The sequence below is a fragment of the Onychostoma macrolepis genome, chromosome 03, assembly GCF_012432095.1.
Source record: "Onychostoma macrolepis isolate SWU-2019 chromosome 03, ASM1243209v1, whole genome shotgun sequence".
Taxonomy (NCBI): domain Eukaryota; kingdom Metazoa; phylum Chordata; class Actinopteri; order Cypriniformes; family Cyprinidae; genus Onychostoma; species Onychostoma macrolepis.
In genome coordinates, this window is record NC_081157.1 from 41,472,972 (window position 1) to 41,605,483 (window position 132,512).

At 37.1% G+C, this 132,512-nt stretch overlaps 1 protein-coding gene and 1 long non-coding RNA gene across 4 annotated transcripts; both read right to left on the minus strand.

The window, feature by feature from the left end:
* Nucleotides 1–1,141: 1,141 nt before the first annotated feature.
* LOC131536262 (uncharacterized) lies at nt 1,142–7,548 on the minus strand. Its single transcript, XR_009269899.1, has 4 exons — nt 7,357–7,548; nt 6,959–7,031; nt 6,609–6,706; nt 1,142–1,344 (listed from the first exon to the last, which is right to left on the minus strand). It is a non-coding gene; the product is annotated as an uncharacterized LOC131536262 (long non-coding RNA).
* A 26,028-nt stretch (nt 7,549–33,576) lies between these two features.
* On the minus strand, nt 33,577–100,276 carry spop (speckle type BTB/POZ protein). 3 transcript variants are annotated; one of them, XM_058769039.1, is made up of 12 exons: nt 100,128–100,276; nt 85,999–86,125; nt 85,357–85,454; nt 64,631–64,960; nt 63,131–63,252; nt 62,841–62,992; nt 51,637–51,764; nt 45,042–45,219; nt 42,469–42,524; nt 38,382–38,504; nt 37,901–38,043; nt 33,577–35,207 (listed from the first exon to the last, which is right to left on the minus strand). In XM_058769039.1, exons 4-12 carry the CDS (start codon nt 64,706–64,708, stop codon nt 35,063–35,065), a joined length of 1,125 nt encoding a protein of 374 aa, XP_058625022.1. In that variant the 5' UTR covers nt 64,709–64,960; nt 85,357–85,454; nt 85,999–86,125; nt 100,128–100,276; the 3' UTR covers nt 33,577–35,062. The 3 variants fall into 3 exon arrangements, with proteins under 3 accessions (XP_058625022.1, XP_058625021.1, XP_058625023.1); XM_058769038.1 differs by lacking the exon at nt 85,357–85,454; XM_058769040.1 differs by lacking the exons at nt 85,357–85,454; nt 85,999–86,125 and having other exon boundaries at nt 100,128–100,248.
* Between the last annotated feature and the right edge of the window lie 32,236 nt (nt 100,277–132,512).

Below are 132,512 nucleotides of genomic sequence, written 5' to 3' on the forward strand. Positions count from 1 at the left end.
ATTCTGATTGGCTGGCAGGTGTTGATTAAATTCGTTGAACCGCACAGGTAGTTCCAGGTCAGTTTAATCACGTTCTATATTAATGCGCTTCCTATAAAAATTGGTAACATACAGTTACAGTTGAATAGTAATGCAGACGAAAATAACCGTCATTTTTATCGTTCTGGTCAAATATTGCAGCACAAATATTGTTAACATCTTTAATATGTGAATGCTGGGAAATGACCATGGCATAACGGGATAATCAACGGCTAGCTGTGCATTAAACGATTTGAATGCACGACGTGGAGGCGAAGAACCACCCGACGCACAGCGGAGCCGTTGATTATTCCTTACATACATATATACATATATATATATATATATATATATATATATATATATATATATATATATATATATATATATATATATATATATATATATTTCTTCTTATTAAATTTACAAAAGTTATTAAGTCAAGAGCAGTGAGAGATTTTCTCTTTTGTTGTTTGATGAACATGAACTACAAACAGCAGAAATATTAGACTGCTGTCACTTTAAGAGCTGCCTATATATATATATATATCTTGTTACCGTGAAATAAAATTACCCTACTCATAATGCCCAACCTTATTTGTCATGCTGGACATTATTTTGTCCCCCATTATATAGAACACAACAACATTCAGTGTTCACGTGTAGTGTTATAGAACACTTCTAGCATTTCAGCATTAATATCAACCTTCAAAAGATTAATTTACACAAATGACATCAATGTGTAATTTCAAGAACACTTTTGTACATACACATTACCGTGAACCCTGTAATATAAAGTGTGACCTCATATATTACTAGAGCTAAAGTAACAGGCTATTGCGGCCTCGGCGGCTTGTTGTTAGCATAATTGACGAGATATTTTATGGTTAGCGTGAGGTGATGTGTTATTTGTCTTGGTGTCAGCGGCGTAAAGGCATTTCTCCCTGATAAGCCCAGCAGCACAAGGTTAAGCAGTGGAGAGGGCAGCGCTCTAATTCCCCGCTCGGCAGGGAAGATTGACAGCCCGTTTCACTCCATGTCCTCGGCAGTGTTTTCGGGCAGAGCGTACAGACAGTCATACGCAGTGATTTGTGTTCCCACTCACGCCACTAGTCCTGTTTACAACCACTGACTCTCCCCCCAAGCTCGCTAAATAGCATCGCTATGTGCGTGCGCGCGTGTGTGTGCGTTTAGCGGCGAAAGGAGGACATTAATTTGCTTTATCATCTCACCCCGCCTCAGTCTCCACTCTCAGCCTGCCCTCGCTCCTTAATAAACGGCTTGTGTTGAAGAATTGAATTTAAACCAGGGCCATCCAGCATATTTCTGTGCGAAGAGAAGGAGAGAGAGAGAGAGAGAGAGAGAGAGAGGTGGAGAGAAGCACATCAATAAAGTCGACAGCATTTAAGAGGCAGACAACCTTTACAAAAGAGCGTGCCCGCTTAACGGCCTGACATTGGCGCTCGTAAAACAGCGTGGCAAGCGAGCACAGCCACAAGGCAACGGCCCATGAGACGCTGCCGTTTAAAGTCATAACACACAGCAGAAGCCAGAGTGGAATGACAAGACACAATCGGAGAGGTGTCGCATGACTGCCCAATGTGTCTGGACATAAAAACCACCTGCTAGAGCTTCAACACATGACCTGAGAACATGGTAGGCCTACATATAAGCGAATAAAGTAACATTTAATACCAGTCTTGAACGAGGAGAGATCAGACAGTGTTTTATAACACAAGGTGAGTTGTAACAGTTTCAGTTCAACCAATTGGAAATTAGCTAAAATCATTGTTTTATGTATGTAGCCAGCCCTACACTCTCAGAAATAAAAGGTACAAAAGCTGTCACTGGGGCAGTACCTTTTCAAAAGGTACACTTTTGTACCTATTAAGTTCAAATAGTATATACACTTTAAGTACTAGGGGTGTAACGGTGCACAAAATTCAGGGTTCGGTTCGATACGACATAGTGGTGTAACAGTTCGGTATGTTTTCGATGGGGGGGGCAATTGGTTAAGTCGCAATGTTGGAAATATTCTAAACCATGAAGTGAGCCGATGGATATCACACTAGCACTCGTTTGCACCAGGGTTGCAACCTCTGCTCAAGATTTATGCTGGTGAACGTCTTAATCTCAGTCAATTCACCAGCTATAAGCAGAAAGTGAAAGTAAAAACGGAATGGCGGAGTAATGACGGAGCTTTCGGCATCTGAAGCCGCATATTCTCTCAGATACAAAGAGAGACGAATCTACTTCAACATGCTGATAAAGGTATAGCTGTTTTCAGTTATTTCCTTTATATTTCTCTTGTGTCCCATACATACTGAAAAAAAAATATAAGAAACGTATTTCGTGTTAAACAGACTTTGTTTTTGAAAGTCGGTGCTTGAAATAAAAGCTTTATATTTCATTGATTTTTATTGATGACTGCAGTGTTAAATATTTTAATTATAGGACTATAATTGATTGTAGGTAGCCTATAGCCTAGACCTGTTTTAAAAGACATTTTTTAAAAACATTTTAATTGAGGAGTAAATATAGCCTAATCTTATCCTAGCAGCGTCAGTTATGCGTTAATTATTGCCGGGCGAATTAATTGTACATTTAATTAACTATTAAAAATTATTTCATAATAATAATAATAATAATAATAGGCCTAATAAAAATAAGAATGTAACAGGCCTACATTAATTGGAAATGTCAAATCCTCTTAAGATTGCCAATAATTGATGTTTTTGACAATATCTCTGGCTGTCGTCGATACAAGAGCAGGTTGCCTGTTACTTCGTTTGGGTTGCCTTGTTGAGCCAGTGGCACTGATATTTCACACACTTTAAGCTTTTATTTTCCAAACGTAATAGGATTAGTCCAACGAATCGTACGGTTTGTAATGCATACCGAACGGTTCAATACGAATACACGTAACCTTACACCCCTATTAAGTAGGCTACTAATGTGTATCTTTAAGGTACCAAAATGGACCTTTTAGGTACAAACATGTACCTTTTGAAAAGGTACCGCCCCAGTGACAGCTTTTGTACCTTTATTTCTGAGAGTGTATGTGTTTATATTGAATTAATTCTGAGTTATTAAAAAGAAACTTCAGTGTTTATCATATGTGTGATCATGTTAATGGATGGTTACATGGATTAATCTCACTGAACCAAGTAAGCTATTGGGAGGCATTTTAAAGCATCACAGGCATATGCTGCCTTTAAAGACACCATATTTTCAACAAATTACAGTAAGGCAGCATCGCATGCATCCTTCACAGAGAATGCAAACCCAGAATGCAATGCAACAAGCTCAGTGAACAAAAAAACAATCTTATCTGATCTTATAAATATACTAATTGTTAATTGCTCATTTATGTTTGTTCATAGTACATTAAGTAATGCTCATTTATACAACTTAGAGAATGAACAATGGGAAGTCTCAGAAAGGCCGCATTTATTTGATAACAATTACAGTAAACATTAAAATATTACAAATATGTTATTACAAACTGTTTTCTAATTTAAATATATTTTAAAATATAATTCATCCCTGTGATGGCAAAGCTGTAATTTGGTCTGCTTAATATTTTTGTGGAAACTGTGATGTGTCTTTTTTTATTAATTTGGCAGATGCTTTTATCTAAAGTGACTTAAACTGCATTGAAGGTATGCTTTTTTTATACATTTAATCTCGTTTTGTTTTTCTCCGAATCAAATCTTGGCATTGTTTGCACCATGCTCTACTGTTATAGCTAGGATAGCTTTGATGAATAGAAGGTTAAGAACAGAATTTCTTTAAAAGTTTCTTGTTAGTTTTTTTTTTTTTCTTCGTAACAATGTAAAAGTCTTGACTGTCATTTGAACCTAAACGTCTGAACTGTGATATGCTTTGAACTAAAAAAATTAATCAAGATTAATAAATCCTTTAAATTTGTTGTTCACTTTTAGTTCATGTTAGCTATTGGATTAACTAATGGTAACATAAAACCTTATTGCAAAGTGTTACCGAATCATTCAAACGTTGAAAACCATTGATAATTAGATCATAACAAAAATACTGATGAAAAGTAATTTAAAATAATGAATTCCCTGTATGTTTGGCAAAGTATTACCTTTTGCGTTGCTTGTATTGACATGAATTGTGAAATGAATGTCTTGCAATCTCTGCGTGAGGAGTACACAGTCGCTGCTTATGTAGAGCTTTCTAAGTCACTCACTTTTAAGGTGCCATACCCGTTAGGTTGCTGCCTTGAGGCTGGAATACACTACACAACTTTTGCCCCTATTTCCCCTGATTTACAGTCAAAGCCAGTTGCCAAAAGTCAGATCCAGTCTTCAGATATGAGTTGACAGTTCATAGAAAATCATGTAGTGTATGATGGTCACAGATCAAACATGTTTGATATTTTCAGCCGATTTTGGAACAAGTATTGTTTTAATTTGTTACGCGTCTCCTAGCAACAAGGCTGTTGTTTCTGTGCGAGTTCGTTGTGATTGGAACAACTTTAAAGTCTGGTAGTGTATGATCCTCAGTCGTTTAGGGTTTTCCTCTTGTGACTATTTACAAAGTCAAGTGTATGATAAAGCAATAAGCCTCAAGAAGCCGTGGTTTACACTGAATTTATAACAGCTAAGGGGCTTTGTTAGGCACGACGCTTCGCAAATAAAGTGTAATGATATTGATAAAAACATTATTCTTCTGCCAAACAAAGTAGTTCTTCAGAAATGGTTGTGGTTCCAACAAAGTGGTTGCCGAGCAACACACAAACGTAAACAAAGGTGTGTGTTTATAGTGTAATTTACAACAGCTTCGAACTTGGCTCAACCAATCAGAATCAAGGACCGGAACTAAATGCCTGTTCAAGTCATGTAGTCAGTGGTGTAGTGGAGGGTATACGCAGGTATACGGCGTATACCCACTTCTTTATCAGCCGAGATTCTGTATACCCACTTCTAAATCCTGGTGCACGTCCTGCACTAGCCAAATCATGACAGTCCAGCATATGAGTAACTAATACAATCGTATGTGAATAAATGCAAATATTCTCTAAAGACAGTGATGCGGTCAGGAACGAGACGTAAACACTCTCATGCAGTGTATGTTTCATTTATAGGCTACTCGAAGCCGGATGGCACTCTCGCGCAGAAAGTCCAAATCGGCCTCGTAGAAGTAGCTACTAACTTACGAGTCACGACGTGCAAGAATCCAGCTATCGCTGTAGCCAAAGATATCTCTACTGTTGCAAAGCTGAATAAAAAGAAACGTTAAGAATGTAAACACATGATTGCAACTATATGGTTTATGTGTGTTTTCAAGTCATCTCCAGGTAATAAAAAGCATCTGATTCTGAATAATGCAGTGCTAATTGATAGCATTTATTACACTTGGCAATAGATAGGCTACTAGGCTACAAAATATATATTCTGCCTTATTCTGTGATAAACATGGGGAAAAATGTAGTATATAGGCTAAACAAATCATAAAATTGTCATTAGGAAAATACAGGAAAAATATTATAAATTATATAATATTATATAACTATATAATAGTCAAGCAGTGTATTTGATTTCTCAGCCAATTAAAAGCAAGAGGAATAATAATAATAATAATTGTAATAAAACCTGTCAATTAGACAAAAAGTTATCATATTTGACATTTCTGTCCCCTCACTTCTGAAATGATTGAGAATCACGATTGTTTTGTTTGTTTCAAATGGAGATCATAATTCTCCCACAATTCTGAACAGACAACTAAACAAAATAGCATGCAATTTACTAGAGGTTCTGACAAAATGTCAGTTGCTGCAGTCTATTTATATTTGTTTATTTATTTTAATTATTTATTGCTAAATCTGCACCTCTTCTGTGGATAATATTATTTTCATATGATCCTTACTCAAGCAGCAGAAGTTAAGTGACAGTGTGCAAATATTACAATAGTGAACTAAATATGAAAAACTAGTTTTACATGTCACTGTTTATGACACAGGTCGGTTCATCCTTTGCCGGGTCATTTGAAAAAAAAAAAAAAATTGGGGGCATATATTAAGAGTATACCCACTTTTCCAGGCACCACTACACCACTGCATGTAGTGTATTCCAGCCTTTAGAAGGCAATTTTCAGTTTAGGTAGTCGGCAGTGAGAAAGCTCACTAGGTTTTGGAGCAGAGCTAATGTGTTACAACTCTCCAGTCTTCCCCTCTGAATGCACACTCTTGTAAAAAGAAGGAAAGCATGTAGGGGAAACAAGAAAGAGAGGGAATAGAGAGGAGACCACCGGCAGCATTCCCGCACAGCCATCACAAGCCCGATTTATCTGCAAGCTCCCACAGACAGCAGATGGCATATTAGAGAGAGTCTGTATTTACCTCTCAGCTTTGCTTTTATTTACACCCATTTGAACGCACAATTACATGTGTATCTGCTCAGGAGAGGCTCCATGCGGCCCCCTCCAGAGCTCTCCCGCTCTCTCTCACTCGCTCTCATTCTTAAAAGGGACTAAATGAAGATGGGAATCCAATAGGAATAGGCTAGCGCGTCTCCTCTCATTCCACATGCAGATTTATGCAAATCCATGCGCAAGCAGACACTGACCTCAGATCGCCAGACGCAAGTGCTGTAAATATCAGATTTTTCTTCTCATTTTTAAAATCAGTCTTCTGCCTCAGCACCTGCCGAAGTTAAAGAGGACGCTGAAGGAAAAAAAAAAAAAAAAAAACATTTGGGAGATTTTCTCATTAATATGCAAATGCAGGCAATCAGATTCGTGGGTTGGATTGAATTAATCTCTGCCACCTCCTTCGCTTGTGCTGTAATCACAAATTACAGACAGGCATCTGACAGACAGCTAAGGCCTCGGATGCCATCGAACGGGCCTTTTACCTCAAGGGGAATAGTCGAATCAACTTGAACGGTCAGCTGGAAAAAAGCGTGGCGGCACTTACACGATCGGTTCCGCCGGGACTCTGTTTTATTTTCGACTTCAATCTTATTCACCGTAGTCTAATCATGAAGTACCTGCAGTCAGACAGCAGCGTTTTAATACACTTACAGCACAACAGAGAGCTGGAATCACAAACGTCACAGTAAATTGGATTAGAAAGTTAGCGGACAGACAGAGAGAGTCCTTCAACAAGGTCTTCGTTTTCTTTTGAAATTCGTCATGCTTTAACAAAGTCTTCTAAACTCACTTTCGCTTACCTGAAGTGCACCGCGCGCACAAAGCAACAACACTTCGGATGAAGTTTAATGACATTTTCAAGTATTGACTTGGAAAGCATGCCTGAATCCATGTAGTAAACTAAAACAATCCCAACATAACTTATAGACAGTACATTCTTACCTTGTTTAGAGGAGAGTATGACACATGGACCATAAAAAAAGAGCAGTTCGCATGCTGAGTCTGAGGAAAGATACGGGGCCCGCAGCGAGCCGAGAGTCTTCAGTCACTGCCGGCGCGAGCAGCAGCCGCACACCTGTCGAGCCAGCGTGAGCGACGCAGCGGCCCATGCTTCGTTAGGGTGACAGAGAGAGGTGGCGAGCAGGCGTAATGGCATCATTTTCAACCGAAAACACAAGGAGACAGACAGCACTCTCATCTAACGAGGAACACTTCAGAGCTCTCCGCCGGGCCACTGCAAGGTCACCTCGCCGGATACAAAGCACGCTGGGATGAGACACCAGCAAATATATAATACAGGAAATGAGGAAAATGAGCATCTGAGAGAGCAAACATGTAAGCTATAGGCATTAAAGTGGAGGATTTCATTACCGGCGTGTCTGTAGGAGCGGTTTGTAACTCCGTCTCTTGGGGTTTTCTGGTGAGTAGATTCATATAGACGTCTAGACAAAGACGTGGAGAAAAGGTCATGCTTTAGTTCACAACTTCATACAAAACTTATTATATTGAAGTCATGGTGTGTGTGTGTGTGTGAATGAGAAAGTGAATATAGTGTGTGCGGTGACATTTTATTATGTAATATATCTAACACACAGTTAGCTAAGTTGATGTTGCATAACACCTTTGTGACAGACATCTTCCAGAAAGCAAAAGCTCCCTGTGGTAAAGGAGAACATGGATTTTCGGTCAATACAACAAAAAGAGGTTGCAGGAATACATCACTGTGGGAATGTGTCACATAATCCTTCAGAAGTCATATGCTGATTTGGTGCTCAATTATTAATAATGGTTCTTATTATTATCCATGTTTAAGATTTTTGTGGAAACCATGATAAAACAGGATTCTTTAATGAAGAGAAGGTTCACTGAACCTCACTCACCAAAATGATTTCTGAACGATCATGTGACACTGAAGACTGGACTAACATCTGCTGAAAATAAGCTTTGCAAAATCACAGGAAGAAAAAAAAACCATTTTAAAATATATTAAAACAGTTATTTTAAATGGTAATATTACTGTTTTTGCTATATTTTTTTGATCAAATTAACGCAGCCTTGGTGAACATAAGATTATTTTCTAAAACATTAAAAATGCATTTATTTATTTTTTCAGGGGTTCATGTGAATCAGAAAGCAGATGTCATTGTACTAACTACATTTTGTGACATGTTGAATGATGAAAAGGAATGGACGCAAAAAATAAAATAAAATAAAATAAAAAAAACTGGTGGAAAAAAGCATCTGGTGATCAAAAAAAAAAAAGTAACATCTCATTCAAAGTTTGGGGATTTGGTGAAATGCATTGTTCACAAAAGTTTTTCTGGTACCCACAAAATGAAAAATGCATTCACTCTTATATGTACGAAATAGTAGGAACATCCAAAAAGATCATTTCCAATTTTGGATAAAGTCATGAAGTGCTGACCAATGCGACTTTTTTTGCCTTTCTGTTTTTGAAATGTTATAAAGTGTAAGTGGATTTTTTATTTTTTATTTTTCAAGAAATACTGCATCTATTCCACACAATTAGTAAGGTTACACTTGGCACCTCTATAAATCAGTTTAAAGGAAAATGTCATTGACATATGGAAATCGAAAAACATTTGCTCACCCTCATGTTGCTCCAAATCCTAACAGTAAATGTCAACATCCACTGTATGGAAAAGAGCTGCTCAGATATTCAACCTAACAAAGAAAATGAAACTTAAATTTTGGGGTGAATTTTTCCTTCATTTCCCCTGACGGAGAGATCGAAGCGTGTTCAAAAATCATCAACATCCACAGCTAATTGTCTCGTGCATTCATGGCATAGGCCCACTGTTTGGACTGCTTCAGCCTGTTATGAGATGACTAAAGCCCAAAACCCTCTGATTTGCTGCTGTCATCTGTTCCTTCTGCTCATCTCTTCCTCTGGACCTACACTGTAAAATGTTCTCTTGCCTCGAGCATTAGACAAACACGAATAGTTACCTCAAGCGCATGAGTGGGTGTGTGTGTGCCTAGAAGTGAGGCTGCAGGCCTGCTTTTTAAAACACTGTCATTGTTGGACTACTGTCACACTGCCATTTTCAGCTTTCATCACCTGGCAATGTATTTAAGCCAGACTTAAGGAAGATGTGTTTAAAAGACACTGAGCATTATCGGCTTAGAAGACAACTGGCACATCTCCCCATCCGTTCTGGGGTTCCTTCTAGAATGATATCCTTCCTTTTTCTCATTTTCCCCTCACAAATCTACTGCTCAAATATTTGTTTTCTTTTATCCTCTTTTAGCCAGCCAACTGTTTAAGGCAACATATTTGTCCTCAGCTCATCTCATCTCAACTTTCTTTCCACCCCCTTTTTCTGCTTTCTTATTTCTCGATATCTCTTTTTTTAATTGCTAGCAGCTCCGAAGCCCCTAAAAAGTCATCTGCCGCTTGCTCCTGATATTATATCATAATTAGCAGGGGTCCAGGCTGGCACACTGCTCGCTAACAGATGGCACGCTAATTCTATTAGCATGTGCGGGACTGGCCGAGCAGCTTTTAGCCCTGGACGCTACAGCATCGACCTTCAACCGCAGGGAACCACGGCGACTGGCCAGCACTGTCGCTATGGGCAACACAGTTTGAGAAATCCTGCAGCAGCATGCGCTTTCTCTATTTCTTTTCGTCACATACAGTCTCTCTCTCTTGCTCTCTGTACTTTTCACAGCGCCAAGCCTGAGTTTAATAGCCCTGCAGGATATCCAAAACCATTCATACGCAACGTGTTGTTTATCAGAGTTTGGATACACAATGAAGTTTTGCACTTATATGAGTAGGGTTCTCTTCTCTAGAGTCAATTGTCAAGCCGAGCGATGTAACCCCAGACAGCTGTACTACATGAGATTAGCGCACACTCTTCAAGAGGCTGGTGAGAGTCGGCACACCGATAAATGCCCTAATACCTCAAGAGTCAATTTCTTGGTCCTTTAGCCACTTTTATCGATAGAAAGAGTATAGAGTGTACAGGAAATGATTGGGAGATCATGGCGGAATGGAATCGGGGAATGAAGTGAACCAGATCAATCTTCCAATTGCCCGATAGTGTCTGCAAAGTGGAACTCAACCACGTTCAGTGACGTTCTCACTCAAAGGGAGTGTATACTGTATTTTCAGATTGGGTGCAGCAAAACGTACATTTACATATCTCTCCACAAGAAGTAGAGAGCAAAATATATCTACTTTTTACTCAATATGTAATGTATTACTCAACACCTGAGTATGCTGTTAGGCTATGTTTGGTTGTAAAGTAAATATTAGGATGGAAGAAAACAAGATGTTACAATGACAATATATTCAATATAAATACATATTACTTAAATGGATAGTTCACCCAAAAATGAAAATCTGATGTTTATCTGCTTACCCCCAGGGCATCCAAGATGTAGGTGACTTTGTCTCTTCAGTAGAACACAAACGAAGATTTTTAACTCAAACCGTTGCAGTCTGTCAGTCATATAATGCAAGTCAATGGGCACAGAATCTTTGAGAGAAAAAAAAACCATGCACAGACAAATCCAAATTAAGCCCTGCAGCACGTGACGATACATTGATGTCCTAAGACAAGAAACGATCGGTTTGTGCGAGAAACTGAACAGTATTTATAATTTTTTACCTCGGATACACCGCAATATCCAACCATCCTGAGCTCATCCACAACATCCGGCCCGTGACGTGTCAACGGCTCTGGAACATAGATGTATATATACATAGATATATGCGTAGATCCTTACATATTGCGACTCATAGAAACCATCGCTAATGAGGCATCTATGTATATGTTCTACTGAAGAAACAAAGTCACCTACATCTTGGATGCCCTGGGGGTAAGCAGATAAACATCACATTTTCATTTTTGGGTGAACTATCCCTTTAAACTGCTCCCCGGGCACCGCAGCATAAATGGCTGCCCACTGCTCCGGGTGTGTGTTCACGGTGTGTGTGTGTGTTCACTGCTGTGTGTGTGCACGTTGGATGGGTTAAATGCAGAGCACGAATTCCGAGTATGGGTCACCATACTTGACCGTATGTCACTTCACTTTCACATATAGCTGCAATTATTAAACTGAGGGTTACTGACAACTGTTTTTAAAGAAATTAATACTTTTATTTAGTAAGGATGCATTAAATTGATCAGTAAAGACATTTAGCCTATTATGTATTTATAAATAAATGCTGCTCTTTTGAACTTTTTATTCAAAGACTTGAAAAGTTATCACAAAAAGTTTTCAAAGAAATATTAAGCAGCACAACTGTTAATAATCATAATTGTTTCTTGAGCACCAAATCAGCAATGATTTCTGAAGGATCATGTGACACCGAAGCGTGGAGTAATGATGCTGAAAATTCAGCTTTGCATCACAGAAATAAATTATATTTAAAAGATATGTTGAAATAGAACACATTTTAAATCTTATTTATAATTTTGTTTTTTTTAAATGCAGCCTTTGAACATAAAAATACGACCCCTAAAATTTAAACGGTAGTTTAAATACCCATGTATACATAAATATATAATTCCTGAAATTTAGAAATGGCATCAATTCAAACATCTTGATATCTCATGCTGAGTGCAGGATGCAACATATAGTATGTTAAGATCCTGCAAATAAGAAAGCAGAGAATGTGTCAATATTGACAATGTAATGGGGTCGTGAGTGCATTCGCACAGATGTGTCACAGTAACATCATAGTAACAGTTTTTCCAAATGTATTGAGCAGCTAAATTCTCAACAGGATTCTGAAAAAGAAAACCATCAGTTTAAAGCTACAGGTAAACAAGACAAAGCTTAAGACCACTCTCCTTTGGCTGTAATGGAGGACCTCAGTAACTGCATCAGGGACTGCTTTAGGTCTCAACTCAATGTTAAGTTGACAAATGAGTCAAGAATTGAAAAAAGGAATCAGTAGACAAATGCAAAATGTGCCTTTAGTCGATGCCTATGAAATGACAAATTTACAGAAATGCTACAAAAAGAAAATAAGATTTTTATATGAAGTAGACTTGAAACCTGATGCAAAAAGGAAGACTAGTTTTTTAAAGAGTGATAAAAATGAAATAAAATTGAGCCTAGAGAAATGCAACTGTGTTCTCTCCATGGAATAGCCGACACTAAAGCTTCATCTTGATCTGCCTAATAGAGTCATTTAAATGAAAGCTAACAACATCCACAGAAAATGGCTCAGCTTAACCCAGAGCTGAACAAGCCAATTCCAATGACATGGTAAGTGGTGATAGTTATTAAAAATCAGACTGCTAACATTGCCTGGATTACCACTCACTTGTGCTGTCATAGTCAGTGTAAAACGCTATTTAATTTTTGACAGGAATGTAAACAAGGCTGCAAGGGATAGTAGTGTATTCAATGGATTATAGTGTTGTTTAACATCATGCTGACTGTTCAGCTGACAAAACATCTTTCCCAAGCACTTTTAGGTAGACCACAAGTCCATAAAACAGTTTTGAAAGATGTGAGTTTGGCAAATTACAATGTGATCTAGGACCTTTAAACAGTGCCATTTTAAAGATTGTAAGTCTATCCTTGCACAGCTTTGTTTTGATCATGCATTAAACGGTATCTAGAGTCTATTGTGGTAAATAATTTCATTCAGCCAAAATTTAAATGTTGGCGAATTATGCTAGAAACACGCAATTTAAACAACAGTTTGAGAGTTTTGTACAAACATTTATGAACATTATGGATCTTCTGCCAGCTTGAGTGCATGTTGTCAATAAATAAAAGAGGTAAGTACAACACCAAAGACATACTAAAATGTTTTTTTTTTTACTTACCTTTTCTCCCAAATTGTTATGCTAGTAGTATTATTGTAATGAAAAACTCAAAATCAATATTTTTATGGACATTCCTGCCCACATCTGACATCTTGTATCTGAAGACATCATTGCTACGTAAACAGACAGTGGATTCGTTGCATAATTCTCAACTATAATGAAACATTTAACAAAATACTGCCGAAGCCTGTTAAGGTATTCGTTTCCAGTTGTTGCTGGATTCAAATCATGTCCTTGAGTATCTGAAAGGCAGTCTCACGTTCAAAGACTTACAGTACAACAGCTGCTTATGCCAGTGTCTCAGTATAACCCCACCGCCCTGAAGGACTCCATCACTTTCCACTTGCTTTTCACCTTCACATTCTCTCTCTTTTTTCCTCTTTTCCTCCTTTCTCTTCTGTCGCACCATGCCACATGCAGCATGAATGTCTCTAGCTAAAGAATAAACCATTTTCCTACTCAATAACTGAAATACGCAACATATAGTCCCAGCCCACAATATGCACACTGAACATCTGGGTCCTCAAAACTATTACATATTTTCCAAATCAAGCAGTCAGTAGGTTCCCTATGTGACCAGCTGGCTACAATGTAAAAACTTGTTTTTACATTGTAGGAAGGAAAGGAAATACTATTTTAGTTATTCCATTTCAAAATTTCACATGTTATTCCGTTGCCTTCTATTTCTTTGTCATTACTTGTGAAATTTACTAGCAATTCATTTGTGAAAACGGTTTCCACGCCACATTTTTTCAGTGCAACTGGTCAAGGAAGCTCTGTAAAAACACGCAACATTTACTAAAATTAATAACATCAGTGGCTCAACCTTTAATTTTAAACAAAAATAATGAATTTACTGAATTTCTTCTCTTGTGTCAGTCTAGTGGTAGTTGCATTGCTATCTATTGAGGGCCAGAAAGCTCTTGGATTTCATCAAAAAAAAATCAAAAACCTTACAGGTTTAGAACGAAATGAGGGCGAGTAATTAATGACAGAATTTTCATTTTTGGTTGAACTATCCCTTTAACACAGACAGTTTCCTGCCTCTTTCCACCACCTTTCTTGATTCGTTCTCTTTCCTGTGCTGTGATACATCCATCCATTCTCATAAAGTTCCACATCTGTCCTTCAGGATTCATATCCCTCTTTTTCTTCACTTATTTTCTCCTCCAGCAGATCACAATCCAATTCTCTCTATCCTCCGGACTCCATTCGTGCTCGAGTCTGACTCCCTTGGCCCAGACCTCCGTCTGTCTATCTCCCCCTCTCTCATTTTCTCATCTAATCATCGCTCTCTTTTCCTCAGTATTTACATTGTAGGGTGAACAGGGTGGAGGCTCTTACAAAATGCTTCTCCCTGTAATATCCTTTTTTCCAGACGTTTTTCTCCTCCCACCCGTGTCCTGCGGTCGGTAGCACAGAGCAAACACATCCTGTTATTATGGCACGCTAGGTGGGCAAATATCATCAGCCCACTGCCATGCCTATTTTTACACATCAATATTAACACAGGCCACAGAGAGTAGCAAAGCACTCTGGGAAAAAATAGACCCCCCTCCGGCAGAGGTCTAGCTATGGGGGGAGTAGCAATCATGGATGCATATTTATAAAAACGGATGCAGGCGTAAAGCTAATGGCCATGTGAAAACACCTTCAGCCTCAGAAACACAGTTCAAGTGCATCACCATGTCAATCATGGTGAAACATTGCAGCTAGTGAAACATTCGTACAGGCATGCACCTTTAAAATAATGCAAAAGAAATGGAGATGTGCATTTTCAGCAATTTTTGTCCTTGTTAGGTGTATGCCATAATGTAAGATAACATCTTGTTACAAAAATTGAGATTCAACCTGGGCAGGGCTGAACAGGAGCAAACAAGCCCACTCATTGCTCACTTTACCAGAAACAAGACCCAGCTGGCTTCATTTGAGGACCTATGTAAATTTTACCTTAAAGAGTGATTCATTCCTACATATTTGCAACCTGTAAAACTGTAAATCACAATAAACACACCCAAGCCGAACCATACCGGAGGAGGCCGGCAAAACAACAATAAATAATGTGCAAAAAGTTCACGGCACACCTGGAACTCTGCTGAGTAAGCGATCTGAGTCCTCTCAGCGGCATTAAACCCTGGACCATTACAAGCTTGTTTCCTTTCACGTCGAGAACTCTTTCAGCCAGAACCCATTGGCTGGCTGCTTGGACTGGGAAAGAACAATCTTATTACAAAGAAGCCAAATGGCAACACTGAAAAGCTCTACTGTATGTCATGGGCTACAGATCCATTCGGCCTGAAGCACTCAATCATGAGGATTAGTGTTGTTTTTCCTCATCTTTGGAAGTTGAAGAGCACTACCTGCTTAGAAAAGGAAGCTCATAAGACCGACTCAGTCATTTTGATCCAGAAACGCACTTTAAGCTCTTTGTACTAAATGCAAGAATATATCATTTCTATAGTTCCTGCTCTAAATAGTTTGACGTACAATTGTTAGAAGTGTTATTCACAGCATTATTGTGAAATACTGTTACAATTTAAAATAACTTCTTCACTCTTAAAAATAAAGGTGCTTCACAGCGATGCCATAGAAGAACAATTTCAGTCAAAGGTTCTTTAAAGAACCATCTCTTTCTTACCTTTTTATAATCTGAAGAACCTTCTTTCGCCACAAAGAACCTTTTGTGAAACAGGAAGGTTCTTCGATGTTAAAGGTTCTTTATGAAACCATTTAGACCAAAAGGTTCTTCTATGGCATCGTGAAGCACCTTTATTTTTAAGAGTGTTGTAGGTTTAATATATTTTAAAATGTAATTTATTTCTGTGATGGCAATGCTCAATTTTCAGCATCACATAAATCATTCTAATATACTGATTTGGCGCTAAATAAACACTTCAATGTTAAAAACAGTTGTGCTGCTTAATATTTTTGTGGAAACGTGGATACATTTTTTCTGGATTTCTTTGATGAATAGAAAGTTCAAAAGAACAGCATTTATTTGAAATAGAAAGTTTTGTAACATTCTAAATGTCTTTGCTGTCACTTTTGTTCAATGGAATGTAGCCTTGCTGAATAAAAAAATATTTCTTTCCAAAAATCTTCAAACTTTTGAACAGTAGTAGTAGTAGTAGTATAATTTCTAACATGGTTGTCATATTAAAAAAGACATTTTCACAGAATTAAGAGAGATTTGTTCCTACAGTACATGAAGTTAAGAAGTCAATGACAGGTTTAAATACAATGATTTATAATATACTGCATATATTTGCGATATGATCTTCTCTAAAGTCCTTTTCTCTAGTGATCTAATGAGCAATGGGCACTGAACGACTTTTATGATGTAAATAATAACATCAGATGACATGTCCACAAGTTGCTTTATTTATGTCTTTCCACAGATATAAGCATTTCAGTAAGTTTTACATATCTTTTTTCTTTCTTTCTCTTCTTGTGTGTGTGTGTGTGTGTGTACGGTAAGTTATAATTAGTAGTAAGTAATACTAGTATAACACTTTATAATAGTAGCCTATACACTAATAAAGTACTTACAAATGATTTGCAAACTATTAGTTAATTCATAGTTTATAAACTGTAGTTAATACATTAATAGATTATATACAAATAGTGAGTTCTTCATTCATTGTCATTAACCTAGTTATTGTTTAATTAGCTCATATGTAAAGATTTAGATATTGCTTTGTTAAAAACTTAAAATAAAGTTGTGTTTAATTAGCTCATACTGTATTTAAAGTGTGAGAACGCTTTGTTAAAAGCTTATTAACCATAGTTCTCACTTTAGATTAGGTCACAGAAAATGGGAAAATTATTAAGTGCTTGAAACCAACCTTTGCAAAGCACATACAGTGTGTGTGTGTGTGTGTGTGTGTGTGTGTGTGTGTGTGTGTGAGAGAGAGAGAGAGAGAAAAGTAGTTCGGTTTAGGGGATAGAATATACAGTTTGTACAGTATAAAAACCATTACGCCTGTAAAGAATCCCTATAAACCACACATTCCAAGTGTGTGTGTCTTAAAGTACTTATAAACATCTTAAGGAACAGTGAATGCAATTCATGTTCAATAAAGGTTGGTTTAAACCACTTAATTTCTTTTTTTCTATTTTCTGTGACCTAATCTAAAGTGAGAACTATTCACTCCTATTACCAAATAACATATGAGCTAATTAAACTATCAATTGTGTTAATTTCAGTGATAATAAAATGGCACGTATGGTCACCTTACCATAACTAATAGTTTGTCAATGATTTGTAAGTACTTTACATATGTGCATACTTATTATAAAGCATTACCCAATATGGTGACTTATGCATATTGTGACTTACACCTCTGATCAGGGCCTTTGGAATCAACCAAACGTTCCCCCCGTTAAAGTGCCCATTGAAAGGGGGCAAAATGAACGAACAACACCGTAGAAAGCACACACACACACTAAAATTCACTCAAACACACATACCCATGTCCCACTGCCAGTTCAGAACCTTTGGGAAAAGGAGAAAAGAACAGAAAATGAAGGACATTTTACGGAACTCACGACCTTTCCAGGTATGAGCTGTGTCCAGCATCCTAAACCTAAAATGTCCCTTTCCTTACACACAACTACATGATTCACTCATCAATATGCCCCAGAACTGCATGGAGGCCTGAGTCACCATATAGGATACAATTCATGGGTTTACTGTCACACAACAAAATGTGAGTGAAGAGTTGGTTTATAGATAGTGGAAGAACATTAGAATACCAGTTACACCTATAAAAAGAAACAATAGTTTAGCACTATATAAATATCTAGAGCATTTTACAGGGGGAAAAAGGAGGTAGAAAAAGGTCATGAAGGTTAAAAAAAAAAAGAAAAAAAAAGACCCTGAAAATAAAACCCAGAGGAGCAATATTGGCCCTTAGTAAGTTAGTTTCTGATACTGGAGAGCACACATCTGCACAAAGTGCTTACGCTATACAGTATATAGGCCATTATGCCAAACCCAACATATTTCATTAAACCGGTAAATCTGTGCTTTATTTTTGTGCAGAATCAGGAGAGATTAAAGACGGCTACGTCTCTGCAGTGTGTTAAACAACGCTGGCTCTGCAGAACACAGCGCAAAATCAAACCCAATCAACTCAACTGCACTGCAGGGACGGCTAGCCTTTTCCACTTCCTGCAGTTCCGTAAACCGATGCAGAAACATCAGAACCCCCCGTAGACTCCCCTGATATCAGACTCGTGCTTGATCCAGAATGCACTAAATCAAAGCTAAATTAAAGCCAAACATCCTCTGCTACTTTAGACTGGGCTCTAAAAGGAAATTAAAATATAAAATGATCCACATGGCATTCGTGAGCTCCTGCTTTGTGATTAGTATTTTCTCATGAAGTGTATAGTTCGAGCAAACATACCATATATAGATATACACACAAGAAACGTAACCCATGCTTCACATTCCTCTTGATTTAGTTCATGTACTGAATACTGACCGACTATTATATTCATAATAAATCAATACAATATTAAATACATACAGAAGTTTAAAATATAACCCTTCATAGACACTAACTATGATAGGTGTTGCTTATATTTCAAATTATACTGAATTCGCCTCAAAAGGATTAAATATGTTGATTCACTAAAATAATAATAAACATAAAAAAGATTAAATGTGATTATACTTCTGAAAAAAAAAAATTATCTTTTGACAGCTCTAATTTTTTAATATTCTGTTTTATAGGTTCATCAAAGCAAAATGTTCCCAAGTACCCCTGGTGTGTGTACACACACCACATGAGGGTTTGGTGTGTGAATCAGTCACAGTGTGATCTCATGGCAGCAGGAGGAGTGTTCCACTCTATAATGTTATTAACTAATATTGCTCTGATGAGATCCTTAATTAGAGCTTTTATCAGCTAGCTTATTCAGTCCGAAAAAGAGATGAACACATGCTCGCTCGCTCACACGCACACGCACACAATCAACAAGCATATAAGGCGAGATAGAAAAGAGAGAGAGATTGGTAACACTTTAGTATAGGGACCAATTCTCACTAGTTGCTTATTAGCATGGCAATTATTAACACTGGCTGTTTATTAGTAAAGCACATATTCTGCATGATCAGATTCTACACTGTAAAAAGTGATGTTGACTTAACTTTTAAAATTTTTAAGTGATAATTAAAAAAATAAGTTAAGTGAATTGTCGTCAAGTTCACTTAACTTTTTAAAAAAATATTAAATTTACTTAATTTTAAGGCAACGGGGTTTCCTCAATTTTTTTTTTAATTTAAGTCAACATCACTTTTTACAGTGTACATCCCTAATCCTGCACAATACCTAAAATTAACAACTACCTTACTAATTTGCTCATAAAAAGTAATAATAATAATATAATAATAATAATAATAATAATAATACACATCATATATATAATTTGGTGGGTGGGCAAATCTTAAAGCATTTTAAAGTCAAATGTATCAATCGGTCAATAATGCATTAACTAACATTAAGCAAATACAACTGTTCATTGTTAGTTAATGTCAGTTCACGTCCATTAGATAATATGTAACTTTAGATTGTATTAAACGTGTTGATAAAAGTTGAAATTAACCTCAACTAAAAATAATAAATTCATTATCATTCTTGGCATTATCAAAATATCTCTTAGGGCAGAAATATATATTAAATATGAGAGCATAATTATTACTTTATACTGTAGTAAAATTACAATAATCATGTCTTAACTTCTTCACTTGCAAATATTACTGCAGCAGAAAACTGTAGGGATGACTTATCCACAAAAATACTAGAAATGATTATGAGCTTTGAAGAACTGCAAAACAAATCCGGATTCATTTTAAACAAATAATTCATAAAAAAAAATAAAAATAAAGACAGGTGCTTGGAGAGAGAAAATATTTTTCTTTCACAATGTTGGAACATGTTATCTGTGACAAATACATAACTATATTTACAACCACATTTGAAGGAAATACAGTACCAGTGCTTGCAAAGCAGAAAACTCTTATATTTAGTTTGACTAACTGAAGTTGACCATGAACATTCTGGAGGTTAAGTGCCTGTTTTCACTGACCATCTGTTTAAAAAAAAAAAAAAAGTAGTAGTGTGTAAAAGTGTATCAGAAGCTATTTTGCACCACCTTCAAGAAAAATGCCTTTTATCTACCAGTATGTGGTCAGAGTTGTCATAACTCATGAAAATCTCTGCTCAGAGAGAAGAACTGACCAGCTGTACGGTCCTCTCATTAGCCTTCGGTGCTCCAGCTTTGTGTAAATGATTTCATCTGTTTGCTGTTATCCTTCACAGGGAAGCTGCTTAATTTCTGATGTGTGAGAGTCCTGCCTCAATGAGAAGACGAGTTCTTACCGAATCCAGATTAACAGAATGAGCAGAGAAGAAAGAGAAAAGAATGAAATGAAAACATGATGCATGAAGATACTGGATGAATTAAAAAAAGGGGGATGTGCTACAGTGATAATAGCTCAAGTGACACAAAAAAACATAAATTTATTGGCCGTGACCTTTGAGTTAGGTGTGTGTGTGTGTTCTGAAGAACACTGGACTTCATCTGCTTTGTGTGTCAAAAACAATGAATGGGTTTTGCACCTCTTTTCTTCCGCTCTTCTGTTTATCTCCCTCATTTATTTCTCTGTTTTTCCCCTTTCAACTCCTTCTCCTCCCTTTTGCAGTTCTTTTCCACACTCTCTCCTTCGCAGACCATCTAAAGACATGTCGCCGCGAGCGATTGCAAGTTGCCATGACGCTTTCTGTCTGGAGATTCCTTTGGCACTGAGCTTGTGTGGGATTCATCTGTCAATCAGTGACTTAACACACAAGAACTCATAAACACACACTCAGAAGACAGTAGAGCAGGGATATATTAAACAGATCATCTTCAAAAATGTAGCAAGCAAACATAGAAAGGCGGCATTTGGATTTCTGTCTAGTCTGGTGTGAAGAGATGTGCACATGCACAGACAACTTAATGAACAACTGCAGACAGATGTGTGAGGAATTGATCCTTTACAAATGACCCATGTGACAATACTGCAGATTTCAAGAATGATCCTGCAGCTCATGTGGGACATTACACACACACACACACTGGTGAGGGAACTTACTAAAAGTGTAACTACATTTTTCAGTAGCATGACTATCTCAGCTGTTTATAAAATGTAACTTTTCGAATAAAAAGCTACTTTTTCCAACATAATAAAGTGAAACACTGTTTATATTTTACTTCTGTAATCTGTATTGTTGGAGTACAACAATTTTCAATGAGAGAAAAAATAAATAAATAAATACAGGACAGGGCTTGATTTTTCTATAAGGAACTGATCCTTTAAAAAAGGCATTGCAGATTGAAGTAGATTGTTAGAGGGCAGAAATTCATGACATCAACCAAAATGAATGTATTAAAGGGATAGTTCAACCAAAAATGAAAATTCTATCATTAATTACTTACCCGTGTGTCATTTTCATGTCATTTATTTTCAAAGATTCATAACATTAACATTTTTCTCACACTTTCAATTCCGCTCATGTTCCTTCCGTTCAAATGCTGTCTCCTGCAATCTTACATCATTTGATAGTTATCAGAAATCATTTTGAATATACTGCCCAAATAAATAACTTCAGTGTACTTTTGTCACTAACTACTTTTTTTTTTTAAAGTGCAGCTTGACTGTAGTTAAAAATGATGAGTAGTTTTAACTTACCAGAATAGCTTCAACACTAACACACACACACACACGTTTGTTTTTGTGAAAAGTGGGGACATCCCATAGGCATAATGGTTTTTATACTGTACTTACTGTATGTGCTATTGCCCTACACCAACCATACACCTAACCCTACCCCTTACAGGAAACTTTGTGCTATTGCAGATTTTCAATACACTCCATTCTGTGTGATTTATAAGCGTTTTGAAAAGTGGGGACATGGGGTAATGTCCTGAAAAGTCACCTTCTCCTTGTAATACCTATGTCACCCTTGTCATTATACAAATTTATGTCCTCATTTGTCACAAAACACATGCGCCCGCACACACACACACACACACACACACACAGTGAGTTGACTGTGCCACACAAACACCTTGTAGAGTTTGTTAGGAGCATGTATTAAAATACACTCAGACCTTGTGCAGTTTGTTAAAGCAGAATGTGAGACAGGCACACACACACTCGCGCAAACAGGCAGGCGAGTGAAATCCCTGACTGCCTCCAGCCTTCACTTTGCATTTTGAGTGAAACTAAAGATTAAAGCCCTTCTCAATACAAAACCCCAACAGCAGCACAGCCAATTACACCTCCTAGACCTACCAGAAAGAGAGGGGGAGAGAGAGAGAGAGAGCGCAAGGAAAAGTAAAGAACTGGACTGAGAGATGTACAGAAAGAAAAGAAGTGGACAGACATACAGAAATCAGAAGAGAGAGGAAGAAAGGAGGGCAAGGGAGAAATACTGAGGTTGAGGCCAAGGCACATTTTTACCAAGGAAAGAGTCAAAAAGGAGAGATGAACCATATGTTGAAATGATAAACTTGGAGACTGCTTGGACAGAAAGAAAGAGAGATTGAGTGGTTTGCGTTGTCATATAGTGGCTACTGCAAAATCCCCCCCCCAAAAAAAAGAAAAAACAAAGACAAAGAAAACAAACAAAAAAAAACATTTTCTTCAAATAAAGTCAAAACACACCGAAGAATGTAAAAACCAGCAAGAAGGTTGCTCTTTTTGATTTTGTCAGTCGTTACAAAGTCAGTTTTTAGAGCAACCAATGAGTCTGATGCTCCAAATGCTTCCAACGTGTTAAAAATGGAGGGAGATGAGGAGTGAGAGAGATTAAACAAGTGCACTTCCACCATCTTTCAAGCTGTGGTTCAGATACAGCCTCATTATAGAGGGAAGTATGCGAGATGGATAAAGTCAGCATTAGTCAAGGGTTTAACTTAGGAAGAGAGTGTAAGTGTGGCTCTGGAATGGTCGAAAGGTGTATATTAGTTTGACTTAGTATCGTAATTGAACATTGTGAATTCTTGGTTGTGTCTCAATTAAGTGAGCTGCCTACTTGAATAACATTTTTGGCCATCAAAAAGTCATTCTAACACTCAAAAGTCATGGCTGGGTCTCAAAATCTAGTGAGCATTTTTGGGCATCATACAATACATGCACTCCAAAAAAACAAACAAACACCATTTAATATTCTGTTTAAAATAATTTTGGGGGCATCTTATGTGCATTTAAAGGGGTGGTTGACTTTTTTTTTCTTGACTTGATTGTGTTTATGGGGTGCAGTCTAACGTGTTAATGCCTCATTTGTCAAAAAAATGCATTATTTTTCACAAAATTTACCTATATTCCACACCGTTCTGTCACTCACATTTCATAACCTGTTGTAATACCTACCTAGACAACACAATTGAACATGACATACATTACAAAACCCTAAATGCATGGCTATCTCATAACCAAGCGAGACATTTTTGGACATCATACATGTATCTGAATATTTGGATCCAAACCCAATATTGGATCTTGAAACCTTGTGCCCATCTTAACTACTTTTTTTTTTTTAGCATACAACATTCAATAGTTTGGAGTCAGTAAGATTTGTTTTTAAATGTTTTTGAAAGAAATCTCTTATGCGCACCAAAATGATCAAAATACTGTAAAACGGTAGTTGTGAAATATCACAATTCAAAATACTAATGCACCATTTCAAAATATTTTAAAATGTAATTTATTCCTGTGATGACGAAGCTGTATTTTCAGCATCATTACTTCAGTGCCACATGATCCTTCAGAAATCATTCTAATATGATGATTTGCTACTCAAGAAACATTTCTTATTAACATTATCAATGTCGAAACCAGTTGTGCTGCTTAATATATTTGTGGAAATGGTCATACGGTTTATTTGAAGATTTTTTGTAACTCTTTACTGTCACTTTTAATCAATTTAATGTGTCCTTGCTGAATAAAAGTATACTTTTAAAAAATAAAACTTTACATTAAAGGTTGCTTAAATGAGTATTTTAGTGCATTTATGAAATAAACATGTTTTGAAATGGTCTTTTTGGGCATTGCAGATGAATTTGAGATTGAAAACGTGGTGGTCTCGAAACCTATAGTGCAAGGCAGTCAAACTGAAACCTCGAAGTTCATTTGCTGTGGGACTGTGGGACATTGGAGATCTGGAGGGGGATTTTAATCACTAAGCCCCTGCATCATTACTAACGAGTCTCACACATACACACAACTGCAATCAAAGCAGCGAGACAGCCTGTACCACGTCCGGTGAGATTTTATCACAATCATACTAACGAGCCCCTCCGTACACGTACTACAATGATAACTAAACCAAACATACGCTTTAACAATCTCTATACCCTTCATTGTTTTCCTTCTCATCACCATGTCTGCTACCCACTGGCTCCATCTGTGTCACTTTCCCCCCACCCGAGTCATTTAGCCTTATTCACATTATTATTAGTAAAGGCCACAGTGTTTATACTTTAAATTAGTCATGACATGAGAAATCAAATTTGCCTTGATCTTTTGAGACATAATTTGACAATGTCGTTGTAACATTAATACATACTGAAAATTTCATTAAAACATCCTCATCATTGTAAACAAAGCATTTATTGAACCAAGCTCCAAAAATAGGGTTTTGTGAAGTCATATGAGTAAATAAAATTGCATATGCCTGCCTCCGAAACAAGACATTCACAAATAGATACACATCACACCATAGGCCCCGCCCACTGGCACTCAGACGCTTAACAGCTGACTGATGCAAGAACTGCATCGAAAGCTAAAAGAACCCAATCACTGACGTCAGTATAAATCACTGACGCTTTCTATATTGGTTACAGTATACAAATGATGTTTTTGATGTACTCCACATGCTTGAGTCTGCTGACAACAGGACAAATGGAAGAGCAAAAGAACGTTCACCTTGATGCGTCCATTTTAAACAGCTCATCTGTGACTCTGTACAGACTTCAGAAGGATCCTAGTGTCAGAAACAAGGAACAATCTCTTCAGAGGATTGTATGTTTGTTCGGAGCATTTGACTGCTGATTGCTTTGTAAATAAGGCACAGTTTAATAGAGAGTTTGCAAAAGAGACTAGTTGAAGCCTTCAACTTGGAAGCAGTCATCCGTATTGGATTTGACAGCAGCTGCATCACAAACTGTAAGTAACCAATTCCATAATGCTTTGTCTGTAAATGATGGTTTAATATGAATAAGGTTTTCATAACACTTACTCACATGGAATAGCGAGGGGACATTGATACGGTTTCCTATGCAATTATATTAGCCGATCATAACAACAGTCGCTTACTGATAAGCCTTAAAGGACCCACCCCATTAATGAGGGTTGAAAATCGTTTTTTCTTATGTTTCTGCAAAAAATTTTATAAATACACACATAGCTGTGCATTTGTTGAATGAGAACTGTGCTACGTCCGAACTGATTGCACTGTATTTTATGTATAATCATTTTCTATTCTTAACCGTTTTAAATTCATTTTAAATCAATTTTTATATTAGTGCGGAAGAGTTTGAACAAAGCTTGAGAATGTTTGTTTTTTTAATTCCTTGTTTTTATTGTTGTGATTGTTATTAATAATAATAATAATATTAATTCCTTGTTTTTATTGTTGTGATTATTTTTTTAATTACTATTTCACTTCTTTTTATGTAAAGCACTTTGAATTACCACTGTGTATGAAATGTGCTATATAAATAAACTTGCCTTGCCTAATACTATAAGTGAACTTCAAGGAACATTAAAATTTTAATATTAAAAAATGAAATGTCAGGACCCCTTTAAAGTGGATCGGTATACATGTGTGCGTTTGTGTGTATATAGGATACATACACACACACACACACACACATATTTATATATTTCTAAAATTTAAGTTTTTTATGGTTTTAGTTTTAGTGAACTATAACAACCCTGACCTTGCCAACAATAACCTACAGGCAAACATGCAAATAAATACAAAAATATGAGCCTTCAGTGGTAAACCTTCCATGCACATTTGCGACAGACATGCCAAAAAAACAAACAGAGGCGATAACAATACCTCCCTCCCTCATTCCAAATCCCATCTATCCATCTTTCCTCGGCAGCATTATGCGTTTTGCTTCATTAGACTTGAATCTCATCTCTTGACTGCGTTCGGTGCCAGCCAGTGTGGCAGCCACTGGGGAGAAGCACATCGGGTTCAATGGCAGAGTTAATACACACTTAATACGCATGTCTGCATCAGCCCCCACCCCCAGCCCCCACCCCACGCCACACACAACCACACATCATTTTGCACAACCATTAAACCCCAAAACACAAGCTAGAGTGTGGAACAGAAATCAGACTGGAGCATTCATGCAGGGTGAACGGTATATTTGTTTATATGTGTGTGGGATGAAGTAAGGAGGTAAATGTTGAAGAGATCAAATGAAATGTTTGGGTAATAAAAGGTATGAAAATAAATAGCAATGTGTAAAATGTGTTTGAGAGGGAGTGCGCACGAAACAGACATGAGGCCCCAGAGAGCGTAAAAGCGTCTTTCATTACTTTTCAGAGGCTTTTAGTTTAATTGTATTCTTATGGTACGTCTCTGGTGAACGGAGGGGTTTGCTGAAGGATAAAAGTCTGTTTGCTCTCCATCTCCCACTGAGAATTGTGTGGGAAGAAAATCTGAAACTATTATTTTTTTTTTTTTACTGAAACTCAGATAAACTACTCAAACAAATACATAAATTACCTCTCAAATATCCACTCTTTAAATATTCATTAAAATATTAAACCGTGCGCTAAATGCTAGTTAAAGTGGAGTGCAAATGGCCGCCCGCTGTTTCACAGTGGCCTTGATTCCGAAAGTTTTTCCGATTCATTTTCTCCAGAGGCATTAAAAATAAGTTTCAATATAAAAACATGAACTAACCAGATTCAAAATGAGTCACTTCACAAACTTAGATTTGAAACGAAAACAGTATTTGGATACTGCAAATCGAAATCACACATATTGAAGTTGAATTTACACATTTAAATATATTCAAAGCTTACACTGTATAAAAAAAAAAGAATTTTATATATATATATATATATATATATATATATATATATATATATATATATATATATATATATATATATATATATATATATATATATATATATATATATATATATATATATATATATATATATATATATATATATATATATATATATATATATATATATATATATATATATATATATATATATATATACACATACATATATACACATATATATATATATATATATACACACATATACATATACACACATACATATATACATATACACACATATATATATACATATATATATATATATATATATATATATACATATATATATATATATATATATATATAATTTATTTAAAAAGCCTTTTTGTTAATATTTGTGAAATTTACTTGAAATTTCAAAGTGAAAATTGTTTCAAAAGTAATTTTTCAGTGTTTTGCAATTAAGTTTGAAATGCACATATTGCCTCATGATAAAATCTATTTCTATATGATCAAATTGATATATTTAATTAATTTATTTATTTAACTTACGGAACCTCGTCAGCTCTACGGCACAAATGGCACATTGCTAGTCATGCAAACTTATATGCAATAAATTAACTAGCATTTAATGTACTTGTTCACATTAGATGCATTCTTGCGTGCTTTCAAACAGCTAGAAAGAGTGGTTAAGCAGCGCAATGGAGTGAACCAGAAATTTTACTTTTTTTTTAACCTGGCACAGCATTTTATCACTAAATCTATCACTATTAGTTTATCACTAATAGTCAAAAGCACTGCAATGTTTAAAAGTGCATTTAGAAAGGAAACGAGCAGACACTAGAATGCTCCTTAGAGGGTGCTAAGAGAATGCTAGCATAAATACAGCTATCTTTGGTTATTTTGGAGGCCTCATCCAAAGAATCTCTCATATAACTTCAGCACTGTGTATAAAATGAAAAGATCTTTAAAGATCCATTATCCACTTTCTATCAGCCATCTCAGCGAACACAAAAGATGTGGAGAGGTCAAAATCTCTCACATCTATACTTTGACAATAGTCTTTCATGGCTGATGGACAGCGCTGCGGGCCAGAAGCCACAAGACTAGCGGCGTCAACAGATAATGATCTACGGTTGCATTTATTCTGCGCCATTGACTGCCCTGCTGTAGTCTATACGTCCACTTAACTAACATGCGCAGCCGAAGAGATAAACAACCACTGCTCTCTCCACATCCCTCTCCATACATCTCTGTCCCTTCTCCTTTCCCGATCTGTCTCATCCGCCACCTTCTCTCGCGCGCTTTGCGTCACTTTCTATCAGTTTATCTCTTTCCCTTTCCCTTTCCCTTAAATATCCATCCATCTCTTGTTCTATCACAAGGCCACAGTATCCTCCATTCATCATAGAAACAGCGCTGTCTGAGAGCATCTATCTGCAGTGCGTGTTGAGACAAGTGACAAATCAAATGTTCATATATTGAGCCAAAGCAGAGACATAATAAGGGGGAGGAAACGGATGTGAAAAATCGTAAAACTCCATATGTCGGCTGTAGGAACAAGCCCCGCCTATCTGTTCAAAGAGGCAGTTGACCTTCACTAGCGACAGTGAGATATGATGTGAAAGACAGCAAACAGAGAAAAATATGCAAAATCATTTTTGTGACTCAAAAAAAAAAAAAAAAAAAGACATTTACGTGTAGAGACCCTTGCTTTGAATGACTTCAGCACATCTGCAGCCGCAGGATATGACAAATCTCTCACAGTGCGTTGTTGTGATCTTGGTCCACATTTCTTCAACTCTGTTCCATAGTCCGGCAACTGTAGTTGGTTTCTTAGCCATAACTTTGTCTCCATTTTTTCAAAGAAATTTTCAGTTGGGCTTAAATCAGGACTCTGGCCTGGCCATTTCATGATTTCAGTGTTCTTAGCTTCAAGGAACTGCTTTACCTGTTTTGCAGCGTGACGGGAGTATCGTCTTGCATGAAAATAGCAGGCTGATTGGGAGATGCTTGCAGGGAAGGAACTGCATGTTGCTGAAGCAGGTTCTGATAAGCATTTGAATTCACTCCGCCATGTATCTGTATAAGAGACCCAAGTCCTGCTGCAGAAAACATCCCCCAAACAATGGCACATCCTCCTCTACCTTTCACTGACTTCTTTACGCACTCTGGGTTCAGTCTTTCCCCCGTTTGACGACAAAAAATGTTTCCCATCAGACCTAAATAAATTACACTTGTTCTCATCACTAAAGTGAACCTTGAGCCAGTTCTCCTCTCTCCACACAACACGCTCCTCAGCAAAAGGTGAGCTTAGCCTTTTGATTCTTTCTGCTGATGAGAGGCTTTGTTACTGCAGTTCTGACTTCTCTCAAACATGCCAAGACAGATCCTTACCCTGTTCATCAATGAACTGGCAAGCAATTCCAGCTGCAGTGTTGAACCGATTCCCCATTGAGAGGCTCTGCATTATGCTGTGTTTTCATTCGTCTTACTTAGAAGACCAGCCTTTTTTGGGACATGAATGAATTGGTGTCATTGTAAACCTGCAATTTTCTAGAAATCACAGATTTGGAATGTCCAACTTCTCTTGCAGTGGCTGAAAGGGTCATCCCTTTGGCCTTCAGCTGGACAATCTCCTGTCGCAAGGTTTCTGTCAAGAGCTGCCTGCCATCGTGCAATCTCAGTGGAATTTGGAGGAATGCTGCCAGTTAAATAGGGTGTGTCATATAATTAAGGAAATTAACACCAGCTGCCAGATTAACACCAATAACTTGGAGGTATCTGTAAGTGTTCTCTAATTCTGATCAGGTCTTTTACAAATCTCAAGTTTTTTTTATACTGTGCTTCAAAATACAGTTATGAAATATGCTTAACACATGAAACATTAGCATATAATATTATTATTAAAAATGAAAGCTTTTAATCCTGACCTTCAGTACACTATCCTGAGCTGTGATGAAAACGAAAGCATAGTGGGCCAAAGGTTTGGAATATTTAATTTGTTTTTTAAAAACGTCTCTAACCAAGGTTGCATTTATTTGTGAAATACTGTTACAATTTAAAATACATATTTTCTCTTTGTATATATTTTAAAATGTACTTATAAATGCTGAAGGTTTTAGCAGCCATTATTCCAGGCTTCAGTTTCACACAATCTTACAGAAATCATTATAATAATAAACTCTAGCCAATATGGCCGATAAGTGGCACAATTTGCCTTAAAATAGACTTTGGCCAAAGATGTAGTATCTGTGTGACAGGAAATGCAGCAAGACAGTATGTGTACCTGTTTATCGCCCTTTTAGCAGTATCAGACGTAATTGTTTTCATTTGTTTTCACACCACAATAACCCGCTCATCCTCTCTCTCTCCAACTTTTTAGTCTCAACAGCCAGCGCACAACACCATCCATCCATCTCCCCCTCTCGCTCCGGCTTTCTCTGGGAGAGCGACAGAGACGCAAAGCTGTTCGTCCTGTTTGTAGAGTTGACCCGCTGCAACCCTCTATTCAATAAAAGAGAGAGAGTGATGGAGAGAGAGACGCAGGACTGGTGATTGGCCATTTGCGCTCTCGTATCTATCGATCAACAGATGTCGTATTGATCTCACAGTATAGCCACATAAATTGCACACTTGATTGCAAATTGGATGCATACAGACAGAGGTTTAAAAAATGTAAAATAAAGTACAGACTTGCAAGAAAAAAAGAGGAATTGTGACGAAGTAATTGTGCTGGATGTCTCAGCAAAGTGGTTCATAACTGAATGGGTTCAGAAACCTTGAGCAAGGTTCTCATAACGCCAGAACTGAACCATCAATACACAAACAAATGCTTCACTCCACACACTCAAGGACGATTCTCTCACACAGTTTTTATGAGCTTACCTGCATGCGTGGCAGCACACATCCTTATAAGCACACCCTTCATGCCACACAAACATGAAGCTATACAAAAAACAAACAAACACAAAACACACATTCCACCCACAGGGGATTATACGGGCCACGCGTATCTAATATTTGTAAGAGCTTTTTCCCTGAGTCTTGTTAAACAGAGCACAGAAAGTATTAGAATTTCAAGAGGCTTTGAAAAGAAAAAAACTCAATTAGAAGCATCTCAGGATGTACTTGTGAGGAGAGAAAAACACACACACACACACACACACAAAACAAGCCAGTACCACCTTCTTTTCACATCTAATCCACTGGTTAGCTCATCAGACCTGTTATATGAAACAGCCCGCAGGTACGTTCTAGGAAACACTTCAGCCAAGCTTATTGCGATGCGTTTCCAACTGGTAAATCATAGAGGTGCCGGTGACCCGAGTCCTATTAGCAGGAAGAAAAATGGGACTCTTAAAAATGGTTAAGCATGAGATTTGTTCCTGTTTTTGGTTAATATACAGTGGGGTCCAAAAGTCCACACTGAAAATCTGGAACTAAAAATCTTATTTAAAGTTTTAGGATGTTGAAATATTTAAAACAAAGTAGTACAACAAAGATGAAATGCTTTGATTCTGCATTGTATCTAGGTCACCAATCAAATTGTTAGGCACGTAATTTTTCAATTGTAATGAAACTAGTAGTCTTTTGGTCCCCACTGTACATTAGGGTTGTCACGATACCATAAAAATGTCTTACGATACTATGCCAGCTGAAGTATCACGATACCATGCAGTATTGTGTTAATTTAAAATTCAATTCTACAAAATAAATAAATAGATGTAAGTGAAAACAGACAATATTATTCTCTGAATACTTAATGTGAATGAATGACTGGCTATTGTTATCCATGAAATGATCTAAACAAAACAGTGTTCTTGCCGTGCATACAACATATCTTACGGTACCGTATGGACGATACTACCGTTTAAAAAATGCAATGGCACCGTGGGTATTTTTAAGCTTTAGTATCGCGATACTACCGTAGTACCGGTGTATCGTGCAACCCTACTGTACATGTGTATTACAAAATGGGTAGTTAGAGTGCTGTCATCTGATTGGTTAGTTCAACGTCAGTTATGCCAAGGATGATAACAGTAACTCTAAATTTGTAATAATTGTTTTATGACAATAAAGAAGTCTTCATCACAGCTATAATGATAACAAGAAACCATATAGTTGGAATAACTTTCAGAATGTTTTTTTTTTTCCAGCTGATGAACGATAAAAACACTGACAGCCAATCAGAATCCACCCAATTTCAAAGAGCTTCTAAAGCACTAGAGACCATAACTGCAGCACGTGCTTATAAGAAACAACGTGCTATCATCAGTTAGTGTGAACAATATTATAGTTAATGTTATATTTATCTTTAAAGTTATCGTTTTTGGTGTGAATGAGCCTTATATCTTTAAGCAGAAGGATGCCACATAATAAATACTGATTTGCTAATAGTAGAATAGTATATAATAGTACAGAATATGCTATGGCAAAAACGCAAACAAACATAAACGCACACCTCTAAATAAATTAAATTCATCCTAATTTGGCCTAACAAATAGATCCCAACAAATGACATCTGTGAATCTATGAAATAAATGCTATTTAGCTTTTTTAAATCCCATTTTTGGTAATAAAAAATAAAATATAAAATATTTTGGCAGTCTGATCAAAAAGGAGGAAATGTTAAATCACAAGTGATATTACTTACGGCCCGCTAGTCACACATGGAAATGGAAGGTCCAAGTCGAGAGCACTGCATTGCAGGATACCATTTTCCACTCAGTGTATCCTGCTGTATGCTAAACACTTGGCAGCATAGTACATCATTGGAGTATTTCATAAATAAAGAACATGAATATGACAAAGCACACATACAAGAAGAATGACATTCCGCAAAGAGACTGAGTGTCTGGAAGACTCATCTGTAAAACTGTATGTCAGGTTCATATGCCTTTAAAGGAATAGTTCACCCAGAAATGAAAATTCTGTAATCATTTGCTCATCCTCAAGTTGTACCAAATCTGTATGAGTTTCTTTCTTCTGCTAAAAAAGATATTATGAAGAATGTTTGTAATCAAACAGTTGACGGTAGCCATCGACTTCCATAGTATTTTCTTTCATACTATGGAAATCAATGGCTTCCGTCAACTGCTTGGTTACCAACATTTGTTAAAATATTTTCTTTTGTGTTCAACAGCTGAAAGAAATTCATACAGGTTTGGAACAATTTGAGGATGAGCAAATGATGGCAATTTTCATTTTTGCCCAAATTATTCCTTTAAGTTGTGCTTAATATTTAATACTCATTGGTAACAATTTTAATATTTATTATCATCATCATTATTATTATTATTATTTTATTAAATGTAATTGTAATTCAGTCTATCAAGTCCTATTAGCACTAAGAACCATCCACTATGCCAAATAATTTTCTGCAGGTAACAAAAAGTTGGTTACTTGTCTCCCAATTTTTGTGAGCATGAACAGAAATGATTTTGTAGGATCTGGTGCACTGTAATTTTTTTTTTTAGTACAAACAAGATTAAGCCACATATGAAATTCTTTTTATGGAACCAAAAACCTTGTATGCTGTCAGTCGGACAGGCTTTTATTTAATTATTTAAAAAAAGCCAATTCTCCATTTCAGCAAGAGCTCCAGATTTGTCTAATCCATGACTGTAACCAAATATAAAGAGAGAATGGAACCAGCAGAAAGCAGGATAACCGCTAAGATATGCCTGTAACATAAACATGTTGTGCCCGTTACAAAACAAAAAGAAAAACACAAACAGACAGGTTTGTGTTTTTGGCATTGTTTTTTTTTTTTTTTCATACAGAAAGCCTGGATTCAAATACACAAGTGCTACAAGGAGGAAAAACCCCAAATAAACATCACAAGGAAAAAAAAAAAAAAGTTCCGTTAGCATTTCCCCATTTTTACACTCCTCAGCGGATTCATGAATTTATTCGCCCTGTAAAATGAGACCAAACCACTTTGTAAGTCCATCTGAACTTCACCTCCATTTGGAAGCCAGGTTAGCTTGTGGATCGCAAGTCAAAAGTTCATGGCAAGCTCTATGTTCAAATTTCCCAAGAAACAGAGGACAGTTCTGGGAAAAGCTGTTTGTTGTCACACAGGACTGATAAAGTCACACAGGAATCTACCGAACGCTGATGTCGTCATTACGAAGACACATGCTACCTATTGAAAAGTTAGCAACAATAACAGTTTGTCCTTGATTCCTTTTCAAAGAAAAAAATCCCTCCATCCACGAATGTAAAGGGGAATGTCTATTGGCCGATCACACTGTTTTGAAGGAGGGATGAAGCGGAGATGGAGAACCGGTTCACACAGTGAAGGAGACCACACAGTAGTGGCCAGTGGAAAGAGTTACGTAAAAAGTCCAGTCTTAATCCATCTCATGCTTAACTGCCCAACCCCGATCCATCCGCCCACGCTCAAGAATCCGCAGTCCACAGAAACTCTGGGATTGACTGGTGCAGAGATTGGCCACGTTTTCGGACAGGGTTCAACCTGTGGCAGCCTAAACACTCCCCAACACTGAGAAACCCGTCGGTAGGGCAGCAACAAAGAGGGTCCTCTGCGCTGGAGGGGTCTGTCTGGAAAACGTGAAGGGAGGGGCAGTTCAAGAGCTGGTTTAGGCATCTAAAGGGACAGAGCTTGGGGGGGGATGTAAATCTAAAATAGCGCTTCCCCCCCCCCTTTGTAGGCAGTTGTGTGAGTGTGTGTAGGTGTGCGGGTCAGGTAACAGTAAGGGGCGGCACTAAGACTGTTTGAGGCGTTTGCGAGGGGGGCCCAAGAAAGGGCACTGGGCGGAGGCCAGGGAGCGGTACGCCTCGGCTACCAGGTGAGGATGTGACGCCACCATTGACTTCCACCCTGAGGTCTCCATCACATCGGACGCATGGCTGATGGGGAGAGAGAGAAAGAAAGAGAGACACATTGAGAACACAATCCTCTTCACTGAGCTCAGCACCCCGAGGGCACTTGCACTGCACTATCACGCACACCAAAAAATGGCCTTTAACGACATTTACCCGGAGTGTGTTTGTGTGTGAGACGCTGACCTCACCCTAACCCCACTATGCTGTTGCCCCCAAACACTTGGCATTAATTGCAGCACTTGCTCGCAGTGTCGACAGCAGGCCTTGCGGGCACATGCCCGTTCCACTTTCCCCAATACAAAAGGTTACCGTGCGGTCAACCATCCACAAAGAACAGGTTACAAACACAGGCTTTCCAAAATAACTTGGAAATAAACAAGAGGGGGGGGGAAAGCAAAATAGCTTTTATATGTATGAAAAAGCCTTGTGTTTGTAAATGTGTCAGTGGAAAAGAGAAAGAGAGAGAGAGAGAGAAAATTGTTCATAGAATTCTAGAATTGATTTGTTCTATTTTGTTTAATTATATACACACACACGCATGTATATATTTATTATATAAAAAAATGTTAATACATATTTGTTCTATATTTAGTGTAAACACTATGCTTTGGCAATACATTGTAACAATTGTCATGCCAATAAAGCACATACTCAATTGAATTGAATTGAAAGAGCGAAAAGAGAGAGAAAATCTATTTTATCCCAAATTTGAAACACTTTGCCCTGACTTCAAAATGTTAAACAAGAAAACACAACTTCAATATTTATTAGGTGAAAAACAAGATTGCATCTTAATAGCAGCAAGATACATTGACACCTGTCACAAAAAGAGGGAGGAGTCAACAAATCAGTGATGCGCCCACAAACACCACACTAAATATTTAATTGTTCATAGAATTCTACAATTCGTAGAATTGATTTGTTCTATTTTGTTTTATTATATATACACATGCATGTTTTTATTTGTATTTATTTTTTCTTTAAATACATATTTGTTCGATATTATTTAATGTAAACATTATGCTTTGGCAATACATTGTAACAATTGTCATGCCAATAAAGCACATATTGAATTGAATTAAATTGAATTGAGAGAGAGAGAGAGAGAGAGAGAGAGAGAGAGAGAGACAACTAAAATTATCAAGCTTTCGAAGTTCATTCGAAAGTGCTTGATAAAAATGTGCACTGGTATAAGTGCAGTATTTTTGGGACTCAAACCCACATCTCTTGCAAGAGTACAGACTCTCTAAGGATGCACCAATATTTCAATTATGGTTGGTCCCTATAATCTAATAATTATTTTCATTATCATATAATTGAATTTTAGTTTTGGCAGGTAAGCTGTAAGCTTTTTTTGTCTAAATAATTTAAAATAAACACTGAAAACTAAAATAAATCATTTTAGGCATCATAATATTATAATGTACAGTATAAAAGTACATTCATTTTGAGATATGCAAAAGATACTATTTATTAAATTTGTGTTTATAAATATGAACTAAGTAGGGTAGATTACAGCAGAGGTAACATTTAAAATTGGAAACAAGTATGCACTAATAAATATTTAACATCAAAATCAACAAATTAGAAAAAAAAAACTGAAATCTTTAAAAAAAAAAATAGTTTAGAAGTTTTCTGGTTTTGTCTCAATTTTTGTGAAGGTGAACAACAACAATTATGCTTTATTTGGCACACTGAATTTTTTTACAAACAAGATTAAGTACTGTATGAAATTTATTTTATGGAACCAAAACCCTGTACGCTGTAAGTTGGACATGCTTTTATTTAAATTAAAAAGCTTGAGACTCATTTGTATGTGCAACTGAAAAAAGATTGTACGAGTCATTTGTTCTTGAATCTGACTACAATGGCCATGCTGTATGTTTGTTGCTGTGTTCAAAAAGCAAGGACAACTCAATAGAAAACTTCTCTATTGTCATTGTATTGTTTTGACTTTATTAATTTCTGAGCAGTGGGGATGCTCCCGCTGACAGTCATTGTCCTGTGATGGCTGGACAGTGTCTGGCGCTGTGGGAAAACTGCTGCACTCTGACACTAGACTCCTACGTGCGGCAATAAAACCATTTGAGAATAGAAAGACGAGCACATAAACCAATAACATAAGCAGCAAACATGAATGCAGGAAAAGAAGGGCAGAGAGGACGAATCATTTTGGGAGGGGGTGCTGGTGTGCATGTTTATTTTCTGTGTTGCCCTTGTTATTGATCTCCCTCTGTCTCTGCTGTTGTTGTGGCGGTGGGTGTTTTGTATAGAGACGGGGAGAGAGAGAGAGCTGAAATGAGATGGCCACAGTCCAGTTTCACACCAGCCAAGTTACTGCCATCCACGAAATGAACTCAAAATTACACCGTCCAATAAAGATGCTGCAAAGAGAGACTGAACAAGCTAGTAAAATATAATAAAATAAAAAATAAAAAAAATTGACAAAATAGAGCATGAAAGGATAAGTGTGGAGAGAACAGAGGGGGTGCTGACGAAGTGGGGACAACAAGCGAAGATAATGCAGAAAAGTGAAAGGACTTAAAGCATTGGGTTTCTATACTAAGGCTGAAAGGATCTGGTTAATTATCACCAGCCTACATAATTACACCCATCACAGATATCTAACAAATTACTATTTTTTTCTTTTTTAATGATTTATATTATCATTTAATATATGTTTTCTGAACTACTAGCCTGACAGGAGTAGCACTCACTAGTTGATGAAGTCGACAGCCTGCGTCTTGAGCTGGTCAGCACTGTGCAGGTCGGCCAAGATCAGAATCTCTGCTGCATTTTCCACAGACAGACTGGTGCACAAAGCATCTTCACACATCACCTTCAGCCGCTCCAGAGCATACTAAAGACAGAGAGATGCACTTCAATAAAAATGCATGTCTGTGAGCTTGTGTTGTCAACACAAAGCAGGTATTGCATTGATATTGGCCGTTTTAATATGCGATTTAGATTTTTGCTAACTGCTGAAGCTTACGACACATGATGCACATTCTGGTAATTTTTTTGTTGGTGTGTCTGCCAAGAAAATAATATGATGTGAATGCATGATTGAGAAGAAAAAAAGAAAGATGTTGTCATTTTGACATTTAATAAACTTGTTTTTGTTTTCAGATGAGAAGAAGAAATGCTGTTTGGCATGCATTCAGCTAAATGTGGTGTTTGTGTGCGGCCATTACTCACCTTGTCAGCAGCAGCGAGCAGGTCATCAGCCATCTTGTCCAGGTTGGGTGCTTTGCCAGTGTAGATGAAGAACATCATCTCTTTAAAGACCTCAGCCTCCACGTCGTTTATCTCAACTCGGTTCTAGACAACAAATCACAGCAGAACCGTCAACCACACTAGTCTCATAGAACATCAGGTCAGAAAACCCCCAAGACTCCTCAACCTCTTTACATGTGTTAATCAGCAATATTTCATCTAAAATGCAGAGCCAAACTATGATTTGAACTTGATGGATAAACCCAAAGTATTATTATTATTATTATTATTATTATTATTATTATTATTATTATTATTATTATTATTATTATTAAAGGGGTGGTTGATTGCGATTTTTAAGGTTAGTTAGTGTGTAATGTTGCTGTTTGAGCATAAACAATATCTGCAAACTTACGAAGCTGGAAGTTCAATGCAAACGGAGATATCGTCTTTTAAAATTATGGCAGTTTAATGCCTACAAAAACGGCTCGTAGGGACTAACAAGTTACTTTCCCTGTTCGTGACGTAAAACAAACCCAGATAAACCCCGCCCCCGGGAACACGCCGCAAAGGGGGCGAGGCCACGCTTTAGAGAAGAGGAAGAGAAAACTAGGGGGTGCACGTAAAAATCTATTCACATATGAAACGTTTCAAAATCAATGTTCTAAAGCAGCGGTTTCTCAATCCTGTTCCTCGCATCACCCTGCGCTGCACAGCATCTCTCTCTCATTCAGATCATCAGCTCAGCTTTGTTCCATTTATACTCTTTTCACATAGCAATAAGAAGCATTGTACATGGACGCGCGTGCAGTTGCTGTGCTGTATTAAAGCTTTAATCAGGATAAAACTGTATATTAAAAGCTACCAGAAGCAGTAGCATTCACAAATAACAGCTTATCTAAAAGCATGAGACAACAACAAACAAACATACCATTAAGAGCCATGCTTGCACATGTTGTGCGCGATCCTCTTCACTAATATCCTCAATCGGGCTCAAATTGATAAGCAATATTGACGACGCCATTGTTTACAATACAACCGGAGCACATGCTGCTGAGCTGAGGGGTGGGATGTTTAGATGCGCACTAAAGGCAGTTTATCCAATCACAACACACTGGACCAGCTGACCAATCTCAGCCCATTGCGTATTTCTGAGGGAGGGGTTTCATAAAACCAGGTAACGATCAGCGCGTTTATCAGAGTGGGGACAGAGTAAAGGTAAATTATGTGAAAAATAATGTGTTTTTTAAAAAACAAAGCATGAGCACGTGTTTGACTGCACCCCATAAACACAATCAAGCTATTGTAATATTGTAATATTGTAATTACTGTAATCAAATATTATTATTATTATTATTATTATTATTATTATTATTATTATTATTATTATTATTATTATTATTATTCCACGACAAATATTACTCCAAATAATTGTTCCACAACAGTCCGTGCACTATTCGCGTGATGCAATTTTCATCATCAGAAGTGTCCACGGACATCCAATTTTATTAGATGGTCTATTAGTTGGTACTGAGCTTGTTTCGAACTTGTCTTTAAAAGCTATGTGGACGCGGCTGAGCAGGAGACAGAACAGAACGCAGAAGATGAAGTACCCGGACCTTTAGTTAGTCTTCTCCGGCTTTTCATTCTAACAATCTAGAATTTATTAAACTTTCTGTCACTGCACCATAGTCAACTGGCTGTGCTTTTGGAGGTTTAAAAGGTGATGTAATTGGACCTGACGCAGTTAAGGCGGTTGAAACTGTTGTAAAAGCATAAAGTGTAATTGTGTCGGAGTCTGGCCTTTCCTCTCGTGAGCCATGCGGTGTCCCTTGAGCACCCTACACCAAACTCTCACGACCACTGACGCATATGCACACACAAAAGGACAGAGTAATATATAGCTCAGAAAGCCCCATTCCTTCCTGTTTCTGCCCTGATCAATGTTACGGAATGAGCGCTGCCAGAGTTTCTCTCTTCTGCCCAAGGCTGCCGGAGCACAAACTCTTTGTTGATTGTCGTGCTGGTAACAAAGGCTTTTCCATCCCAGCCCGTCCATCACAGCTAAACCAATTAATGCAGCAACTGTTAGGAAACCCACCCCACCCACAGACACAGGAACACGGCAAGGTCAAATGAAAAAGTTCACTCAAAAACAAATGGAACTATTTATTAAAGGCTATTACAGAAAATAAAAGTCTGTGTAGCCTAAAGGTGCGTTAACAGTCACAGGCTTTCTTCACACAAAGTTCTAACTCCATCCCCTGCAGATTGCAGTTTTGCTATGAACTGTGGCACTTTAAGAGAAATTAAAAAATCTAAAATTTAAGAGGCTTAGTCACCATTCAATTATTCAATTCTATGACCAAATCTACAAAGGTACAGGTTTACCAAATCCGTATATTAGACTGATTTCTTAATGTAACGACTGCTGAAAATCCAGCTTTGCATTACAGGAATAAACTACATTTGAAAACATATTCAATAAAATTAAAAAATTTTAAAAAAGGTTTTTAATTGTAATAATATTTCACAATATTACAGTTTTACGCAATATTACAGTTTTTCAAACAAATTCAACCTTGACGAGCACAAGAGAGTCTTTCTTTTTTTTTTTTTTTTTGGATCCATATAATGAAAGTCAAAGGAGTTTAATGTTATTTGTTATTTTTATTCTCAGTGACTTTTACTGTATGGACAAAAACAGTTCCACAGAAGAAAGCAAGATAAACAGGTTTGGGATGACATGAGAATAAATAACTTTTTTTTTCTTTTAAGTTAACTATTCTTTTGACATGATGTTTGCTATCGATGCTTCGCAAGAGAAGAATACAGAGTTTGGAGTTGGACTCAGTCTCACACATTTGCATGGATCTTCACAAAGCTAAAAAGCTGCACAACTAAAAGGAGCAACAGGAAATCTCACTGCTCCACAAACCCCAAACGCAAGCACATCCTGTCCCAAAAAACAGTGCATGATGAAACTCTGGGAAAGGGGGGATACGACACAAGGAGAGAGACAGAGGAACACTGGATCAGCAGATGGTGAAACATGGGAATATCAGAGATAATGATAAGAGGAAGAACAGGAAGTGTGTTAGAGGAAGTGTAAGGGGCAATTAGTGCAAATAAGTGTCAATTTAGTATTATTTATATACTACTGGAGTTCTTAATATTTTGAATTAGCTTTCATTTTTAGATTTTCAATGTGCTTTTCCCATAATTTTTTTAACTTTCAGATTCAATTTATTTTTATTTCAGTTCAATTAGGTTTTTTTTTAGTAAATTGTAGTATTTCAAAGTAAACTTATTTTTTGTTAGTTGCTAATGCAACACTTTGATTTATGTTTTTTTAATCTAATATTTATATTTTATTATTTATTTTAATTAACAAAAAAAAAAAAAAGTTAACCGTTTTAACAGTTAGTTGTTATTACTTGGATTACATTATAAAAGTGAATGTCAAATTAAATGAATAAATGGCAAGAAACATTTCACTAATTGCAAGTGTTAACTTGGACAGTCCTAAAAATAACAATGTCTTCATTCATCATTTAAATAAACGTGCAGTCCTCCCGATTTACACAGGCAATCTTTAACGCCTCTATGAACAATCTCCACTGCTCTGATCTATATCAGATATAACATGACATAAAAAGCCATGCAAGAAAAACGGCAAATAGTGATTTATGATCAGCTATTGAGAACAAGTAGAAAGATGGTACAGTTGAGCAATTCTGTAAATGCCGATGTATTAGACACACACACACACACACACACACACACACACACACACACACACACACACAGCTGGTCTGAAAATTAGGCGGCTGATAGGTAGGATGGATTTGAGTCCTACTGGAAGATAACTAATATACTTAGAAACTAATGAACACTGCAGAAATGAGACATCAGGAAAACACTTGCATGAAAAACAAGCAGCTGTGCATAAACATAAATGTGAGGGTCTCTCTGATTGTTACGGACTAAAAGGATAGGCTTTTGAAGTATAATGAGACAAAATGTGAGATAGAAGGGAAGGAAAATAAAAATAAATAAACAGGCTCACCTTTTTACTCTCCTCCATCTCATGTTCAAACATAGCACTGAATACTGGGGAACGTGCTGTGAAAGTGAAAGAAAGTTTTTAATACACAAAAAACCCCCACAAAAAAATCTGGCAATTATAATAGAGTAAAATAGCAACAGTTTTTTTCAGCAGCCTTGGATCCCCAAGTATTTTTCCCATTCATGTTCTCCGAAGGAAATTTCTTCGAAAAAGAGTTCATGCCACGAACCAAATCAACAAGCTTTGAGATGAATCACAACATTACAAACTTTGATATGAAAAACCTGGAAAAGAAAGCTACAATGCCTCTTTTATATTAGGAAATGTGCTGCTTTCATGGAGCTAGGCAAATGACGTAATCAGTTCAATATATTTGTACAGCGCTTTTTTTGTTAAATCATAAGAGGGATGGTGAACAAAGATTCTCAGGAAATGTTTCAGCCATCAACATCAAAAACAAAACATCTAACAGTGGTTCCTCAGACAATTTGTGCCTTGGTGCAATTGCCGATTCTTTTGGCTGATTAACCCAAGGGATGATGGCGGCTCAGACCTTCCTCTTTCTATTAAGTCAGGATATGGAGTCTAGGGCAACTTTAACTTGTTTAAAGGAGTGTGTGAAGTCTGGCACATTCTCTCCCTCACACACACAGTCTAAATCACAGCTCAGACACTAGCTGATCAGCTCAGTCTCCACAGCGATTAATGAGCACTACCAGGTACGGCCAGATAACGAGGAATCCCACCTCACCATGAGCGACAGCAGGAGAGAGAGAAGCTGCAGCTGAAACCTGAAAAATCCTGCCCTCTCAGGCAGGATACATCGCTAGGAAGGGTATTCGAATGTTAACTAACATCTCTGTCTGTTTGGCTTTTGAAGGAAGCACAGATGCTTCTGTCGCCGCCTATGATATCCCACAATCCCGCGCGTGTGGGTCGCTAGTTCTGTGTCTGACAGAGCTCACTGTTGAGCTCACTTCTCACTGTCGAAAACAGTGAAAGAGTTTATACATTTACATTTCCAACTTATGATTCATTTTTAACAAGATATCAGCAGTGTAGTCATTAAATATTCACTTGGTTATCTCTCAAGCTCACATGAATTTGTTCTTGAAATATAAAACCATATTCCTTATAAGGTGCCTTAGCTATCTGCTAAGTGACTGACTGACTGAGCAATAAGACAGCTGTCTTCGGTCTTCAACATCGCCACAGAGAATTGGGACAGAGGGAGATTTGTTTAGTGACAGGAAACAACTTCAAAAACGTACAAATAAACTTGTCAATGGATATATATATATATTTTTTTTGTAAATGTGAATTTTGTGCAAAATAAGTGTTCATTTAAAGCAATAGTTAATAAATAATTAATAAAAAATTCGGTCAATTATTAAATCACCCTCATGTCGTTCCAAACCCGTAAGAACACAAACTAAACGGGTCATGAACTGAGAAACCAAAATTCCCTTCATCTTTTGACATATAAGAGGTCACTGTACTATAAAAACATCCTGTAAGTTTCAGAACTCAAAACTTTGCCATTAATCTAAAAACAGCTTATATTGAAGACAGCTTGTGGACTGTTCTGCTCTATGATGTAATAGTGTAGATAAGCACCGCCTCCTGTCTGTTTAGCCCCACCAAACAATTCACGCATGTAGTGTAAATAACGAGGGGCAAACACGTTAGCCAATCATAGCAGCGGGCGTCTACTTCTGAGTCTACAATCTGCCACGCCTATTCAAACAGAGCGTTCTGATGAGGGGGTCAAAAACAAGACAGAAAATAGCTTCTAAATTATGATGTTTTTGATGTAAAAATCTTGATGACATTATTCGCGGACCTCAGAGAACAGTACAAAATAAAAAACAAAGGCAGTTCTTGACCCCTTTAAGATATTTTTGATGAAATTCGAGAGCTTTCTGACCCTGCATAGACAGCAATCCAACTGAAACGTTCCCAGTCCCAGAAACACAGTGAGGACATTGTTATGCAGCACCACATGCATGCATCGTGTTACTCTTCGTGAATGATGGCGGACAGTGATGAGGAGGAGAGGAGTTCTTGAATAAATTCATTATTTTTTTTCCTTTGCACACAAAAAGTATTCTTGTAGCTTAGCAAAATATCGGTTGAACCACTGATGTCCCATGGACTATTTTAACGTCCTTACTATGTTTCTGTGCCTTGAACGTGTCAGTTGCGTTGCTGTCTATACAGGTTCAGAAAGTTCTCGGATTTGTGTTCAGTAAACTGAAACAATTAAAAATATTTTTATTAATTAAAATAGTGCTCAAAATAAATGAAAAAATAAATAAATAAAAACTTATTTCAGGTAGTTGCTAAGGCAAGATTTATTTTTTTTATTCTACAATTACTAAAATGTAAATAAAAAATAAAGCTAAATATAAATATTAAAAAGAAAAAAATAAATAAATTACAAAAGCCCATGAAAATTTTGGCATTACTCATCTGTAACAACCATCTGCAATAATTTTCTTTCAGTTTGAAAAATCTTAGCATATGTGAATCTCTGAAAAAAAGTTTATGTAAGTGTGCGTTTCCAACATTACCTGCCAGTATGGCTTTGTGTGCCTGGAACTCCTGCCCGGCGACACACAGCGAGCAGTCCGTGAATCTGGAATGTTCCCACAGTCCACCCAGTTCATCTGCCAGCCGGCAGTCAGGAACCTTCACCATGTTCATGGTGTTCTGACCAGAGATGTTCACAGAGTCTTGCACCACACTCACCTAAACACACAAAAACAAAATGCAAAACCAAATCAGTGCTGGGCATTAAAAATGTGTGAAATAGTGTGTAAAATTTTTAAATGTATATATATATATATATAAAATAATAAAATAGATGCACACATTTGCGTTGTTATATTATTATTAAATCACATTACATATGGATCATCTCAGCCATTAGCCACCGTGCTTAAAAAAAAATAAAACACCACACACACACACACACACACGCCAACCACTATTTTAAATGCACCGGATTCATGTGTGCTGGGTTAAATTTTGTTTATTTTAAAAGACACATTTAAGGACATACATATGTCAGGCAATATGGTAGATCCCAATTCCAGTGGCTCAGGGGGGACACCACAACGACTGTTCAACAAGGGCAGCCGTCTAGTTATCTCTTAATTTACACAAATTGCCTCAATTTGTTACTGGTCTCTGTGTGTGAGCGCGTGTATGTGTGTGTGGCAGGCCACCATGCTGACTTAGCCACCTGTTCCCGCAGACATAAGCAGGTTCATTTATCTCACTCCAGGAGTCACACACACACGCTGAAATGCCACAGGTTCTCACACCAAGTTAATTGCCATATAAGGCACATTTCTTTAATGAGCAGAACTCCTCACAGACAAACCTCATGACTGAGGGCGTTTCAAAACCTTGTGAGCTGCCTACCATTACAGCATCATGAGACTAGTACTGAATGTTCACTTCAAATTTGAAAAGTCTGTAAATGTAATGCAAGAAAACTGGAAATTTCTCTGCAAAATGATCCATAATGCTCAGAGTTTGAGGTAAAATCAGGTATTATGAGCCGACAAGAGTAAAATGACAAAAAAGAAAAGTAAAAAGGAGTGCGAATGAGACGGAGATGGATAGAGATGGAGGAGAGCGAGTATGACACACAGGAAGAGGGTAAAAGAGCACCACAAACAGGAAATTAAATGTCAAGGACCCTTGTATGTTCTTAATGGAGGAGCAGACTTTCCCCTGAAGGAAAACAGGGAAGACAGCAGACGAGAAGGAGAGGGACAAACAAGGAAAGAGGACAAGAAAACAAACTTATATATATATATATATATATATATATAGGCACATTCCACGGACGAGAATCCACGAAACGCATTACACTGTTTTACAAGGCTGCATGATATATTAAGCCTTTTAAAAATCAAAGCATAATGCTATTGCGAAATCACAAATGCTATGATTCGATTAAATAAATAAAATTCAAAAATAAGTTTAAACCCTCGCTCTGAGTTTACACATTTTGATGTCCACATATTCAAGAAATTACAGTAGCTGTAGCATTTCTGTCATAAAGAAATGGCCAAATATTAATAAGTGGACATTTTAATTTAATGTTGTTTAGTCGATATTAAACCAGGATTAGTTTGCGCAGTTGTGTGTAAAAAAAATAAAATAATAAAAAAGTTCAGTCTGTTGGCGCCCTCTGTGGGCATTTGTTATAATGCGTAATGTACATTAGCGCTATTGTTTATAATACATTATGTATTTTTGCCTCATTGCTATTATATTTGTATTGAGTAATTTTAAAGCTGTTAAAAAAATGTAAATAAATTATCAGATTACTCGATTAATCAGAGTAATCTACCAATTACTTGATTACCAAAATATTGTTAGGGACAACCTTACAGTATTCATAGAGCTTCAAGCTAAAATAAAATATTATAAAAATTAAATAATATAATAAAATAAAATTTATTTTTGCCAAATTACAGAACTGCTCGATACAGATGGTTCTGACTGATGAGATTCACTGGTGGCTGTCGTAAACGTTCACATTTAATAAGTGGGTGATTTATGCTTCTGTAATCTCAGTATTTTTTCAATAAAAATAATATAAAATTGTATTTATTAATTTCAAATTAATATTAAAACATGATCAAAAAGGCCTCATGATAATGTTGTAATGTCATGATTCATAACAAATCACACGGCCCAAATCGTATGATTATTATTGAAGATTCGATAGTTAAACATCATTGAAGATTTTTATTATAATAAAGCATATGAAGAAAATGAATGGGAAATATATCTCCTAAGGCTTCTGAACAAGTCACTGGAGTTCTGTCTATCTGTCCGTTTACAAACAAGACTTTATCTTCAGCCTCAGAAATAGGACGGATCACTACTTTAAAGTCAAGCACATCACTTTAATGAGCAGCGCGAGATGGGCACTAGAGCAGCTCTGTGCTGTCTGGACTCAAGTATGACTGAACTGTTTACTGTGCGTAAATCTAAACACAGCAACTAATGAGAGAGGAGGGTGTAAACTAGTGTGTATGCTACTTTTCCACTGAACTTGATTAATGAACATGTGACACGCACTCAAACTCGCCGAGAGAAACCCATGTGCGGACATTCATTACTCACTCATTAGTGGCACCCAATACAAAAAGAGGAAGAGACGAGTTGGGAAAAAAAGGGAGGAACAATAATTCCAGGTGACTTCCTGCATCTATAAATAAACACCTCAAGACAGCGGCAGTCCTGACTACTAGCGTCGCATCAGGCTCATGCTAATGAGCTTGCCCAGGTCATAATGAATTCATTGATTAATCAAACCAAGCAGTGCGTAATTTACACACACACTTTAATTAGAGAATTACCACACGGTATCTTCTCACTTCAGCTCTTAATAACAAACACACCTCCACTGCACACCAATGCAAGACACAATTAAGTGCAGAATTTCCCACTACCGGACACCATAAACATTTCTCAAATAAAATACACAACCAGATATAATACAGATTTGAGTCTGTCTGTATTTTATGTCTATACATACAAATACAGATTAGATGGACAAACAGACAGATACTAATGTGTAAATCTGATGTCAAAACTATGTGGCCAATTGCATTAATTTCATCCTTAAAAAAAAAACATGACAAACCAAGAGGCAAGCTTTATTTGTAAGCAGCTGTGCGTTTGTGTGTTTATACAGTCACTCTGTTTCAAACTACACATACGCTTTTACATGCATCATTTCCACTCAAGCTGTTCAAGTCTGGCCCTGACCGCAAACCTCTCTTTTTCTCCTTCACCTGAACTTATTCCTCTCTTTCCCTCCTTCTGACACCAGCATCTGCCTCTCGTCTCACTGAACTGTCTGCGATTATGTATGCGTGTGAGCGGACTTGTCTGCAGAGAGACTACCGACCTCATACATCCGTGAAAAGGGATTCCTGACTTTGAAAACACCCTTTGTAGAGAAGCAAGCACAACACTGATGTAAAGATTAATGCATTTTGAGGATCACACCGCATCAGCTTGTCACGTATAGTGTAAATGTTCACAGGGAAACATTCAAATGTTAAATACTCTCAAATGAAATCGCTTTCATTAGGGTAACATGGTTTAGCACTTACACCTCTCACTCTCCTTCCCTCGATCACATTCTCATCGCCGCTGAGCCCTCTATGTTTTGAGGGTGAAGAGGAACAAAGCAGATGCTGCAGGTATAGAACTTTCCTCTTAAAGTAACAGTTCACCCAAAAAAGAAAGTTTTCATGATTTCCTTCCTTCACGTCAAACCTAAACCTCTCCGGAACATACACTACTATCCAAAAATGTGGGTTAATTAAAAAAAAAAAAAAAAAAAAAAAAGACACCGTTTCTTGTAATAATATCATCATGATTTTTTTCTTTAACCCAAAATAACACTTTTTTTTTTTTTTCTTTTTAACTGATTGCATTACATATGCTGTTCAACTATATTTGTCGTTTTTCAGTTTTTTCCTATTATCGTTTTTGTTTGTTTGTTTTTTTCTTTCTTTCTTTCATTTAGCTTCATTCCTAATAATATCTGCACTCTAAAAAATGCTTGGTTAAATATGGACAAACCCAGCGATTGGGTTGTTTACAACCCAACAGCTGGGTTAAATGTTTAACCCAACCGCTGGGTTTGTCCATATTTAACCCAGCATTTTTTAGCCTTCCAGTTAACTTGGGTAAATTTACATTCATGAATGTTAATTAATGTACACTTTCCCTTTCTGAAGTGAAATGAAAAATAAAATAAATAAATAGTTTAATTAATAATCAGAAAGTATGCATTGAATGTGTAAATTTTTACGGTTAACAAATGTGAATAATGTTACAAAAGATTTCTATAAAAAAAATGCGGTTCTTTAAACAAAGAATCATGTATCATGATCAAATGTTTCCACAAAAATATTAAGCAGTACAGCGGTTTCCAACATTGATAATAAATCAGCATATTAGAATGATTTCTGAAGGATCATGTGACACTGAAGACTGGAGTAATGATGCTGAAAATTCAGTTTTGCCATCATAAAAAAAATAAAATAAAAAATAAAACCTTACATTAAAATAGAAAACTTATTTTAAATGGTAATAATGTTTCACAATATTACTGTTTTTACTGTCTTTTTCATCAAACAAATGCAGCCCTGGTGAGCATAAGAGACACTTCTTTCAAGATCATTAAAAAAAAATCTTCGACTCCAAACTTCTGAAAGGCGAAAGTTTGAAGAACTGTACTGTATTCGCTCTTTTTGATGCAACGAATGGAGATTGAGGCTTCAAACTTCAAAAAGGATTCAAGAGCACCATGAAAGTAAGGGTGAGTAAATAACAATTTTTTATTTTTCAGTAAACTATTCCTTCAACTTGCTACCATTTCTAAACTTTTGTGTGTGTGCGTGAGTGAATGTGTGTGTGTACATATATATCAGCAGCAGATGTTGCAGCCGTAGTGGATCTCTGAGATATCAGTGTGGCATATGGCTGCACTGAGTGAAAGATGGCTGCTGTCAGATGGAGAGAGAGAGAAGTGTAGAGCTCATTTATTTACTATGAGCAATCTACCTGCTGGAGAATGGAGGTGGAGTGAAGGAGCGATGGAGAGTTGAGAAAGAAAAAGAAAAAGCAAGCAAGTACAGGTGAAGGAGAGAAGACCTGAGAGAGAGCATATACACATAACAAAATTATAGAAAAGGTGGATCGAACAAGAGAAAATAGCGACCAAAATCAACGAATCATTAGCTAAAACTGATGCGTTATTAGTCTGATTTCATCAATCTTTAAAATGCAGAGAAAAGAAACCAGAATTCGAATTAGATATCCTCTTTTTCCTTCAAAATCCCTCCACCTCACTGGCCACAATGACACCAAGTATTCCACCTCTAATGGGACCCCTCTCCTCATTAAAAACAAGAGAGAAAGAGAGAGAGAGGGAAAGGTATGCTCAGACCCTTACTTAAGGAGCGAACAACTAAAAAAGAAACCGCATAACAGAGGACAGAGAAACAGAGAGAAACACCTCAAATGTAGGCAAAAAAAAAAAAAAGAGAGAATGGAATTGTGGGAGGAAAACTGAGTTAAGAATGGTGCAAGAAGGAAGAAAGGAGGAGGCAATGCTGAAGTTCTGGGAAATAATAATGAGACACAGGAAGAGAGCGAAGAGGAGAAGGAGGAGGAGGAGGATAGGGGAGAGGAAAGAGTTTGTCCATCTTGATTAGGATGTGTAAAACTACATATTTTCAAGACTAGCAGACTAATTAGTCTTAATGAAACCCTGTATAATTAATATACATAGATATCAGGTTCACCTGCCCCCTTTCAGACATGTTTCTTTGGGAGTGTTTACATAAGGCACTTTTTTGTGTTCAAAACCGCTAGACTGAGCGCAGCAGAATAAAACCGGGACCAATGAGACTTTTTTATTGTTTTTAACATCATCTAAACAAACGTTGTAGCTCAAAAAACAGTGTGAGGCATGACGCAACAAACTAAAAGCATCCGTCTGAATGTCTATGACTGTAGTGCAATGCTTTAAAGCGGGTGATTTTAAAGACAGGCTTTAACAACTTTTTAACAGCTCTTTCAAAACAATGTGATTCTGGGGTTTCATAACTTTTAACTGTTATAGCTGAAATCACATGTATTAAACAAGAATGCCCATGATCAATCAAATTTTTCAAAAAAAAAAAAAAACTTTGAGGTCAGTGAGAACTTATTTAGCATGGATTACTGCCACTTTTGATCAATTTTCTTTTTTAGCTTTAGCAAAAAATCTATCCCTGTTTCCACAAAAATATTTAGAAGCTTTCAACACTGATAACAATAAGCATCACAAATCAGCCAATTAGAATGGATTTCTCAAAGATCATGTGACCCTAAACACTAGAGTAATGGCTGCTAAAAAGATTTTTCACTACAGGAATAAATTATTTTAAAATAGATACAAATAGAAAACAGTTATTTAAAATTGTGATAATATTTCACAACACAACTGTTTTATCTGCATTTTTGATCAAAGCATAAGAGACAAGAAAAGCTTACAGACTCCAAACTTTTGAAAAGTAGTATATTTTAAACCTACCAAAAGGAAGTGCAGCATATGATTGGTCGTGCATCACTTACCTCACAGAAGAGTGTCAATTTGTCATCAGGCAGCAGTCCGTTGGCCTCATCCAGGAGGAAGTCTCGCCTTATGAACTTCTTGAACCCCCAGTCTTTTCCTTGTACGAAGCGATACGCCCGCTGGCTCTCTGCACAAAAATACAAAAATAAAGCATATTGGCACAAAATTGATTAGGTGGACACAGAACACCGGCCTTGCTCCAGGTCTCTGTGATGGCATGACCTATTAACAAAAATGAAAATTTAAAAAAATCCAAATCGAAATAACTTTCACCATGCACTATAATTCAGTCTCAGTATTAGAGTGAGGCAAAAACCTAATCTATGCAAGAAATCTCACATCTCTCAGACTAATCTAAATCCAAATACTCTTTAAGAGGCTTTTCTGCCTATCTGGCAAGGTCTATAATCTTGCTCTCCATTAATTTCTGCATTATAACCAGTCTGATTATTCTGTGATTTTTCACTCTCCTGCGGTTTCTCTGAAAGCACCTTAAAACTCCATGAATTTCTATTTGTATTTTTATAGCTACTATGTCCAAATCTTCACTCCATCTTCACTGCAGATGTTTCAGCTGACCAGCAGGATCAGGTTCATCTCAGTTTCACATAAACCACACTGGAAGGTATTTTGGGACGGAAAAAAAAAAAAATACAAGTGTAGTGACAATCACTAGCAGTTTAAATATCAATTTTAAAAGACATAGGAATAAAAAGAGAGAACAAAGAGAAGGAGAATAAGTGGAAAAGAAAGGAAAAAGACAATGAAGAGGATGTAAAAGGAACAAGAATAAGATGGGAAGAGTACAAAAAAGAAAGAAGAAAAGAAGGAACAACAAGAGAAGGATGAAGAACAAGAATACAAGAAAGTGATGCTGAATTCAAGACGTGCTGACAAAAATCCTACAGGAGGATTTCTCCTTAGTCACTACTTTCATACACAGAAGGGAGAGAAGGGAAATACATGACACAGGAAGTGGGGGAAGAGCGAAAAAAGGAGAGATGAATAGATTCCTTTGTGCTTTTGTTGCATTGTGGGAATGTCTGACAAGCACACTCTATCAAGTGTGACATCCTCTCTTCCTAAACGTTACACTTGTTCTAGTGAAGCATCTTTCCTCTTTTCTCTGTCGGTCGAGCGCAGCTGGGGCTCAAGTCATTGCCGGTTAATCTGCTGCTGTTTGTTTGTGTGTGTGCAGGTGTTTTAACATGGTGTGAAATGGCTGTGTGTTCACAGCTCAACTGTGACAGTCATACAGACCTACGCAATAGGGGAGCACTGGAAGGGCAACCAAAAGACATGCCTCAGGAAGACCCTGGTCTACCTTCAAATCAGAACTCAAGTCACAGCAACTTTGCAGTAACTGCTGCTGCAGGTATCCAATAGCAGAAAGGACAATATAATGCTAATTATTATGATTACCATTTTCAACATAAGGAAAAACCCCATTTTAGGAACGTAACTTTGAAATGTGACAATTAAGCACATGTCCACACCAGATTCAATTTAAATAGATGTAACAATATATATTAAATCTATTTTAGATGTATTAACACTCATTCACACATATTTTACAATAATGAGAATTGGGGGATAAGGGAAGTGTGCTTAATTGCTTAAGGAATTAAATTAACTAACAAACTTTGTGGCCAAGCATCACTTTATTTTCATTAAAACTAATTTTTAAATGTTGTCTTTTAGTTGTGTGGAAAACAGACACATCTTAGAGATATATAGCGAGAGAACAAGAGGATATAGACCAATTTCGGTGCAACCTGGTGGCAGAAAATGACAGTTTTCAAGTAGCAGTCTATGGAATAAAATAATAAAAAAGGTAAATTTGAGTTTATTTTTCCTAATTCTGACTTTCTTCTCACAATTCCGATATTATATCTCACAAATCTGATAAGAAAAATCAACTCGTCATTCTCTCTTCTCCTTGGCTCAGAATGATGAGTTTATATCCCACACTTCTGGCTTTTTTCTTTCCACAGAATTGACAAACTCGCTATAGTTTAGTTAAATCAAGTTCTGAAGTCCGAACTAGGAGATATAAACTTGCATTTTCAAGAATAAAGAGAGATAAAATAAGTACACGTTATAGGTTTATATAGTATTTCATACTGTAACTGTAGGGCTAATACAATATGTGCCCTATGAAATGCATGTGTGAATATTAAGTACACCTATTGTTTAAATCAAATTGCTGCTTTAAAAGCACAGAAATCATAGCAAGTTTCATCCATAGTCTGTCCATTTAAACAGCTGCGTTTAGCTTCAAATGGTGTCTTTGACGACAGTATTCTATAATACACAATAATAAATTTTTTCTCTTATGGATTTTACCCATTTCACTTGTTACCAGTGTTTTTCTGCCACCACAATGCATGCGCAGCTGCAAGTGATGCAACGATGACATCTGCTCCAAATTGGTCTATAGTGCAATTTAATGAGTCATACATAAATGATGCATCTCAAAATGGTCAAGTATTGGGCAGTTTATTGATATAAGTTATGCCTCTGGTAGTGCTTGCAATACAGGACTGCCCGTCTTGCTCATGAGTTGTGATGTCTCAAATTGGACAGACAGGAGTGTTCACAGATGGCATGGTTTGATTCAGCTGCTTTGGAGAAGATGCTGATGGACCGGTGGGTAATTAACCCTCCCAGAATCAAGAACTCCTCAGTAAATCAAGTTACTCACCTATTAAATGGGAGAAGCAGAATTTCAAAACATAATTTTTCAATCCCCACACCATACAAGCTTGAACACTACAGGTGAAAGCTACTACATATGATGACAAAAAGGCCAAAAATGATACCATTTCACATGTTCATGCATAACCCATGTCCACATTTGCATAAACCTTTTCATGAAATATAGTGGAAGACTGACAGAGAGAGGGGGGGTGGAAAAAAAGTGACAGAGACACTGATTGGTCTCTCGAGGAGGTCTGGGGTCAGATCAGGCAGTGGCTAAATTTGTGCTCTCATTGGGGACGTCTAGCAACTAACCAATTGCAGTAGGGCAGGGCAAGTTCCTGTTGGCATCCAACCAGGGTCAGGCCTCTGTGGACACGAATACACAAGCAGAAAGGAGGTGGAGTGTTTTAGGACATCTGACAGAATACAGCTCCAATAAAAAGGACTGACAGATGGATTATGCATAGAGGGAGTAGAGAGAGTTAAAGCATTGAAATAGAAAGAGCAGCCAGTGGTAATACATATTCAGGCCCCGGCGCTGGGGTTTGGGGCACAGTGCCTAATGTCCTGGCACACAGAGAGAAAAAGAGAAGGTTGCTCGATCGCAAATGCACTAAGCATACACACACACACAGAAAGCCAGGGAGGTCGAAAGGCCAAGCTCTGTTTGCCCATACTTTAAAACATCTCTGTAAGTGAGCAAAACTAGATGAATTCCTGAGGGCATGCATCAATTGACCAGAGTTCAACAGCAAACCATTTTAATACGCAACACCGCAATTTCGAACTCCTTGAGAAAAACATTGAGGGCGTCAAGTAGTCTTAGACTCGGACTAAACACCCATTGACCACCCAAAGATGACCTGATGCGTACTTCACACACACAAAGCAAAAGTTGGCCGAAATAGCCAGCTGGCTTGCACATACGCAATTTTCAGGTGTCAGGATACACAGGTTTTTCTGCTGGAGAAGATTTCCTCATTGGATTTGCCAATGTTTGCAAGGACCATGGCATCTAGTCTTTGAAAGATTTCCAAGAATTACACTCGAGCCACTTAGTAGCAAGCAAATTATATCTTTTAGCAGATGGTCTTTTAGTTAGATGGTCGCTTCCCGTCTATATGGGCGGATCTTGGACAGAATAAGCTGTAAAGTGGACAGATTTTTACAAGAATAGTCAAAAGTCTGGCTACATGACACTAAAAAGAGAAATACAGCGAGATGCGTCACATTTTTCTGAACAACAACAACAAAAACATCCTCGACTTACACTGCCATTAATAGAGAGTTCAGTCGCACAATGTCAGAACAACAATGTAAGTAAACTGACATTCTCAAAACAGCATCAACAATCCTCCAGCGTAAACACTATCCAATAATTTCTCTAACCTTGACAGTCCTGTACAAACATACAGAGAGCAAAACACCTTTAACTGCCTGATATGATAAACCGTCAGCTCTGATCGGCTTGTCTCGATTGGGTCTGCAAAAACGTCTGGTCTCTGGGCTGCTCTTGGCTGGAATAAGCTGCAATGTGGACCACACTATGTGGTTAGTCAAACGTCCGGCTACGTGAGAACACTGCAAAGTATTGTTAAACTAAATACTATAGTGTATATATATATATATATATATATATATATATATATGTATGTATGTATATATGTATGTATGTATGTGTGTGTATGTATGTATGTGTGTGTGTATGTGTGTATGTATGTGTGTGTGTATGTATGTGTATGTGTGTATGTGTGTATGTATGTGTGTATGTATGTGTATGTATGTGTATGTGTATGTATGTATGTGTATGTGTATGTATGTACAGTGAGGAAAATAAGTATTTGAACACCCTGCTATTTTGCAAGTTCTCCCACTTAGAAATCATGGAGGGTCTGAAATTGTCATCGTAGGTGCATGTCCACTGTGAGAGACATAATCTAAAAAAAAATCCAGAAATCACAATGTATGATTTTTAACTATTTATTTGTATGATACAGCTGCAAATAAGTATTTGAACACCTGTCTATCAGCTAGAATTCTGACCCTCAAAGACCTGTTAGTCTGCCTTTAAAATGTCCACCTCCACTCCATTTATTATCCTAAATTAGATGCACCTGTTTGAGGTCGTTAGCTGCATAAAGACACCTGTCCACCCCATACAATCAGTAAGAATCCAACTACTAACATGGCCAAGACCAAAGAGCTGTCCAAAGACACTAGAGACAAAATTGTACACCTCCACAAGGCTGGAAAGGGCTACGGGAAATTGCCAAGCAGCTTGGTGAAAAAAGGTCCACTGTTGGAGCAATCATTAGAAAATGGAAGAAGCTAAACATGACTGTCAATCTCCCTCGGACTGGGGCTCCATGCAAGATCTCACCTCGTGGGGTCTCAATGATCCTAAGAAAGGTGAGAAATCAGCCCAGAACTACACGGGAGGAGCTGGTCAATGACCTGAAAAGAGCTGGGACCACCGTTTCCAAGGTTACTGTTGGTAATACACTAAGGCGTCATGGTTTGAAATCATGCATGGCACGGAAGGTTCCCCTGCTTAAACCAGCACATGTCCAGGCCCGACTTAAGTTTGCCAATGACCATTTGGATGATCCAGAGGAGTCATGGGAGAAAGTCATGTGGTCAGATGAGACCAAAATAGAACTTTTGGTCATAATTCCACTAAACGTGTTTGGAGGAAGAAGAATGATGAGTACCATCCCAAGAACACCATCCCTACTGTGAAGCATGGGGTGGTAGCATCATCTTTGGGGTGTTTTTCTGCACATGGGACAGGCGACTGCACTGTATTAAGGAGAGGATGACCGGGGCCATGTATTGCGAGATTTTGGGGAACAACCTCCTTCCCTCAGTTAGAGCATTGAAGATGGGTCGAGGCTGGGTCTTCCAACATGACAATGACCCGAAGCACACAGCCAGGATAACCAAGGAGTGGCTCTGTAAGAAGCATATCAAGGTTCTGGCGTGGCCTAGCCAGTCTCAGACCTAAACCCAATAGAGAATCTTTGGAGGAGCTCAAACTCCGTGTTTCTCAGCGACAGGCCAGAAACCTGACTGATCTAGAGAAGATCTGTGTGGAGGTGGGCCAAAATCCCTCCTGCAGTGTGTGCAAACCTGGTGAAAAACTACAGGAAAGCGTTTGACCTCTGTAATTGCAAACAAAGGCTACTGTACCAAATATTAACATTGATTTTCTCAGGTGTTCAAATACTTATTTGCAGCTGTATCATACAAATAAATAGTTAAAAATCATACATTGTGATTTCTGGATTTTTTTTTAGATTATGTCTCTCACAGTGGACATGCACCTCGATGACAATTTCAGACCCCTCCATGATTTCTAAGTGGGAGAACTTGCAAAATAGCAGGGTGTTCAAATACTTATTTTCCTCACTGTATGTATGCATGCATGCATGTATATGTATATGTATATGAGAGCAACAAAAACAGACAGAGTTTAATAGCAGATTATGAAACGAACATCTATAGCAGGTTATGAAATGAACATCTGCCTCCAGCTGAATGCTGATACTTTTAGCACAGATGTGGCGGGTGACTTGTACGACATCTCAAATTGACTTTTGACAGGAAATGCTGTTGCTTAGAAGCAACGACACAAACTTTAATATTACATAAAACAGACAAAAGCTATCAATGTGCATCTTCTGCACATTGTTGAAAAAGGGTATTTCTTTTTTTGAGTGTTTTCAAAAAGTAGTCAAATAGAATATGAATTCAAAACAACTAAAGTGAAAAACAAAAAAGATTAAATTCCACTTTCAAAACCATGGACAATGTGAATACAAAGAGTACAGATTTATGTTTAAGTCCACTTACATTAAATAGATATTCACCCACAACTGTGGTAGACCAGCCAAAAAAATAATTTAAATCCTCATCCTTCTGTGGCTTTACAGTGAAACCGTCAGCATTATAAATGTTGATCTATGGGAGTATTAACAGCTACGGGCCACACGGGGCTGAGAGCAACAGCAGTAAAGCACTGTTGTGTAAATATTCATCAAACGGTCAATAGCCAATAAAGCACATTCAGAATCAATATCTGCCAGCACGCAGTCTCATCTGAATAACTACACACAGCACGCAGTGAAAGGACAGTCAACTGAGTAGTTTATACACTACCCAACATCCATCCAGTCTACAACTGTGAATCTTTCATTTCTCTATTAGCCCAGTGCCTCTGTCCTACAGCATCTCAATTTCTAAAAGCCTGTTCAAAAAAAAAAAAAAAAAAAAAGAAAAATTCTGAAAACAGAACAAATGTATCTATATGAACTAATTCACAAGTCTAAAATATTTATTTTTAGTAACAAGGTTTAATACATAAAAAAAACAAAGCAATAGTTAACCTTTAAAATAAAAATGAACAAAACTTTTACAGTATTTAATAATCTACATTAACATTGATTTCAGCACATACAGTCCTAACCCATATATACAGAGTGTGTAAGTGTATATAAGTGTGTGTGTATGCGTGTATGTATATATGTACATATGTATGTATCTATCTATCTCTCTCTATCTCTCTCTCTCTATCTCTCTCTATATCCATCTATATATCTCTCTCTCTCTATATCTAGAGAGAGAGAGAGAGAGAGAGAGATAGAGAGATAGAGATAGAGATAGAGATAGAGATAGAGATAGAGATAGAACAATAATGCATTTCAGATTAGCAATAGCAAGAGACATTCATGGCTATGACATGGTCTAGGCATAAATAATATGGTGTAATTTTAAATCTCAGCAAAAGAGAAGTTTTTGTAGGATACTGCATTTTAAATATCATTCTGTAAAATCCAAATAAGCTTTACAGATCTTTGTTGCTGAATCCATGACAAATTTCAGCGGAAAACAAAACAAAACAAAACAAACACCTTACTTTATCTTTCCTTAATTCCTCCCATCTTGTCTGTACTAATCTGAAAAATGTCTGAAACTTTGTATTATGAGCACTTCCTGTGTTTATTTGCCTCTTTATGATGAATCGCTTGTTGTATTCCTCAATTGTAAGTCACTTCGGATAAAAGCATCTGCTAAATGAATAAATGTAAATGGTTTAAATAATGCTTTTTGTTTTTTCATGCTTCTTCCAAAAAAAACCAACAAAAAAAAACAACCTATAAAATCACTCATCGTATATTGTTCAGAGACTTGTTCCATTTCTGTTTGTCAAATGTCTGTGAAACTTCCTCAGTTGTTGAGTCTTTTTATATTCACACAAATATTTTAAGAAATTTGCTGGAAATAAAGCAGTTACATTTTTTTGCTGAGCTTATATATGAAAAAGTATTCTTTATAATCAGTCTATTCATTACATAAATTTGTACTTGAGATTTAGATCATCTGAATAAATGCTTTAATTTAGTAATCAGCATGATGCTCTTCAAAGGGTAATGTTTCATTAATTTATTCTGGTACCTGGGAGAGTTTATCACTGCTAGAGTGCCTATTGTCTTCAAAATAGCTGACGAGGAGTTGCTTTTGTGGATTGCTTTATTTCTTCTACTCTATAAAGAGGATGTTTTGGGATTGTGCGTTTTGGAGCATCTCTGACTTGCACTTGATGTGGTTCTTCGATTTCTTCCTTGGGAGCTCTCATTATTAAGCAGCTCTGCAACAATACATTCGGTTCAGAAATTTGATTTCAATAAAGAGTAATCTATTTCCAAACAAACAAGCCCCTCAACATACAGTATGTCCCACCCCAATATCTACAAGCCATTTTAACAGACTACATACACACTGCTCTCCTGTTACTGGTTTCAAATGTCTGTCAGTCCTGATCACTGATCCTCAGAGAGGACCAGGTTCCTCGGCACCTCTATTTGTTCGTCGTCATGCCCATGACTGACTCCATAAACACAAGTCATGCTGCAGAGTCCCAGTGCCTTCTCACAGGCCTCTTAATTAAAGCACTTTACTTTGTTTTTATTTCTCTTTCTCCACCTCTGCTTCTCCCCCTCCTCTCTCATTCATCTCGCTCTCCCCCAGGAGGAGGGCAGGATTAAATTGGATTCTAAATGATCCAGAACCGATAGAGCAATTTCTGCTGCCATATTTTCATCCTCCGTCCCGCTTTAAAAACTCTCCCCATCACTGTACGGTGGCTGTCGGCGCTCCCATGTCCCTGGGGACGCCCCAAGCACGTCACCCCCCTCCCCAATTCCGGAGGGGCGCTAAATGGAGAGAACGTTGAGTGGAGGAAAGAGATGGAGGAGAGGGGGAGTGTGGGGCAAAACACAAGGAGCGCCTTCTCGTCCATTAAGGTGCAGAAAATGAGAAAATTGGAAAATGAGAGACGGGGTTGTTCAACCTCTCATCTCATCTCGCTGCCACAATCTGGCACCCTTTTCTCTTTCTTTCACTCCCGTTCCTCTGCCCATATGTGAGATTCTTCAAAAAGATGAGAGTGTGACTGCTGCTCGCACCTCAGTTTCATCTCTCCAGGCCGCGCAGAGCTCGCCGCCTTTTGTGTAATATCTAATACAGGCTTGTATAAAACCGCCAGCATCGGCGCGAGGATGATTCAGGGGCGGTTTACCAGCTTAAGCTTACCTTGCCTTGCCTAAAAATCACACGACATTTATAAAAGAACATTTGTTTTCAATGCTAATGTGAATTTATTGTTTGTACACCATTGTTTTTAGTGAATTAATTCACCATGTACCGAAATGAAAGCAAGCATTTACTGTCCGTCCTATATACACACACACAGGCAGAAATTTGGTAAGAACTTTCAAGGACCCAGAAATTAAAGTTCTGTCATCATTTACTTTATTTCCAAATCTTTCTTTTGTCCAGCACAACAGTAGAATATCCTTGACATTCTTTCAAATATAATAGAAGTGATTGAAGACTAGAGCCATCACGGTTTAAGTATTAAAATGTGGTGTGATGCATTTCATGTCCTCTGCAGCCATTCGATAGCTTTGTGTAAGGAACATACTAAAATTTCACTCAAATCTTGACATTTGCCCAAGCTGTCCTTGGCAATTGATTCAGTTCACAAAAAAGATAATAAAAAAAGATTTGTTCATGAATCAGACTGATCCAGTTTACGAGTTTAACTCGCTCAACAATCGGTTGCAGTGTTTAACAGATACATGGAGGGGAAGATTATGGGTGAACTGCCTAAATTTCAGTCTGGTCGCCACACAAATCTATCATATGACTTCAAAACACCTAGAATATAACGCACGTCATATGGAGTCGCTTTATCATACACTTTTGTTGCCTTTGCCTCCTTTTTGAAGTTTGAAAACTACAGTCCTCATTCATTGTAGATGCATTAAAACAGCAATCTGTACATTATATGTTCCATAGAAGAAAAAAAACAAAACTCTTAAACAATGGCAGAATTTTCAATTTTGAGTGAACTAATAAACTTTTGGACAGAGCAAAAACTGGGTAAAGTAGAATGTTTAGTTGAAGACTAAAGCTCCTAACCAAACACACATTTGTGTTTCACCATTTCTTCTCTATACACCAACAAACTCCATAACCTTGCGAGCTACAAAGTTCACTGACCTAACACACACACATGCCCACACTCATATCATATGCATATTGATTTGTTCAATGTGTTATTTTTTACATTTATAAATGTGCATTCGCCAGGATCCACGCCAGGATGTCAGAAATATTTTATAATAACAACAACAAAACCACCTTACAGAAAAACACACCGCGAGCTATGAATAATACTTGGTTTAAAAAAAACAGAAAAGCAAAATCAGGCATAAAGTTGTTCCAACTGAGCAACTGTAATTCCGTGGCACTGAAGGCCAAACCCCCTGAAACCCACTTACACCCATCAAACAGGACAGCCTGGAGGCCATCACCCCCAAAAAAATCTCAATTAAAACACTGCCGCCTGCCTCAAATTTAATATTACAAGGGGAAAAAGTTCACGTTGAATGTTATTACTTTCACAGAAAATACCGCACCATTCACACTTTCAGAGGCATGCCAGTCTGTGATTAACTTCATTTCACAGGTATCTGTGTCTGTAGGATCTACAGGTCCCTAAAGGAATCAAGCGATACTGAGCTAGTCTGCAAAAACTCTCTGATTAAATAAATGTTTCATAAAACACTGATTGTGATGAGTATGCGGGAACAAAATTTGCTTCTGCTTATGCACAGTTTTATTTTTAAGGAGATCAAATTATATACTAGATTAGAGGTGGACAAAAATCACTGTTTGGGCAATTTTATATCACTAAAACGATATATATAGTCATTTTGGCTGAAAACAAATTTAAATGGTTTATATATAAGAAATAATAAAATAGCTGAAATGAAATTAGCTACCTTTAAATTGCCAATCTTTTTATTAAAACTGGATGGACACAAGACAAAGACAACTTTTATAAAGGAAGCTAATACCATGGTATAATAAACTATCCTATTGCTTCCTTCACCAAATGAAAAAAGAATTCTTAAGAGTTTGATCAGCATCTCACCCATAGCTTTGGTTTCCTCGCCCTTGGCGTTAAGGATGGAGAACTTGAACTTCGCCCGAACCTCGCTCTTAGGACAGCTGACCAGGAGCAGATAGAGCGACAGATAATCTTTACTCTCTTCATCCAGACCTTTTGGATTCACTCGCAAACACCTGCTCAAAGCCAAAGAATATTACATCAGCAGTTAGACTTTGTTTTAGTCTAAAAGTTTATCTAAAAACAAAAAAAAACAAAATTAAATAATTACTTAAAATATGTTGTAAATCTGTGTGTGCTCCTCCCAGTCTTACCATTTAAGCTTGTCATTGGCTCCCGAGGAGAAGGTGGAGCTTTTGATGACCTCGCCCATCTCCTCCCGGCAGAAGCTGAAGTTGTTGATGGTCCACATATAGGAGAACTTAACCACTTTGATCTGGACAAACACAAACACACAAGAAGATAACAGACAAGACACTTCATTCTTCCATTTATCCATCTACTTTTTTCCCCCCTTTCCTACATTAGATCCGCAAGTGTTGGCCAAGACATCAAAAAGCGACACATCAAAACCGCCTTTTATCTTAATGCGCTCTGACAACAAACAGGATGGGGAGAACAAGGAATAAAAAGACCTCAAACAAAAACACTGGGGGAGAATGATGGCAAGATAAATGAAAGCATTAATGGAACATGTTTCACTAGTCGTGGGGATTCTGAACACGCTGGAGGGTCCTGTGAAGTCACACACACTCAAAACACAGAGGATAATGGCCATTACATATTTTTAGACAAACAGACACATACACAGATCATTCAGGTGTGTACAGAGATGCTTTCTCAAGCAAATATAAAGTTTAGTGATGCTTATATTATTTATGTTTATATAAAATACCTGTAAGACTTGTGTTTCTCTTTTGAATTTACTTTCTTTTCAAAAAAAAAATCTTAAAACAAAAACTGTATCATGGTTTCTACAATATTAAGCAGCACAAGTGTTTTCAACATAAGAAATGTTTCTTGAGCACCAAATCAGTATATTACAATAATTTCAGAAGGATCACTTTGCCATCACAAGAATAAATTACATTTTAAAATATATTTAAATAAAGTACAGAAATTAAAACAGAAAACAGTTATTCTGTTTTTACTGTATTTTTGATTAAATAAATGCAGTCTTGGTGAGCATAAACACTTACTTTAAAAATAATTTGAGAAAACTTAAGTGACTTTTAATGGTGTGTTTTGGTCCTTTATGAAGCTTCACTGCCCCGGGAACTATTTTTATTACTATTATTTTATTTATTTATTTTTTTTTAAGAATGAAAAAGAGCAACATTAACATTCTTATAAACTACTCCTTTTGTGTTCCACAAAATGAAGTCATAGGGTTTTAAACAACACATGGGTTATTTACCACAAGGTAATTTTAAAATGTTATTTCAAAACTACTTATAATTCTATTCAGCAGATTTAAAAAAGGATGCCGATTCCACATGATCCAATTGATTGGCCATTTTTAGCATCAGACGAGACTTAATGTGTGTCTGGGACACCAGCGGTGCTCAGATCTGCACCTGGAAGATCTAGCTTCCCGCACAATTTAGTTCCAGTCTTGCTCTAACACACCTGCCAGTAATTTTCTAGTAAACCCATGAAGTTTGAATGGCTGGTTCAGGTGTGTTTGATTAGACATGGAACGAACTCTGAAGGTAGACCACCAGAATTGAGCACCCCTGTCACAGAGTATACAGATTCACCGACTGACCCAGAACCACACACACACACACACACACACACACACACACACTCACCTGTGTGTAACACCAGCTTTCGGCCACAGGGCCGCTGGTCATTTCTGCAGGAGGGGGCGGACTCGGTACCCTGGACATCGCCAGTTTTGAACGTTGAAGGTGGGGTAGGGGGAGGGTCACTACGCCAGCCACCGCAGGACGTCCCCGACAAAGCGCACCCACGTAATTACTCAAAGGCAAATAATGCACACGCACGCATGTGTATTTCACAGCCGCCGCCAGGATCCGGGCACACACTCGTGTTCAGCGTAACCCAGAGAACATAGAGGGAATGCAGGCAGAACCTTGAGGTGTTTTTCAGTGAGCCGTCCAGTTCATTAGCTTCACAACCTGTAGCAAAGAAAAAGCAAAAACAGATTGAGAAATTATTTCACACAGCTTTAAACTTCAATCTTTGAAAATGATTTAAATAAAATTAATTCAAACAACATAGTAGTAGGGCTGGGACGATAAATCGATGCATCGGTAAACTTTTCCAATTTTATGAATGATTATTTTAGGTTCAAGTGCGTGTAAGGATTTGGAAACGAGCAAATCTGTTTCTAAAGCATCTGCTGTTCAAATCTAAGCTCAGAATAGATTCTGCATCGATTTATCATCCCAGCCCTAATCAGCAGCAGCATTAAATTTTCTTTAGTAGTTCATGTACAACAATTAATAATTCAATATACAAGTCATTATTTTATTAATAAAACAGTATATTTCTGCTAGAGTTCGACCAATATTGGATTTTACTTAGGTTGGACCTCACCGCACTGGCCGATACCGATTAATTAACTGATAGTTTTAAAATGGATACTGAACGGAAAATAAAATCTAGTTAACAAATTAATCACTTCGTAATTATATGAAAACATGCACTACAGTATACCGTGTTCACACAGTTTCATTGTCGATGTTTTAAATCTGCCTCTGAAGTCACGTCTAAACAAACTGCACGTGCTGTCAGTGATTTCTGCCTCTAGAGGCCGCTCTCGTGCTGTATAACAAAGACTATAGGGAGTGTGCTGTATAAAGAGGACCTTCTCAGCCGCTCCTACAACGGACCCAACCCAGAAAAACTATCGGCATGGATTTTTGCCGATAACCGATAGTTTCACCAATCAACTATCGGTGCTGATTAATTGGCAAACCCGATACGTCAGATGACCTCTAATTTCTACATCATTTAAAAAAAAATTAATAAATGTTTTAAAGTCATGGTGAGTGAAGTGACCAGATAACAATGACGTGACGCGATCAAACAGAGGCGCGCACTAATGCAGCAAACGTGTCTGCAGTGTGCAAGCATTTAAAACTGTCTGAGAATGACGCAAAAATCATTACAAGCACAAAGCACTGACAGCGAAAGACTGTTTAGTGCTGCATCTCATGTCTCCAATGAGCAGAGGAAGAAGTGGTTGATGCCGGTTACTGTATGATGACTGAAATCGCGAAATGGCCTTAAACAATGTGTAAATAAACTGCAGAATGTTATGTTTTCAAAAACACGCACAAATTGCATGTAGGCTATTCAAACAGTGCTGCACAAGCTCGCGGCACCAGGGATCAATGTCCAATGTGCAAGGAAAATCTGCGCTGAAACGGTGTTACTCGTCAGTTGCTCAGTAACATTTTAATTAATTTTTTAAAAGGCATGTGACCGTGTTTGGTATTAGGCCCAGTGTTTCATTTTGTTCGGCGTCGGCCAAGAATTTTCATTTTAGTGCATCCCTAAAATAACGAACCACAAAAATATGCAGAATCAAACAAACCACCACATCTTGTGTACTGTTTGATCTCAGTTTTGTTGATATCTAGTTCAGCACGTCTACATTTGCCACTGGTGTCAGAGTAAAAGCTAGACCTCTGAAGACTCAGAAGCACCATCAGCAACTACAGCAAGTAAATCCGTCAAAGCTACGTTTATAATGCTGGAGGAAAAAACAATTTCTTCTTTTCCCTTTGTGTGAAACAGCCCTCCCTCTCTTTTCCAGGAGAAAAGCACATTCATCATTCTATTGGCTCTCTTGTTCATTTCCCCTCAAACCTATGAACCTTAAACCTTTTCAATCTTTTTTCGTCAGACCAAAAATAAATAAATAAAACAGAACCTCAGGACTAATCCTTATTTTTCCTCTCGTTGCTGCTAATTAAGGTACTTTAATCGTTAGCTGGATACACCCTAGCCATTAATGAATTGACCAGAAACACCAAACTAGCCACTTATCTAACAGTACAGTAAGTCATTAATAGGGCTAATTAATGGATGTAAAAACAGTCCAAGGGAAGCTCGTGACTGATAACCAATTAAAGCAGAAAAGCAAATTTCTCGCTCCATGAATGACATTTATGAATGTTTAAAAGAACACATGGTCAAAGGCCCTCTCGGGCATGAGCTGGGTAGAAACGTCTTTATTAAAATGTGTCACTTATAGGTAACTTTTTAATTTACTTCACAGAACAGCAAGATTTTCTGTGGTCAGATCACAAAGTTATGAAGAGCTGAACATTTCCCAGACACGCTGACTGGGGGACCTTTGATTTTAGCTAAACTTTAAAGAAAAAAAAATCCAAGTATTATCCTCTCTTTTCTCAATCTGAAGCGACCTCATCACCCTTTCATCTCCCATTCCTCTCTCCATTTTTTACCGTCTTCCGCTCCTCTCTCCCCTTTCTCACTCAACCTGCACGTCCCTTCGTCTGAGAGCGAGAGAGACGGAGACGTTCCTTTCCCCTAATTAGCATCTGATTGAAAGGATAGACCACGGCCCGGCGGAACCTTCTGTAAATTGTGTGACGATTTGAAACAGAGAACGAGAGAGGAAGAGTACATGGTGAAGAAAATGAACAGTGCAAAACAAAGTGTATTGTGGGGAGGAGAGAAGAAAAGAAAATATTAGGAGAATGAAAAGGTCAATTCAAAACTTTTCAGAAGTACAGAGCAACTCATCCATTTCCCACCTACACACTAAAGCTGGGTGATAGTTAAAATAACCCAATAGTTTTCAGCCATTTAACAAAACAGAAAATAGATCTCGATATGTATATATCTGCTTATATAGTTTGCTTAAAAGCTAATTGTCCAATTAGAGGAGTCTTTTTGACTGAAGTCATTCTTGAACAAGGATTTAAAAAAAAAAAAAAATTTAAATGCAGCAAAATAATAATACATGATTTAATAAAAATTAATATTTTTGGGTGCGACAAATGTTTTAAATCAATCAGTTTTATTTAGCCCCAAAAAATTTATTAATTAAATCTGGGTAAGTGAAGTGTTATGTAGTCCACTGTCTCAGGACTGAATGTATAAATTAAAACAAGTTGTAAAAGTTTGTTGACAGCAGGCCGCCTCTTGACAGGTCAGCCAAACAAATTCTACATATTGCTACAACTATACTGATGACTTCACCTGTAAAAACTTATCCACAGTGTGCACAAAATTAATTTTATTTTCAGAACTTAAAATTATCGATTCACCACATTTTCTATTCCACTTCTAACAGACAATATAAAAGCAGATATGAAATGCGTCTTTTGTTTTTATTCTCACAAGTTGTGTATCCTTTAGGAAACTTAAAAAGACCTTTAAAAATAATTGTGATTTTCAAACTGTTGCTTAATTTTATATAGAAAAATTACCATAAAAACAAAGAATATTTGATATATTGCCCAGCCCTACTACAAACACCAAAATTAATGCTCAGGGACGATATTCATTACCTTGCAACTCATTATTATCAGTTAAGCTGATCTCTTTTTTTTTCCCCCCCTCCTTCCTTTGTGCTATTTGTTTCTGATGAAAAACACTTGTGGCATTTTCACTCAGTAAAACAATAAAATATTAATCATTCAAGTCGGGGAACAAGTTGGTGTCCATTTGCAATTCAAATTCCCACCGACTTCCTGGCAATTAATTTCCACGCGCGTGTCTCCAGTTATCCGTTTTCTGAACTTCATTTCCAGTGGTCTTTGTATCCTCATCTATCGGCACCATCAACGCAAACTCACCTTATGGCAACATAATATCACTCACAAACTCGCTAACAACCTTTCAGCACTGAAAACACACATACAAACAAACAACAGGTTACACACTGTGCCAGCCGCAAGTTTAACAGGCCCTCGCAGATTCAGCTTACACACAACTCCACAGGAAAGCTCACGTACTTCCAGAAAAATATATTTGCAAAGTTCCAGTTTGTATTCATAAATGTTGGTAACTTATAATAATAATAATAATAATAATAATAATAATAACTTACATTTATATAGCGCTTTTCTAGGCACTCAAAGTGCTTTACATTGTGTGGGGGGGGGGTCTCCTCATCCACCTGGATGAATTTGTTTTCGGGTTACCAATAAAAAGTGCAGCACTTTCGGTGCATTTAAGACATTTAAATGCATTCCACAGTATTCCACAAATTTACCCCTAAATCAGTGCAGAAAATCCATCTGGGCCTAGTAACAGACGATAATCCACAGAACACAAACAGAATGCACACACACTTCAGCTGTCAGAGAGGTATGAGGGGGAATCTGAGCTTGCAGGCACACACCAGATCAAAGAAACAGCATGTTTCACATGTGATCCTGTTCATTAGTTTGCAAACTACTCCGTATATGACTTAATAACTGGAACCACACACACATCATGATTTAAGGGACTGCTGATGTTTAAACCTTAATTTCACAACAATGAATCCATATTTGGTCAATACAATAACAGGGCTTGATGCTTACTTTTTTCTCAAAAGGCATTAGTGCTCCTACTTTTAAAAATTTTGCAGTGCACAAAAAACTTGGGTACAATGAAAATTGATCTAATCATTTGTTTTTCCTTAATAAAAGGTATATGAAGAAACATTTACAAGCAAAATGATTTATTTGAATACAAAAAAAAAATTACACTAGGTTTTTAAATATTTCTGCTTCAAACTATATGCATTCAACAATTATGGATTTATTTATATTTTATTCTATTTAAATGCCAGATAGTGTTAAATGACACACCAATAGTAATAAAAAATAAATAAATAAATATATATATATATATTCTTCATGATGTATGACTTAATTGTAAACAAGCCAGATCTACTCTTATTTCAAAATTTCTTTACTACTACAACCTTTCAGATCAGCGAGACAAAATATGCACAACCATGTAGAACATATACTACAAAACATTGTCATAATTCTTCAAGAGTATATCAACAAGCAATCATTTTTCCATTACCTAATTATTCCATTAAATTATAGCCATGTGAAGTTTAATAATTATGATTTGATTCCTGTTTTCCAGACAAAGTTAAGACCTCTTCAAATTAATTACAACTTACACCATTTAAGATGTTTAAACTTTTTATAACCTTATATTCGAAAAACATTGAAAGACTTTAAGAACCCGCAGGGACCTACATTTTCTTTCACACACATACTCCTAAAATGCATTTTACACATTTATTTTTAGTCACAAACGCGAGCGAAATTCTCACACTGGTCAAGCCCCGACTGATGTGAAGCACACAATTCACAAACATAACTATGATAAATCAAAATATATTTGAAGTCAGAGTACAGTTTGTTTGGTTGATGTGAGCGCATTTTTTTTAATGGAATTCACACCCGAGTGCATAAAGATCAGATCCCCTATCGACAACATATAATTTGCATCTTTGCATGCTCCCAGACCCACAAATTACAAAATAATGAATTTTTCATTGCTGCTTTCTCTGAATAAACAGCTTTCGGAGTTGCAGCTTACATGCTTTGCGTCTTGTGATACATTTGTAGCAGACAACGGGACATTCCGTGTGTGCACAACTTCAGTGCTAAATCTAAAGGGACACAGTGAATGCGGGGTTCGATATCTGATCAAACTCGAGCCAGACCAAGCAATGGAAACAAGTGTGTTACAACAGCCTTAGATACAAGTGACTTGGTTAAATCCCGATTAGTTTAAAGCAGTGTCAGACAGCATCTGAGATCAGATCGGCTGGCACACACGAGGCGGGTGGGACGAGACGGGTGCCAGGCAAGGAGATTCAGCCCTCGAGGAATTCATTACTGCAAGCGTTACCCAGCCAAAATAATTAATGAATTAATGAGGGGAGGGGAGAGAGAGCGAGGGAGAGAAAACACACAGCGTTTCGGCGCTGAAATTCTCTTTTAGTTGCGACTTGAAAGAGAAACATGAAGTACAGCCCCACCCAGCAGACTCTCCCAACTGGATTGAGCTTCTTGTGAAGAAATGAGAACCATCACATGACCTTTCACTTATTTAAGCTCCTCCCACAGAGAACATGTCAACTACACACTATCAGAAGGGGAGTGGCTTAATATAGAGAGGGGAGGGGTTTAGAATGGGTTTGGGGAAGGGTCTACAGGGAGGATATAACTTTGGGAAGATGGGTCAAATTTCTCAAAGACTTTTTTCTTTCTGGTTTAATTTTATCCAGTCTCTTTTTTCTCTCTCCACAGACACAGAATGAAAGGGATATGTTGGAAGAGAGTAACAGATTTTTTTTTTTTTTATTTGACCTTATTCAAACCCCCCCATGCAATGCTAAAATACATTCAGGGTCAATGTTAGGTTGACATCTAAAAAACACATTTAAAATCAACATGAAATGATTGCAACCCACTTTACTTCCACGTGACATTTCCAAATCAAACAGGACATTCAAAACAAGTTTAGGTACAGAGAAACTCATGTTAAAAAAATAATAATAATAATATATATAATATTCAAATTTTGGCTGACAAAATGTCTCAACTTTTAATTGAACAAAAAAAAAAAAAAGATGGAAAATTAATATTAAACATGACCTTAAACCAATACGTTTGTTGATTAAGGTTTACATGTGAATAAAGGCCTAAAAAATCTGCTCTTTTATAATATAAAGTGATTGTGTCTCTTCAAAAGACTTGGATTAAATCACTCTGTTCATGGCATTACTGCTATGATCTCTACACACTTTTAAAGCATCAAAATTTTTATGTAAGGGATTTTCAACAGAGGGAAACAGTGGCAAAAGTACAGGAAAAATGAGAAGTGGCAGTATGCAAGAAGACCTGAAGGTACGCTAAAGATTCAAAATGGAAACAGAGCACTGGAGAGAAATTTGTGTTTCGAGGTTTAACAAAAGTCTTATGGGTTTGGAACGATGGGAGGATGAGTAAATGATAATTTTAATTATTGGGTCAATTAACCCTTTAAGACTCTACAACATACCAAACAAACTGTACTTCAGCCTTGATGGTCAAAGTTTGAGACATGAAGAGACAGTGAAAATTTATTAGCATGACATCTTTTCATGCATCCAAACATTAATTTCCTCCTATCTTCTGAGGATAAATGAAGTTTGTTAATTATCAGCTTGATTAAAATGGATGAGTTGATGCCAGAAAAGAGACGCTGAAGCATTCATATTAACATGTGTGGAACTACAAATGTCCAAATTTGATGCACATCTAATCATTACCAAGTTAAAATCTAAAAATAGATGCAGCTTAATTTTTCAGATAACTCAAAGTCCAGAAAAATGGCTGCAGTGGAAGAAAGCCCCTTGAATTTCCCTTCTCTTTTTTTTCCCCCACTGAAGGAGAGAGAGTGGCAGTGTCTCTCTCGTTAAAACACAGTTAGGGAGCCATGGTGTGTGTGCTAACAGTTTGCCATTGCACACTGCTGCAGTGTGATCAATTAGACAGCTGACTCTCAAGTTTACACCACAGTAAAAAAATTTAGGCTGTAAACAAACACATGAATACATATATAGCCTTCTCGCCCTCAACGTGGTTACCTAATTATACAAAACATGGAATACACTATAGTGAATACTGTATCTGTCAGTCATAAAACAGGCTGCTTTGCTGCTCAATGGGCTTGTAAAATATATCATCAGTTGATGCAATGATCTCGATTCATGATACGTGGTTAATGTAATGGTATTATCAATTTCAGGGTATCGTGATAGCAAAATTTCACTAAAACTGGAGATCTAAAAGCTCTACTGCAATTTACGTCAAAATAAAAGCTTGAAAGTACAGTATGAATGGTTGACAGCTAGCGGTTTAAATGGGTAATGGTCCAAATTCAAAATATCTTTTTCAAGTGTAGAAATTACCCTGCTGAAAGAAAACAAAAAAAAAACTATAGAACACAGAAATTCTAATGGTTTCCACTACAATTACCATTACAACCATCAAATTTTAACCCTTTAAAAAATGGTTTCCTGTAGTGCATTTTGGGACATATTCCATTAGGATATAGTGGTTTTAACAAGCCACCAATAGGTGGTGGCCAATTACCAGTAGAGACCAATAGGGATCAATACAATTCCCATTATAACCAGTAAAACCATTACCAATCTTCAAGTCTTTGTTTGACTTTTGTTATATGTTATGTTGTTATTTATTTATTTATTACATATACATACATACATATATACATATATATATACATACATACAACATTGTTACAAAAATCTATTACATATGAATGCGAATTTTCTATTTAAAATATATTAAAATAGAAGACTTTTCTGATCACAAATCTTTGTGAGACTTTCAAACGCATAAAAATTAAAAACCAACCCTAATAATGTAAAAACTTATACCTTAAATAAAAGTGTAAGGCACATTACCACACGTTTGTCAATCCTTGTGCAGTATAGTTATATTCTTGTTCTCCTCCACTGCAGTGTGTGTGTGTGTGTGTGTGTGTGTGTGTGTGTGTCACTTTTGAAAGGGCACTGGCCCCACAGGGGGGCCCCCTGCCTGGGACCCGCTGCCTGCCATCCATCAGAACAACACAGTTAGCAAAAACACTCGGCCACAACCTGCCGAAACCCACAGCCATAATCAGTACATCTCCAACCTCTAAAGCTAGAGAGGTGTGGAGCTGTGTGGGTAAGAACAGTTAACTCACTGCTTGTTCACATGATATTTAAAACTATTCTTGTTCTATTACCGCCCTCTTCAGTGTGTCTCGCACTGTTCTAATTTATTCTGTAGGGTTTTTAAGGCCCAATAAAATAATTTAAAGCCTGGAACACACCTAGCCAACGCCGAAAAACTAGTGGCGATGAAAGCAGACTGCGGGGTCGGCTCACGTTGGCAGCGTCTGGGTCCAAAGCTGCCCTGACACACCAAGCAGACGCTCCAAACCCGACAGCCAAGTAGCACGTCCGTTCTGCGCCTTTCACGTGCACTGGTTCGCCAGCTGAACAGTCAATCAGAATAATCAGATGGCCTGACTGACCGACGAGCTCAGACGCCGAGTCAACATGTCGAATCGGCCGAAAAAAAGCCAACAAGGACCAACTTCAGCCTATGGTGTGGAACACACTGAGAAAACTTAGTCAGCCGACGAACAAAAACTGCCTGATGGCCGACCGTCGGCTTAGTGTGTTCCAGGCATAAGAGTGTTGATATAATAATCTTTCATATGCCCCAAATCCAATTCTACCCATGATTGAAAACAATGGCAGGACAAGAGGTGCCTTTTATTCTTCTGCACTGTACATCCAAAAAGAGCCTACAAAATATTCTATCTTGGAATAAAAAAAACCGAGGACTACCACCTGAAAGCACAAGAAAAATAACATCAAGAAACAAGATACAATAGAGGAGATATAAACACAATTCAGAAAAGGGAGAAAAGATGGATTTTCCGATCAGCTTTGTAGAAGCAGTGCCCACTAAAACCCCTTCAAATTGTCAGAAGTTCCCCAAGGCTCACCCTCAGGTCCTTTACTAATTTGTTGTTCATGCTGAATTTGGTGTTTGAAGCACATCAGCAGAGTTAAAACAACATCTTTACATTAGGAACAAAGGATTTGCTCTCAAATGGATCATCAGGTCCTTTTATATTTTCAGTAATGACCTTCAACTTGACTTTGCCAGGTAACACATTTCCAGGCTCAATTATCCCCCTTCAATAGATTTCAAAGGTGTTCTTTAGAAGCATAAAAGCTTTATAATTAGCATGAGCCCTCGCTCACGTAATGTGCCAAACACAAAGCAGCTCAGTAGCTGCTAATTTCTTTGGCTGTCCTTACAGTTGTGTCTCATCTCTGTTGATCCTTCTTTCCTTCCTTCCACACACACACACAGAAAAGAAGAGACACACTCACACATCCTAACACTCCTCACCAGCTGAGCTTGAGCCATGTGTGAAAGCCCTTCGTGTCTCTGTCTTACTCTTCTTCTGGTGAGACTCGAGTTGAAAGGCAAAATAACTTTTTTCTCCCCATAAGTGTACTCCGAAACATAACTAGTAGTTGGTGAAAAACTTGAAGCACGAAGGGGACACATTTCCACGCATGATGAAAAGCCAAACAAACCTGGCAGGGAGCCCTGAATATCCTTGAACCTGCATGAACGTGCAAATTTAAATGATTTCTGTGGCACTAACACTAAAGTTTCACATTAAGATTAAATTGGTATGTTTAATTGGATATTTACACCAGCTAGCCCCCTCATTTGTGAGCTGGACCACATCAACGAGATGTAAAAACAAAAAGACATGCATGCGCATTTGTGTGTGAGATTTTCATTTTAGACAATATACTGCAATCCAAATAAGCCAATAAAAAAAGAAACCAAATAAGCCACAAAAAACCCACAATGATTTTGAATATTCTTCATGTAACAACCCTGTGTAAAACTCAATTACAAAACCATAAAGAAAAGGGGGTGCATTTAAACTAAGCTTTAACTGTACAGACAACTAATCATGAAGACGACTAAAGAGACTGCAAACCACAAAGATGTCTGATTATTATGACCAGACACAGACAAAGACTAAGACAGACATGCCATGCTGAATCTCCCAGCATCCCTCTCCCCTGTGACCTCGTCACAAAGTTAACACAAAACAGATTGGGCAACAGCGTCCTTCCTGTAGTCCAGCAGAGATCAAAGTCACAGAAATAAACTAATCCCAAAAAGTCTAGCATCCATCATAACTAAGCCAGTAAAGAAAAATAATAATAATAATTTAAAAAAAAACTCAGTTACACATCACACCCACCCTGTAAAAGTTAACATCAATGAACTGGCCCCTAAACTGGGCTCACACACACACACAAATACACAAAAGTGCCTTCAGCAGAGCCAATTAAGATCAAGTCTTCTGTTAACTTGTCATGCTGTCTAAGCAACAGCAGAAACGCAGCCGTTAAGGAGGATGAGCTACCATGGTGATATGAGAGGGTTAACTGCTCTCTTCTGCCTCAGTTTCCAGGATCCACACTTTTTTGGATTATTTTAAAGATCCAGTTCTCACCATTAACAAACCATTAACTATGACTTTTGACTCAAACTCCTAATTTGCTACTTATTAATAGTTAGTAAGGTAGTTAAGTTAAGGTATTGGGAAGGATTAGGGATGTAGAAAATGTAACTATAGAATGACTATTGCGATCAGTTTTTTAAACAGAAGAGGGGGGGGGGGGGGGCAGGGTGGAAATTTGGATCTATCCATCGGGTATTGATTAAGGTCATTGCACACAGAGTCCGAAATTTTTGCACGTTAAAAAATAAATATGACCTCACGTTATGTCAATCACGTTTACACACTGCCTCCGAAATTTTCAGGTTCGGGTTCGATGTTTTGCATTTTTCGCATCCATGGCAAGCATTTTGAGAGGTGTTTTGACAGTTCAGAGCCACCGTACAAGCAAACGTCAAAATCCAGAATGGCGATTGTCAAGTTGATCCACTTGGTCAAGCACAAAGCACTGTAAAGATCCTTGCACACTGAGTTCACAGAAATTGGTGGTCTTTTTAAAATGCAAAGCATCAAACTGACCCACTGACATCCTGAAGTAAACTTTGAATCGCTCGTGATAATCCCGCTGCTCCTTAATAAGGAGGGGGAACTCTCCATCCTCTCTATATCTCAGGAGTGGATGGACCCAATAGTTCCTTTTTCTTTTTTTAAGATGCAAGGGGACAACAAAATCATCCTCAATGCTTGAAGACTCCATTTAGTACTGTTTTGCAAATTTATTTCGCAAAGGATTGATTTATACGCATCGGACTCAGTGTGCAAGGTTTGTGCATGACGAATTTTTAGAATAATGAATACGAAAACACACATACGAAAATTTTGGACTCAGTGTGAAGAGGCCTTTACCTGATGGATAGATCTGATAGGGTTAGGGTCAGGGCTCCAGACCAAAAAAAAAAAAAAAAAGGAGCCATTGGCTCCTATAAGAAAAAACGTAGGTGCCAAATTCTTTTTTTAGGTGCCACAGAATAAACGTTTTATTTATTTGTTTTTTTAACGTTTTGACATTTCAATCATACAGTCATGTGTTTGTCTACTCTTTTCTTGACTTTATCAGCATTTTAATCCATCTTGTAGATGACCTAAGTAATTGCAATTTAATAAATTTAAGTTGGTCCAACTTAAAATAAAAAGTGAACACATTTTCAAACTGTCATTTGTCAGTGTAACTCAGAATTGTCAAGTTCACTTAATGTATTTCTTTATGCATTAAGTTGGCGCTTTAGGAGCAAATATAGCAGCTTCTCCGAGATGGGTATAAACGGACGTTGGAGTCAGCTCCAAATGGGCGGGACTTGTTAATATTCCCTACACCAAACTCATATTTATTCAATGACATCATTGCCTTTTGAAGTTTAATCCAGCTGTATCGCGGTGCTTGTCTTTCCATCCCCAACTGTAATTGTTATAATTAAGACTTTTCTTATACCATTTAACATGTATAAAATTTACGGCCATAAAAGGTTTTAAATAAATAAATTGAGAGGTTTTTAAGGACCCACAGTATTTAAGTTAGCCCGTTGGGCAGGGCAGTGATACATTTTGGTAGCCCAACTGGAAAACGCAATTGCCCCGCGATTTTGCGAGCCCTGGGTTTCCTCAATTTTTTAAAGAAAAGTCAACTGATCGCTTTTTACAGTGTTAGTTTGGGCTCCTCCTCAATGCATCCTATAGAAATCTCTCACACATCCAGTCGGTTTTTGCATTTTTTATCATGTAGACAACAGGTTAAGTAAAAATATTAATATGCAAGAGCATATTATATATATTACAGTCTAGCTGACTGATGAGCTTATGGATGGCCAGTGGTTAGGTATTGTTACGTGGCATTGTTTACAAGCTTTTCAAGATTTCCAGTTTGACACAGAATGAGCGATTACATGAGACATTTCAATAAGTGTAGGCTCTCTTATAAAATAGCCTACCTTTTGATATTAATTCACATTCATTTCGTACTATAATAGAGAAATATATAATGGGTTCACTTGCCGCTTGAACTGAGGCCTTAAAGAGCGCCAAAACCGTATTTATTTTATGAATTTTGTTATGAATTTGGCAGAATGTTAAAGCTGATACTTTGTTTATTAAAAGTAACAAAGCACAAAGCTTATTGTGATTACTGGACAGCAAGTGCGCTGCAAACAGGCTAATATGAAGTTCACGCATTTACAGAACTCAGCATATAGACTAAAGATCTTGATAACAAGAAGCCATATTAGTAATGATTATAAACGATAATTGTTAACGATATTGCCAATATCCACACAGCTGACAGCTTTACCTGTTGAAGTTTGTTCAAGTTGTGCATGAAATAGACACTGCTTTTCTGCACGTCTCCGTCATTTTGATCTCTCGCGCTGCACAACTGAGCTGCGTTTAGCAGGCATTTCGGCAGAGATGAGGACTGTTTGAAACTCTTTTTTCCATTAAAACTTTGATGCGCATTGTCTTAGTTTAATACGTGGACATAAAAGATGTGATCGCAAAACAATCAGGAAAAAAAATCAAGTCATAACATAGTCGCCATTGGCGACCTCAGCAAAAACTTCACTCGCAAATTAATATTTTTGGTCGCAAATGCGACTATTTTTGTCGCAGTTTAGAGCCCTGTAAGGGTTATGATATTTTAAAAATCAAGGTTAAATGTAAATAAATAAATGAACATGCAGTCATGAGTCATTTATAAGATGCCTTTTCATAAATGATAATTTTTCATAGAATAATAGATTTCACAGAAACAGATTTTCATAGAATTTTAACTAAATTCAGCAATCACACACACCAGAGAGATGCAATACAAGCTCAAAATCATTAGCATCTAATTTGTTTACCATCTTAAAGGTTTTGTTCAGGTTAAGTAATGCAAATCAATAATAATCTAGCAAAAACAAATTTGGGAGATGTCTCAAAGCTGTAATTGCTTAACTAATTGTTACTGTGAACACATTTTTGTTGAGCTCTTCAAACAGGTTTGTCACATACTAGTGCTATGGTGTGGCTCTAACTGATGTATGCACAGAGCATGTCACAAAGTGTAGTCATTTGTATTCACATGTCTGTGAGTCAAGTTAATTTTACACAGGTTTGCAGTTTCTTTCTCTCTGTAAGTACAGGGCGATTATCGTAATTGCCTTTAAAAAATTCATATAAATGTATTTATATTTTCAGAAGCATCATTAAAACATGGGACGAACCACGGTTCAAACAAGCATGCAGAACTGTGGGTGGCTAACCATATGGTTCTTATTTTTTTTGTATGGGAACAGTTTCACCCCTACTGAGTAAATGTACGAGTTTGCGTGACAGCGTGTGTAGGATTGTAGAGTTGTAGAATCTGCATGTGGCTTTAAACTGAGCCCCAGTGACACTCTGCCACCCAATTACCTGATGCAGACACACACGCCACTGAATATTCTACATCCAGTGTCCATGTACACACACCAGAACGTGAAAGAGAATAAGACTCAAAGAATTAAATAAGCTGCGAATGGTAATTTATTTTTTTTAAAAGAAAAAAAAAGCAGGATGTGAGGCGCTGTAAGAGACGAAGCGTGAGACGTTCTCCTCTCAACGCAGCCTTTGTTTCAGGCAACATCTGAAACAGGAAGGATTTTACACTGCATGCGTTTACACCTCTTGAATAATAGGGAGGAAGTCACTGTTTAAATTCAGCTGAGTGCTGTAACGTACAAACGGATCCTCAACAGAGGATTTCTGTCACTGCAAACAAACGGACTCTTCACACTGCATGTCTGGGGCGACGTCTGTAAAGCACTGTCACACTGCATGAAAGCATTTATATGACGTAATCACTGAAACATGAATCCCATTAAATCCCCATATTACGGTGTCCTAAGCAGATATGACAAAACGACAGGAAATTGTAATTTGTTTATGGTATTTTTGATCAACTACATGCAGCCTTGGTGAGCATAAGAGACTTTCAAAAACATTATAGGGCACCTATTATGCCCCTTTTTACAAGATGTAATATACGTTTCAGATGGCCCCAGAATGTGTCTGTGACATTTCAGTTCAAAGTACCCCACAGATGAAAATGCCCATTTTGAGTGGAAGCAGAAACGTACTGTTTTATTGCATGTTTCTTTAAATGCAAATAAGCTGCTGCTCCCCGCCCCCTTTTCCAGAATAAGGTTGCCTTTACAGCTTGCATCTCAGATACTCTGCTAAAAAACATCTGTTTGGTTTTGATCATCATGTTGAAATGTGTTTTAAAGCCATGTCAGTTTAAACCAGGGTTCCTCAATATGCGGCCCGCGGGCCACATCCGGCCCGTGAGAGAAAAATGCTCATTTGTGAATAAATAAGTGCAGTAGGCTTGCTGCGATAGTCTGTGTTGACGGTGTTAAGCAGCAACACTGGTTTCGTCACTTGCCCACCGCGGCACCAGACCCAACTGTCGTTTTGATATTTTTTTTTTTTTTTTTTTTTTTTTTAAAAGAAAAACAAGCATCAAGGCACAATACAAGTATCAATCTGTTACAGAACGAAATGAAAAAGAAAAAAAAAAAAAGTAGTGAGCATAGTAAATGTCCATATACCTATAAACGTTTAGTTACAATAATGTAAACATACAGATAAATGTCTAAACATCAAGCAAGAGGGAGAAGGAAAAAAAAAAAACCCATGCACAAAACGTTTTATTCAAAACCTGCCTCCATAAAATGTTCCTAAAATGGGCTCCAAGATTTTATAAAAAGATCGGGTTTCAATCGATCAAACTCCAAATGTAATCTTTTCAAGTTTGAGGGCAAAAAGAAGGTCAAAGATTCACAGACGATAAGTTGGAGGAGATGGCAGCTTCCAATTAATTAGTATAAGCCGTCTAGCCAAAAGTGTGCAAAACGCAATATTATCCATCTCTAAAACTGTCAATTTCACATTTCCCGGTAGAACCCCAAATAGAGCTGTCAAAGGGTTGGGGTCTATTGCTGTAGTAAAAGTTTCTGAGAAACTCTTACAAATTCTTTCCCAAAACCTTAATAACTTAGAACTAGGGCTGCAACAAACAATTATTTTGATAATCGATTAATCTAACGATTATTAGACCGATTAATTGACTAATCGTCAATTATTTCACTGGTTACTCAGTAGACTTTGATTATTCAGCTTTTGCAATTAGTTAAAATATTAAAAGTTATACATATTCTAACATAAAGGTCAATTCAGCTTTAGAAAAGCATATTATGTAATTACAATTATTATACAATTAATTGGTAACACTTTACAATAAGGTTCATTGGTTAACATGAACTAAGAATGAACAATACTTCTATAGCATTTATTAATATTGGTTCGTGTTAATTTCAGCATTTATAAAAATCACAAGTTGTGTTTACTAACATGAACAAACAATGAATAACTATTTTCATTAACCAACATTAGCAAAGATTAATACATGAATTTAATAAATGTATTGTTCATTCATGTTAATTAATACATTACAATAAGGTATCATTTGTTAGCATTAGTTAAAGTGTTACCAATTCATTATACAAATAGATGTATTTGGCACACAAAATGAGATGACAGACAGACACACTCTCTCACCACATAGAAAAGTAACATCATTCTGCCTAACATCTCCTTTTGTAAGTGATAATCAAAATAAAGGTAAGTGATGAGATGCTTTGGATAAACTATTTTATTCAAAACAATGTCTTAAAATAGCCTACCTTATAGGGTTATGATAATGATTTCTGTAAAACAAACTATCACTTTAATTAAATATTTTTTCTCCACTAATAAAAACATTTTATCATTAGCTAGCTCCACACTGGAGAGCTGCTTTATTTCAGAAAATCAAGTTGTAATTCTAACGGAAAGCGACACTGACTCTGGTTTTCATGTTTAATACCATAAAGCTGCTTGATTTAAGGCTATTGCATAAAGTACTATATAAATAAACATGATGTGACCGGACTTTACTTGAGTACTGAAAAGCAGAGCTCATGCAAACGTCCACATCGTTGTAATCAGATGCATTTTTAACTGCTGCTTTCACACTGCTGTCAGTTTTTGTTGTGTTTATTTTGTTACTGAGAGGAAAGCATGCAATATATATTTACATATTCATCAACGCCGCTCAGGTTCGAGTGTGTCTTCTCTTGAATTGCATCCAGGAGGGATGAATTACAGTCTTGCGCTACAGCGCCACACTGGTCGAACCGCGGTATTGCAGGCTCTTGCATTAGGTCATGTGAGATCAAACGATTACTCGACAACAAAAATATTTGTCGACAATTTTTTTTTTTTTGTTGTCGACGTTGTCGATAATGTCGACTAATCGTTTAAGCCCTACTTAGAATAGGCCCAAAAAGAATGAAGCAGGGATGCTGGCTCCACACCGCAGACAGGTGGGGTCCAAATCAGGAAATATCCTGCTAAGTTGTACCCTAGAGACCAATGAATATGACGCACCACCTTAAACAGAATAAGCCTATGTCTAGAGCTAACTGAAGAAGAATGTATCCTTTTTAAGACAGCATCCGAAGTTTCATTTTCTAACATAATACTTAAATCTTCCTCCCAGAGAGATTTTAATGATCTACTAGATGGGCTTTGTTTATTTATTTATTATAAATATTTGATATGGCACCCCTAATACATCTATACTGATGTAAAATGCCCTCCAAAGTACCACTAGGTGGAGCATCGGGGAACTCCGAAAAATGTTTACGGGCAAAGCTTCGAGCTTGAAGATACTGGAATAAATATGAATTAGGCAAACTAAATTGTTTTTAAGTTGGTCAAAGGAAGCCAAATTGTTATCTATAAATAGCTGGTCAATCATGACTAAGCCTTGTGACTACCAAATATTGAAGGCCCCATCTGAGTCCAAATCCTCAGAGAATGTTTAACAATTGGATTCTTAATCAAGATACTAGGAGTGGAAGGGATAGGAGAACAAAGCAAAGATGTTAACGTGGCTATGGAGCAACATATAGCCTCTATTTGGACCCAGAAAGGTTTTCACAATTGCAAATCATGCTGCACCCCAGTACAATAAGTTTCTAATGTTGGCTACCCAGTAGTAAGTTTGAAAGTGAGGCAAAGCCAAACCTCCCACCTCCTTTGGCTTAACCAAATGCTTTAGACCTATTCGTCTAGGTTTGTTATTCCAGATAAAAGAAGAAATTATTTTTTCCAGACTGTGGAAAAACGACTTGGGAATAAATATGGGCAAACATTGAAATAATATAAAAATTTGGGAAGAATGTTCATTTTAACTGCATTTACCTTTCCTATTAGTCAGAGAGGAAGGGGTTTCCATGATAAAAACAAAGATTTAGTAAGTTCTAATAAAGGGTTAAAGTTAGCTTTAAACAAGTCAGCATATCTACGTGTTACTCTACTAAAGTACCGAAATTGGTTACTGACAACTCTGAACTGGAAATTTGAATATGAGATCCTTTTATTTTATTTGAATTTACTGGAAATAATTCACTTTTAGACAAATTCAATTTATAACCTGAAAAAAAATACTAAATGAATCCAGTATTAAAAGTGCTTGAGGAATTGAGACTAGGGGGTTGGATAAAAAATAAAATAAGATCGTCAGCATAACGAAACCTTCTGTTCTAGACCAGCACGAAAAATCCTCTGTACCTCTGAATCAGTACGTAGTGCAGTTTCCAGGGGTTCAATAACAATAGCAAATAATAGCGGGGAAAGGGGACACCCCTGCCTTGTGCCCTGACACAATGAAAAAGGATCTGATCGTTTTGATTTTTTTTATACTAATAAAAACAATTTAGTTTAAGTTAGAAAACAGACACTACAATTTGTCGTTGAACTGTTATTGTCCATTCAAGCAATTGACGCCGAATTGCCGCTAATTCGAAAGTGAAAGCAAAATGCGTACGGGCATTTACAAGCTATTTAAAAGCGAAGGAAAGCGAGGAACCCCAACATCATCCATTCTTTTGTGACCAAATCTTCCATTTCGGTGATTTTCTCCTATTCCTCACTTATTTCACCATGCGCACACAGAGACTGCATGTCAAAAATGTGAAACAGCAAACTTGTGCTTTGTAAATAGTTTAAGAACCTTAAATCAGAATTAATTACTTAATATCAGGCAAATATAGAACCCTGCGAGATATATATATTTTTTTCACAACTTCTGCAATGTGACTATTGCGCATGCGCACATCGCGATGCCCTTGCTGAAACAATGTATCGTGCAGCCCTACTGTGAAGGTAAACAGCTGGGAAAGAAATTGCATGTTTATATTAGATCGGCACATCAAGTGACGGCAGCATAATATACAGTACCTATACTGCTGTCAATATGAGCCAAAGAATAAAATAAAAACAGAAAATCACTCACTGCTCTGAACTGAATAACATCTATTGATTTAATAAGACATTTCTTATGTGAATGCCGCTTTTAAATGCTCTAGCATGCAGATAAACATGGCGGATGGTGTGTGGCTCACTCAGGGCGGAGTCTCTGCTAATACGGCAGTGTCCGTCAAATGTCGTGGGCAGGGCCTTTAAAATGTGACGTCATTTTACGGATTCTGCTAACAGCTTGTTCTGAGACACTGCTTATGATTTATGGGGATTAAAAGAAAAGGAGCCGGTGGATTTTTATCATTATAGGGTGGTTTGTTTACACACACAGTCAACGCATATTTGTTCAAACAACATGAAAAAGTGAATTTTGCATAATAGGTGCCCTTACCAACCATGAAATTTTGATGGTAATGTACATACTGAAGTTTTCAAACAGTTCAATAGCAAAAACAGACTGTTTAACACTAAATTACTGAGAGAGGGTGGAAAATGGTAATGTAAAACTAAATTACGAACAAAAACCCCTCTAACATCTACTTCCATTATCTACATGGATTGACCTCAATGCCAATAATCGACATGCTTTCACTGCCTCACAGCAGTTTCATTACATCACAGATTCAGAGAAGAATTGCTCAAAGAATTTGAGGAAGTTGACACGAATGATAAAACGCAGTTTAGAAGCATAATATCATATAAACAGAAAAATGATTAATCTAAAAAAAAACAAAAAAAACAATTACATTTCAAATTATAGTGTAAAACTTTGATTCTGAAAACACCAAATATGGACAAATAATTAATTCATGCCACTTTCATCACTGTGGCTCAGACTGACATTTCTACATGTATGCGTGTTTGCTAAAACACAGAATAGCAAAAAAGGTTCTTATAACATGGATTATCTTGATACGAGCAATTCACGGTCATCAATTACAGTGAGGGAGACAAAAGCAGAGACAGTGTGCCACTCTTAAAAGATAAAAGAGCCATGGGCTAATGCTGAAAAAGATGTAGAGAACAGAGACGGGTATAAAAACAGACACGAGGTCATGAGCAGCTAATTATCCTGTCAGTAGTAATGCACTCAAGCCTGTGATCACCACAGGGTCACCCGTACCACACGCACCTGAGAGAGAGGTGTGTGGCGGTGCGTTTTAACTTAGCGGACGAGTCCGTTTGTGTGCTCGGTGCGAGTCCTTCACCTCTTGGATGCGGGTACATGGTCTGACACAGAAAACACATTTAAAACACATTATTTCCTGAACAGAAGTTCTCAAGTGTTATTCCTTTCAGTCTTAACATTTAAGAATTTTCCCTCTGCTACTTCCACGCAGCGGCCTTTCAGCACCCAGCGATCCATTATTAGCTGTAAAAATGCCACTTTCATTACCCCATTGTCATCGAGATGCTCAAATCTGCATCCTTCAGCACCAAACCTTCACCTTTTCATTTCTGCTCGTCTCCTTTTCTTTTCGCCTCCACTTCACATCTCTGCAAAATCTCCCAGTGTCCTTCTCTGCCCATTAAAGAGGCCCTTTTTATTTCTCTTTTCTTGTTCTTCCCTAAATCTCTCCATTTCCCTATTTGAATCAGTCCATTCATGCACCGTATAGCTTGTAGTATAAATGTCTCTGAGCCTAATTTAAGCTATACAACAAGCACAAAGTACAAAACAGCCATGTAAAAGTTGTCCTCTTTTTTTTTTTTTAATTCAATGGGTCTAATAGGCCTAACATGTATTTTACCCACCACCCAAATGTATTTTTACCTATTGTTGATGAGGCAGAGATGTGGCATCACGTGGCAGCCGTTTCTCTCTCTCTGATGAAGTTCTCAGCTTCACAGATTCTGTGGAATGCTTATGAGTTTTGATTTTCAATGATCCAGAAAGAGATCTGAGAAAAGCAGCGGAAGAAAAGAGAATTATGAAAATGCAGTTAGGTCATCGACACAAAATGAGAGTGCAGATAAAGGGAACTACAGAACTGAAACCACCCATTTTTAACATTTCTTAGGGCAAACATAAAAAAAAAAAAAAAAAAAAAATCTATTAATAATTTTATTATAAAATATACATTTCATAGCACATATCACTGAACAACTGAATTTTAAATTTTCCCTTTTATCTGAAACTTGGCCACAAAATAAAAGACAGTTATTCAACACAAATGAATAGGTCTGAAAAAAAACTGCAGTTATGCAACACTTAAGTAACAAAAACTGTAAAAGCAATGTTATAAAAGAGAACTTATTATAATAACATTCTTGACGGAGTAAAACAATTTAGTTTCTCCCCCCCCCCCATCATGAAATCAATTCACAGCAATGCTAAAATCTCTTGCCAAAGCGCTGGACATTCAGGTATTTAAGGCGCAAGAACAGCTCAAGGAGAGTTGATCGTTCTGAAGCCCTGAAGGACTCAGACCAGTTCAGAAATCAATCCCATCATGCCCTAGACATGTCATCAAACACAAGCTGGGCTCTAACTGCTCTACACTCCCAGGGAAGCCCATATCTCCACAGCTTAACACCATTATCATCTGAAAACCTGCTCACGGCGATACTGAGGGCTGGATTCTCCATTCCTTCAGCTAGTATGTGTGTGTGTCCAGTCTAGTACAGAAGGTACTAGAAGGTAGGTGTAAACAGAGATATCTGGGACACATGATGCACTCACTGATGACTGAAAAAAAGCCCCTTTTTAGATGACTTGTGTCATTGAACTCATCAGCTACAGCACTTCCGGTCAAGCGTTTTATTGTGCCTCTCAAAGTTCAGACAATTTCAACAACCTCACTTGACATTTCAAAGCACAACCAATCATTTTGGTATAAGATACCAAATAAGATGACATGGGTACTACAACATAAACATGGTTTATGAGGACACTTTCTGTGTCCCCGTAAAACAAAAGGCTTAAAAAATAAATAAAAATACTACATGGTGTTTTATGAAACTCAAAAATTGCCAGTAGTTTCCTGTAAGGGGTAGGTTTAGGTGTAGGGTTGGTGTAGGGCAATAGAAAATACAGTTTGTACAGTATAAAAACCATTACACCTATGGAGAGTCCCCGTAAACCACAAATTCAAGTATGTGTGTGTACCAATTTATTTGTTATTTTCCATTCTATAATTTATCAAAGTAATCAAATCACTAGACTCTTTTCCTAGCTCAAACAAACAGTTTTCACCTTTTTCCCCGCTTTCCTGCTACCTAGCAACCTTATAAAATCAGTCTTCCATGAAGCTGTCTGCAAATCTCCACATGTGGAGGTGAAAGCAGTGCATGCCACCCTGATGTGAGTCATGTGAAATAGGCTTTAAACCTACAAAATAAGTGTGGAACTCAAGGGTGTTCACTCAATGATCACAATATTTGAAATATCAAACCTAAGATATGTATAATTACAAGCTCTGCTATTTTAGTTATTTCTGATGCAATTATGCCAAAACTTCTTGTTTTCTCTTTTTTCATTAAAATAAACTGAGTATTGATATTAAATCAATTAACCAATGTGCATGCAAAAATCACAGACAGAATATTTTTTACAGTATAGAAAGACAGACACGTCATCCAAAGTGCTGCTACAACCAATCAGAAAAAAAAAAAAAAGTTTTTTTTTTTAAAACCCACACGATCGTTGTTTTCTTGATCGATCCATCAAAAATGCACTATAAAATGACTTGTGTTCTATATTGCAAGTCTTCAAGACTGGTCTCATTTTATGCTTCATGAACGAAATAAAGTCATATGGGTCTAGAGAGAGAAGAAGGGGAGTAAATGGTAACTAGAAATTGTGGAATTGTTTGGGTGAACCATCCCAAGCTGTGTATAAATATCAAATATGGTCACCTAAAAACAGCATATGTCAATTGCCCTTCCCATAACACAAAGCGAACACATTCAATGGGAAGCAGAGAAGACATTTCTAACCTGTGCTACGCTTCACAGAACTCTCACCTCTGCTCTCTGATTGAAGAAAGTTATTATGCCATCTAATGAGCTTTAGAAAGCCAATTCCTTGACATGAACAATAATAATTAAAATTGATACTTAGCCTGAGCATATCTACTCAACACAAAGAATCACAATACTATTGATTTTCACACCTTTACCGCAAACAGACGAAAACAGAAACGAGTCCCTTCATCTGACAAAGGATAGATGGAGGTTACACAGGGCTGTGTCTCAAAATATAGTGAGCTGCCAACATGCCAATCAGCATTTCTGGGTGTCACAGACACATCTATGATGTCTATCCCACGGTATGCAGCTTAGTACATTTTGAAAAACAGCGATAAACACAAATCAGAGACAAAGAAGAGTTCCCTGATGTACTTCTCACAAACAAGCAGCACATAAACAGATCTTCTCAAAGGTGAAAGTGCAAGCGCACACTTTCCTAGTCAAGAAAGCAAAAAACTATTCCAAACATAGAGGCCCAAGTTCAATAAAAACAGAAAGTAGATCAACACTAAAGCCAATTCAGGTTTACACATCACATGCAGCTCAATCAATATTAGGTTCAACAATCAAATTAAATAACTATTGCCAAAAAGTGCTCAAGTACACAAAGAATGAATATGAGCGGGAGAGATGAGAGTGAGAGAGATGAAGGGAGAGAGTGGAAGAGACAGAAAGAGATAGATGATCAACTCAGCACTGGACAGCAATCTACTGTTGGGAGAGATGGAAAGACAGAAAAATTGCGATGAAGAGAAAGGTAGAAAGGAACGAGAGTGAGCTGAATAAAAATGGAAGAATAAAAGAAGCGACAGAACACGTGTAAAGACTTTTATACATCCTGTGTCTGCATTAGATTTCCTTTGATAACGGCCATAAATTACGAAGGGGTTATCAGGAGTGGGTCATCAAAGGAACAGGCCGAGATCACAATTTTGGGGTGAACTATTCCTTAAAGAACCGTTACAAGAAATCTAAATTTAAACAAACTACAAACCACAAAGTACTAATTTGGATTCGGTTTGACAATTACGTTCAACATATGGCCGCTAACTGACAAATGCGATATAAATCTCTGCTTATAATTTTAAATATTCCTTTTGAAATCTATTAAAAAAAAAAAAGTTATAAAGTTTGGGGCAGTAATATTTTTTATTTTCCTAAAAAGTAGTTAATACTTTTATTTAATAAGGATGAATTAAATTAAAAATAAAAAAAAAGTTAAGACATTTATAATGTAACAACAGGTTTCTATTTCAAACAAACACTGTTCTTTGAAATGTCTATTCAAAGAATCCCAAAGAAAGTATCACAGTTCCCACAAAAGAAATGCATCTGCACAGTAGCAAATGAGCATTTTAGAACGATTTCTGAAGGATCGTGTGACACTGAAGACTGAAGTAATGGCTACTGGAAACTCTGCCTTGTCATGACAGGAATTAATTACATTTTAAATTATATTCAAATAGAATGTTAATACAAATTGTAATATTTCACAAGTTCACTTTTTCTTACTGTATGTTAATCAAAAATGTAGCCTTGTTGAGCATTAGATACTTTACAAAAACTTACCTTTAAAACTTTCGAATTGCAATGTGTACACTGTTTGCATGACAGAAAAAAAAACAAAAAAACAAAAGTAATTATAATAATAGAGGAGGGACCTGTGGGATAATGATTAGATGGTTGAAAAACTCTTGTTAGTGAACAGAGCTCAGAGAGTTATAACAAATGGACCTGAACGATTAGTTTGGTTCATATAACAGGAGTACACGGTCTGAAAGTGCTTACAGCACATTTTATGCGCGAATGCACATCACTCGGACATGTGGTGTTTTTAAAGGGAAAGCACTCCTCAGATTGAGATGCTTTTAAATCTTTGCCATAATCTACCACTTTCCTTTTAAAGGATTACTTCATTTCCAGAATAACTATATGGAGACAAATCCTGGAATGTTTTCCACAAAAAAAAACTTAATTTCATCTTGAATGACATGGGGGTAAGTAAATTATCAGGAAATTTTTATTTTGGAAGTGAACTAATCTTTAAAAGGCTCCTGTGTCAGTAACTAAAAATAAGGACAAATAAACACTAAATAGGTCAATTTTTCCTCCAATTGCTTATACGCACGCACACCACTTCATAATTACAACTTGGGAACATCTAAATAGCTTCCCAGAAGCTAAAGGTACAGGTGTGTTCTTCAGAGTGAAGCTGTAGTGTAAAAACAGATGATAAGAGAGAATAAGTGTCAACATGAAGAGCGCTGCTGTCAGCTGGAGGACAGATAGACGTGCTCACACAGGTATACAGAAGATAAATGCTTCCCCTTCACACATTTAACAGAAGACATTCAAGGGCAACAAGTCACAATCAGACGCTCTCTGCCAGGAGTGCTTCACTTTTCTTTCTGTTTCTACCAGTCCTCTCACTAGCCCACCACATTCTTCCTTTCTAATGCTTTTATCTGCACCCTTGATTTGCCTTTCATAACTCTCTATTCTATCTGTGTGGACTGGTGTGAAGGAACACAGTCGCATACACATTTACTTCTAACAATGGTGATATTTAAATTTAAATTAATGCATTTTAATGTGGGAGGAACTATGAATCATTCAGCTGAACTTTAGCTTCTTAACTTCTGCTTGGACTGCAGTTAACTTAATATTGTATTTTTAACATTTTAAATTCTCTCACTAATTATTTTGAGAATAAAATAATTGGCAGATCCCCTGCTGAAGACCCTCGCTCTATGTGCAGTGCTACCACTCATAAAAACATTCGTACACTTGTTTTGGTGGCTTAATGAGAGTAATAGATCACATGTGTGTCTCCACATGGAGGTTTACAGATGAAAAACTTCTATGAGGCATTGTGGGGGGTATTTACACTTCATGCGTATTGAGCAATTTTGTTTTCCAATTGGGTATGTCCAATTCATTTCCACCTGGCCACATAAAAGTGTTTCTGCAAAACTGAAATGAATGCGATACAGTTCCCATGCCACATGCAAATATAACAGTTTATTTGTGTGATGATAATGCTGGGCAGCCAAATGTTCTTTGTAACAGTTTTGGAGGGCATTTACATTTGGGTCTTTTTATCATAGTCACTTAACAGGCTCTTTACAGGCATACAGAACTTCAGCATCCAAAAAAATAAAAGGAAAAAAACAACTGTGTAAACAAAGACTTCCACCATTATTAGACAAACACTTTTGGTAGAGCTCAAGTATGTCTGATTTAATTCAGAGTATTATCTATTTCAGAAAATAAAAACATGTTCATCATGTATATTAAAACATGAAATGCATTTCAATTTCTTTTTGAAACAAAAACATTAAGCGTTATGTCACTCACCCATATAACAGATAAGGATTGTTTACATAGACGTATTAATTCATGAAGCACCATAAATATATTTTTATGCAATGAATCATATGCTTGATTGTTGATTCTTGTGCACTGTTGGCAGAAAAACAAAACATACACAACGCGAGACGACTAGACTCAGTAGAATGAGATATTAATTTAGTCAAAACTATAACATTTTACCCACAGCAATTAAAAAAAATAAAATTAAAAAAAAGTTAATTTGATTTGTTTTATTAACATGCTCAAACAACAATAAAATTGCCAATGCTTTCTCAGAAGACAAAGACTAATTAAAAGAATGCACTTTCTGCAGATGACAAGAGTGATGGAAAAAGAGAGAAGCACTGAATTGAAAGAAAGAACCAAGATGTCACCAGAAGAACAAGAGAGGCCTTTCTTGGACATCTGAGTAAAAGAATAGAGATGAAGAAAAAACTGCCCGGTTGAATGAGTGATAAAGACTTTGACACCAACTTAATTACTGATAATTGATTCTGCTCCTAAGAAGGTGGTGACACAAAGCGCTATAAAAGGCATCAGTGTGTGTATGTGTGCACGGCTGTCAGGAGGTATTCTGAGCAGGTCTATAAAGCATCCAGACATCATACCTGATGAGAATGACATCAGAGCCCTCAGAGACACACATGGCTTTGATCAGAAGCACAGCTCTCTAAACTAGCAGACGTGTTGATGAGACGAGACCCCAGGCCACCCATTTGGATGGACAGCACAGAGACAGAGTGAGATGAAGGAGAGCAAACATGCCCGCTCTGAGTGGTCCCTCTCATTGATGAACAGATGAGACTGAAAGGACGTCCTTTCAACCACTGACACACACACAAACACAAACATACACTCATCTCCAGTTAGGGTGTGATATTCATCTCCACTAATGTTTAAAGACCCCATGAAATGACTTCTTGAGGGCAGTTTTCATTCCTATGTTGATATTTCCTTTTAAATCAGAATGCTGGGGACTAAAATAAACTAAGAGTCTCAAATATCCATGCTAATTTTCACAGGGCCCTTCATTTGCAGTAACAGTAAGAAAACTCAAGCTAGATCTGTTCCTTTAGCTACAGATGGTTAGACCTCTTTTGCTGTTTTAGTGGCCAAATCTGTGATATGCAGATAAAAGGTGTGTCTTAGCCTCAGAGGACATGCCCACAAACCCTTCAAGACCCATCTGGTGCATTTAGCTCACAAAAATATGGCTTAACCAGAGCTGCTTTAAGGCAAGCCTCCAAGATTAGCAAAAAAATTGTTGTTTTATAAGAGAAAAAGTCAGTGCCGAAATCTGTGACCGGTTGTATTCAGTTTACAGCACTTATTCATTTCTATGGTATCGGCAAACTGTGATTGACTATCATACAACTCTAGGCTACAATATGTTTGGTTATCAAGGCACACGTGATCGAAGTTGACAGTTATGCTTTCTCTAAAGGTAGAGTCACAGAGGCTGTTATCTCCCCATGATAAGAGCATCGCTGGCTTAAGTTCAGTTTGATCAGCTGGAAACAGGAAGCACAAGTTATATGATATATCAGCATTATATCAATTGACAACATTGCTCTTTACATATCATTGTGGACCCTAAAAACCCTATCAGTCAAACACTAGACTAAAATTTATGCCAACATCCAAAGGTCTGTCTACGTGAGGCCAGACAGCCATAGCAGACTAAAACCAACCAGGAATTTGAAGCAAGTGGTGCATTTCCACTGGTAATTTTCCACTTCACTTTGGCTGCAATAAAAGATCCTAAACCTTGCTTTGCTTCGGTCAGAAGTGATGCTGACGAGCTCTTTAAAACTACACTTCATGACTCCTAAAACATTTGCGTCAGCTTCATAAAGTCACTCATTCTTGAAGAGAATACTTTTTATGAGCTTGGTATTACTTCAATTCAAATGGTTTAGACTGCAAGGTCCACAAATTATGATAATGAAGCTCAAACAAACTACTAAGTGTTTCAAAATATGGCTCCTGCACTTTCCTTCCAAAACTCTAAGAGAGATGCTGCGCTAAATACATACACGCTTGGAGTTTGTTCATCTCTCACACACATGAAACAAACCCAAGTCAGAGACACACACACTCCTCTGTTTGGCTGCTGAGTGGCAAAGCTTTGAGATCAAAGGTTTTACAGATGGCTTAACGAGCAGTTAGACACACAACAGCGGGAGACAGAGAGAATAAAAAGTGAGGAGGAGAGACAGGTATTTAGACAAGTAAAGTCACGGAGAGAAAGAGTGAGAGAAGTTGACATCCAGAGAGGGAGAGAAAGGAGAAAGAGATAGACAGGAGGAGACAGGTGGAGCAGAACAAAGCAGACGAAACGAAAAATGTAGAAAATGAGCGTTATCAACTTGCACAATAACAGTCTTGCTCTCTACTGAACAGATTTCAGTGTAAAACAGCCTCAACCTAACAGAAGTTTTATTTCATATAATGCCAACCAAACAACAGATAAACAACACAAGAAGAACAGAAAATAGGAGGAAAAAAACAGGAGCACTAGAGACCAATAATTCAATATTCCATTTTTATGAATAATACAGGCTTTATGTTTCGTCTGATAACTAATATTCAGAACTCATTTTTTAGATTTCATTTTTGCCTTTTGATGCAATAACTACATGAGCATTATGCTAAAACAATATAATATTAGTTTATATTAAATTAAGACATATACAAACATATTATATATATATATAGGCTCAAAAGCAAACTCTGAACCATTTTTAAGACCAAGCAGGTCACTGATGGATTTCTTCTGCACCTTCATATACTCCAGCACATCAGTTTCACAGGAATCCTGATCTACATGCTGCCGACAGCCCTACCTCATGAATATTCATCAAGCTCATTACCACACAAGTGAGGAAACACACCAGATTGTAGAAAGAGAGAGACAGATATACAGCACAGCAACACACACACCTTTTTCTGCCATAAAACATCCTACTAAAGCAAACATACATGCTTTCCTGCTTTTCATACCTCTATTTTCACTGTAGACTGAAATTTACGACTATGTTTTAAGTCTGTGTTTGAAACTTGACAAGGCATGTCTGAATCCATCCAGATGCCTCCATGTGGTCAATTTTTAGCATAGATATATTCTATGCAATCCTGTGTGTGGGTCAGTGGTTGTTAAAAATGGCATCTGATGGAGCAGTTGGAAGTAGTAAATTAATTTATACACATCAATTTTCTTTTGTTTTCAACATGTGATTCAATTTCTACCGACAAATAAATAAGCACTGGAGGCATTAGAAATAGCCAAGGGAGTATGTAAAGCTCACGTCAGTGTGTTTTAGATCATTACATGTGACGCTTGGAAAGCAGTCTGGTGCCTTCATTCAAAAATGCTGCCAGGCAAGTCAATGGCTGTCTGGACAGGAAAGCAAAAGCCTTTTTGAACACAGCTTTAAATGTCTTGTACAACTCTCTGATAAGCGAGCATGTGTGTGTGCACGTGTTAGACCATTCGTGGCTGTTAGTGAGCTAGAATCTCAATCAATAGATGCCTGACTATCAAACAGTCCAACAGCCAAGTCACACTCCCACCCGTTTCCCCTCCGGCAACCTCCTTTTCTGTCCATCACAAATGTCCTGCCAAAAATAAAAGGTTAAAAGTCATGTGATACTGGACTAAACGATCCATGCCGTAATATCTTAATATGATCACTACTACTAGAGCTGAAAAAAAAGAAGTGCAATCCTCATCATTCACACAAACACAGAAAACAGTAAGTCATCTTAACATCCGCCATACATCAGGCATGGGCCGCTTTGATCCTGGAGGGCTACTACCCTGCAGAATTAACAAATCAAACACAGTCTTCATACTGCTTGGAAATTAAAGTCAGGTGAGTTTTATTAGGGATGTAATATATTTAAAAAATGTTTTAATTTTTATTTATTAATTTTAATTTTTTTTTAAAAGGTAAATGGAACAAAATATTAATCATAAAAATAAATGTGACAATGTCTGTTTTATTTATTCATTCTTTTTTTTTTTTTTTTTTTATTGGCTGATTCCTATTCCATTCAGCATTGCGCAACCTGCCATGTCCTGAACAATCATAACAGAGGTGATTTAAATATAAATGACCTAAAGATACAGCAGCAGCACTTTTAATTTTAAGGATCCCAGACAGGTTTAAAAAAAAAAAAAAAACACAGCTAAAAATACAAATCACACTTTCCATGCAAGTAACCTTGAGGTTATGAGTGAACTTCAGAAAAGAAAAGAAAAAAAGCTACAAAAGATGGTACACTACAGTCCAATCTGCTTATGTTTTAGTGTATTATGTCTACATGAATACTAACGAGGGCAACAAGAATTCAGAAGACAAGGGAGAGAGAGGGAGAAACTGTATACTAGAGTGTCTCCATGATAAGAATGAGGGAAATATTCATTACTGAAGTTACAATTTGCGCACAATAAGTCCACCCAGACAGACACGTACTCAGATCCAGTTCATACCTTTCTGTGGCTCCTTAGATCTAAATATAATCGCGCACAGTACAATCTGATGTGTGCACAGACAGACGCTTGCACGCTCAGACGAGGAGCAGGAAAATATTTTAGCCCTTATATGGAAGCTCACACAGGCATTTGCGACCCCAATCCATATTTCAATTTCCATCCTCTCATGTAAACGAATTCAATCGCCACTATGTGTCCTCAGTGCAACTGTCTGTGTGAAAAATGAGACTATTCTCACCCACATATCTTTAACATGCACACACACACTCTTGAACTGGCCCCTCTCTTTATAAACCATTCATTGTCGAATCTCACGCGTCAGCTTACAGGAGCCAACCTCAAAAATAACACACACAGAATAAAACCGAGCTTAATTTAACTTCAGATCGACTTCAGCTGAAATACAAGTTCTTTGACCATGATTAGTAAACTGCTACAGTAACAGGTGCAGGGCATTTGTTCTGTTACCCATAACCCTCTGTCATTTTCAATTATAACAATGTTGCTGTACAATGTAATGAGGTCTATAATACCTGAAGAAAACTATTCATTAATATTCACATTCAAACAGCTACTACAATATAAATATCCACAATTTATCAAGAAATACAGTAACCTGTCAAACTTCAATGCCTTGACATTAACGCAGCTCCATCTGCCAATGAACTGGTCAGCAGTGTTAAACAAATAGCTCTCCCAAAAACTGAAAATTGGCTGAAAAAGTACTGACTCTCATGCCATCCAAGATGTAGATGGGTTTGTTTCAGAGGTAATTAGAACAAATTTATTTCGCTTGCTCATCAAAAGATCCTCTACAGTGAATGGGTGCCATCAGAATCAGAGCCCAATCAGCTGATTAAAACAATCCACAAGTAAACAGATGTGACTTTATTCAAATAAATAAAGTGTTGGTAATAAAAAAAATAAACCGTCATTTCTGGCCAAAAAAAAAAAAAAAAAAAAAGTTAAGTTTTAAAAGTTTTCCCCCAGTGAAAAAACTCCATCTCCAGTTGTCCTCTCACATCAAAACCCAAAAACAAAAGATATTGGTTAATAACCGTTTCACTTATAAACATCAGTTTGTTGTTTTTTTATACTACTTCCTCTTTCAAAACCACCAGCTGTCTTTTAGCATATGATTCAGACATTGTGAATATGTGATTGTTCTTTGGGTAAATTTTAAGCACACAATATATCAGGGAGTTATTAAACAAATAACGATCCATGTTTATTACACCCAAGCAAGCCATTTACTACTGTTAACATTACTGATTATTTAAAAACAACAGCTTTAAAAAAAAAAAAAATTATAATAACAATCTGAATATTTCAGCACAGCAATCTCTCTCTTTCTCAGTCTGCCGCCTGGTCTCGGGTTTGTTCATAAATTACAACTGTTCATCATTCGAGGCAATTTGGTGCGTAATATCTTGGCTTTGATGGAGCTGCTGACTAATTGATGGATTACTTTATTTTCAAATAGCGGAAACTGCCAAGCCAGAGTTGCAGTAGTAAATCTCTCTGAAATGAAAGAAACCATCACATTTACGCTGGACTTTAATCAGCGCCTAATGCAAGAGTTTATTCAGAGACGCTCCATCAGCCCCATTTTACACAGCTGATAGTTACATGAAAGAATTCGTCATTTCTGACACACCTGCTGAGACACCCCAGATTCCTCATAACAGCCACAGATATTTGTGTAAACAAATTTACATGTAACTATTCAGAGAGATTTGAGAGGCTGTTCAAAAATGAATCTAATATCACAAATTGTATTAAATGCTAGAATTAAATGCCGGGAGCTTGGATAATAAAATGAACACTAATGCACAAAAATCTGAAGAATTAATCAAAAAAAAAATTGTTTTAAAGATGCAAATACAAGTTTCACTGTGCTACTTTATAGAAGACAGACAATGCAGAACTCGCATGAATATCATAGACAAGGAGAGACTGACTAGAGCTCTTTAAAATTCTCAAAACTGTGGGAAGTGGGTCAGACTGATTTCAGGACGTATGCTAAAATGCCAGAATAAATATGGAAATAAAGAACGTGAGTGCAACAACAGATGGCAGAAGTTTGACGTATTTAAAAAGAGCAGCATACTCAGAGGAGTTTCACTATTTCAGTTTCATTATTATTTCATAGCTGGGGTTAAGAACTGGGCATCAGATGGATTAGAAAAACATGCACCCTCCAGAACTGCATTAGCTGAGCATTTTCACACAATCTGTGTCTGCATCTCTCTCCAACACACTCAGAGAACTGCTCTCTGTAAATGTATGAGGCCTCTAGCAAAAAGTGAGGGGGCATTTTCAATTCATTCTCGAGTTACATGGCAGGATTGCACTATGGATTGTGGGATTGACAAAAGAGCAAGAATGAAAAAGAATGCTCAACTTCATGCAAGTGAACAGAAAATGCTTAAATCGCACCATTACATATTACCATACATAAATTAATGTACACTAACGTTCAAAAGTTTGGGGTCTAGAAAATATTTAAATGTCTCTGAAAGAAGAAATATTATTACAATTCAAAATAACATTTCCACTTTAATACTTTTTTTAAACAATTTATTTCTGTGATGGCAAAGCCAAATTTTCAGCAGCAATTACTCCAGTCTTCAGGGTCACGTGATCCTTCAGATATCAATCTAATATGATGATTTGATGCTCAAGAATGTTGAAAACTGACATGCTGCTTAATATTAGGGGAAACCATCATGCATTGTTCTAGAATTCTTTGAAAAAAATGGATTTATTTGAAAACTTTTTTAATGTATGCATGCATGCATGCATATATATAACTTTTTGTTCAATGCATCCTTGCTGGAAAAGACAAAAAAAATAATAAGTTTACATTTCTTTACCCTAAACTTAACAGAAGTGTGTCTTTAACACAATATTTATATTTCATGTAAACCATGCACTGAAAGCGATCAAAAATGACAACCACCACCTGTGCTGGACATTTACGCTCCCAAAGTGGCAGAGCAGGTGTTTTTGGTGGTAGAGAGCAGATTTCTTCCCCAATATTGAGCACATAGGGGTTAGTCATATTAGTTGTGTCACAGGTGTGTAAAACACTAGGGGCTTTTCCAGCTCTAATGTGTTAAAGTGAAGTGTGTTCCTACAAACTCAACATAACATCACATTTTTCCCAAATAAATTACCAGCTGGGGACCCAGAGCTGATCTGAAGCCACCCCCACAAACAGTCCATGAGTGGCACAGCCACAGTTCCGCTTCACAAGCGCCCCAGGCAGCCCAACTTGTCAGCTGTGCCTAATTTCTGCAATGCAGCAACCCATTCAACACGTCTGCGTGAACGCGATCATGAACGCGGCTCACTTTCTGGCAAAGAGCGCCCCTGCAGCGCGGCACTGCGCATGCGCACAACAAAGGCTCACTATCTGGCAGGATGCTGGAGGTGTAGACGGCGCATGCGCAGTACGATCCTTCCATTCACAGTCAATGCGGGATCAGTATTTCGCAAGTCCCGTGTCACTGATAGCCAGGCCTCTGCCCAAAAACAACTTACAAGCATTTACAACAATACTCGAGTACTGCAGTGAATGTGATAGGGCACCTTAACCTAAAAACTGGTCCTTTCAAACGCATACCGGGCGTTTAACATCACATATGTCCGTACAAAACACATTTAGTGCAAAAAAAGAAAGTAAACAACACACTGAAGCAGGTGAAAGAGCAAGTCTGCTCATTTATAACATGACAGTTGTCATAAAGATCACTAATCTGACCACAAACCCTCAGTCATTCGTAGGTTAAAATGTTCCACTATCAAGATGCAGAAATGTGTTGCTAAAATCACGTTACATAGCTGTTATATAAAAGTCATAAAGTAAAAAGGCTGGCAAGCGCAACAAGAGGCTAAGCTAGTTAGCACCACAACAGCAGGCTGAAACAAGCTCACATATATCCCACACAGATCCTCTAAACGCGCTGTTTACACTCTTACGAAGCTAATTGAAAGCTAAAATCGAAATATATGACTTCTCCTGAAGTGTTGTGGTGTGTTTGCGTTTATACACTTACCTTTTCTGAAGGTAAGCTGTTTTACCGTATCTGATATTTTCCTATGGAGCGGCTTCACGTCCGGGTTAAATGAATGACGGAGGACCGGAGCGCGCACGTACCACTCGGTCGCGCGCGCTGTGCAATAGCTGTCACACCAGTGTAAATATCAGTTTACATGTGAGTACAATTACTGTTTTAAAGCACACATTCATATACTTATAATCAGGCTTCATGTCCCTGTCATCCGTGGGTTTCAGTAGGTTTATATATATATGAGAGTAATGTAAATAGCAGTCTATGAAATGTTCTTTTTTTAAAGTGTGCTCCGATTTATTATATATGACCCTGGACTACAAAACCAGTCATAACTAGCACAGGTATATTTGTAGCAATAGCCAACAATACAATGCATGGGTCAAAATTATCGATTTTTCTTTTATGCCAAAAATCATTAGGATATTAAGTAAAGATCATGTTCCATGAAGATATTTTGTAAATTTCCTACCGTAAATATATCGAAACAAATTTTTTTGATTAGTAATATGCATTGCTAAGAACTTTGGACAGCTTTAAATGTGATTTTTTTTTTCTTCAATAGGCTATTTAGATTTTTTTTTTTTTTTGCACCCTCAGATTCTAGATGTTCAAATACTTGTTTCTTTGAAATATTGTCCTATCAACCCATACATGGAAAGCTTATTTTATTCAGCTTTCATATTGACCCTTATGACTGGTTTTGTGGTCCAGGGTCACTATAAGTAATAACTACTAACACCCTATTTTATTTTTTTCTTAATATGTATCTGTCATTATTTGTTTTGTTTGTATATGCTTTGGCATTACTGCATGCAAAACAATGATGACAATAAAGCACTTTTCAACCGACTTGAATTTAACTGAAATTTGGTCTACTCCAGTCCATAGTATGGCAATAACTGCTGTAATCACTCTTTTTCCGTAAGTTATTATTATTATTATTATTATTAACAGTAGTTTTTTATCTATTGTTAACTGGGATGTTTGGATTAACGTCTGAATTTCTTTCAGCAACCAGATTTCCTCATTATGTCTTGCTGGCAGTGTTTATGATGGGTAAGATTTATTGCTAGTGCTTGATTGCATGTGATAATTATCACAAATGAATAAACAAGCAATTTTTGTCTCTCTCCTCTTTCACTTCAGTTTATGATTCCTTCTATCTCACCCATTGTGTCATTCTGTGAAGGTCATTAGTGTTAGAGTGGGTGGGTGGCAACAGGTTGTGTGTTTTTCCCCTAATCCATGAGGTTATAGGAGTGTGGTGTTTGGGTGTTTTTGAATGCATGTGTTCTTCTTCCAATTCAGCCTCTGAAGGGAGGCATGAATCAGCGCCAGCAGATGTTCATGAAAAAATGACTCTGTAAAAAATAAAAAAAATAAATAAATAAATAAAGATGAAAAAGAGTTGGAAGGAAGAAAAAAGGGAATAATATTTAAAAACACAAGGGAAAGAGAAAAATATGCACAGCCTCACAAACCATGAACGTCACTGTTTGTTAAACCTAAACGAGCGGCTTAAACTCACTGTTTGTCAAAGAAGTTTAAAAATGTGCCTGCCTACATCATAAAATAAAAACATAAAACTTTTCATAATTTTTTTTTTATTTCAATAATAATTGTAACTTTTCAGTTTTATGTTTTAGTTATTCTTTATGGCTATGTAAAGCTCTATGAATTATTGTATAAACTGTGTGATATTAATAAACTTGCTTTGCCTTGTTAATTTAGCAATATTCAAACTATATCTTTTTGGAGCAAAAATAAACAAATAAACAAACAAACAAACAACGGTTAGACTTTAAGCCTTTATGTATAGTGAATTATAAAAGTAGTTTTAATGCATTAATTATGCCTTGTAAATTATGTACCTTATAATGCATTGTACAGTCTCATGAATAAATGTAATCACAGTTAATACATTCTAACTCTTATCGATTCATTGTTACTGCACATTTTGAATTCGGTTATAATTTTTTACTACAAGATATAATGTATTACAACGCACATTATGAATAGGCCTAATTGTAATGCATTATACCCTTTAATAACCCTTTATAATGCATACATAAAGGCTTTAAGTAAAGTGTTAAAAAATATATATATACATACACTTAATAAGATTCCAAAAGAATCTTATTACAGTGATACCATAGAAAAACAATTCTGGGTTCCCCAAAGAACTTTTCAATGAACAGTATTCCAAATAATTTTTTTGAACTGTATCTTAAAAGTTTGTATATATTCAAATCTTGTTTATATAATTGTATAAAAAGAAATATCACAGGAGAAAGTATCTTTACCAGTATGGCTGTGATTTGACCGTGGCCTTGAGGTGCAGGTAATCAGCTGTGATTATATTCTTAATTATATTTTTTTCTGAATGGCGACTCAAACGTTTGTCTGTCTTACTTGATGACAACAAGTTAGCCAACCCTTATGATCCCATTAACTGCGGTAATTGTGTTGAACTAGAGTTCTTGGTATCTGAATGCTGTTTAGAGTTCTCTGTTGTTAATATGTGACACCAATTAAAGCGTGCAAGGCCAGTGTATCCCATCCACAAATGGCACAGTGTTGACAGCACTTGACACTCTCACAGTATTAGTTGAGGGTGTTTCACAAGAATGAAAATCACGTTAATGCAGAGCACAAACACAAAGTACACAGCTGAAACATTCATGCTATCAAGATTAATGTAATAATGTTTGGATATTCATAATGTTTAATGGTCATTTTCATCATTAAGCATCTCTTTGAATCAACATGAATCAAAATGGTCTCTGTTTATTTTCTTAATATATATTCCTGCCCCCTGGTCTTATTGTGAACAATTCATTGGTGCATTATATTGCAAAGAAAACAATATCTGTCTTCTTAATATTTCATCAAAACATAATAACTTGCTTTGTTTCTCAAATGACTTTCCGTTTTCAGCTGACAGTAGCAAGGAGGTCTATAATACTTGGAGAAAGCTATCCGTTGCCATTCCCATTCATCTCAATGGCAGTTCTTTGGCTGTCTGCCGTCTTTTCTCATGGGCACTCAATTCTGGAGACTTTTTTTTAGCCAATCACACGAGCCATGAATATCACATGACTAACTCTAGAGCCACAAAAAAAATAAATAAATAAAGTCCTGACATGCTACTCTGGGTTGTGTTTCCCAAAAGCATGTTAGCCAAATATGATTGCAAGTTCCACTGTTTCTAACATAGTTCAACATTAAAACCATGGCTTTACTGAACATTCACGAACAGTATTGCAAAACGGTGTATTGGTAACTACAGCTCTACCTTAAATCGTTCATTCCATTTAAATATTTATACGCAATATCATATCTAGCATGACAACAATCGCGGGAACTCCGGAGTATGACATAAGAAATGCATAAAATAAAATAAAGCAAAACGACATGGTTTAAAAATAGTCAAGTATTCCTCAGAATCATTACAGCAGCATTTTGAAGAAATGACATTGTGGAGTAAACTGCTGACTGCATGAACCGCATTTATAGCCTACGGGAGTATACCAATTACATACAGCACGTGAACATGATTAAGAATCACAATGAACGACTTTCTCTTGTTTTGTGTAAATGAATGCTGCATTCCCTTTTCATCCCTATGCCCTAAACCCTTCGGATGAAGGATGTAGGTAAGGGACCAAAGAGCTGTTCCTAGGGACACACTTCTGCAGCATCTTGATGAGCCAATTAAAGGTGGTGCCATTATCGCACAATTGAACCTGTGCAAAGAATTATGGGGATGAAGTATCCATCAGTTGTGTATTTCTATACCTTTCATTCCAAAGGGCCCTTTGAAGCGGGCATTTTTGAGCACTTTGTTTGGAACACGTCTTCAATATGGCAGCCACGATTGCCCTTCGCTGCTGGATTTATCTTGTTTGAAAAGCATAAAAATTCTCCAACGATGCATCATACTATAACAGATAAGTAGTGAGTTGTGCCATTGTACGGAAAAAACACTGATTGGTTGATGGCACCACAAAAATGCACATCGTCTCAATCTCTTCACATGGCAACTTTCTTGAACTGTGATTCTAAGGGCAGCAAAGCCAGAGCCTCTTTTGTCTTTCTGAAAAAAATTATAAAATATTTAGTCAGAATACAAAGCTACTTTTGAATAAACATCAGTGGAGAAATATGCTATTTGCCCAAAATAGTATAGTTGTGGCATTATGCTAAACCTCAACGTCACCAATCGTTTTAGTTTTTTCCCAGACCACTTGGTTCCATTTTGGTATGCATTCACGGTCCAGTAACAAAAAAGGAAAAACTGGGATTCAATCAATTCCCAAAGGACCAAATCAAGTCCCGCCCTACATTTTTTCTCATTGAATATTCTGTTTCACTAGGAAAAGTAACTACATTATGGAATAAAAATGGGTTGCAAATCTAGTTTTATGCTGACTGTAAACAACAAGGTTCTTTCTGGTTCTTTGTTGGTCACTAGCCCTAGCTACACCATTAAAAGTGACCTTTTGCCACCATGTTATCCGTTTCTGTGTGTGTGTGCGCGCGTGTGTGCGTGCGTGTGTGTGCACTCTTATCAGTGTGTCTACAATTCAGTGTTGTAATGTAATCAGACATAAATAAGCATGAGGAAGTCACAGCTCAACGGGGGAGTGGAGGAGAGAAAATAAAGGCAGTGTAATTAAAGCAGCAGTACCCTCACACATATTAACCAGGGAATATGTGACTGATTTACACACACCCACCATTTCCAACCCATGTGTCTGTGTATCACTTACCATTCCATTGCCCCCTCCAAAAATAATTAAGCATCTTCAGAGAGGAATTGGGTTACCTGCACATTACAGTGAGAGATGTAAGGCTAGCTCTCACTGGGGACCTGGAGGAATGAACACTGGGCGAGATATGAAAATTATGGGAAGAGAGAGAGGTAGAGATGAGAAAGACGGCTCATCTCTGATGCTCGGTCCCACCTGTGCACATTAGCACCATCCAGTTACCATGGTAAAATGCTTTCTAGTTATGGACCTTAGTCAGGGACACAGTATTACATTTGACGTGAACAACAACAAGACTCTTAGAGGTAGAGGTACACTGAATTCACAGGGTTGTTTTCCCTTAAAGAACTTCTACATTTAAAATGTGAGTTTTTGGCAGGGTTTATTTTGTGACAAATTACTGTACATTATGGTACCAAATAAATAAATAATTGCACATAAAATATTGATTCGAGTTAATATTGTTGGACCAATCATATCCCTCGGTCCAAGGGCTACCATAGGCTGACCCACCTGCCTGTCAACGTATGTATTTGCATACCTCTGCGCACCCAGACAATATGTCATCAGCACGTTGCATTATGCTATTACAGACCGAGCGAGAATGGAAGCGTTTATTATTTTAATATTATGCACTTTGTACTATAATGCTTTCTCACCGGTGAATAAGACATGAGGAAATGTGACAGCGTTGCATCTGCTGGTTATCCTCTGGAGCACATTCGTGTGTTTAGGAGGCGGGGCTTTGGAGAGTGATTTGCAGGGAGGGTGAGATCTTATACTTTCAAAGCTAGCTTGCTATTGCTAGCCTATTTAGAATTGTCATGGACAACAGCAAATATTAGGAAATATATAACCGCGGAATACCGTGATTAACCAATCAGAATCAAGTATACAAGAGAATCATGATATATCTTAAAATGAGATGAGCCATTCGTAAAATAAAACCACTTTTATTAGGCTATGGTGAGAGAGGACACAATTTAAAATATACTTTTAAAAGATACTATTAATTTATTTATGTGTAAAACTTTTTTTAATGAGGAAAAATTACACAGTGCATCTTAAACTAGAGCAAAGTATGAACAATCAGAGAGCGGAACGACCAATTATCCAAATAATTGGAATATGTTTCCTGGAGGGTTAGCTGATTTAAAATTTTTGTATGGTTTGTCAGCTTTAGTCACATGATGAACATAATGTCTTCTTCTCCACCTGCTATTACAAGTCTGCATGCCAAGACAAAGCGATCAAACCTACCATGAAGAGGGCATCATCCTTGAGAAAATTCATACAAAATATGTCTTGCTGGAACTAATCTTTCACAAGAACTTTACAGTTGTTTGTAATTAATCAAACTGATACAAAGGGGACGAACTCGATGTCAGGTGTTTGTTTTATCTCTTCTGCCCCTTTGTGAGTGCTTTTATAGCAACAATTTCTCTTAAAGTAAAAGAGAGGGAGGAGGAGAGACAAATAAAGGAAGGAACTACACAATAAGTGTAAGTTCCATGGTAAATACAATAGATTATGAACACACTAACAGAGTATAGAAGGGCATTTAGAGAGGATTTGCCTGTGAGCGTGTGATAACTGCCGTCTTGTTCTTTCCCCATTTAGCCACTCTGTACTAAAAGAAGGGCCGTCGAAGGACATGCTTTTAAAAAAACAAAACAAAAAAAACAGCAAATCAGACAGCATGTGGCAGAAGGGGGAAAGAGAATAAATAAAAGAGCGAAAGAAAAAACTAATTTGATTGCTTGGCTGCACTTTAAAACACAATGGCAGATAATATGAATAATTAATTGTAACAGGTTCTTTTGACGAGGCGCTTGCAGTTTAATTACCGAATGTGTTGTTTGCACAAGCACGCCGTAGATTAGGGCATTTCAAAGAGAAGAGCTGAAGAGGGCGAGAGAAGGAGAGAGAGAACGGACTGAAATTGTTTAGAAGAGGGCTGAAAAAAGTCTTTGAAAACTAAACTCAATTGGTTCCACTGTAAGGGTTCTAATGACGTTGAAACGAATCTGTTACAGCTCATGTTGACGCGTCTTTATCAACCCTGCTCCAAATGTCAACATGAGTCCAAATGTCAAAGATGGCAAGTTCGGCTGAGGGAAAAGCTCAAACATCTTTGTGCCTGTTGGACCGACAGCAATGTGTGTGTGTGTGTCTGTGCAGCGCTGCTATAATGTGCAAATATGCCTTGTGGTCCACAGAGAGCTGGATGTTCACAGAAAATCTGCATAATAATTAGTTAGGGAATAGACAGCAGCCCCCTATCAGTTCTAAGTAAGAGGAACTCAGAAAACAACACACACACATACAGGGACAGCAATACATGAAAACACAATAACACACACACACACATAAATACATTTTTTTTTAAGTATTTTGTGCCTTTCACCCACACAATGTATATTAAGTGAAGAATGTGGGCATATCAACAGACATTGAGATATTTCTTCATATGCATGCTTCCCCTCTCACTTGACTCCTCTTCTCTGTCCTCCTACCAGATACATGACTGGGTCATAATTCTTTTGAAGGGGTCACAAAATATTTACGTTAGTTTTTTGAGTAAAAAATAAATATATATATATATTTTTTTTTTACCTAGATTTTTAAAGTATGACAAAACTGGGAAAAAAATGTTTTCAAGGGTCTGTTTACACTTAGCAGATTTGGTTTGATTAAAACAAATTGCTTTCTGTTAGTGCGGTTCATTTAAATAAACATCAACGCTGTCATCTGAATCTTGGTGCGCACCAAACAAGCGGACTGAACCCCCACAAGTGGGTCTCGGTCCGCTTCCAATCAAACACTTGAGTGGTTCGACTGATATATGAACAGAACATGGATCAAAAGACATCTAAAAAAAAAACAGAAACAGGACTTGATGTCAAAAGTAGCAACCCTAAAAAAGGACAGAATGCTCATGCATCTTATGTCACCCATTACAGTTGGGTACAGGCGTTGTAACGGCCGTCTCCTAGAAACAGATCTTTATTTGCGTGCAACAGAGGAATTCTGTACTGTAAAAACAAAATTCCGTAAAAAACCAGCAGCTGTGGTTGCTGGAATTCTACCATAAAAAATACGGTAACAACATTTTAGGTTTTACGGTTTTAACTTAAATTTACAGTTAAATACCGTAATTTCATTAACTGATATAATGTTAATATACCAACCTATTGAAGTACTGAAATCTGTTTTGTACCTTTGAAATACACTGATAACCACCAAATGCAGAAGGTGATGAGAAAGTCACATGATGATCCAAAGCCCATCACAAGCAGCTTTTAAAAAATAACATATAAAAGGTGCACAGTGTCATTCACACAAGCACTAAACACCATCATGGTGAGACTCATTAAACTGAAATATGCAATAAACATTAATTAAACATTTTTATGCCTTTGGTTTTATATCTGTAGTTTTGGTTCTAAAAATGACTGTGAATAGGAGCTTTTGCACCACATAGTTTTAGGAAATAGCCAGCATGGTGGTTCCTAGAGAACCAAGTTCCCCCTTTGGGCTGTTTTCCTGGTTGCATTCACACCGGGAGCAGGAACTCTGAAGCGGCCTGATGGAGGACGCCGTGATCAGAGCTGTTTTTGTTGTGTGTCGTGAGTTTCGTGATAATGGAGATGGAATGTAAACACAGAATTTACACAATTAAAAGAGCATTAAAATCTGACTAAATCTCCTATGACAGCTTGCAGTGTTACATATCATCAAGGCTGAGAAAAGAACACAACGCTGCAGACAACAGGTATAGCTAAATGCTGTTATCGCCTTTTTCCATGTTTGTAAATATTTTTTGATGACTTTTTAAAAATGCCGGGTAGCCGGTGTTTCATATGTGTTTGGCCAATCAGAGTACACTTACGTCACTTGTAGTTCCTGTAGAACTGTTTTAGACCCTACTCTGAAGTAAGAGCTAATTTAGCTCCCCAAATGGACGCAAATGCCACCAATAGTTCTAGGAACTGTGAAAAGGTTCCTCCCACACAAAAGCCGCAAATGTGAAGCAAACCATGACTAAATGTATCTTTTTTTTTTTTTGGCCCAGACCAAAAGAATTAAGAAAACTGAAATAGACATGTGAACTCACCCTAAGAGCTGTTAACTACACTGTAAAAAAAAAATGAGCCAACTTAAAATTTTAAGGCAACCAGCTTCAGCAGATTTTTCAGTTTGCTCAACTTATTTTTGTGGGAGATTCTCAAATTTGTGTTGTATAAACTCAAAAATCTGCTGAAGCTGGTTGCCTTAAAATTTTAAGTTGGCTCAACTTTTTTTTTTTTTACAGTGTAAAAGGTACTTTGAGGAACCAAAAATGATTCTTCTATATGGCATCGCTGTGAAACACCCCTTCTGGAACCTTTATTAACTGAGCCCTATTTTACAGACTTTTCTTAGAGTGCACTTTACTTTTTTGTTTACTTGTATTTGGGAATAACAGGGTCTATCCTGCTTCCTGTGATTGGGTGGGTCAAGTTACTGAATACCATATAGGAGTCTTTGACTTGTAAATATGAGTGGTCAAGTGTCTGTGTGTATTGATTTGATGGCACAAAAGATATCCAAAGTTCAGAATGACCCATTTTTGCCACTTAGTTATTCTGAAAGTTCTGAAAGTTACAGTAGCCTATTTTTTTTCCACAGTACAGTGAACTAGTTCAAAAGATCAAGAAAAAGTAGATTCCTTGCAATGTGGCCCCTTTAATTTGTTTCTCTCTTCATCTATTGTTAACATTTACGATTGCGGTTAGCTGAACAGCCCATGGCCAGCCCTGAAGTCCTGATGAAATTGCAATTACACAAACAGGCACATACACACAAACACACACATAATCACAGCAGATTATGTTGCTTGAGCCCGCGTCTCCTCTGGGAGCAGCCAGAAGCCCTCAGTGCACAAATCAAACTGCTGAACAAATGAACAGGAAAAACAGAGAATGAGAAAGAGTATCATTCAGGGTGGAACAACTAAAACTATTGGTTACCTTCAAATGCATCACCAGGCCATATGGTGCCAAAGTGCTGTGATAGAACTGCACCTTTGTGGTCTTCTAAAAAGAATAGAGCTCTCAGCAATGTGAGACAGAAACAAGGTAGGTGTGTGTGTGTGTGTGCGCGCGCACTAGAGTTGACCAGTTAAATGTTCTTCTGCGGGGGCAAATTAGAAAGATATTTACTCTTGTCTGGTTCTAATATTGCCTCACTGTTTTAATCTACTGCCTTAAAAGGCATTCTCTTAATATTCTCTACACAAGACAGCTCTGACCCACACCGAGATGAATACAAACAAATGAATATGAATATACACACACAGTTTCCTTCCAATTAGAGGCAACCATTGGAAGAGAGTCTTATGATCTTCAAATGTTGTTTGTGTAGCTCGTTCCATTTTACCCCATGGAGAGAAAATGCAAGTGCCATGTGTGCACAGCGTCCCTTTCTAATGACAAGCTTAAATGAGCTTGAAATGTTCTCACATATACTTCGCTGAGGAGAAAGATCTTCATTATGAACTGGTAGGAAAGGAAAGACAAAAAACACAAATGAAAGCTCTTTATTATTGGAATGGTTTCTCCAAAGCGGAAATGAAAATAAATGGAGAGCAAATGGAGAAACATCTGAGACCAAGTTAAAATGTTACATTTAAATGAAGCAGAACTCTATTAAACGACTGAAATATATTTAAAAATATATAAAAATATTATTTTAAAACAATATTGAAAATATATAACATTACATAAAAATTTAAAATTTATAAAATAAATACAAAGTGTGATTATTGCAGTGTTATTTACTGACACTCTATCCTCCAATTTGATACTGTTAAGTGCTTTGACACAATCTGTATTGTTAAAAGTGCTATATAAATAAAGGTGACTTGACTTGACTTATTTTAGTGTTGTTTATATATTATTTACTAATATTTTACATTTTATTTAAATTGCTATTTTCAGATTTTAATTTTAGTAAAAGGTTTAGTAATTTTGTTAAGAATTTTAATTTTAGTTTTAGTGATTGTATTTCTTAAATTTCTGTTAGTTGCAAAGGTAATATATGTAATAATAAGTATTTAGTTTTTCATTTAATATTTATGTTATTTTATTTTAGCTTTATTTTCATAACCGAAAACAATCTTTAATAGTTGTAGTTAACAATAACAGAACTGCTGTAAATATGATTGATTTTTTTTTTTCCCAGTGTTACAACAGCTCAGTCAGTTCCTGCAATTCTTACCAGATGAATGCCCTGTTTGCTATTTCAGAGTTTCCAGCCTGTGTCGACTCTCAGAAGTGTCAATTATTAATATCTTAATTAGCCCGTGAAACATGAAAAGTGTGTTTGAGGTATTTGATCTGAAAGCTGCCTGGAAGGATGCAGCCTGTTTCCAGAGTCTCACTCGTGGAATTCTAATCGCTGTGTGGAAGGATGGAATACTGATTTTCAGGGCAGAGGAGAACAAAGACAGGAGATATGTTCATCTATTCAGCAGAACATCCTGCAATTTACAGTTACACACTCACATAAACACATGTAATGGGATATGTTTGTCCTTTTTGGAGACTGACAGTCTGTGGTCACTATGTCATTTTAAGACAACAGATATTTCTTCAAAAATATCTACTTTTGTGTTGCGTTAAAAAAATTTAAAAACAGCATACCGCATTCATGACAGTGAATAAAAAATGTCTGAATATTTATTTTAGGGTGGACTGCTTCTTTAACTTCTTTCTTTCTTCTTAAACCAGACAAATAAACTCCTCGTTAACTGCTCGTACTAAAAGAAGACCACTTCCATCTTTACATAAAAAGAGCGTTTTTAGTGGAAATATCAGAGACATGTTAAACTTAAAGGAACAGCTCACCCAAAAATCTAAATGAAAAGTTGACAGTAGCCATTGAATTCCATGTTTTTTGGGGGGGTTTTTTGTTTTGTTTTTTTTGTTTTTTTGCATGGAAGTCAATGGCTACCGTTAACTGTTTGGTTACTCATATTCATATTCTGTCTACAGAAGACAGAAACTCATACAGGTTTAGAACAACTTAAGGTTAAGTAAAGGATGACAGAATTTTCATTTTTAGGTGAACTATCCCTTTAAATAAAATGGTAACATTTTATTTTGATATAGTCCACTTTAGACATTCTACTAACAGTAAGTAACTTTGCAACTACATGTCAACTAGCAGTCATTAGAGTATTAGTAGACTGTCTGCTTAATATCTTCTAACACTTTATTTTGATGGGTCCACAACATACAACATACTGACTATGAGAAACTTTGCAAGTATATGTCAACTTATTCTACTAACACTAAACCTAACCTAACAATACCCTGAGAGTTAGTAGACATGTAGCTGCAAATTAATGAGAATTAGTTGACATGCAAAGTTACTTATAGTTATATAGATTGTCTAAAGTGGACTATCAAAATAAAGTGTAACCAATAAAACATAACCAAGAACGCCATTAAAGGGATTGAACACCTAAGAATGGAAAAATAAACATATTAAATATATATATATATATATATATATATATATAAATCAGAATTGCAGCTTTATTGCTCATGATTGTGATTTCATTTCTCACAGTGTGACTTTGCATCTTGCAATTACAGATGAGATCTTCTAAATATGTTGCGTGTGCGTGTGTGTGTTGCATAGATTTATATGTAATGTATGTACTTGCATAGATTTATTTTCTACTTTCTATGTCACAAATTGACAATATCTCAACAGTATTGTAAAGCATTTTGTTACTTCTTATTTTAAACATCTCAGTTTTTGTTTTCATTTTTTAAATCTGAGGTGGGAAAAAGCTTCTGTGTGTTCTTTTTTTCCATTTCATACACACACACACACAATTGTAGTCTGTGCAAACACATAAGTTCTACCCATTAGTAGAGATCGGTAAACTACCACACAAACAGCTCAACACTGGACTCATTAAAGATGCCATCGAATTTTTAATTAAAACTCATTAGAGCCCAATCAGTGCACTGCATGAGGTGCTACCAGAACTTGCATGTGGGTGATTGAGAGATAGAAATGTTATCAATATGCAAACTCTAACCCTACACTGCCATTTTATCTCTCTTTCTACCAACAGCTCACTCTGTCTATCTATAGTGTCCTTGGTCTGTTCACAAGACACTCAACATTTCACACAAAGCTGTGTCCTAATACTTCATCAGCGAAAAAGAAAAGCCCACAGCCTGTAGCAGAGCAATATCTATTCATCCATTACATTCATATCTGGCCAAAAAAATCCATGTTGTGATGAAAATGGGGAGGAGATGGTTTGAGATGAAAAAGGCATGTATCAAAAAGCTGAGCGGAAAAGAGAGACATGGAAAGAGGAAGCGAGAGAGAGAAAGAGGTTAGCAATGTATGGCCTGGATTTGGTGGTCTTAGGTCGGAGCCGTTTCTGCCTTCAAACACAAATGGGGTTTGAATCCCTCTCATTCCATCTGTAGAGGAGGTCCACTGAGTGCGCACACACACACACACACACACACACACACACACACAGCATAGAGCAGGTCGTGGTGACCTCCAAGCTTAAATACAAACCCTAAATCTTTTGAAGCTCACACTGATTTCAGCACACAGAGAGGGCAAGCAGTACATTTCACCAGTTGTGATAAACACACACACACACTTGCACAAAAACACACAACAAAGGACATGAGTACTGAATGGAAATGTAAAAATAATGACTGAATAATATTTATATTTGTCACGTTTTGATTCTGAGATTTTAAAAAATAATAATAATAATGCCAGTGCTGGAAGGCAAAAACAAAGATACCAACTATACAAATACCACCACAGTTGTGTCTGTTTTGCCTTCCAGCGCTGACATTTAAATATATATGTGGCTCCAGCAAATATTAATTTATTTACCTCAGAAAGTTATGAGTTTTCTTATAAGATACATTTATATTATATGATCATTTTTGTACAGAAAAATAAATAACTCTTGATCCTAGGTCATATTTGTAATGTTTTTACTGAATGACACTTTCCAATACCCACCTAGAATTTTTATTTATTTATATATATATATATTATTATTAATTATTATTAGTTATTACAGACATATTAACATATATAAGAAGTTCTCCACAAAGGAAAAAATTAAATAAAATTACTTCAATTAATATTAAAGTTACTATAAGTACCTTTGCAACTACATTCTCATTCATTTGCAACGACGTACTAACTCTCAGAGTAGACTGTTAGGTAACTGAGGATCTAATCTTACACTGTAAAAAAAACAAAAAAGTTGAGCCAACTTAAAATTTTAAGGCAACCAGCTTCAGCAGATTTTTGAGTTTGCTCAACTTATTTTTGTGGGAGATTCTCACATTTTTGTTGTGTAAACTTAAAACGACAAGTTGAGCAAACTCAAAACTCTGCTGAAGCTGGTTGCCTTAAAATTTTAAGTTGGCTCAACTTTTTGTTTTTACAGTGTATATATTATTATTATATAAATTATTTTTTATTTAGTAAAAACATATATATATATATATATATATATATATATATATATATATAAGAAACATAAGAAACACCGAGCAATACATTGAATTAAACATGACAATTTTAAGTAGAAAGAAGGATAGTATTTTCTGAATTCTTTTATTTCAAAGTTTTTTATTTTTTTTACGATAAGTCCCCTTTAAATGCAAATTAACTGAAGTTAATAAAGTTTTTGAGATCTCTTCACCAGACGATGAACAAAAATCAAAGGTCAAGAATCTGGACTGATGTTATCACAGTGTTTGATCTTCACGGACAGACAGTAATCTCCAGTCACACGGCAGAAATTAGCATTAGCCGGCTACCAGACAGAGTGGAAACAGAGAACTGCAGGCTGATGAGCTTGGCCACTTATGCACGTTGCTGTGGTAACTCTATTATAGGGAAGGTAATAGAGAACGACGTTTGTTTGTAAGCTTGGAATTTGTTTAATTACGGAACTGCGCGCGAAGCAGGCTCACATTTGCATATGCAAATCCAACACAGGATTGGATGGAATGGTTTTGGCACGGATAGGAATATTATTTATATATCTCTCTCTCTTTATAAGAGAGAAGGTTTTATTGTATATTAGTATCTTCTTCAATTTTTATGACCTATTTGTATTTTATAAAACAAATGTAGTTAAAGATTTTTTTTTTTTTACATTTATTACCATACATAAAATGTCCCAACTACCATAGTTTAATATAATGAATAATTGGAAATATTTTTATTATTACCTATAAAATACAGGAAACCATTTTGAAAACAATCATCACCGTTGCAGGTCCATTTGATATCACAGCAAATATGACAATACCTCTCTTTAAAGGAATCGTTCACCCAAAAATGAAAATTCTGTTATCATTTACTCTCCCTCAAGTTGTTCCAAACCTGTACAAGTTTTTTTCTTTCTTCCTTGGGACATAAGAGAGGATATTTTTAAAGAATTCTGGTAACCAAAGGGGTGATGGTTCCCATCGGGAAAAAAAATCAAATAAAAATACAATGGAAGTCAATGGGAACCATCAACTGTTTGTTTGCCAACATTCTGCAAAATATCTTCTTTTGTGTTCAGCAGAAGAAAGAAATTCAAAGAGCCCAAGGTTGAGTAAACAATCCCAAAATGCTCCTTTTTGGGTGAACTATCCCTTTAAATGCACCTCAAAAAGTGATCATGATTTACAAACAACACACCCACAATCCTGCTGACAGAGGGGAAAATCCCAACCCTTAAATTCCACCTTGCACTTTCTCTTCTTTTGCTCTCTCCTTCTCTCTCCATCTGTCTCTCTCTGTATGTGGTTTATATGGAGGATTCATCAACAGTAATTAGCCATCTTGAGAGGTTGACACTCAGCACTGCTCCTCCGGGAGGTTTTTCCGCACTAGGTTGAAGGGCCTAAACGTGTCACCACACAGGTGTGCACAGATTTCACCCATATGTGTTTTTGTGTGTGTGTGTGTGTTTCTGATTAGTCACATTAGCAGCGCTGCATGTTACTAATTCACAAGGACAGACGAGATGTGGTGGCAACGGCTCCCTGAGGGCAGCGAGGAGGGCGTGTTAGCCAGGTTCAGAACGCAGGTTTGGTTTGTGACATTTGAGGTCGTGAGGCAAAGCTCGACTCCTGCTTGAGCGTTAACCACACCAGCGACAGATGTGATGCTTCTCCAAAAATATACCCACAGGCCGAACTACACAAACACACACAAAAGCATATGCATAAACATATGCATCTGGCTGAGCATTTACTGTGAAAATAATGTTTACATGCTCTAACATTCCTGTATACACGTACCGAGCATATTCTGAGAAAACATAATGCAAAGGCACACAAAAGTGTGATTCCTACAAACAATTCATTAATATTTGTAAAATAAAAGCAAAAGAATCAAGTCATTGACTCTTGAGACATGGAACAAAAAATGTCTCATAATTTAAAAAACATAATATAATTTGTATGTTTTGTAACAATTTGTAACAATTTGTATATTGTTATTCCTTATTTACCTGTTCTATTTTAATTTTTTTATTATCTGTGTTTTTGTTCTGTCTTCTGTCATTCTGTTGCACTGTGGAAGCTTCTGTCACGAAAACAAATCCCTCGTATGTGTAAACATACCTGGCAATAAAGCTCATTCTGATTCTGATTCTGATTTACCTGCCAATAGTTTTGAAAAATTTGACATATCCACTTCAAAATTCAATCAATTACTAGAAATACTCACTTTATCATATAGATTAAACGATATATAAATAAGAAAAAGATGATAGATAGACAGACAGATAGATAGATAGATAGATAGATAGATAGATAGATAGATAGATAGATAGATAGATAGATAGATAGATAGATAGATAGATAGATAGATAGATTTTGCAGTTTTATATGGGCTACTTATATAATTAAATTTTATATTAGCATTTTTTTTTTTTATAATCCTACTGCTCAAAATACCTGGAATTTTCCCAAAATAACCAGTAAGGAAATAAGGAATATAATAAGGAAAAAATAATTGGATTTTCATAATGATTTTTTCTTCTCAAACCTTGTCTGTGGTGTTAAAACACCCCTGGCTAAATGCCCCCAGAGGGCACCACTTCCCACTTTGATAATTACTGTAGTTACCATGTTCTGAACATCACATCCTTTCTTTTTCCCTCAGATGTAATCCATCTAGGTGGTTGAATAAAAATATTTGGACTTTATATTTAAAAATGACCTCAACCTAGCACCAGCAAGCTGTTAGCTAGACAGTTAGCATCAGCTAACAATATAGACTTATTTTCAGCATGGATATGAATAAACATTCATATCTGTCTACTTGGCTAGTGAATCCAGATACAAAATACATATGTGTGTTGATGATAAACAATATAAAAACAGACATCACATTGGGCTAAATGCATAGCATTTTAATAAAACTGCTAACGTTGCTCAGCGGGGAAGATGAACGTGCATGAGTTATTTAATTTAATCTGTGTTATTTTAATGTTTTTTGACCTAAAACATAGAGACTCTGATGTTGATGTGTCTGCATGCATTCAAGCATTTCAGTGGGCTTAAACAGATCACCCTTTACAGCAGATTTAGTTCACAAACAACTGACAGTTTTGACCTAAATATGATTTTCAGTTACAATAATTAATCCTAAAATTATTTTAGGATTAAAATGATTTAATACTTTTCAGAGCATCAGACGCGCGCACGCTCACAAGATCTCCTGGGCCTTACTTGTGAATTCAGTTCACTATAGAGACTCGCTCTGAACGGATCATTTGAATCAGTGATTTGTTGACTCGAGAACAGCTGCAATATTGGATCAGTCCAATTCGTGAATGAATCGTTTGGTGCGATTTGCGAACTGATTTAACGGGTTCATTGAAAAGAATCAGTTTGTTCATCAATCAGAGACCACTTCTGCGTCTCAGAGCACGTGATATATTATAAGGAGTAACAATGTGTTTTATGAAATGTAGTGAAGTAAAAAGTGCAATCTTATGCTTTGGAATGTAGTGAAATAAAAGTAAATGTTACTCAAAATAAAACCACCACTGCTTTTTACCCTGTCAAAATCAGCTCTGTTTTCAGCAAGCTGTTTTTTAGTACATGTCGCTTTAAATGCTAATGAGCTCTGCTCTGCTCGCCCCGCCCCTCTCTTCCGTGGGGTGACGAGCAGACTGTAAACTCCAGCCGTGAAACTGGCTAACTAGCACATTATTAGGAAAGGCGATTTGCAAAGATTCATAAAAAAGCCTTATACTCACTTCTTCTGTAGATGAAGCAGGATGATTCAGGCGAACATAAACGCATGTAGGCTGATCGGGATCGGCGCATTCAAACACGGAAGTAACGTTAATCCTCTGGGTCTTCAGCGGCTCAGATGTCGGGAGTAAATGACGACTGCTATATTCATTATATATCCCCTGCTCCGGAGTTGACAGCTCTCAGCTCACTCAGGGCGGGTCTAAGGTAAGACGGTCTTGTCAATCAACTATCATGGGAGGGGCCTGTACAGAACTACGTCATTCTGACAGGAGTCTCAGAACAGCCTGATTTGAAAATTTAAAAAAAAAATCATTATCATTTTATCATTATAGGATGGATGTGTACACACACTTCTAACACACATTTATGTTCAAACAACCTGTAAAGTGAATTTTGCATCCGATGACCCCTTTAATTTCATATAAATACCATTATTTATTACAATTCCAAATTCAAATTTACATTTTTAATTTCAAAACTATTCTGTAAAAAACAGACAATTTAATAGAGCTGAAAATCAGTTTGAAACCAATATGACCACGCAAGAACATCAACAGATTCAGCCAAATTAATTCCTTGATACAAAAACTTTGATTTTGTAGTTCTGAATGCTTTGTGATAAAAAAAATATATTATTGTATCCTGACTTTAATATGAATATGAGTGGCACAGGAATGCACACTGTCCAAAATGGACACACAACAGACTGACCGCTTGTGTGAAGTAAGCAGCAAAACGCATCTCACTTGGACAAGACCACACAAATACACTCACACACCAAAGCCATTAATAAGCATCCATTTGTGGCCCCAGGTCTTTTCCTCTTGTGTGTTCCTATCGTTTCTATCTCCCTAACAGATGTACTGATTCATGGCATCACCAGAAGTACCCCCACCTCTTCTCCGTCTTTCCCTCCACACAGAGCACCAGCGCTGGGCTGAGACTGCAGCTACACATCACCAATTAATCTCCACAGAGGACGTGTCCAAGACCAGATGGTCCTGTCTTTGCTTGTGTGCGAGCGTGTGTGTGTGTACGTGTACATGTTTTATTGCATTATTAACAGCTTTCCTATGACCTTGCTGCACTTTGCTATTTTTTCCCTACATCTGATAGAGACCCGTGTATGTCTGTAAATCCTCTTGTGGGTGAGCTGTGTGTTCGCTTCTCATTGCCTATGTTGAGTGACCTGAAATCACCAGGGTCAAAAAGCATCCTCCTTCGTTTTCTCTCTCTCTCTTGCCCTTTCTCATTCGCTCTGTTGCTTTATAAACCACGCAATGTTTAAAACAGAATAATGTAGAGATAAAGTTTCGAAAATAAGAGGATGTAAAGCACTCCGATTCGGGCACTGCTACAGTAATTGTAAAAAAAAAAAAACACGTATAATAAGGAATATGTGCATCAATTCCATGGAAGACTTAAAGGGACAGTTCACACAAACATAAATTGTCATCATTTACTCAACCTCGTGTTATTCCAAATCTGTATGACTTTCTTTCACTTTCTGCGTAACAGAAAATAAGATCATTTGAATTATGTTTCAACTATACTGTCTTCCATTTAATTAAAGTCAGTGGGGTCCAATGTTGTGTGGAACTCATTGACATCATTATATGGAAGATATAAGATGTAAAAAAAAATGTAAAATAAAATCTGATAGCAACATCCTGAGTTTTATGGAATGAACTTGTTTTAAAAACGAATAAAATGTTAAAATATCAACCAGTACAAAAATCTGTTTCATACCTTTATAATACACTGACAACCACCAAAAATAAATGCGGTAAATGAGTAACATGTACTGTAGAATTAAAGCAAAGAATATTAATTAGTTTTCCCACGCAAATACAAAACACCATCATGGTAATAATTCAATAAACATTTATTTAACAACATGAGTTGTAACATAACATAACCCTACTGTATACAACCAATAAGATAAAAACTAAGAAGCTCAATATTATTTCTAATTTCAATAAAAACCATCAAGTGTCACATAGGGATTTCTGTGAATATCAATTTTTTTTTCACTGTAAATTACAAGATGACTTGTTCTTTTTTGCTTGTGAAAACTGTGAATTTAACAGTATTTTACAGTAAATGTCCTGTTAGATTTATTACAGGTTTTCACTATATACAGTAACAGAACTTGCACCATTAAATAACTATCATTTTTTACAGAGTACAGACAAAAAACAAACAGACATTTTATAAGATATCTTCTTTAGTGTTCTGCGTAAAAAAAGAAAGTCACACAGGTTTGAAACGACATAAGAGTGAGTAAAGCATGACAGAATTTTTATTTTTGAGTGAATTATTCCTTTAAGCTGAAACAGAGACGTGAATAGAACAGCAGAATGAGACTTGCTGCTCTGGTGTAACGGATGGCAGGTTACAGGAGAATGTGATTTCAGAAAGCCCACTCATTCTCGCTCCCCCTTCTTCTTTTCTGACACATGGCATGGGGCTCCACAATTCCTAAAATCAATGACCCAATATGTTCAGGCACAGATAACAGATGATCAGAAGATAGGCATAATGGCCCCCACGCAATTGGTGAATGTCCATCACCAGCGTGAATATTAGATGTGAATCAGATGGGGAAGGTGAGCAGGCTGAGAAGGAATCTCGTGGGAATGTCAATTGCCGTTAAAGTAACGACAATGTGGAAGACAAATGAAGGCAATATCTGGAAATGGAATTAAACTTGTATAAAACGTGGATATGGGAGAATTTGAACATTTGTCAAGACTATTGCACCAGATGCGCCAAAGTTCTTATTGGGGAGCGAGAGGATAAAACTCCTGGAAATGGCACGCCATGGATTCATTTTAAGGATAACTTCCTGACAGGAGGGGGACCACTTTGTTTACCCTTTGATTTTCTTCCTTTTTAATAAACCAACAAGACAAGCAAAATTCAACTCCTTTGTTTCTTTAAGGTACAATATTCCTTAAAATCCTTGGGTCTACAAAAGACTTGAGTTTAAATAAATAAACTGCAGACAAGCTAGAACAGAAATAAAATGCAAATAATATGAGAAAGACAATAAGATTGAATTCAAATCTGCTTTAAATCTATATAAAATTTTAAACATCAACATTCACAGCAAACCTTTGTAAACCAACATTGCTGACCCCCATGCAAACCAACACTAACCAGCATTGAAAAACAGGAAATTTACTCTGGACTGAGCTGGTTTTTTCGTCACGGGAGTCATCAAAGAGCTCAGGGAACTGTATGATTTTAAAATAAGATCCTAAATCTTGTTTTCCCCCAATGTTAAAATGGAATCTCGCCTCGTTCGCCCCGGCGCTTGAGATGAATGATGAGGGATTCCTGCTAGCCGCTTGAAATGGCATGGAACGGCTATTGATATTCATACCACAACGTTTCACTACAAACCCTGAGTGGAAAGTCAGAGGTTCCGTGGTAATCGCCTCAGTTACTGGGCCAGGGCCATTTCCAGGCTCTGATTGTGAGTTTAGTTCCTGTTCTCACAGGTATCTCCCATCCCATTACAAGCTGTCGAGGTGGAAAATGAACATTTTTCCCCCTGCAACACTTTCTTCACCTATCTGGCAGCACAAAAAAAGCCTTTACGTCAAATAATACAACAGCCTAGAACATTTTTGTCTTTGTTTCATTTCTGTGTTTTACACATTTGGGAAGAAATCCATCTACCACCTACCATTGAATAGCGTGGTCAGTGTAATGTTCGCTTCTTTTGAAAGTTTCGGGGCTTTGACCGCATTTATGTGTGTATTCTGGGCTCTATCTTTGCAGGTGATGGGATCGCTCATACAGCCATCATTAACACTATTTTATCACTTTACCCAAGGAACACATGATATTTTGAATTGCGGAGGAGGAGACAGACATGCAAAAGGCAAACGCTCAAACTCTGCATTCCCCTGGCGCCTACCCAGCATGCACCTGGACTCAGATGTCTTGGTAAATTTTATGTATAAACACAGTGAGCCTGTTATTCCACTATGAACGTGTGGATAATTGCCAAGACTATCTAATATTTATCTTAACACGTATCCTCACCTCGGCAACAGAAAAACAGGAAAGAGAGAACAGAATTGCAATGTATTAATGTGACATGATCGGGGGAGCTTTTAAAAGGCTTGTTATTACCGCCTCAAAACTCGGGCCTAATGACTTGTCCGCTCCAATGCTAAGGTTTCACGTAATTGTCTCTTAAACACAAATATGAACAGTGTCGTCTCATTATATCCGGCTGGAGTTCTTAAGTTTCAGGCCTGAATGAATTATTCCTCGCCTCTCATCATGACCGTCTTTCTGCACACCCCTGCACACCAATGATAAGAAACAAGAGTACAAGTACGTACAAGCTAAATTTCTTGGTTCCTTTTTTTGGAGCAATATTTTCTATTTGTTAAACACACTGAAGACCAGAGTAATTAGATGTGATTTTTAAATATAAACACATAGGAAGACGATTTCAGAACAAGTACAGAGACTTGCTACTGACTATACATCCACAACTGGTGCTGCACATGTAACATACGTGAAATAACCCCCATATATAGCATGCATGAAATCCCCCTGTAGCAAGTCTATACAGGTGGAGCTGGGGAAGGTGCAGGGTTTCTGAAGTGCACTGCAACTGCTACAGCAAGCACTAGCCAAGTATTTGAATATTGAGCAGCAAGCTCATTGGCTGCTGATGCAAAAAGAACCAATCAGCTGTGCCATGTGAATAATCACGTGATTACATCAGATTGGGTTAGAACCCATTGGCCTGCATCATCTAGAGATTTATGACAAAACTTTGCATCTGTTCACTATACACATAGTTTGTTTTCATAGTATGTGTAATTTAATTGAACCCCTCAGGCCATCTAAAATGTAGATAAGTTTGTTTCTTCATCTAAAAAGATTTAGGGAAATTTAGTATTACATCATTTGCTCACCAAAGAATCCTCTGCAGTGAATGGGTGCCGTCAGAATGAGAGTCCAAACAGCTGATAAAAACATCACAATAATCCACAAGTAATCCACATGACTCTGGTGACAGTGAAAACCTGCGTCTTTGTAACAAATAAATTCATCATTAAGGCGTTTTAACTTTAAACCATCACCTCTGGCCAAAATACGAGTGCATAATCCATAATAACACTTCCTCCAGTGAAACATCCATCCCTTATTGTCCTCTCACATCAAAATACTGACATATTTGTTTAGAACTGTTTTCACTTGTAAATGGTGCTTGACCTGTGATTTCTCTCCTGATTCATGTGACAAGTCAACTTTTCAATGTAGAAAGCAATATTATGGATAGAGGACTAATTTTAGCTGAAAGCAATGGTTAAAGCAACAGGTTGAAGTTAAAATATCTAAACAAAGGATTTGTTCATTACAAACACACAGCTTTTCACTTCACAAGATGTTTATTGATTGGCTGAAGTCATGTGAATTACTTGTGGATTATTGTGAGGTTTTTATCAGCTGTTTGGACTCTTATTCTGACGGCACCCATTCACTGCAGAGGGTCTACTGTTGAGCAACTGATGTAATGCTAAATTTCTCCAAATCTGTTCCGATCAAGAAACAAACTCATGTACATACTGGAAGATTTGAGGGTGAGTACATTTTCTGCAAAGATTCATTTTTGGGTGATATTCATTTAAGCTGTGCAAATAAGTTTAAAAAAAAAAAAAACACTTAAGATGACCTGAAAATTTTTAAGACTTTCTTAAAGTTTTCAGGAACTAATTAGGAGTTCATGAGAATGAATAAATTAATAAATGTGCAAAATGTACAGTGTGGAGCCAAGAAGTGCCAATAATTTGACTTATTATCTCCAATAACCTCATCCAGAAACATGGTCATGTAACCGTACAGACCGTATTTCTACAAGGCAATGAAGCAGTCAAGCCTATGATGACTGTTTGCAACACAGAAGCAAGATTGTAATGGATAATTGGCAACACAAAGACTAATCAAGCACGGGTGATTGCCTGTTTTTTAAAATTCTCTTCCAGTCCTTGTATCAATTTGCAACTAAATGGAAAAGGCCTGTGCATTGGAATCAGTAATGTGGGCTTTCTCTCCTTCTACCTCTCTCTATCCCTTTCTCTCTTTCTGTCTTTCTCTACGGGTCAGCAGCAATCGTGAGTCCAGGGCTGGTTCCAGCGTGGGGACTAAGGGGGTGGTAGTGTATAAAAATATAAAAGGCCTTGCGCTTTGATTCCTGCGAGGACCAGTCAAGAATAATAATGCATTATACCCCACAACCCTGCAAAAGACGCTGGAAGTAGCCACACGTCTCAATGTCCCACTGGAGGCTTTGAAGACTCCCCGCTCAGTGTAATAGCGCCCTCTATGGACGTTATTATTGAATGCAATCAAATGGAAAACGAACAATCCCATGAACTCTGACACCAGAAACACAGTGGAACAGACGAAGAAATGATGGCTATATGCAATATATATATATATATATATATATATATAAATTGCATACAGAAACTAATTAAAAACAAACACTACGGACCTCAAGGACTGATGGAGCTGCAGAAAGAGAAGAAGAAAGTTTGTCCAGAGCATCAGCACAGGTGTTTGATGTCATGGCAGCTGGTGGGGTGGGTCCACCTGTCTTCTGCGTGTCCCGCAACCCCCACCCTCTCTGCTGTCTCCATGGTGACAGATGGAGTCCAGAGGTTCTGATGTATTCTCACCGCTCCTCCCCGCCGTCTGTCCCTTCGGTCCATTCTGGCCTGCTCATTTGGACTCTTCACAGTAGCACAGGTTAACTGCTTACAGAGAGGGTCAAGACCGAATGAATGACAACAGAGATCCTCACGTGAGCAATTAAGAAGCGTAAAATTGATCTGTACTAATTACAAATAGCATAAGGAAGTGAAATCCTTGAAATCGGACAGTCTTAAAAAAGAAAAGTCAAACCCGATAGTCAATGCAGATCATGGATAAAGGCATTCTTTAAAGGAATAGTTCAACCACAAATGAAAATTACGTTCGTCCAATCTCTGAAATCATCTCTGTAATATCTGTATCGTTTTTCTAGATATTAAAAGCAGAGTAAATTGTGATTTTTGCTCAAGTTTCCTGCTTTTCCTGAGAAAAATACACATTTGTCTCCTCTCAAACTTCCCGAGAGATTTCTCAAGATAAAAAAGTCCAAATTCAGATTTCAATGTAAACTCAAATATTTCTCATTAAATTCTCCTAAAACCAAATTTTCTGAGCTACTGTATCTACATTTGTTGTATAGCCCTATTCTTTTACAACATGTCTATAACTGTCTCACTCATTTATAGTTTTTCTAACATTTTTAAATGTTTTAAATTCTCACCGAGGCTGCATTTATCTGAGCAAAACTACAGTAAAAACCGTATTTTTGTGAAATTTTTCTATTTTAATATATTCTTAGATGTAATTTCTTCTTGTAATGGTGAAGCTGCCATTACTCCAGTCTATTATCATCAATGCTGAAAACAGTGCTCCCTAATATTTCTGTGATATTACAGTTTTTAAGAAAGTTTATAAAAGTTTACAAGTACAGCATCTATTTAAAATAGAATGTCTATACTGTCACTTTTGATCAATTTAATGCAACCTTGCTGAGTAAAAGTATTAATTTCTCTCTCTCTCTCTCTCTCTCTCTCTCTCTCTCAAAAAAAAAATAAAAATAGTACTGACCCCAAACTTTTGAACGGTATGTGTTTAAAAGATTTCACTCTTTACTTTATATACTTTACCATTGTTTTTATGAATTCTGTATCTGTTTTGTTCCCAACTATTGTCTGTATTGTCAATATCCTGGAATGTGAAACATCTGAATGTTGATACCTAAATAAATCTAAATTGAAACTCCTATAACCTTGGAGCTATGAAAGAGCAACACACGAGCAAGATTCAAAAGTCAACAACAGTCAATGTATCCAAGGTCTATGTTCTCCTGGGGTTAATCTGTGTGTGTTTTACACCATCTACACACCTCAAGTTGATGAGATGGTTCCTGTATTGCTCATAGTCACAATTCCAGTAAATGACTCTAAGCCATGAGCATTGATGTGTCCTAGAGGACCTAATGATGTTGATTTTTTTAACTTACTGCAAACCGTATATGTTCATTTTAAGCGATCACGTTCATGTCGACTAACACCACGCGTGTGAGGGAGGGTGTTCAGCAGCAGCCAAATGAACATCAATGACTGCTGCCTCTGTGGAGAGAAAACAAGCACAGACACAGGAGGCAATATAAAGCCCTTAATAAACATGAAAATAAATAAATAAATAACTAGGCATCTCTAAAGGGTCCATGAGACCTACATCTGTCTCCTTTCCTGTCAGGAAGTATCTCAGTTCAGCCCTGTTCCAGTTTTTTTGCACACGTGTTCGCAAGCGCGCACTCGTTACCAGTACGTTTGAGTTATGACTAAGGGGCGATCTTCCGAAACAGCCACAAAACTGCATCGTTTCGCTTCGCGTCCGTCAGCAAGGTTCCCGCCGGATCCACAATGGCACATTAAGCAATCCTCACCCGTCCCATAAAATAGACATATGCAGCCCTGGCTGCAACAGTAGACACTTTCTTCATAAGCGCTGTGGGTTTGCAGCCAAAAGCAGAATACCCTCAACCCCTTTATGACGATAAAACCAGATAGTCAGCCATTTTGGATAAAATGGACTCACGATTCTCGAGCATGGACTGATTCAGGCAACTAGAAGTCTCCCGCTGTGCAAAATGACAGCCTGCGAGACTCAGAATGACCACTGGCCCCGGCAGTAGGGCCGTATCACCATGACAACAGTCAGAGGCATTGCAAGGCATGATGGGAGGTCAGAAACAGACTTCTTCCCAGGGGTCCAGAGAAACAGTTGGAGACCAGGCTTTCACGTACCACACGGTAAAATTAATCCTGTAAAATCTAGACTTGAAAATGCATTTTCAGGGGTTCTTCGCTTTCAACTAACTACGCATAGATTTGAACACCGCAATGAACTTACACCACAAGATTAAACGTATATGGACACATGCACATCAATATGTGGTTGTTGAACATTTAATTTGCCTATTAAAACTATCAAAATCAGTTTTTTTATGTTAAGTTTTTACCACCTTATTCTTCAATCCGGGAGTAAGCTTATGGGCAAGACTTCTGGGTCATTAGCCACTATAGGCAAATAACAACTGCGTCCCAAATGACGCACTATACACTATGCACTTATACATTATGTACTTCTTATGTACTATGTACTGAATTATTCATACACTAAGGTTATTTTGTCATTAATAATCAGAGTTTGATAGCCCCTCCCCCTTCGTAATTAAAGCAGCGACAGTTGAGTGCATAAAGGGTCCAACATTCCACACTTCGTTTTTTCAGTTATTTAAAGGGTTAGTTCACCCAAAAATTTAAATTAGCCCATGTTTTACTCACCCTCAAATTATCCTAGGTGTATATGACTTTCCTCTTTCAGACGAATCCAATCGGAGTTGTATTAAAAATTATCCTTGCTCTTCCAAGCGTTAGAATGGGGGTAGTTTTTGTTTAACAGTCCAAAAGTAGTCAAATAAAACGTGTCTCACACGCCTCTGGGGGGTGAATGAAGGCCTCCAGTAGTGAATCGATGCCTTTTGTAAGAAAAATATCCATATTTAAAACATTATAAACAGTTTTTTCTCACTTCCGCTGACGGTCGTATGAGCAAGCCGTTCCAGCGGATGTCGTAGGATGTATGCGTCACGCACGCCTCTGAGATATAAGGCTTGTTTGAGATGCGCCTCGCCTCTCCAGAAATGTAGGCGAGAGTAGGCGGCTGCAGTGAGGGGAGGAGTGAAATAAGGGCAGTCAAGACGGACAGTTCTGAGCTCTCGAAGTGGAACAGATACCTACGAGATCAAAGGCGGATATCGCGTTATTGACACTCATATGCTGTGCTGCTGATAAACATGATTTAATTTCAGTTCTGTTGCTTTCATATGAATATATGAATTTTTAAAAATCAAACATTTTAGAAGAGAACGCAGCATCACGGTTGTCTGAGAACCAATGAGCATTAAGCTGTGTTGTCAGTCAGTCGTTTCCCATCATGCTTTTGATCAGTGCAGTCAGTGGAGAGCAACTGCGCGCGACTGCTCAATCTGACACAGCCGCCTCGGCATCGCAAGAGTTTTTTGGCACACGTCAGCATGACATCAGAGCAAGGCGGACGTAACTCAGACACTTTTCTAACCGGCATGCACCTCGCGGTGATCACCGGTGATCGGTTCTGCGCAGATTTTGCTCATCTCAAACAAGCCTATAGTCTCGCGAGTTTGTTTACAGGAGCAAAGGAAGCAAAGTTTCCTTACTTTAGCAAAGTAAAACCAGTCTCCTCTTGGCTTATATTGAACTCCGACAACATTTTTCTTTACATCCTCGTTTTGTGCTTCTAATTCGTGATTGGCGTTTTGTTTTGTTCTCTCACCTCCGCGCTTCCGTGTTCGTCATTAATCACCGGCGCGTGCGCGACGCATACATCCTATGTCATCCACCGGAACGGCTTGCACGTATGACAGTCAGCAGAAGTGTTTATAATGTTTTAAATATGGATATTTTCTTACAATAACGCATTGATTCGCTAAAGGAGGCCTTTATTCATGATACTATTTGAGCTACAGGTCTTTCCTGTAGCTCAAATAGTAGAGCATGGCGCTAGCAACGCCAAGATCATGGGTTCGATTCCCAGGGAAAGCAAGAGCTGATAAAATGTAAAAACTGTAACTTGAATGCAATGTAAGTCGCTTTGGATAAAAGCGTCTGATAAATGTAAATGTAAATGATACGCGTTTTAATATGGATGGATGCGCTTTATTTGACTACTTTTGGACTGTTCAACAAAAACACCCCCCTAACCCCATTCTAACGCTTGCAATAGCCAGGATCATTTTTAATATAACTCCGATTGGATTCATCTGAAAGAAGAAAGTCATATATATACCTAGGATGCTTTGAGGGTGAGTAAAACATGGGCTAATTTTCATTTTTGGGTGAACTAACCCTTTAAGTGCATTATCCGGATATTTAAAGTGCACTTTTTCTTTTTGGAATTTTCAGTGTGAACGCACTACTCGCACTATTTATACTACACAACCTCATTGAATAGTGCATAAGTGTGCGATTTGGGACGCATGTACAGTAAACTTTAAAATTATTTGCACTTCAAACCAGTGTGTTCATAATTAGGATAATACATTAAAATAATATGGTAAGACAAACCAATTTGCAATATCAAGCAGCAAAACGAGCTGTTTAGAACAGCTAAAAAAAACAGCTGGATGCGGATGAGACCGGAAACCAGACCCATAAAATTTATAGGAAAAATAAGGTAATTTTAAATGTCAATAGTTCAGTCATCCCATTGACACACCGTTCTCACACAACAAATATCACACCTATCTGATTTTGAAAAAGCTAATTATGCCATAATTACAAAGCCTGCAAAGACACGTTGTCAAGATCGTCATCTCTCTTTTTTCCTGCTTTCCTCTCTGTGGAATGAGTCAGGGGACTCTCCATCATCAGTGAGTGTGTAATGAATCCATAGAGACACGTTTGGGCAAATAATTGAACCGTTATCATTCACGACTTAATTACACGCTCAGGGAGTAACTATGAAGCCAGCATGAGCGCCAGCCAGCACAGAGAGAGTAGAGGGATGCAGAAAGTGCAGGAAAAGCACGAGGGTCAATCAAGTTAAGATAAATTCAACCAAAAAAACATACAATTCAGTGATCATTTACTCACCCTCACGTTGTTTTAAACTTGTGTGACTTTATTTTGTCTGTGGAACACAAAAGGTGCAGTTTTACAGAATGATCTGGTCGCTGTTTTCAATATGATAATAGCAAATGAGGAACATGACAAAGTAAAACACCTTGAGGCCATTCACACAGAAGCCCTTTTAACGTAGAACATCTTTCAACAGTGTTTTTAGAGTACCCTGTCTTAAAAGACACAAGCGAAACACGTCCGTCTAACACGTTTACATAGAAAAACAACGGTAAAACAGCACAGTAAATGCAAAAACGTGTTCTGTTTGAACTCTTAAAAGTATAAAACATTTCTTGTATGCTGTATATTATGGGCCTTCTGAAGTCTGGTTCAAAGTAGCTTTGAACGGAGGCAAGTCACTGTGTAAGCCTACAAAACATCTTGGCATCCGTGAGGGGAAAAATAACTATGTCCAATTCATGAACGTGACTTTTGAGTCGAATCTTTTCACTGAATCGGCTAATCCAGTTCTGCATGATTCGTTCAAGAGTCAAACTGATCTAGTTCTCAAGTTCAGATAACTGACTCGATCCATTTCTAATGGATTTTAAAAGCTTTCTAGAAGGGAAGATTATCAGTATTGCATAAAAACACCTGAAACGTAGTGAACTACTTTTTGTACTATTACATGATTGAAAATATCTTCTCGGAAGTCATATGGGTTTGGAATAAAGAGTAAAAGATTTTGGGGGTGAACTAGCCTATTAAAGGGGTGATTGACTCAAAAATGAAAATTCTGTCAACATTCGAAGTCATTCGACTTCTGCAAGAAAGAAAATAAGATATTTTAAAGAACAATAACCAAATAGTGATCATTGATTTCCATTGTATGGAGTATGGACAGAACAACACTGAGATATTTTTCAGAATATCTTATACAGATGAAAATAAGTCCTACAGGTTTGGAAGCATGATGACAGAATTTTCATTTTGGGTCAACTATCCCTGTAATATTGAATGGAGAGAGTGAGTGAAACACAGAATGGTCACTAGATATATGAAATATCACAAGTACTCTTCAATTCCAATATCAGGTGAGCTGTGAGTTTGTTTTAGGTGAGCGCTGGTGGGATGGGACTGCTATAGCATGACGCTAATCAGCGGCTGGCAGCACTGGCCAAACGGGTGGTCCGGGTCTGGCACGGCGGTACCCCAGGACTGTGGCGCTCGGTTTGAAGTTTAATGATGCCAGCTGCCGGCTCTGCCAGCCTGGAGGCACTAACGATCTGGCGGTGCCAGCACAGAGGCACCTGGACGCTCGGCACGCCGCAGCACGGACGGGGAGGTGGGGCTGCCACAAGCCCATGATGGGGCCGTGTGCCGCGGAGGGGCTCGCACGCTCTTTGAAGAGTAACCCCCCCCCATTTCCATATTTCATTACACGCAGCTGAGCGACAGAGCCCCAGCCAGATGTTCTATTTTGAGCTATTTAAATTTTGACCTGCTTTTCCTGCTTCTGTTCGTGAAGAAGAAAAAGATGGAGGGGTTTCAATCAACAACAACAGCACAGATGCCAAGTTAGCTGGAAAGATACTGGTGTGGATTATTAAACCTTTTTTCCACACAATCAGTTGATTTGAATCTGGGAACAGACTGACAAAGCATGGAGAAATTTAACCCTGTTTAACTTGTCAGTCTGTCCAGGCATCTGTGGAGAAGTGTTTTCAAGAGTCTCACGCACACACAAGCATCTTATTGCACAGAGCCATTCACCGAAATTGCTTGATAAATGTGTTTGTTCACTCATGCCCTAATATTTTAATTAGTTTATTGAGTTTTGTTTATTCACATTCAATTTTAAACCTGTTTAGTTTGTTGCTCGCCCGCGCCTTCATGAATCATTGAACAGCATATTTTATCAGTAATCAACGTTATTAGCCCAGAGTAGATTTTTATTGCTCAGAGTTTGCTCTTTCATAGCTCCAGAGACTTATTGGAGCTCTAAATTAGGCATCAATTATATCTCAGACATTTATAATAAAATCCCTTAGGTGAAATAAAAACAGACAAAAAGTAAGAGAACTCAGCGATAAAATGAATGTGCAGCTCAGATAATTTGGAGAGTTTAATGAGAAATGTTTGAGTTGAAATCTGACCTGCTTGTGGCGTAGAAACAGTTTTCATTCAGAAATTGCTAGTGTATTTCACAAATAACTATAAAGAATCGACAATTAACACATTTAAGTAGAAAGAAAGTAGAAAGACTGAAACAGTATTTTAATAAAGATAAACTGTTTTGTCAATTGGTTTTGTAGGCTTTTTTTCCTCACATTTACATTTTTAAATAGCAGTTCCACACCATTGAGAGTTAACTGAGGATGTTTTATAAATTCCAATTCAGTTCCTTAAATTGAACTGAATTTGAATTCACATTGCAAACGGAAACCAGAAACGAAATTGGAATTTATGGAAGTAGAAATTCAAATACCCCCAATAAGTGTCATTTTTAATAAG

Excerpts from the sequence above, each read along its gene's own strand:
- spop (XM_058769038.1), bottom strand. The coding sequence starts at position 64,708 with ATGTCCAGGGTACCGAGTCCGCCCCCTCCTGCAGAAATGACCAGCGGC. Across the intron at positions 63,253-64,630 it reads AAAGCTGGTGTTACACACAG|ATCAAAGTGGTTAAGTTCTC; the intron begins GTGAGTGTGTGT and ends GTGTTTGTCCAG. Across the intron at positions 42,525-45,041 it reads ACACAAAGCCATACTGGCAG|CACGTTCCCCAGTATTCAGT; the intron begins GTAATGTTGGAA and ends TCACTTTCACAG.